At 42.7% G+C, this 138,308-nt stretch overlaps 3 protein-coding genes and 5 non-coding genes across 8 annotated transcripts; 2 read left to right on the top strand and 6 right to left on the bottom strand.

Moving 5' to 3' along the window:
* Positions 1–5,085: 5,085 nt before the first annotated feature.
* On the bottom strand, positions 5,086–8,666 carry LOC130366894 (protein spinster homolog 1-like). The gene is made up of 2 exons (XM_056569254.1): positions 8,401–8,666; positions 5,086–6,674 (listed from the first exon to the last, which is right to left on the bottom strand). Exon 2 carries the CDS (start codon positions 6,647–6,649, stop codon positions 5,135–5,137), a length of 1,515 nt encoding a protein of 504 aa, XP_056425229.1. The 5' UTR covers positions 6,650–6,674; positions 8,401–8,666; the 3' UTR covers positions 5,086–5,134.
* A 28,120-nt stretch (positions 8,667–36,786) lies between these two features.
* On the bottom strand, positions 36,787–49,019 carry LOC130368375 (ras-related and estrogen-regulated growth inhibitor-like protein). Its single transcript, XM_056571933.1, has 4 exons — positions 48,794–49,019; positions 43,882–43,935; positions 42,613–42,689; positions 36,787–38,912 (listed from the first exon to the last, which is right to left on the bottom strand). The coding sequence occupies exons 1-4, from the start codon at positions 48,939–48,941 to the stop codon at positions 38,484–38,486; spliced, it is 708 nt and encodes a 235-aa protein (XP_056427908.1). The 5' UTR covers positions 48,942–49,019; the 3' UTR covers positions 36,787–38,483.
* A 13,333-nt stretch (positions 49,020–62,352) lies between these two features.
* KIF7 (kinesin family member 7) lies at positions 62,353–110,529 on the top strand. Its single transcript, XM_056571932.1, has 19 exons — positions 62,353–62,492; positions 67,226–67,567; positions 69,123–69,323; positions 72,274–72,691; positions 75,347–75,890; positions 86,283–86,420; positions 88,468–88,674; positions 89,459–89,667; positions 92,456–92,580; positions 93,002–93,157; positions 93,931–94,133; positions 94,522–94,719; positions 95,039–95,164; positions 95,467–95,643; positions 104,108–104,323; positions 106,410–106,616; positions 107,526–107,724; positions 109,754–109,918; positions 109,996–110,529. Exons 2-19 carry the CDS (start codon positions 67,243–67,245, stop codon positions 110,400–110,402), a joined length of 4,221 nt encoding a protein of 1,406 aa, XP_056427907.1. The 5' UTR covers positions 62,353–62,492; positions 67,226–67,242; the 3' UTR covers positions 110,403–110,529.
* An 8,028-nt stretch (positions 110,530–118,557) lies between these two features.
* On the bottom strand, positions 118,558–118,630 carry TRNAR-ACG (transfer RNA arginine (anticodon ACG)). Its single transcript has one exon. It is a non-coding gene; the product is annotated as a tRNA-Arg (tRNA).
* Positions 118,631–119,096: 466 nt separating this feature from the next.
* On the top strand, positions 119,097–119,169 carry TRNAR-ACG (transfer RNA arginine (anticodon ACG)). The gene has a single exon. It is a non-coding gene; the product is annotated as a tRNA-Arg (tRNA).
* Positions 119,170–126,928: 7,759 nt separating this feature from the next.
* TRNAR-ACG (transfer RNA arginine (anticodon ACG)) lies at positions 126,929–127,001 on the bottom strand. Its single transcript has one exon. It is a non-coding gene; the product is annotated as a tRNA-Arg (tRNA).
* Positions 127,002–128,866: 1,865 nt separating this feature from the next.
* TRNAR-ACG (transfer RNA arginine (anticodon ACG)) lies at positions 128,867–128,939 on the bottom strand. The gene has a single exon. It is a non-coding gene; the product is annotated as a tRNA-Arg (tRNA).
* A 5,158-nt stretch (positions 128,940–134,097) lies between these two features.
* On the bottom strand, positions 134,098–134,170 carry TRNAR-ACG (transfer RNA arginine (anticodon ACG)). The gene has a single exon. It is a non-coding gene; the product is annotated as a tRNA-Arg (tRNA).
* Between the last annotated feature and the right edge of the window lie 4,138 nt (positions 134,171–138,308).

Genomic DNA, 138,308 nt, shown 5'->3' with positions numbered 1-138,308 from the left:
ACTGTGCTTCATAATAAACTGTGACATCCCTGTGCTTCATAATAAACTGTGACATCACTGTGCTTCATAATAAACTGTGACATCACTGTGCTTCATAATAAACTGTGACATCACTGTGCTTCATAATAAACTGACATCACTGTGCTTCATAATAAACTGTGACATCACTGTGCTTCATAATAAACTGTGACATCACTGTGCTTCATAATAAACTGACATCACTGTGCTTCATAATAAACTGTGACATCCCTGTGCTTCATCATAAACTGTGACATCACTGTGCTTCATAATAAACTGTGACATCACTGTGATTCATATTAAACTGTGACATCACTGTGCTTCATAATAAACTGTGACATCACTGTGCTTCATAATAAACTGTGACATCACTGTGCTTCATAATAAACTGTGACATCACTGTGCTTCATAATAAACTGTGACATCACTGTGATTTATATTAAACTGTGACATCACTGTGCTTCATAATAAACTGTGACATCACTGTGCTTCATAATAAACTGTGACATCACTGTGCTTCATAATAAACTGTGACATCACTGTGCTTCATAATAAACTGTGACATCACTGTGCTTCATAATAAACTGTGACATCACTGTGCTTCATAATAAACTGTGACATCACTGTGCTTCATAATAAACTGTGACATCACTGTGCTTCATAATAAACTGACATCACTGTGCTTCATAATAAACTGTGACATCCCTGTGCTTCATCATAAACTGTGACATCACTGTGCTTCATAATAAACTGTGACATCACTGTGATTCATATTAAACTGTGACATCACTGTGCTTCATAATAAACTGTGACATCACTGTGCTTCATAATAAACTGTGACATCACTGTGCTTCATAATAAACTGTGACATCACTGTGCTTCATAATAAACTGTGACATCACTGTGCTTCATAATAAACTGTGACATCACTGTGCTTCATAATAAACTGTGACATCACTGTGCTTCATAATAAACTGTGACATCACTGTGCTTCATAATAAACTGTGACATCACTGTGCTTCATAATAAACTGTGACATCACTGTGCTTCATAATAAACTGTGACATCACTGTGCTTCATAATAAACTGACATCACTGTGCTTCATAATAAACTGTGACATCCCTGTGCTTCATCATAAACTGTGACATCACTGTGCTTCATAATAAACTGTGACATCACTGTGATTCATATTAAACTGTGACATCACTGTGCTTCATAATAAACTGTGACATCACTGTGCTTCATAATAAACTGTGACATCACTGTGCTTCATAATAAACTGTGACATCACTGTGATTCATATTAAACTGTGACATCACTGTGCTTCATAATAAACTGTGACATCACTGTGCTTCATAATAAACTGTGACATCACTGTGCTTCATAATAAATTGTGACATCACTGTGCTTCATAATAAACTGTGACATCACTGTGCTTCATAATAAACTGTGACATCACTGTGCTTCATAATAAACTGTGACATCACTGTGCTTCATAATAAACTGTGACATCACTGTGCTTCATAATAAACTGTGACATCACTGTGCTTCATAATAGACTGTGACATCACTGTGCTTCATAATAGACTCTGACATCACTGTGCTTCATAATAAATTGTGACATCACTGTGCTTCATAATAAACTGACATCACTGTGCTTCATAATAAACTGTGACATCACTGTGCTTCATAATAAACTGTGACATCACTGTGCTTCATAATAAACTGTGACATCACTGTGCTTCATAATAAACGGTGACATCACTGTGCTTCATAATAAACTGTGACATCACTGTGCTTCATAATAAACTGTGACATCACTGTGCTTCATAATAAACTGTGACATCACTGTGCTTCATAATAAACTGTGACATCACTGTGCTTCATAATAAACTGTGACATCACTGTGCTTCATAATAAACTGTGACATCACTGTGCTTCATAATAAATTGTGACATCACTGTGCTTCATCCTGTAATTTGATGTCACTGTGTATAACAACCCTGTAGTGACATCACAGTTTATTATTCTTGAATGCTGACTTCACTGTGTATATTTTCCCGGTACAATGACATCACTGTATAGTTACCCTCTACTGTGACAACACTGCGTTTATTAACCCTGTAGTGGCAAAACTGTTTATTGTCCCTGTACAGAGACATTACTGTTTATATTAACTCTGAACTGTGATGTCACTGTGCATATTTACCCTGTATTGTCACTCGCAGTGCAAGGTAAATATGTACAGTGGCATTAGGGTATACAGGCTTAATATATACAGTGATGTCACAGTGCAGTGTAAGTATCAACAGTGATGTTGCAGTATAGAGATAACACAGTGATGTTATAGTTCAGAGATAATATACACAGTGATGTCACAGTACAGGGATAATACACACAGTGATGTCACAGTACAGGGATAATACACACAGTGATGTCACAGTACAGGGATAATATACACAGTGATGTCACAGTACAGGGATAATATACACAGTGATGTCACAGTACAGGGATAATACACAGTGATGTCACAGTACAGAGATAATACACACAGTGATGTCACAGTACAGGGAGGGATAATATACACAGTGATGTCATAGTACAGGGATAATACACAGTGATGTCACAGTACAGGGATAATACACAGTGATGTGACAGTACAGGAATAATACACACAGTGATGTCACAGTACTGGAATAATACACAGTGATGTCACAGTACAGGAATAATACACAATGATGTCACAGTACAGAAATAATACACAGTGATGTCACAGTACAGGGATAATATACACAGTGATGTCACAGTACAGGGATAATACACACAGTGATGTCACAGTACAGGGATAATATACACAGTGATGTAACAGTACAGGGATAATATACACAGTGATGTCACAGTACAGGGATAATACACAGTGATGTCACAGTACAGGGATAATATACACAGTGATGTAACAGTACAGGGATAATATACACAGTGATGTCACAGTACAGGGATAATACACAGTGATGTCACATTACAGGGATAATACACACAGTGATGTCACAGTACAGGGACAATACACAGTGATGTCACAGTACAGAGATAATACACAGTGATGTCACAGTACAGGGATAATACACAGTGATGTCACAGTACAGGGATAATACACACAGTGATGTCACAGTACAGGGATAATACACAGAGTGATGGCACAGTACAGAGATAATACACAGTGACGTCACAGTACAGGGATAATACACAGTGATGGCACAGTACAGAGTTAATACACAGTGATGTCACATTACAGGGATAATACACAGAGTGATGGCACAGTACAGAGATAATACACAGTGATGTCACAGTACAGGGATAATACACACAGTGATGTCACAGTACAGGGATAATACACACAGTGATGTCACAGTACAGGCATAATACACACAGTGATGTCACAGTACAGGGATAATACACAGAGTGATGGCACAGTACAGAGATAATACACAGTGACGTCACAGTACAGGGATAATACACAGTGATGTCACATTACAGGGATAATACACAGAGTGATGGCACAGTACAGAGATAATACACAGTGATTTCACAGTACAGGGATAATACACAGTGATGTCACAGTATAACCATCTCACAGCCGGACCACCATGTACTTTCAGCAGAAAATAAAGCAGGGCCTCATGTTCAAGTTTCGCCTAAGGCCTCACAAAGTCTAGAGCCGCCTCTGGTCGGCCCTACCATGGGACCCGGTGGGACCATAAGTCCCAGGTGGCACTTTTCAGGGGCGGCATTTTGCTGCCCCCTTTTTTTTTTTTGTGCCTAGTAGGTTCATGGTAGGGTTGGCGCCGCTGCTGCTCACTGTTCTAAAGCAGCTGCGGGGTATAATAGCGCAGCGGGCACTTTAGACAGTGAGTCTGCCTCCGGCCGCCCGGGGTCTAACGAGGGACGTCGCACAAGTGACGTACTTCTGCAGACCCGCTCAGGAGGACGTCAGTGACGTCACTCGTCAGGCCGCTGCCGGAGAGGAGAAGCGCTGTGCAGGGCAGGTAAGTGTGTCTCTATGTGTGTCTGTGTCTGTCTGTGTGTTTGGGGGGGCTATGGCTACCTAATGTGAGGAATCTATGCTACCTAATGTGGGAAAACTATGTTACCTAATGTGGGGAATCTGTGCTACCTAATATGGGGAAAGTATGCTACCTAATGTGGGGAAGCTATGCTACCTAATGTGGGGAAACTGTGTTACCTAATGTGGGGAATCTGTGCTACCTAATGTGGGGAAACTATGCTACCTAATGTGGGGAAACTATGTTACCTAATGTGGGGAATCTGTGCTACCTAATGTGGGCAAACTATGCTACCTAATGTGGGGAAACTAGGTTACCTAATGTGGGGAAACTATGTTACCTGATGTGGGGAATCTGTGCTACCTAATGTGGGGAAACTATGCTACCTAATGTGGGGAAACTATGTTACCTAATGTGGGGAAACTATGTTACCTGATGTGGGGAATCTGTGCTACCTAATGTGGGGAAACTATGCTACCTAATGTGGGGAAACTATGTTACCTAATGTGGGGAATCTGTGCTACCTTATGTGGGGAAACTATGCTACCTAATGTGGGGAAACTATGTTACCTAATGTGGGGAATCTGTGCTACCTATTATGGGGAAACTATGCTACCTAATGTGGGGAAACTATGCTACCTAATGTGGCCAAACTATGCTACCTAATGTGGGGAAACTGCTACCTAATGTAGGGAATCTATGCTACCTAATGTGGGGAAACTATGCTACCTAATGTGAGGAAACTATGCTACCTAATGTGGGGGGCTTGAATGAGCTGCGGCATATGGGAGGCCTTAATAAATAATTAGAAACTTATAAAGCAAGTGACATATGGGGGTCCACCTGAGTAAGTGACACATGGAGGGGGGGTGCTGAACAATTGATGTTTGGGGGGGGGCACAGGCACATTCTTTGCACAAGGGCCCTCTGTTGTCTGTGTCCACCCCTGGGTAGAGAATAAGGGGTAAAGTGGAACATAGAACAAATGCAGTTATTTTTTTCTTAATTATTTTTTTATGAAGTAAACGAGATAAAGGTAAGCAATGACTTTTCCTCAGTCTGAAGCGCGGTCCTCATCGGCAGGAAGCAGTGAGGAGGAGGAGGATGACGGAGGTTCTGATTCCATCTCTGCTTCTTTTTCGTCCCTCTCTATATATAGGGCCGTGGCCATGAAGAAGGCCCCTCCGATGACTGCCATTATGGTGCAGGTCATGAGGGCATACTCCAGGCTGCGGTATTTCAGAAGAGGGGATTTGGCATATCCTCGTTCGTAGGTGTCAGATATCAGGCCGATGAGGTACGGGCTGCCGGCGTCACCTAGGAGGTGATAGATTGTCATCTGCACGGCCAGGGCTGAAGATCTCCTCCACGGAGTTACTACTTTTAGTATAATGTCAGATATGAGGGTGAAATTTACTGACAGAAGCGTCTCTCCGATGAAGATGAAGATGTTGGTGGCAACGAGGCTGATGTTGCCAAAAGTCAATGCCAACAGAAGAAAAGGGGCGGAGAGCATCATCGCGCATCCACACACAAGCGGGTCCGCCCGTGGGTTGGATTTGCGATATCTTTTACTTATCTCCGACCCTGCTACAACTCCCAGAATGCCGGAAACGACTGTAACCACACCAAATATTAGGATGTCGTGATAGTCACACGTTTCAGCACGGCAAGGGTCCTTCTCTTGTAGGAGTGTTCGTGCGTGGGTCAGGTATGACGGACCCCATACACCTATGGCTCCCACTATGAAGGATACCGCCGTCGATCCCATGGTGGTTAACATGAAGCTTCGATTTTTAAATAGTTTTTTCAGATCTGTTGCCCATTTGGCAAACTTCTGGGATTTGTTGTTCTTCTTCCCGTTTGTAGTCGTTCTTGGAAGCTCCTTTGTGACCAAAATCATCAAAGCCACAGCTATGAGGCCCAGGCCAGGGGTGACCCGAAACGCCCAGTGCCAATCACCCCTTGCTGCATCAGTCACTTTGGGCCCGATGATGTATCCTAGTCCGCAGCCTACAGGTATGACGGAGTAAAACACGTTCAGCATGCGGGTCCGCTGGTCACTTGTAAAAAGGTCTGCAATGATGGAGGGGGCGATGGTGCAGAAAGTCGCCTCTCCGGCTCCAACCAGTCCACTCGTCAGCAGGAAGAGCAGGAAGTACCCGTCGGGGATGAATGACAGGGTAAGTGTCATGCTCAGCCAAACGATGACTCCTGCGCAAACAGTATATTTCTTATTACAGTGGTCGCCCAAATATCCGGCAATTGGTGCGACCAGCACGTAGCTTCCAATGAACAATGTATTCAATAAGCCGGACAGACTAGCATTGGTGTCATATGCTTTCTGTATATAAGGCAGCACCCCCGCCACGCTGGAGCGATTTGCATAGATGAGCAAATTAACAAAGGCGAGGATCACTACGGTGATGATGGAACGTGCGGTGGACATCACGCTTAGAGATGGCAATTTCTGCCTCTCAGGGATATCGCCCTTTTCTACATCCATATCACTATGGTCCTCCATTGCTTCTTCCTCCTCCTTCAGCAATGGGTCTTGTGGAGAGGCCATGGTCACAGGTCAGAGCCTGAAAACACTAGAGAGAGAGAGATAAGTGAAGACATTAGACAACATGTCATCATTCCTGTCATTATACAATAGATCCTTCATACAGAGCAGAAATGTCCAGCACAGAACCACAAGATAACACTAAGACCATGGCAGCCTCAGAAGAAGACGCTTCTCTATAAGTGTTTTATATGGAGACATCTTCCCTGAGGTTACCAATGTCTGATAACCCTGAACCTGTCCGGTCCTAGTAATATCTGATAACCCTGAACCTGTCCGGTCCTAGTAATATATGATAACACTGAACCTGTCCGGTCCTAGTAATATCTGATAACCCTGAACCTGTCCAGTCCTAGTAATATCTGATAACCCTGAACCTGTCCAGTCCTAGTAATATCTGATAACCCTGAACCTGTCCGGTCCTAGTAATATCTGATAACCCTGAACCTGTCCGGTCCTAGTAATATCTGATAACCCTGAATCTGTCCGGTCCTAGTAATATCTGATAACCCTGAACCTGTCCGGTCCTAGTAATATCTGATAACCCTGAACCTGTCCGGTCCTAGTAATATCTGATAACCCTGAACCTGTCCGGTCCTAGTAATATCTGATAACCCTGAATCTGTCCGGTCCTAGTAATATCTGATAACCCTGAACCTGTCCGGTCCTAGTAATATCTGATAACCCTGAACCTGTCCGGTCCTAGTAATATCTGATAACCCTAAACCTGTCCGGTCCTAGTAATATCTGATAACCCTAAACCTGTCCGGTCCTAGTAATATCTGATAACCCTGAACCTGTCCAGTCCTAGTAATATCTGATAACCCTGAACCTGTCCGGTCCTAGTAATATCTGATAACCCTAAACCTGTCCGGTCCTAGTAATATCTGATAACCCTGAACCTGTCCGGTCCTAGTAATATCTGATAACCCTGAACCTGTCCGGTCCTAGTAATATCTGATAACCTTGAACCTGTCCGGTCCTAGTAATATCTGATAACCCTGAACCTGTCCGGTCCTAGTAATATCTGATAACCCTAAACCTGTCCGGTCCTAGTAATATCTGATAACCCTGAACCTGTCTAGTCCTAGTAATATCTGATAACCCTAAACCTGTCCGGTCCTAGTAATATCTGACAACCCTGAATCTGTCCTAGTAATGGCGGATTATAAGGGCCCGGCTGTATGGTCACTGGGCCATGTGAACTTCATACTGTAGATACAATTGGGCTATCCTGCTATATACATTTACTAATAATGAACCTACCCCACCTCATTGGGATCTATCCGTCCCCAATATGACTTTCTGCCACTAGTTGATTTGAAAATTTTCCCTTTCGGAGTACCCAGAGTATTTCTATTGTTAGTACACACAGAATTCTATTATATAATATTATATTTCTGCCCCAATCTTTCTGTTATTCTTTTACTACACCACCAAATCTTTCTCATAGACTTATATCTTTTAGAACTTCATGAATTAGGACTCTTTTTCTTGGGGGCTTTTTTGGGCTTAATTGCATTTTAGCAGTTTTGCAAGAAAAAGCTCTGGTCATGATACTATCTGTGCATTTTATTATGTTTAATGCATAAGCCAAGTATTGTCACAATGCTATGAGGAATATAACTTTTGTTATTTCTTTTGGAAATTAATTTCTTGTTTTTTTTTTGCTAAAAAAAAAAGCAACAGCAATAAAAAAAAACTGTCAAACAAAAAGCCCTGTGTATGTATGAATAGAAGAGGCTGAGACTTACCTTGTGGTTCTCTCTTCAGATAAGGAACGGTCAAAATCTTGAATTCTCTATCGCAAATAGAAACTCTCTAAGAAACACTTTGCAACACAGGTTGTGAATGCAAAACACACTGAAGAGACTGCAGCCGGCGCGCACCTCCTTGTACAGCTTACGGTGACATCATCACAAGCATGTGTGACATCACAGGGTTCTAAACCATCTTCAGGTATGTGTATATCTGTATAGTAAATGTGAGTAGCCGTATTAGTCCAGTGATGCAGATTGTAATACCTTTTTTATTGGACTAACAGAATTTTGTAGAGACAAACTTTTGGGATTCGTCCCTGATAATTTATAAAGTCCTTTGATTATTAGTCCTTGACTATTGGACTTGATAAAGGGAGGAATCCTGAAAGCTTGTCTCTACAAAATTCTGTTAGTCCAATAAAAAAGGTATTACAAGAGACTGCAACATTTTTTATGATTTGTGTATATATATCAGGGATGTGGAAATTCTATCACCCGACGCCCGGGACAAGTAGTTTTGGGCGCCGGGCAGGTGAATTTGTTATAGATTTAGCCCTGTATCGGGCGAGCAGGGACAGACCGACGTCCCCCTTATTTTTCTTTAATGCCGGTGTGAGGTGCAGGAGCCGATGGAAGTCTACATCTCACACCTGCGCTCAGGGTGTATGGAGGGGGCGGCGGCCTCCAGCTGACTGCAGAGCCCCCTTATCTCCCCTCCTGGAGGATGGAGGACGCAGCTCAGAAGACACAGCAGGGGGAGAGAAAGGATGTAGACAGCTCCGTACACAGCTCCTCCCTTCCCCCCGCTCACAGCTCTACCCCTCCCCCTCCCCTGTCTCCACAGGACCTAATCCACCACGGGGAGGCTGCATGTTTGCATGGGGAAAACACAGAGCGGGGGAGGGGAGAGAGGAGAGGACGTCCGGTGTGAGGGGAGATTTTCAAACCCATGTAACCTCACACCGGCCGGGACTACAGCTGTGATGTCCACTCATGGCGGCTCAGGTGAGGAGTCAGAGAATGCAGGCAGCGGCAGGAAGGGTGGTTGTATATGTACGGTGTGAGTGTATGTGTGATGTGTGTGTAATGTATAATGTGTGTATGATGTCTGTGTGTGATATGTGTGTAATGTATAATGTGTGTATGATGTCTGTGTGTGATGTGTGTGTAATGTATAATGTGTGTATGATGTCTGTGTGTGATGTGTGTGTAATGTATAATGTGTGTATGATGTCTGTGTGTGATGTGTGTGTAATGTATAATGTGTGTATGATGTCTGTGTGTGATGTGTGTGTAATGTATAATGTGTGTATGATGTCTGTGTGTGATGTGTGTGTAATGTATAATGTGTGTATGATGTCTGTGTGTGATGTGTGTGTAATGTATAATGTGTGTATGATGTCTGTGTGTGATGTGTGTGTAATGTATAATGTGTGTATGATGTCTGTGTGTGTGATGTGTATGTAATGTATGATGTGTGTATGATGTCTGTGTGTGATGTGTGTGTAATGTATAATGTGTGTATGATGTCTGTGTGTGTGATGTGTATGTAATGTATGATGTGTGTATGATGTCTGTGTGTGATGTGTATGTAATGTATGATGTGTGTATAATGTCTGTGTGTGATGTGTATGTAATGTATGATGTGTGTATGATGTCTGTGTGTGATGTGTATGTAATGTATGATGTGTGTATGATGTCTATGTGTGATGTGTATGTAATGTATGATGTCTGTCTATGTGTGATGTGTATGTAATGTATACTGTGTGTATGATGTCTGTCTGTGTGATGTGTATGTAATGTATAATGTGTGTTGTCTATGTGTGATGTGTATGTAATGTATGTCTGTGTGTGTGATGTGTATGTAATGTATGATGTGTGTATGATGTCTATGTGTGATGTGTATGTAATGTATAATGTGTGTTGTCTATGTGTGATGTGTATGTAATGTATGATGTCTGTCTATGTGTGATGTGTATGTAATGTATAATGTGTGTATAATGTCTGTGTGTGATGTGTATGTAATGTATGATGTCTGTCTATGTGTGATGTGTATGTAATGTATGATGTGTGTATGATGTCTATGTGTGATGTGTATGTAATGTATAAAGTGTGTTGTCTATGTGTGATGTGTATGTAATGTATGATGTCTGTCTATGTGTGATATGTATGTAATGTCTAATGTGTGTATGATGTCTGTCTATGTGTGATGTGTATGTAATGTATAATGTGTGTATGATGTCCGTCTAAGTGTGATGTGTGTATGTATGTATGTGATGTATGATGGGGGGGGGCAGCGGCAGGTGTATGTATGGTGTATATGTATGGTGTGAGTGTGTGTGTGATGTGTGTATGTAATGTATGATGTGTGTATGATGTCTATGTGTGATGTGTATGTAATGTATAATGTGTGTTGTCTATGTGTGATGTGTATGTAATGTCTAATGTGTGTATGATGTCTGTCTATGTGTGATGTGTATGTAATGTATAATGTGTGTATGATGTCCGTCTAAGTGTGATGTGTGTATGTATGTATGTGATGTATGATGGGGGGGGGCAGCGGCAGGTGTATGTATGGTGTATATGTATGGTGTGAGTGTGTGTGTGATGTGTGTATGTAATGTATGATGTGTGTATGATGTCTATGTGTGATGTGTATGTAATGTATAATGTGTGTTGTCTATGTGTGATGTGTATGTAATGTATGGTGTCTGTCTATGTGTGATGTGTATGTAATGTCTAATGTGTGTATGATGTCTGTCTATGTGTGATGTGTATGTAATGTATAATGTGTGTATGATGTCCGTCTAAGTGTGATGTGTGTATGTATGTATGTGATGTATGATGGGGGGGGGGGCAGCGGCAGGTGTATGTATGGTGTATATGTATGGTGTGAGTGTGTGTGTGATGTGTGTATGTAATGTATGATGTGTGTATGATGTCTATGTGTGATGTGTATGTAATGTATAATGTGTGTTGTCTATGTGTGATGTGTATGTAATGTCTAATGTGTGTATGATGTCTGTCTATGTGTGATGTGTATGTAATGTATAATGTGTGTATGATGTCCGTCTAAGTGTGATGTGTGTATGTATGTATGTGATGTATGATGGGGGGGGGCAGCGGCAGGTGTATGTATGGTGTATATGTATGGTGTGAGTGTGTGTGTGATGTGTGTATGTAATGTATGATGTGTGTATGATGTCTATGTGTGATGTGTATGTAATGTATAATGTGTGTTGTCTATGTGTGATGTGTATGTAATGTATGGTGTCTGTCTATGTGTGATGTGTATGTAATGTCTAATGTGTGTATGATGTCTGTCTATGTGTGATGTGTATGTAATGTATAATGTGTGTATGATGTCCGTCTAAGTGTGATGTGTGTATGTATGTATGTGATGTATGATGGGGGGGGCAGCGGCAGGTGTATGTATGGTGTATATGTATGGTGTGAGTGTGTGTGTGATGTGTGTATGTAATGTATGATGTGGGGGAGGGGTGGGGGGCACCCCGCCGCCGCCAGTTGTGCTATCTAATTTTATTTTTAGTGGTTTCTGGCCACCCGCAGTAAATTGCACCCCCAGAATCCCACCCTTCATACTCACCCTCCGACCAAGAGCCCCACGGATGCACACAAACTCGCCTGAACCAAAACTACAACTTCCAGCATGTTAGACAATAACCTAAACTGTAGAACTATAAAGTGTAACATGCTGGGAGTTGTAGTTTTGGTTCGGGTCAGCTGCAGAGCCATAGGCTGCATCAGGGCATGCTGGGTGTTGTAGTTACTAACTGTAATTCCCAGTATTCCCTGACACATCCTATGGCTCTGCAGCTGACATGGACCAAAACTACAACTCCCAGCATGTCACACAATAACCTTAACTGTACTACTATACAGTGCAACATGCTGCAACACCCACACAACCATAGGCTGCATCAGGGCATGCTGGGAGTTGTAGTTATCTAGTAACTAAATGCAACTTCCAGCATTTTCTGACACAAAATGCAGCACATAAACTGGAGAAGTAGAACCCCCCCCAGTAACACATAAGTCCCTATTGAGACTGAAAAATAGTGATTAAAATATTTTAAAAAGTGCGTATACATGTGAATAAGCCCCTTTCCTAATAAAAGTTTCCAATTTTCTTTAAATAAAAATAATGAACAAAAATAAACATAAGTGGTATCGCTGCATGTGGAAATGTCCAGACTATTAAAATATAATGTTAATTAAACCGTACGGTGAACGGTGTAAATGTAAAAAAATTGTCCAGAATTGCTCATTTTTGGTCTCTTCATATGAGAAATTTTTCATAAGGTGATCAAAAAGTTACATCTAGACTTTTCTGGGCTCGGGTGTAAGAGGCGCTACAGCTCTCCCACCTCTAATAACCTGGCATGCTGCGATCACCGTGGCCGCTATTAAACCATTAGATCACCGATGTCAAAGTTGACTGCAGTGTCTAAAGGATCTTATATCCATCCCTGGTGGTCTAGTGGGGGGGATCAGACTATCTTGGTTGAAATTATTTTATCTACCAGGACAAGAGGATTTTCTTCAGGGACAAGTAGATTGTGTTCCGCTTTAGTCCCTTGGACAAGTAGGGTTTTTTTAAATTTCCACGCCCCTGTATATATATATATATATATATATATATATATATATCTATATAGTTCCAAGCGTGAGTAGGTGCCTCCAGCTAGGGTCCGTGTCCAGGATCCTGCATACGTAGTTCCAAGGAAAATGCTGTGGCACTTAAGGTATGGTGAAAAAATGAAAACTATTTATTCATCCCAAATGTGCAAAGAGCAACATTTCAATGGTCTCACACCATCATTATCAAGCCACTTGATAATGATGGTGTGAGACCATTGAAACGTTGCTCTTTGCACATTTGGGATGAATAAATAGTTTTCATTTTTTCACCATACCTTAAGTGCCACAGCATTTTCCTTGGAACTACGTATGCAGGATCCTGGACACGGACCCTAGCTGGAGGCACCTACTCACGCTTTAGGAGTGCTGCTTTCTTCTTTGACATAGATATATATATATATATATATATATATATATATATATATATATACACCTAGAAATACATCAAGTACATAAAAACATCTTTTACCGTACTTCACAGTGTCTTCTTAGTTTATATATTTTAATCTTTTGACCTTTTAACCCCACTAGGACCAAGGGCATCCTGGGACTTAAAGGGGTATTCCAGGCCAAAACTTTTTTTTATATATCAACTGGCTCCAGAAAGTTAAACAGATTTGTATATTACTTCTATTAAAAAATCTTAATCCTTTCAGTACTTATGAGCTTCTGAAGTTAAGGTTGTTTTTTTCTGTCTAAGTCCTCTCTGATGACAACTGTCTCGGGCAACGCCCAGTTTAGAAGCAAATCCCCATAGCAAACCTCTTCTAAACTGGGCTTTTCCCAAGACAGGTGTCATCAGAGAGCACTTAGACAGAAAATAACAACCTTAACTTCAGAAGCTCATAAGTACTGAAAGGGTTAAGTTTTTTAATAGAAGTCATTTACAAATCTGTTTAACTTTCTGGAGCCAGTTGATATATATATAAAAAAGTTTTTGCCTGGAATACCCCTTTAAGATTGAACCGATTTTTATTGATATATGTCATGAATGCATCAACGGTCAGATGGTCGGACGACCAAATGATGACCACATCGTCTACATACCTCCCATACCATGCGAGGCATGTGGAAAATGGATTGGTGTCAGAAAAAATATACTGCTCCTCCCACCAAAAAACAAAAAGGTTAGCCCGAGCTGGTGATGACTTTGCTCCCATTGAAGCACCCGTGCGCTGCAAATAAAAATTGTTACCAAACATAAAATAATTGTGTTTTAACACAAAATCTACCACCTCAATAATGTAATGTCTCAAATCCACAGAATATTTAGAAAATCTCATCAGTATATCCGAGATAGCTGATAATGCCAGGTTTTGCGGAATACTGGAATAGAGCGATTCAATGTCGCAAGTAAGCCACGACAGAGAATCGCTCCATGTGAATTTAGTTCTTCTGACCAGGAGTTTACTGAAAATTCAGATTGTTCAGATACCACGGACACTAGCGGGGACTCAGAACCGCAATATGTGAACACTCACAAGAATCGCAATGCGAGAAGACAGTCAAAAAACGAGGAAGGAGCGGTGGCAGAAAACATAGGAAGAAGAGCTTCGGAGCGTAACAAGGACAAACGGAAAAAGTAATAAAAGAGGATTTTCAAGTCATTAACATTTCTGCCCAAATCATTACAGATGAAGAAACCTCGGTCCTGTGGAAAGGACTGGGTTTCTCTCCTACACATCATTTTGATGTTTATCGGACAATTTTGGATATAAATAAATTTGTGAGAACTTTAACAGTTAAGAAACATTTTTTTGTGGAAAATGCTGATGAACCATCAGACCCACCTCAACTTTCTATAAACCCTGATTTACCACTAATGCATACGTTAGCAGAACAAATTGCTTTTAGAGATCTCTGTCTCCTTGAAAATAGTGGGATATCAATTTGTGATGAAGTGAATACTGCACATACCTTCTCCACTAAAAACCAAAATTTTTACCCCATACAGACCAGACCAGCAATTTTTGATTGGTTCCAGGACCTTATCATGAAAGATTTGGTTAATCTACAATCAAAAGTAATGTCCAATACAACTCGTCCTAATTTGAATAAAAAGGAGGCTGCTGCCATAAAGAAATTAAAGAAAAACAAAAATGTGACGATCCGCCAATAAAGGCGGCTCGGTAGTATGTATGGACACGGGACTGTATATCAATTTAAATGAAAATCTATCTGATGATAAAACTTACCTTAAACTTTGTGGGGATCCCACTGAACCTTTAAAAAAAGAACTGTTGACTCTGTTGGAAGAGGGGAAAGCCAGATCTATTTTGACCCAAAAAGAAGTGGATTATATTTTCGTGCCTGCTCCAATTATTCCTATCTTCCACTCGCTACCCAAGCTGCATAAGGACCGATTCCCGCCGCCGATGCGTCCGATCGTGGCGAGGATCGGATCCCTTAAAGAGCACCTATGCGAGTGGTTGGACTCAGTACTGCAACCTCTGGTTATGCAATGCCCAAGTTATATCAAGGACACTAAGCACTTGCTAAAAATCATGGATGAATTCACATGGAGATTTTCTAAATATTCTGTTGATTTGAGACATTACATTATTGAGGTGGTAGATTTTGTGTTAAAACACAATTATTTTTTGTTTAGTAACAATTTTTATTTGCAGCGCATGGGTGCTTCAATGGGAGCAAAGTCATCACCAGCTCGGGCTAAGCTTTTTGTTTTTTGGTGGGAGGAGCAGTTAATTTTTTCTGACACCAATCCATTTTCCACATGCCTCGCATGGTATGGGAGGTATGTAGACGATGTGTTCATCATTTGGTTGTCTGACCATCTGACCGTTGATGCATTCATGACATATATCAATAATAATTGGTTCAATCTTACGTTTACCCACACATGGTGTAAAAGTGAAACCCCCTTTTTGGATGTCATGTTATGTGGCAACCCTGATACAAATAAAATTGAGGTTGATCCTTACAGAAAAAAGATATCAGGCAATACCATCCTAAGGGCGAATTCATGCCATTCCAAACAAACAGTAAGAGCCATAACAGTAGGTGAACTTATACGAATTAAGCGGAACAGTTCTTCCGCCGAGGTGTACCGCAGGGAAGCTGATGCAGCATGCACACGCCTGGCGGCTCGAGGTTACCCTGGATGGCTCTTGAAAAAAGCTCGGTCGAGAGTGGATCCTATGGATCGAAAATCCCTTTTTACAAGTAAGCAACCAACTGAATCACAAGATTGTCCTACATTTGTCACCACGTACAGTCCAGAATTTAATGACATCAAACGCATTGTAATTAAACACTTACCTTTGCTATCAACAGATCCCACGGTAGGGGAGATTATAAAGTCAGGTGTGAGATTTGCCCCGAGGCGGGCACCTACTCTATCCAATCTCCTTGTTCCCAGTATGGTGGACACGGCTAGTGTTACCACCCAGTGGATTAGCACCAAGGGCTTCCACAAGTGCGGTAAATCGCGGTGTGTGGTATGTCCCTTTGCCGAAAAATGCCAGAAAATAGAAGGTACAGTGAATGGCAAATGCCATGTCATTCACAACTTTATAAACTGTGATAGCACTTTTGTTTTATATAAAATCATGTGCACACAATGTCACTTAACATATGTGGGTTCCACCAAAAGGTCCCGTAAAAAACGCATGCAAGAGCACATTAGACATGCTGCTGGCCCTTTAACCCCTTAAGGACGCAGCCCTTTTTCACCTTAAGGACTGAGCCCTTTTTTGCAATTCTGACCACCGTCACTTTACGAATTAATAACGCGAAAACACTTTTACCGAATATTCTGATTCTGAGATTGTTTTTTCGTGACATATTCTACTTTATTTTGGTGGTAAATTTTCGGCGTTAATTGCATCCTTTTTTGGGGAAAAATCCCCAAATTTCATGAAAATATTGAAAATTTAGCATTTTTCTAACTTTGAAGCTCTCTAATTGTAAGGAAAATGGATATTCCAAATACATTTTATTTTTCTTCACAAATACAATATGTCCACTTTATGTTGGCATCATAAAATGGACATACTTTAGCTTTTTGAAAAAATTTCCAAAAATGTCATGAAAATTGCTAAATCTGAAGGGACAGATGTTACAGAACTACAACTCCCAGCATGCCTGGGCAGTCAAGGCATGCTGAGAGTTGTAGTTTGGCAACATCTGGAGGGCTACTGTTTGGGCACCACTGTAACAGTGGTCTCCAAACTGTGACCCTCCAGATGTTGCAAAACTACAACTCCCAGCATGCCCAGACAGCCTTTGGCTCTCTGGGCATGCTGGGAGTTGCAGTTTGGCCCCCCTAGTGGTTGCCACAGTAAAGATCGATTTACTTTCACTTTTAATCCCCCCCCCCCCCCCCTCACTGTTGATTCCCTACCTGATCAGGATCCTGCAGGCTCCAGCGAAGATCCCAGGTCCCCAGGCATCTTCTCCTGCAGGTACGGCCTCCATCTTCTTTCCAGAGCCCCTTGACATCCAGGGGCGGGCAGAACGGGGGGTTGCCATGGCAACCCCCTGTCCTGCGCTGCCATTGGTCAGAACTCCGTTCTGAGTAATGGCAGGGGATAGGAGTAGATCGCAGCTTTGCGACCTCACTCCTATCCTTTAGGCTGATCGGGGGTGTTGCTGACAACTCCGATCAGCCCTATTTTCCGGGTGATCGGGTCACCAGAGACCCGATCAGCCCGGAATTGGAGAAAATCGCATGTCTGAATTGACATGCGATTTTCTCCGATCGCCGACATGGGGGGGTCTCAGGACCCCCCTGGGCGATATGCCGGGATGCCTGCTGAATGATTTCAGCAGGCATCCGGCTCCGGTCCCTAACCGGCTAGCGGTGGGGACCGGAATTCCCACGGGCGTATGGATACGCCCTGCGTCCTTAAGGACTCGGAATGCAGGGCGTATCCATACGCCCTGCGTCCTTAAGAGGTTAAGCTCGAACATTTCTAACATATCTAAACATTTTCTAATATGTCATAATGTTATGTCATGTCCTACATGGCTGACAAATGAGGTTAAAAGAGCAATAAACAACAAAAAAATAGCCTTCAAAAAATACAAATCTGATGGGTCAGCTATAACATTTAAACAGTACAAGGAGCTTAATAAAATTTGTAAAAATGTAATAAAAACAGCAAAAATTCAAAATGAGAGACAGGTGGCCAAAGAAAGCAAAACTAATCCTAAATATTTTTTTAGATATATAAATACAAAAAAACCAAGGACAGAGCATGTAGGACCCCTTAATAATGATAATGGGGAGGTTGTCACGGGCGATCAAGAGAAGGCGGAGCTACTGAATGGGTTCTTTAGTTCTGTATACACTATGGAAGAAGGAGCTGACATTGGCCAGGTCAGTGCTGATAACACATCATGTAATGTACTGAACTGGCTTAATGTAGAGATGGTACAAGGTAAGTTAAGTAAAGTAAATGTAAGCAAATCTCCAGGACCGGATGGACTACACCCAAGAGTTCTTAGAGAGGTAAGTTCAGTAATATCTGTACCCTTGTTCATGATATTTAGAGATTCTCTGGTGTCTGGTATTGTGCCAAGGGACTGGCGCAAGGCGAATGTGGTGCCAATCTTCAAGAAGGGCTCTAGGTCTTCCCCAGGAAACTATAGACCGGTAAGTCTAACGTGCATTGTGGGTAAATTGTTTGAAGGACTTATAAGGGATTACATACAGGAATACATAGGGGATAATAGTATTATAAGTGATAGCCAACATGGGTTTACTAAGGATAGAAGTTGTCAAACCAATCTAATTTGCTTTTATGAAGAGGTGAGTAGAAGCCTTGACAGAGGAATGGCTGTGGATATAGTGTTTCTGGATTTTGCCAAAGCGTTTGATACTGTCCCTCATAGACGTCTGACAGGTAAGTTAAGGTCTTTGGGCTTGGAAACTTTAGTTTGTAACTGGATTGAACACTGGCTCATGGATCGTACCCAGAGAGTGGTGGTCAATGATTCGTACTCTGATTGGTCCCCGGTAATTAGTGGTGTACCCCAAGGTTCTGTACTGGGACCGCTGTTGTTTAATTTATTTATCAATGATATAGAGGATGGTATTAACAGCTCTGTTTTTATCTTTGCAGATTACACCAAGCTTTGTAGCACGGTACAGTCTATAGAGGATGTGCATAAGTTACAAGATGACTTGGATAGACTAAGTGTCTGGGCATCCACTTGGCAAATGAGGTTCAATGTGGATAAATGTAAAGTTATGCATCTGGGTACTAATAACCTGCATGCGTCGTATGTCTTAGGGGGGATTAAACTGGTAGAGAAGGATCTGGGTGTACTTGTAGATCACAGACTACAGAATAGCATGCAATGTCAGGCTGCTGCTTCCAAAGCCGGCAGGATATTGTCATGTATCAAAAGAGGCATGGACTCAAGGGACAGGGACATAATACTCCCCCTTTATAAATCATTGGTACGGCCTCACCTGGAATATGCTGTTCAGTTTTGGGCACCAGTCCATAAAGGGACACTGCGGAGTTGGAAAGGGTGCAGAGACGCGCGACTAAACTAATATGGGGCATGGAACATCTTAGCTATGAGGAGCGATTAAAGAAGTTACAATTGTTTAGTCTTGAGAAGAGACGTTTAAGGGGGGATATGATAAACGTATATAAGTATATAAATGGCCCATACAAAAAATATGGAGAAAAACTGTTCCAGGTTAAACCCCCCCAAAGGACGAGGGGGCACTCCCTCCGTCTGGAGAAGAAAAGGTTTAGTCTAAAGGGGCGACACGCCTTCTTTACCGTGAGGACTGTGAATTTATGGAACGGTCTACCTCAGGAACTGGTCACAGCAGGAACAATTAACAGCTTTAAAACAGGGTTAGATACATTCCTGGAACAAAATAACATTAATGCTTATGCAGAATTATAAAACTACATCCCTTTCCCTTATCCCCTTACACCCTTCCCTTCAATTCCCTGGTTGGACTTGATGGACGTATGTCTTTTTTCAACCATACTAACTATGTAACTATAATTCAGACACCACTTCCCTCAGGTTCTCAGGCATTGAGAAGGTGAACCTAAATAAAAGGGGAGGTAACCATATTCGATCCCTCCACAATGGGGAAATCATGTGGATTTATCTTTTGAATTGCATTCAACCCCATGGTCTAAATAGCAAAACAGATTTAATATTACATTACTGATATGTCTCCGAATAATTTATCTGTGTTTGGTCCCATGTTTTTGTTTTAATCACGCGCACATGTGATGTGGACCTGTCCCTCCCCTTCCTGTGGGAATGGGGAAAATGCCCTGGAGTATATAAGGGTGCCTCATTTGAGGATCTACAGGCTATGAGTAAGGATCGATAGATCAGAAACGCGTCAGCCCTGCTTGGGACCCCCCTCTGTTTGTGCAATATTTCATATTTTTGATATGTTCACGGTTTGTCTGCCACCGTGAAGGCTTTTAAGGAAGAACCCTGAATAAAGACGGACGTTTTACTTCTACTTGCTGGCTTTTTTAGTATTTTATTTTAGTTTTATCCACTGTGCCAGGGATGAAAATTATTCCAAAAGAAACTAACTCAACTGTCTATGCTCCCCCGTTGCTCCAATATTGGTGTCCCGTTCTCTGTTCGCCGCCTTCTGCTTTTCCTGCAGATCAGTGAATCACGGTGCGCTCAGTGTCATCATTGTTTCAGCACCAGTTTTACAAATCAGTGTGCCTCCAGTGTTACACCAGTGTTTACAAATAAGTGTGCCTCCAGCTGTTGCAAAACTATAACTTCCAGCATGCCTTGACAGCTAGAGACTGTCCGGGAATGCTGGGAGTTGTAGTTTTGGACCACCTGGAGAGACACTGTTTTGAAAACACTGCCTTAGTCAGTATTTTCCAACCTGGGGACTTCCAGCTGTTGCAAAACTACAACTCCCAGCATTCCCCTGACAGTCTTTAGCTGTCCAGGCATGCTGGGAGTTATAGTTCTGCAACAGCTGGAGACACTCAGGTTTGGTAGGTAGGTCCTTAGTCCATTGTTTTCAAACCTGGGTGCCTCCAGCTGTTGAAAAACTCTAACTCTCAGCTTAAGACTGTCCGGGCATGCTGGGAGTTGTAGTTTTGCAACAGCTGGAGGCCCCCAGGTTGGGAAACACTAACTACGGCAGGGTTTTTGAAACATTGTCTCTCTATCTGTTGCAAAACTACAACTCCCAGCATGCTCGGACAGTCTTAAGCTGAAAGTTAGAGTTTTGCAGCAGAAGGTGGTATTTTGGTGGGTAGTTGGGCCCTTAGTCCAGTGTTTCCCAACCTGAGTGCCTCCAGCTGTTGCAAAACTACAACTCCCAGCATGCCGAAACAGCCAAAGCCTGTTTGGAAAACACTGGACTAAGGGCCTACCTACCAAATGTAACGTGGCCACCCACCTACCAACCACACATATTACCTACCTAGCAAATACTTTTCCTGCCTACCTAACAAACGTATACCGTATATACTCGAGTATAAGCCGAGTTTTTCAGCACAATTTTTCGTGCTGAAAACACCCCCCTCGGCTTATACTCGAGTGAACTCTCCGCCCTCAGTGGTCTTCAACCTGCGGACCTACAGAGGTTTCAAAACTACAAGTTTTGTAGTTTTGAAACCTCTGGAGGTCCGCAGGTTGAAGACCACTGCAGCCTTTGACATCCAGCCCCTCTCACCCCCTTTAGTTCTGTACTCATCTCCGCTCGGCGCTGGTCCGGTGCTGCAGGACTGTCCGGTGGGGAGGTCGTCCGGTGGGATAGTGGTTCCGGGCTGCCATCTTCATCGGGGGGGGCCTCTTCTCCGCGCTTCGGGCCCGGAATAGTCACGTTGCCTTGATGACGACGCAGAGGTACGTTCATTACCAACGTCCCTCTGCGTCATCGTCAAGGCAACGCCTCTATTCCGGGCCCGAAGCACGGAGAAGAGGCCCCCCGGTGAAGATGGCAGCCCGGAACCACTATCCCACCGGACGACCTCCCCACCGGACAGTCCTGCAGCACCGGACCAGCGCCGAGCAGAGTTGAGTACAGAACTAAAGGGGGTGAGAGTTGGCTGGATGATGTCGAAGGCCGCAGTGGTCTTCAACCTGCGGACCTCCAGAGGTTTCAAAACTACAACTCACAGCAAGCCCGGACAGCCGATGGCTGCCCGGGCTTGCTGGGAGTTGTAGTTTTGAAACATCTGGAGGTCCGCAGGTTGAAGACCACTGTATCAGACATTGACAAGCGGTGATGATGATGACATGTGGTGATGACAAGGGGATGATGAAGGGGGAGGTGTGGGATGATGACAGGGGGATGATGAAGGGGGGGTGTGGGATGATGACAAGAGGATGATGACAAGAGGATGATGACAAGGGGATGATGAAGGGGGGGTGGGGATGATGACAAGGGGATGATGAAGGGGGGGTGTGGGATGATGAAGGGGGGATGATGACAGGCGGTGATGATGAAGGGGGGATGATGAAGGGGGGATTATGACATGGTGATGATGACAGGGTGATGATAATGAGGGTGTTAATGACGGGGGTCTGGATGATGACAGGGGGGGATGATGTATTTCCCACCCTAGGCTTATACTCGAGTCAATAACTTTTCCTGGGATTTTGGGGTGAAATTAGGGGCCTCGGCTTGTATTCGGGTCGGCTTATACTCGAGTATATACGGTAACCTACCTACCTAGCGGCAAACCTTTTACTTGCCTTCCTACCAACTGAACTTACTACCTGCCTAAATAACTTGCAAACTTACTACTTGCCTACCTACTTAGAGAATGTTCTACTTACCTAATTTACTACTTGCAAACGTACTACCTGCTTATCTAGCAAACATATTACCTGGGGGGGGGGGGGGGGGCAGGCATATTCTTTGCACAGGGGCCCTCTGTTGTCTGTGTCCACCCCTGACTTGATCCCTGCCCTAGTCTATAACATTTTAAAAGAGAAATACTTTCATTTTTTTTACTTTGTTGCCATACTAGTTCTCACTGAGCTGTCCAATGAACGAATACAAATAAAGAGGTATTCCAAGGCATTAAAGGGGTACTCCATTGGAAAACATTCTTTTTTTTTTTTTAAATCAACTGGTGTCAGAAAGTTGAATAGATTTGTAAATTACTTATTTTTTAAAATCCTTTTAGTACTTATCAGCTGCTATATGTACCACAGAAAGTTCTTTTCTTTTTTAATTTCCTTTCTGTCTGACCACAGTGCTCTCTGCTGACACCTCTGTCCATGTCAGGAACTGTCCACAGTTGGAGCAAATCCCCATAGCAAACCTATCCTGCTCTGGACAGTTCCTGACATGGACAGAGGTGTCAGCAGAGAGCACTGTGGTCAGACAGAAAGGAAATTCAAAAAGAAAAGAACTTCTGTAGTATACAGCAGCTGATAAGTACTGGAAGGATTATGTTTTTTAAATAGAAGTAATTTACAAATCTGTTTAACTTTCTAGGGGGATTTTAGGGGGAATTATCTCCCATGTAAAATGCTGCTGACCATGCTAAGGCAAAACAAGTTACTATCCCTTATGTGAATAAATGGTCTGTCGTTGCTGTTTGTTGATTTTTATAATGCTCTTAGAAGCCGGTTAACTATACACCTAAATCTAACGTGAGTCTAACTTTCAAAACATCCCAGTGATGTAGGCTTATATTTACAAAACTTGTGGGCCAATGTTGAATTTATAGCAACATGTCAGATGGTTGTAGAATGCAGTCATACAAAAGCATTCTTTTCACAGTTTGGTTCTGCAATAATGAAGCTGAAAGTAAACAAGGCCCTTTGCCTGCACTTGTTCGTGGGTTCACTTATTTTGCACGTGATGCTTGCCTCTTTACATCTGTAACTAATTCAAGAAGAGGATTAGGAAAGTCTATACAGTCATCCCTCAACTTACAATGGCCTCAACATACAATAGTTTCAACATAAAATGCTCTTTTCTGGACCATTGTAACCTGAAGCCTGACTCAACATACAATGTACGGACAGTCCAGATCTGTGAAACGTGTTACAACTGGAGGAACTGACCAATCAGAATGGGCATTTTACTGGTAAATCACCTTTATTACTGAAGTGTATGCAGTGACTGGTGTCTGGTAGCGCCCCCTACAGTACAGGGAGGAACTACAAGTTCTGTACTACTCCTTACCTGTGCCAGGGGTTAGCTGCTCCTTTGGACACCAAGTAAGGGCGGCTCCATTTAGGACACTGTGTACTGTATAGGACCCTGAAGAAGCTCCTGTTCTCTACATAAACCATTGTTTCCCAACCAGGGTGCCTCCAGCTGTTGCAAAACTACAACTCCCAGCATGCCCGGACAGCCAGCGGCTGTCCGGGCATGCTGGGAGTTGTAGTTTTGCCACAGCTGGAGGCACCCTGCTTGGGAAACACTGACATAGACAGTGATTTACAGCTCCCAGCAGATCTTTCTTACTTTTATATGTAAGGATTTGCTTTATCTATATTAGTTATCTACTTATTTTTCTTTAATCTTCACCTTTTCCTATTTTTGGATGACATTTTGGGGCTTCAGAACCATTTACCAGGTTTCCATAGAGTTCTGGTCTCAACATACGATGGTTTCAACATACAATGGTCGTCCTGGAGCCAATTAATATTGTAACTTGAGGGACCCCTGTACTATGTTGTATCATATACACAGACAATACTGGTGTATATGGCAAAATTCCTTCATTACAACATCCGTTAGTGCTGAATTTTAAATGTTTGTTTGCAGCATAGAATAAAGGATATCTCAATATACAGAAGGCAATGCAAAAGTAATTAATAATAAAATTAATATAACAGTAGAATATTTATTTTCTGTTAGGCTGCATTTACACCACGTTTTTGCAATACAGTTCCCGTATACGTTTTTAATGTGAAAACCGTATGTAACAGTATTGAAAACCGTATGCATTGACTCTCCATTGAAAACCTTATGCCAAACGATGCATCAGGTTGTGTCCGTTTTGCACCCTGTACGGTTTTGTCAGTTTTTTTCCCCGTAGCCAAAACCGTAGCCTACCACGGTTTTTGGTCCAGGTGATAAACTGTTTTAAACCGTATACATTTTTTTTAAACATTGGAGTCAATGAGAACCGTACAGAACTGTATGTGCGTACGATTCCATCCGGTTTTCACCATACGTTTTTTGACTTTGCACAAAAAAAAAAATTGCAACCGGACATAATTTTTAACTGTATACGGGTTAAAATTTGTACACACGTTTTCATACAGTTAAGTCCGGTTTTGAGGAATCAGTTTTTCATCGAAAAACTGATACAGGAACTGTATTGCAAAAACGTGGTGTGAATGCACCCTTAGGCTGGGTTCACACCACGTTTTTCAACTACGTTTCCCGCATATGTTTTCTATCAAAAACCGTATGGGAAAAAAACCGATGGAACAGTATGGGAAAAAGTAAACCGTATGCGTTTTTAAACAGTATACTGTTTTTAAAAGTGCATACAGTTCTGTCCGTTTTTATTAAAAAAAAAAAAAAAAAACATACGTTTTTGAAAATTCTGTCCATTTTTTATGGGAGGGGTCTTGGGTGGGGACTTTAGGATGCAAATGCGCATGTGCAAAGAAAAAACGCATACGGTTTTGCCGGATGGAACCGTATACATGTGCGTTTCCCATTGACGTCAATGTTAAAAAAAAATAAAGGTATGCGGTTGCAATACGGTTTTTAAACTGGTTAAACACGGTTTGGAGTACTGTTAAAAACCGTATTGCAAGCAAACTGTACGCAACCGTATGCATCAGGGTGCATATGGTTTGCAATGCTTTGCCTATGTATTTCGTTTTCAATACCGCTCCATACATTTTCACTAATGAAAACGTATGCGGGAACCGTAGTTGAAAAACGTGGTGTGAACCCAGCCTTAGTAGATTATTATTATCATTATTATTATTATCATCATGATTATCATTATTATTTGTCTCTTTATCAGATGCAATATTACTAAAGTCCAGAATTCCAAAATATTTATTAAATTGTAATTTAATGCCAAGTTATAGAGGTAATCTCCCCTAGAAGCATTGCTTGCAGGGTAGAATACTGTATCTCAAAAAGACTCCATATCTATTAAGGGTGTATTCACACATACAGTATCCTGCGCATATTTGATGAGCAGAATTTGAAGCTCTGCAGCTTCAAATCCAGCGCAGAGTTCTGTGCGTGTACATAGACCTTAAATGTGTATCCCCTGTTCATTCTATTTGTCTGTTTTATTTCAAAGGGGTACTCTGCCCCTAGACATCTTATCCCCTATCCAAACGATAGGGGATAAGATGTCTGATGATGGGGGTCCCGCCACTGGGGAACATCACTCTGTGCCAGATTGCCTGGCAATGAGGGGTGGAGGCTCGTGACTTCACAGCCACGCCCCACTCCTGACATCACAGCCATGCCCCCTCAATGCAAGTCTATGGGAGGGGGCTTGGCGGCTGTCACGCCCCCTCCCATAGTCTTGCATTAAGAGGTGTGGCCATGATGTCACGAGCGGGGCGTGGCCGGGACGTCACGAGCCTCCGGCACTGTACCCGATGCTCTAAACGAATGTCAGGTGCAATAGGGAGATCGTGGGGGTCCCATGCGGCAGGACCCCCGCAATCAGACATCTTATCCCTGATCCTTTGGATTGGGGATAAGATGTCTAGGGGCAGAATACTCCTTTAAGGATATATTCACATGGAGTTTATCAGCATGGATTTTAGCACATATTATGCACCACAATACATGCCAATGTGTGTCTTTGGTTTTCAGTGGAAATACTCCCAGCAGTTCCCACTGTGAATTGGCGAGACATATAGTTTTTTGAGCACATATTTTCAATATGCTGCAATACATAATTAGTCTCCTATTCTGAGCGTATTTCTCAGAAATGTGCATCAGAGGAGGGCAGTTCTCTCTATAGAATGGGTCTAATCATCATCTATCATTGCATTTAAAAATTTGGCCTAAAGTGTCAAAAAACTACACACAATTTCTGCCATATATTACATGTGAACAAATACCAATTGTTAAGGAAACGTTTATTGCTTTATTATAAATGCCAATTGTAGATGTCATATGCATTCATCTGTTGTTCCGATTTTGTGCTGTATGATGAGTGCACGGGAGGTCATTTCTGTTGCTGAACTGGCAGGCCATTTTGTCTGGGACTGTAAGAAGCAAAAAATCTGAACATCGGCCCACATTTATCATTGTAAGTGTAAGTGAAGCATTTATCATTGTAGGTGTAAGTGAAGCATTTATCATTGTAGGTGTAAGTGAAGCATTTATCATTGTAGGTGTAAGTGAAGTATTTATCATTGTAGGTGTAAGTGAAGCATTTATCATTGTAGGTGTAAGTGAAGCATTTATCATTGTAGGTGTAAGTGAAGCATTTTTCTACACCTTTTTTTGTGTGTGCTGGTAATGTGTAGGGGCACCAAATGTATTAAAAGGTCACAGAGCATTTGATAAATTTTGTGCAGGTCACATTTTCTGAAATTTTTCTCTTCACATACAACAAAAAGCTAAACTAAGTCTGGGCTGGTGTAGTTTTAGAGACTTCAGTGGCTTTGTGGCTTTTTTTGCTCCTTTTCACAAAAAGGCGCAGTTGATAAAACCCTTCCATATCATGTGTATTTCCAAAATCAGTGGATTGCAACTCAAAATCAGCAGAAATGTGTAAACCAAAAGGCACAAAAAAGGCGCAAATAAACCCCAATTGCGCCTTTTTTGTGTCTTTTCTAGACACAATAAACAGTCTAAAGGCAATGATAAATGTCATCCAACATGTTCACAAACAGCATAATGCAGACCTGGATGGTTAAAAGTACGAAAAAAAATGTATACTCACTCCCACCACTGGCCCAGGTCTACTGCTGCTTTTGAATCCCCAAAGCAATTGTTCAAATGTACACCCTGTGCACTGACAGGGGGGGGCGCTGCACCGGCCTCGGTAGTTATGTGTACTTGCTCATGCACTTGACTGCAGAGGGAAGTGATTGACTGCAGCGCCCCCTGTTCGGTATACAGGGGCATCTTCATTACAATTGTAGATTGCTAGGCTATATTCAGACAGTAGAAATTTAGAATAAATGCGTGAATTCCGCAGTCGCATTAATTCGGCCTGGAATTCTGCATGTTTCAATCATATGTGGAATTTGTGCGGAATTTATGCGGATTTTCCGCATGAATACACAGTGCACTATAAAAACAGTGCCTGTGTTTATTACAAAAGTTTTAATTTCGCATGGAATCCCCGCAAATTCTGCACTAAATTCACACGGAATCCGCATTTAGTGTAGAAAAAAAAAACAATCACTTCACTGGGCTTCCACAGCCGAATTCCGCAGAAATATAACACATGAATTATATCGTTGCGGAACGCAGAATTTTAGCTGCAGGACGTCTGCAGCAAAAATTCTGCTGTGTAAATGGGACTGTATAACTCATTTAAGTGAAAAGGCTTAAAACACCTGCAGAATTTCCATGCGGATTTCAACGTTCATGTGAACATAGACTATGCCCTTATAGGCAGGCCTCTCTCTCTTCACATTGTTCTGTATCACAGTCACTGTACAGTGGTCCCTCAACATACGATGGTAATCCGTTCCAAATGGACCATCGTTTGTTGAAACCATCATATGTTGAGGGATCTGTGCAATGTAAAGTATAGGACAGTGGTCTACAACCTGCGAACCTCCAGATGTTGCAAAACTACAACACCCAGCATGCCCGGACAGCCAACGGCTGTCCGGGCATGCTGGGAGTTGTAGTTTTGCAACATCTGGAGGTCCGCAGGTTGAAGACCACTGGTATTGGAGGTTATACTAACGTGTCCCCACCACTTCGGACCGTCACCGCTCGTCACCGCTGCCCTGGATGTCGCCGTCCATCGCTGTCGCCGTGTCCCCGACGCTCCGGTAAGGCCTCTGCTTCTCTGGCATCCTCGCTCTCCGTCGCCGCCACCACGTCGCTACGCACACCGCTCCTATTGGATGACGGGACGGAGTACGCAGCGACGTGATGACGACAATGGAGAGCGCCGACGATGCAGGGGATCCCGAAGAGGACGCGCCGGAGCCCCGAGGACAGGTAAGTGATCGTCAGCGGACCACACGGGGCACCGTAAACGGCTATCCGGTGGCAGCTGGAGCAGTCTGCGCTGTCGGATAGCCGTTTATGCGATGGCCCCGACATACAAAAGCATCGTATGTTGATGCTGCCTTCAACATGCCATGGCCTCTAAGAGCCCATCGCATGTTGAAATTATCGTATGTCGGGGCCATCGTAGGTCGGGGGGGGGGGGGGGGGCACTGTATCTGCTTTTGTGTCATGTATTGTAACCCCTATCAAATGTACAGCACCCTGGAACCATGAATGCTATATATAAATAAAATAATAATTATCAATAATAATATTTCCATTTTTGCGGTGGCACTAATAATATCTCCAGTGGCGGTGGCGCTAGACTAGTAGGAAGGAGAGGGGTAAGTATAGTTTTTTTTATATGCTGCAGTCTGTTTGCAGAAAAAAATGCCTCTCATTGTGCACAATATTTACATAAAAAACTGTTTATAAAACACATGAAAAAAAGCTTCAACATCTTACTTTTCAGTTGTTACAAAAGGTTGTGGATAGTCACGTTTGATTCAATGTGTATATCAAAGTGATACCCTAAAAAAAAGTTGTATGAGTAACAGGCTAGAGTTCTCTGCCAAAGGACAGAACATCTACGTTCACTAATGTCTTCCATATTTAGAAGACAGGAGGAACAAAGTTCAGTGATTTATGGAGCCAGGGTTATCTGGGGCAGACTCTACCCAAGGCAAATTACTGATATCAATAAACAATAAATATAGCTAATATACATCTGAAGTCCATAACTAAACTTCTTCAAAGCAAATCACTATAATTCTTACTTACCAAAATGCAGTCCGTAAAAGGACTCATCACATGAAAAGGAACCTGTCAGGAGTTTAATAGTGCCCGAACCACAAGCAGCATTAAACAGAGACTCCCTTATTAAAACAAACTAAGATTTATTCTGAAAGGCTAAGGTTTCAGAGAAAACATAGTTAAAAGGGGTTATCTAGGAATAGAAAAACAGAGCTTATTTTTTCCACAAATAGCACCACACCTGTCCTCAGGTTGTGTGTGGTATTACAACTTGGCTCCATTCACTTGTTTAATTCATAGGTCTCTCTCTGCTTCTAACTGATTCTAAAGCAGAGCTGGGGGACGGGAACCATGACTGCCAGCTGTCAACAAGAAGGCAGATTAAAAAGAGATATTTACAGAACCAGGAAAGTTTGCTAAATGAAGCCAGTTGCAAACTTGTTTATGCTGCCATGGTCTACACATAGAAACATGATTAAAGGGGTACTCCGGTGGAAAACATATATATATTTTTTTTTAATCAACTGGTGCCAGAAAGTTAAACAGATTTGCAAATTACTTCTATTTAAAAATCCTAATCTTTCCAGTACTTATAGCTGCTGTATACTACAGAGGAAGTTCAGTTGTTCTTTTCTGTCTGACCACATTGCTCTCTGCTGACACCTCTGTCCATGTCAGTAACTGTCCAGAGCAGGATAGGTTTGCTATGGGGATTTACTCCTACTCTAGACAGTTCCTGAAATGGACAGATGTGTCAGCAGAGAGCACTGTGGTCAGACAGAAAAGAAATTCAAAAAGAGAAGAACTTCCTTTGTAACATACTGCAGCTGATAAGTACTGGAAGGATTCATATTTTTTTAAATAGAAGTAATTTACAAATTGTTTTAACATTTTGGCACCAGTGGATTTAAAAATAAATTGTTTTCCACTGGAGTACCCCTTTAATGTGCCAAAACTATGCAAGTTTTTCAAATTCTTTTAAACTACAGGTATGCTTTAAAGAACTCCATTTAAAAAATGACAATTCCACTTAGGTTGACATTGCTGGAAAGGGCAGTGGCAGGGAGTTCTTCACACAAAGTGATGGATCTGTACCCGTGCCCTGAGGAGGAAGAGACATTTATCAACCTGAGTAGTGACAGACTACAGGTAAGTTACCCTTTCTGAAGTGGGATATAACTGGACACTTAGGCAAAGCTAAGTTCTTAGTTTAAATGGGGGATAATCCAGTACACCATTTAGCAGAGAATGGTAAAGATTGTATTGTCATGCCTTCTGGCATGTTTCTCAGCACTGAGATAGTAACCCATTCTATATCCACAGAAACACTATATACACTGCATAAAGGAATGTACAGTTGAGCAGCATAGGTAAAATTGTCCGAGGTTACTAAAATCCCTTGTTCATGCTGTCAAAATTGACCATGACTCCTCTGGCTCCTCTGAGAGATTGAGTTTGGTGTTTGATCATTGCGCCTGCTCATCTCCTTAGGCTGCCAGTGCTTGAGGCCACCCTTGTGAACTCATAAGTGGGTTGGTGCCAGTTCACTATATGTTAACTTTAGATGCATTTTCTTATTTAACCCCTTCCCTCTTTGGTGATTTTTCATTTTTGCACTTTAGTTTTTCCTCCTGACCTTCTAAAAATCATAACACTTTCAATTTTCCACATAAAAATCCATATTTCACCACAAAATCTACGGCGAAACCAGAAAAAAAATATTTGTTCAGCAAAATTTTTAAGAAAAGCCATTTTGTAATTTTTAGCGGCTTCCATTTCTGTGCATTGCAGTTTTCGGTTAAAATTGCACCTAATATTTATTCTGTAGGTCCATACGGTCGCAAGGATACCCAATTTATATAGGTTTGATTTTATTTTAATACCAAAAAAATTAGAACTACTTGCACCAAAATGTTGAAAAATGTCCTCTTCTGACCGCCATAACTTTTTTTTTTTCCTTATAAGTGGTGGCATGAGGACTCATTTTTTGTCTCGTGATCTGATGTTTTTATCAATACCATTTCTGTTTTCATCGCACCTTTTGTTTAATTTTTATAAAAAATTATATGGTATAAAAAGTGACCAAAAATACGCTAATTTTTTTAGGTGTACGCCATTGACCGTGCAATTTAATTAATGATATATTTTTATAGTTCGGACATTTATTTACACAGTTTTTTTTTATGGGAAAAGGGAGGTGATTCAAACTTTTATTAGGGAAGGGGTTAAATCACATTTATTAACACTTTATTTTCACTAATTTCTTACACTGATCACTGCCATGCAATAGCATGGCATTGATCAGTGTTACCGCCGCTCGACTGCTCCTGCCTGGATCTCAGGCACGGAGCAGTCATTTGGCAATTGGACAGCGAGGAGGCAGGAGAAGATCCTCTTCGCATCCTGCAAGCTGTTTGGGAATGGCGCAATTCCACCGCGGCGGTCCCGAACAGCACCACTGAGCTAACCGGCAATGTTTACTTTCGTTATAGACACGGCGATCAAGTTTGATCACAGTGTCTAAAGGGTTAATGCCGGACATCAGCCCGATCGGTAATATCCAGCATTAGCCGTGGGTCCCGGCTGCCTACAGCAACTGGGACCCACTGGGTACGATGCGCGCTCACCTGCTGATCGCGTTTCATATCTTGGGAGCCGCAATTGGACGTTAATGAACGTCCATTTGTGGCAAGGGGTTAAAGTGTGTTTTTTGCCATTTTGTTTATGTAGCTGTGCTGTAATAAAACAAATGGCGCTGTAGGACAAATAATAGTGAGCATGATATGGAAATATAAACTGGAGTGCTTTGTTAAATAAACTGATCAAGAGACAAACTAACATTTGATGGCCAAGTTCTTATTCTTTTCTGATAAACAGTCCTGTTTTCTGTGTTTGCATAGTAAAGTATACTACCGCACATTATCAATCGATGTTTATAGTAAGGTTACTTAAATGGTCACTGTTATTTCAAACAATATTCCTTCATTTAATGTGATCCTATGTGATTCGCAACATGTCCAAAAATGTCTTCCTACCCCAGAAATAAAGCCCTAAATCTTGGCCACTAGGTGCTTCACTTCCCTGAAAACTGCTGTCCATCGTCTGAAGTTAGGGGAATTCTGTCTATAGTAGCAGAGAGACCAAAAGGAACATTGGAAGGGGGGCTTAGATAGTGTTATGCATGTGAGGGAGCATGGACTAAGTGCATGCATTATGAGCCAGCCTATTTCCTCCAGAAGGCCTAGACTGTGCCTTAACGGTGAACGGTGAATGTGTTCTTAGCAGGTGGATGCTTAGACCAGGAATGATTATATAATGTAACCCCTGCTTATGTACACCCTTCTATAATGGGATCCTGCTGCTGTTTCTTTCCTTTCAAATCACATAACACCTTGTAAAACCGATAAATCAATAACGCCCTACTCCCTTCACTTGCTATCTATAGTGATGCATCATAAATTATCCCCAAATTTAGTCCGAGCCTGTTCAGTCTAAGCAGTGTACTTTCCTGAGAACGGTCATGGCATAGCAGAGAGGAGGGGAGCTTGTGAGTATGTGCTGTGATTGGCCAATGAAGTAAAGGAAATGAAATTTAGGTGTGAGTACTGCTGGCAAACAGCCCAGCTCCTGTCCTTTCCTTGAAATGGAGAGAAATAGCTGTGCACCATAAGGGGACTATCGGGATTTAAAAGCACTCATATTTCTGTTGTCACCACTTTGAAGGGTTAATGTGCCAAAACTATACAACTTTTTTTAAGGTATGCTTTAAAGAACTCTTTAAAAAAAAAAAAAAGACAATTCCACTTAGGTTGACATTGTTAGAAAGGGCAGTGGCAGGGAGTTCTTCAGACAAAGTGATGGATCTGTACCCGTGCCCTGAGGATGAAGAGACATTTATCAACCTGAGTAGTGACAGACTACAGGTAAGTTACCCTTTCTGAAGTGGGATATAACTGGACACTGAGCTCTAAGTTTAAAGGGGATAATCCAGTAATACATTTAGTAGAGAATGGTAAAGATTGTATTGTTATGCCTCGGGGCACTTTCTTGGTTAGCACCGAGATATTAACCCATTCTAACTTTACAAAATAAAAATACTATGTACACTGCATAGAGGAATGTATAGTTGGCCATGCATAAGTAAATTTGCCCCAGATCCACCTAGTCTTCTAATACTGTTTACCATAAGGACTAGATTAGCACTAGAATTATTACAGGTCGGCATATACTGCTTGATATACCTATAATGATAATCAGCAACTATCCTCTTTTTAACTAACATTCATACTACCATATTATAGTGCTGTATAGTTAGTACCAAAAAGTTCCAAAGCTTGAACTCCCTGCCCCCCCATGAAGTCCATATATATCCTAGTAAGACAAATGGACAAGGTTTATTAGACAACCCATTTCAAACCATAGATAAGTGGTCTCCAAACTGTTGACCTCCAGCTGTTGCAAAACTACAACTCCCAGTATGCCAGACAGCCAATGGCTGAAAGTTGTAGTTTTGCAACAGCTGGAGGTCCACGGGTTGGAGACATAGGATGGGGGTTCATTAAACAACCCCTTTGCATCCCTACATTAGTGGTCTCCAATCTGCAGACCTCCAGCTGTTGCAAACTACAACTTGCAGCATGCCCGGACAGCCTTCGGCTGTCTGGGCATGCTGGGAGTTGTAGTTTTGCAACAGCTGCAGGTCAGTGGGTTGGAGACTTAGGCCCTAGACCCATAAATTACCCTTACAATGTCTTCTCATTTCATCCTCTTCTATTCAAGCACAGAAGATGTGGAAATATCCAGCTAATATTTAAAGGGGTACTCCGGTGAAAACCTTTTTTCTTTTAAATCAACTGGTGGCAGAAAGTTAAACATATTTGTAAATGACTTCTATAAAAAAAATCTTAATCCTTCCTGTTCTTATTAGCTGCTGAATACTACAGAGGAAATTATTTTCTTTTTGGAATGCTCTCTGATGACAATCCGAGCACAGTTCTCTCTGCTGACGTTATTATAATAATAATGCTTTATTTATTGTTGTCCTTAGTGGGATTTGAACCCAAGTCCCCAGCACTGCAAGGCAGCAGTTCTAACCACTGAGCCACCATGCTGCCCTTAGCATACACCTGCTATGCATCTGCTATGCATGGTTGCCAAAAATGGACAGAGATGTCAGCAGAGAGCACTGTGCTCGTGATGTCATCAGTGTTCCAAAATGAAAGGAATTTCCTCTGTAGCATTCAGCAGCTAATAAGTACTTGAAGGATTAAGATTTTTTAATAGAAGTAATTTACAAATATGTTTAACTTTCTGCCACCAGTTGATTTAAAAGAAAAAAGGTTTTCACCGGAGTACCCCTTTAAGATGTTACATGCATTGTCACTCTTAATAGTTCATGTTAACTGAAACCCGTAACACCAGAGCTCATGAGGAATAAATATTATTATATAATACCAATAAATAAGCATATAACCAGACACAGGACTATGACATGCATACATATCTGAAGAATATTTTATTTGTATACTGAATATATTATGCATAGCATTTTCTTATTTACATATACATTTCTTGACCTGTTTACACATATGTAGATACGGTGTTCACATACAATAAAAGGACATAGCTCTATACAAATATACAATTTATATATCTACATACCATATATTACACTCAAAGGAACTTATATATATTTTACAGAGTAAAGGACATTGTGACACGTGACAGACTGTCAGACACAGTAACACAGAGAAGTTTAAAATGGAACTCTATGAATCAACATTACACATTGAAAGCTACAGAATATTGTTTTTACTTTAGCAATTTTCTATTGGTGATCTTTGTGCTCATTTATTTTGCACCAGGTAAAATACATGCATAGGCTACGTTCCCACGTAGCACTTACGCAGTGTATTTCACACCGCACAAAAACTGCTGTGCAGCGGGAAATATGCTGCATATTCTCTGTTGAGCATACATACAGGACTACCCGCCGGCAGCCCTGTGTGATCAGTGAGGTTTGGAGAGAGGGCTGCACGTCATGGTCATGCCGATGCGCTGCCTCCCCTCCAAACCTCACTGAACACACAGGGATGCCGCCAGCTAGTCCTGTGTGTATGCTCAATAGAGAATAGGCAGCGTTTTTTCCCCTGCACAGCAGATTTTTGTGCAGTGTGAAATATGCTGCTTAAGTGCTACGTAAGTATGTAGCCTTATTGTGATAAAACACAGTATTACCATGGAATTAACAGTTGACTGTGTTTTCACCTGGAATGATGGACACATTAATGGACATATACAGAGAACCAGAAATATAAGGCTATACTAATATTGTGTAAAGCCACAAAGGCTTTTAGGCATGCATAGTTATGACCGAGCTAGTGGACAAAATGTTCTGAATGTAACAATGCAGAAATATGGAACCATTAGATTCAGCTTGGCTCCTGACATTGATTAACATGGTCAAGGGGTGGATTCTATATATCATGCTTAGGCCAGAGACAAATAATGGAACAAGTAATAAGAAAAGAGGTACCTGCACTTTTATAGTTCAAGTTCACTATAACATCTGTTTAATGCTTCATGGCAAATTAGATCCCCTAATGTTCACATCTTTTCATTCCTGTTTCTACCAATCAAATGAATAAAGGAGTAGCTTCAACAGGAACGCCGGTTTCACGTGGCGCAGGACACAGATGCCAACAGGTATGTAAAAGCAATAATGATTTATTCTCCCAGAATGCAACACGTTTCAATGCTACGGCAGCTTCATCAGGCATGATTAAGCTGCCGTAGCAGTGAAACGCGTTGCAATCTGGGAGAATAAACAATTATTGCTTTTACATACCTGTTGACATCTGTGTCCTGCGCAACGTGAAACCGGCGTTCCTGTCGAAGCTACTCCTTTATTCATTGTATTGAGCCGGTTGGCTGCGGACACCTTTCTCTTACACGCTCACCATTGTTGTGTATGTGGGTACACAACTATCTTAGGCAAGCAGCTATATAGCAGTTACGTTACCATACAGGTCTCTCTTTTACTACACCACGGAGCGCTGTTTTTCCTTTTTTACAGATTCTACCAATCTAAGGCTATGTTGACAATACAATTAAAAGGTTTCCATCAATAGTTCTGTCAAATTTCATGGGAAGAATAGCACAGCATGAAGCACTATTGTTCTTCCCAAAACGCCAAACACCCCAATGTAACCAGAAGGAATCCTTTATAAGTCAACGGGGTCTACCTGGTGCTGTTGGTGTCCATCATTTAATGCAAACTACGATGCCCAGGCTGCCAGAATAAAAATCATAAGCATTAACTTACCTTCCGCCTCTCCCACGATGCCACAGCGATGTCCCACCTCAGCCGGTGATAGGCTGAGCTGCAGTGTCCTGTAACGGGCCCAGGCGCCAGGAAGAAGGCCAGGCCCGGAACGGTTACATGACTGTGGGACATTGCTGCTGCAGGCAATTAGCTGAACCACAGTGTTAGTGTTGAGCACAAAATGGCAGGAGGGGACCAGGGCCAGAGAATGGCAATAATGGCGGCACCGAGGAAGCGGCAGAAGGTAAGTTGATGTTTATCATTTTTACTTTGGTAGGCTGGCCATACGAGATAAACATTTTTTTTCACTGGAGCTCTCCTTTAAGGTCAGCTTCACATGAGTGTAATAATAATCCCAGTATGACCAGGGTTCTAAAGATCTTAAAAATTATGCAGAAAACTGCTCATACAGATAAGAATGGCAATAATGCCAATGTCAAGTGGCATTTGCCCAAATGGCTGTACTGGTTGAGCATGAAGTCTATTAGCTTTGTATTGTCAGACTGGGGAATGAACTAGTTCACTTGATGGTTAAACTGCAAAGAATACAGACATCTGTTAATTGTGATTTCTGCAATTAGCCATGAGGTGCTTCTGTATTGTCACAGCATGGAATGTCTGCTCCGCACATTCCTTCACCCTCATAAAAGAGCATTCCTCCCAGTGCACACATGGGACATTGCTGTGAGAACACCACAGACTCAGAAATAAGGCACAAATAGGAATACGTGCATAATCATTGTAACAGGCAGGATCCAAACGTTCATATTCATGTACCTTTCACTCTGTATGTAGATCTACATAATGATGGAGCTGAGATACATGACTGAAAGCAAAACAGTGCAGGCAGCAGCAAGAGCCAACAGGCCTGATAAGAGATAATAGGGAGATGAAAGCCGAGGACTCTTTTGATCTCCCTAATTTGTGGTGAATCTCATCAGACTGAGGTTTCACTGCTCTGCAGCACGCTGAGGTTATTTCTAGCTTCTCCACTTATTTTCCATATTTCAGTGACAACTTTAGAAGCTGTTAAGTAAACCATTTAACTAAATGAGAAATGAGCAATGATTAACAGAATACGACAGTTCTCGACAGAATGCAGACTGCACGGTAAGAAACTCCACAGTCAAGACTAAGTGAAGTAGGTAAAAGCACTCCAGATGTTATAAGTCATGTGTCACTGTCAACAATAAATCTCCGGTACTACAGAGAGTCTGTTCTTCTCCTGGCAAACACCGCTGACATACTTTTTACAATGCCTCGTATTCCTGTCCCCTTCTTCGTAACCAATTTGGACTCCTTAATTTTGTCTACTAATCCATGAAATACCATCAGGACACCATGATAGGCCTCTGCTGCTGAAACCTCATAGAAGTCACAGTCCATAGAAAGAGCCAAGAGCCTTCCTTCTTCGCTAGACACCGTTCGTAGATGATGGAGATCCCGTTTGTTACCCACAATGACTATGGGCAGTTTCTCCGGCCCTAGACAGTCTTTAGAAGCTTTGATGAGTTGGATTGTCTGGCAGATAATGTTAAAACTTGCTCTGTCAGATATGCTATAGACAAGGACAAAACCATCTGCCCATTGAATACGTTTCTCCTCCTCAGCACAGCTTTCTTCTGTAGGCTCCTAGGGCAAAAGAAGGAAATGTCATTAGTAGACACAACTGCTTTTACAGAGAGAGTTGGATAGTAAAGATCAAAAACCTAAATAGATATTAACATTAAGTGTGTACAATGTCTGAACCATCCCTGTTCATGTAGCAGGTTCCCCACAAATCATCTGTTATTACCAGATGAACCACTCAGCATCTCATCATGTCTATTAAATGGGTACTCAGGTGGAAAACTCCAGAAAGTTAAACAGATTTGTAAATTTCTTCTATTAAAAAATCTTAATCCTTTTAGTACTTATCAGCTGCTGTATGCTACAGAGGAAGTTTAGTTGTTCTTTTCAGTCTGACCCCAGTGCTCTCTGCTGACACCTCTGTCCATGTCAGGAACAGTCTAGAGCAGGAGAAAATCCCCATAGCAAACCTTTCTGCTCCGGACAGTTCCTGATAAAGACAGAGGTGTCTGCAGAGACAAGTGCTCAACTTCCTCTGTAGTTTACAGCAGCTGATAAGTACTGGAAGGATTAAAATTTCTAATAAAAGTAATTTACAAATCTGTTTAACTTTCTGGCACCAGTTGATTTGAAAAAAATTGTTTTCCACCGGAGTACCCCTTTAAGTTGCTGTCAGTCTCATATCAGTGAATGGAGAGGTGGTTATACATGCCCACTGCTTCAGATTTCACAATTGGCACTCTAGGACCGCTGTTTTCTTGATCGTTGGATGTCAGGGCAGTCAGACCTCCAGTGGTCACAACTTTATCCCTTTTTCACCTGAGCAAGTGATAAATGCTATTAGGGGACAACAAAGTGGAATTGGAATATTTCAACTCAGAACTCCAAATAGATTATTAATGTCTGAATCCACTGATTTCTGCAGGACCAGATGACCATCTAGTGTGAATGGAGGCCTCCTGACTCTCCTCCGATAGGTGATATAAGGGGACCGCCACTAGTCAGCAGGTGTATGATGTATACATGATCGAGCCGAGTATGCATTTGTATGAAGGATCAGGAGGGGTAGCTGCAAATCGAACAAGTCATCTAAAACAAATGGTCAGCTTTATGCAAGTTTTCATTGTGTTTAAAACATCTTTTTTTAGGATCATTTAAAAATGGAAGACAAATGTTATTGCGAGCAGAGCCTAATCGATAGGGTAAAAGTTTTTTTTTATTCTGCCAAGTGGGTTAGCTGGAACATTCCTCAATCGTGGATCAAACTGGAAAATATGTGAAAACTAAAGATAAGATACTTGTCAGTAGTCCAGCAGGTGGTAGTAATTCTCCTTATCTCACTTGACATTCTATACATGATCAAACACTGATACTGCATGCCCAGAGCTCTGCTTGTTATGCTCTTCAGATGGCTGTTCTGTCTCTTTAGAGCTCCTTCAATCAATAATGTTATTGTGGATCTGTAGAGCAGGCTATGGAAAGTCACTGGTATTTTCTCTGCTACTTTCAGTTACGTATTAAATGTTAAAGTAACTTATTAAACAAGAAATATGTCTGTGCCACATGACATTTCTATGACCATTTCACTCCTCTGCACGGTGTGCTTGCTTTGCAACAAAAACTAAAAAATGAACACAATCTATGTCTGTGCTTCAAGAATTAGGGCTAAGCTACAGGGAATGACATAAATGACAATTCCCATATAAAATGCTTTCAGAACGACTCCCTTTACCAGCAGGAGCATACGAATAATAAGCCTGCATTTTGATTTCCCATTATGGCCCTACTAGAGATGTCAACCAGGGATTCTTACATTTGTTGCCATTAACTTGCAGAGGGTGTCAATAACCGATATAGCATTTCAATTTATCAGCCATTTCTCTACAGGTAGGGCCAGCAGAATATAGATTCTATTTGTTCTATTTCGGCCCAACAGGCCGTTATTACCATACATTGCTTGATTTAATGAGTTTTTGGCATTACTGATTTGTTTAATAGACTTTTTTTCTGAATTTGAAAAGAATATAGATTCTGCTTCTGGCAATCTGTACCAAAAAATACAATGCCTGTGAGCCTATCACGACAGCTCATCAGCCATAAACAATGCTGCATTCTGAGGGCTATAGGGAAGTGAACAGAACGGAAATCTGAAATTCCATTCAGTCTAAATAATACATAATACTGGGCAAAATAAGTGTAGTTGGCTCCTGCATCCTGGTTGTCATGGTCAACCAATCCAGTTAAATACATACAAAAAAAAGAATTCTGATAGTTTCCAAAAAAGTTATAAAATAAGTATTTATTGGCGCAAGGACCTTATGTATTGACCAGTGCATGACGTCTTTTTCAAATGAACACTCTAAAAGGATTCTATGCATGGGTCAATACATGGCGTCTATGTTCTGCTGCCAATACTATCAAAACTCTTGTCCCTTTTTGAATGCTGGCAAAACTCTGCTTATTTTGGAATTTCCCATAGTCCAACAGAATTGACACCTCTTGTAGGTGAGTGGTGGGGAGTTGTTCTGCAGGATTATTATAGGTACACTCCTGCTTGTAACATGGGCATTTACAACAATAGCAGTATATTGGGGGTCTTATGTGGATACCAGGTTTCAGGAAGAGCATATACCATCTTGGTAAATTTGAGAGAGATATGGGAAATACAAAAAGAGTTAAAATCCCTAGGGGGAATCAGCTTTGCAGGTGTTGTTGCTAGGTTCTGTTATTGGGCCTGGATTTTTATGGGATAAAAGGCAGGTATGGTAGTGGGTCCTTTCATCTCCTTCCTGGATGACTCCAGGTTTTCAGAGTAGCCCAGATCAGCAGAGGTGCTGAAGACAGCTTGGGGGAGATTTATCAAAACCTGTCCAGAGGAAAAGTTGCTGTGTTGCCCATAGCAACCAATCAGATCGCTTCTTTCATTTCTCAGAGGCCTTTTCAAAAATGAAAGAAGTGATCTCTGCACAGGTTTTGATAAATCTCCCCCATTGTCACTAGAAGAGTCAGTCTGCAAGAGCGGCTGTGAGAACTGTGCACCACAGGTTTGCAGCCTTAGGGTGCATTCCCACCTGGCGTATACGCAGCATATTTCACGCAGCGGCAGCAGCGGGCAATACCCTGCGTATTCCTCGTTCACTCTACACACAGGGCTTTCCGGCGGCAGCCCTATGTGTGTAGTGAGTTTTGGGGATGGAGCCGCGCATCACCGTCACTCCGCCATGCGGCCCCACCTCCAAAACTCACTACACACACAGGCCTGCCGCCGTGTGTATAGTGAGCAAGGAATACGCAGTGTATTTCCTGCTGCTGCCATAATTTTGCGCAGCATGAAATATGCTGCGTATACGCCAGGTGGAAATGCACCCTTAAAAGGAGAACATTATAACTTGTGTGAGTAACATGTGTTGACTGGTGTGTTGGATGGCTGGTAGTAAGCCATCTGCAAAGACAGGGAAGTTATCTGTATAGTTATTGCTGGAAAAGCAGAATTTATTTTGTATTTATGTCTGAAGGCTGTACTTGTTTTGTTACGGAAAAATAAAACAGGAGACGCCCTGTTTAAACATTACTTCCATGTTCCTGCCTTTGGCTGCTATCTTGCCTCTAGTTGACTGGATCTACTGAGCTAATCTCCGACTATATATCAATAATAATTCCCAAAGGTTGTATGTTTTGTGAGTTTAGTATTGTACCAAGATCTTAGTCTCACACATTATGCAAAGGGTAAAATGTTTGGGCAGGAGAAACATGAAAAACGTACCTTTGAATATGGAAAATCCCAGATATTAAAGATGACTTCCTTTCCATCCACCAAAACGTTGTGGCTATATATAGATTCTGTAAGAAAAACACAAGCACGGTTACAACTCTGCTTATCCACAGGATTAATACTGCAGGACTGTGCAATGGGTTGCAGGAAAGTCAGGTTGCGTGTTCTAGAGAACCTATATACATAAATATCCACTAAGCCAGATCTGCTTCTGTTCCCCTTAATTGTCATCCTTTATTACATTACATGTATACGTAGGACTGTACAGAGAAGCCCAGACAAATGAGGTTATCCTCCAGTAATTAGGCGGCTTCTATATTTTACATGAACAGCATCAACTAAAAATAGATTATTATGTTACCGCCAAGCAGGAGGATGACAAGTACAATGCACTCCGCGGTAATGACATTAGTGATGGTTCCCAGGCATTAGGATTGTGGAAAATGGAATATACGACCTACAGTGTCTACAAAGGACTCTTCTCCATCTATACCAGTGTTTCCCAACCAGTGTGCCTCTAACTGTTGCAAAACTACAACTCCCAGCATGCCCGGACAGCCGAAGGCTGTCCGGGCATGCTGGGAGTTGTAGTTTTGCAACAGCTGGAGGTACACCAGTTGGGAAACACTGATCTATATCCTACTATTAATTGCATAGTATTCATATTGTACTATGCTATGCATTACATACAATGTGGAATGTACTATGCACTATATATATATATATATATATATATATATATATATATATATATATATATTCCTGAACTGAACACATTCCCTTTTAATAAGATGGTGCTATATATTTGAAATCAGGATTCATATGTTTTATTATAGGTCTTAAAACTCTCCTTTGGATACTTGCCCTTTAACCTAAGTGCTTAGTAATAAAATGCAGGCACCTCGGGCAACGCAAGGATTTTACTTTCTGCCTAAAACCATCACAGTAAATCACTTGACCTTTTCATCATGGACCTTTATGGGTTTTCCAATTTGCCTACAGTTGTGTTTTATTTATCATCAGTGTATAGAATTTCAGCATATACGTGTAAATATAGATTAGCGCATCCATCTACCCAGTTTAGAGGCTCTGCCAATCTGACATAGGATACAGACTGATTTGCCAGTTAGTCACTAAATTTATCAAACATGGCAAATAATGGTGGTCAGAAGACAAACCGGTAAACAGTTTGGTAAGACGACATAATAACAGTACCAGGCAAAGATATGTCACATCTGACAACATAAAAGAAACACTTACCAAGCTCGCCATATTCTCCGATGAAACGTCTGGTAAGAAATCGGACAGTCAGTGCTGTAAAAAAACATAAGTAAATGTTACAATCAGCAGGAACCAAGGGGGACAGTCATCAAAACCTGTGCAGAGGAGAAAATGGAGCTGTTACTTACAGCAACCAATCAGATGGCTTCTTTAAAGGACTACTGTCAGTAAACTCCCTCCACACTAACCAGAGGTATTGGCTGGTAGTGCGGGGGACGCTGATCAATATGCTGCCTACCATGCCCGGATCCGCTATGCCGTTCGCCCGTTATCTTCATTCTTCTAGATATGCAAATGAGCTGCTAACTGGCACGGGTGGGGTTACAAGGCACCTTCTGGCACTCTGACATCAGTGCCGATCGTCCGCAGCACCGCCCGGATTATGAATACTCATCCCCTCCCACTGACTGTTTCTTCCCTCCCCGCAGCTCATTTGCATATACTGAAGAATGAAGATAACGGGCGAACGACACTGCGGATCCGGGCATGGTAGGCAGCATATTGATCAGCATCCCCTGCACTACCAGCCAGGACCTCTGCTTAGTGCGGGGGAAGTTTACTGACAGTTGTCCTTTAATTTTTACAGTTTGAATGGTTGCTGTGGGCAACTGCTCAAATTTTAATAAATCTCGCCCAAGTGAGCCGAACCCAGAACTTATGACTTTGCTTATAAGAACCCTAGCCCTTGTATGTCACCATCACAGCGTATTCTCATGTGCCAGCTGGCACTGGTAGTGTGCCCGCTGATAAATAATGTGTGTTTTATTGCAAATGTTAACATTTTTGTGGTTTATGTCCTGACAGAAATCCAAGGTGAAGGTGAAGAACACAATCACTTCACCTGGAATTATTGAGCAGACAAAAATCACATCAAGGGTAAGGTTACATGTGCCGTATTTGCTGCTGCGCATTTTCCTACCCATTGAAGTCAATGGGTAACAAAATATCCAGCTGATTTTGCTACTCACTGACTTAAACGGGTAGGAAAATACGGAGCAGCAAATACGCAGCAAAATGCGGCACGTGTGACTTTACCCTAAAAAAAAAAAAAAAAAATTTTTTGCGGTTGTGCCACCGGTTACGGTTGGCACCTAATAATCTGTACAATCAGGTTTAGGTACAGGTTTTCGAATATTCGCTGTTTTTTTCCCTGTAATAAAGATACCTATTGGGCAATCTAACACATCATAAACAATAATCACCTTGGGTACAATGGAAGTACCCAGAGCACAGGATACAACTAATACAAAACTGTATACAATTAAAGATGTTATGTATCACTTACATTTGACAGTTTTGCTTAAAGGGGTACTCCAGTGGAAAACTTTTTTTTTAAATCAACTGATGCCAGAAAGTTAAACAGATTTGTAAATTACTTCTATTAAAAAAAATCTTAATCCTTCCAGTACTTATTAACGGCTGTATACTACAGAGGAAATTATTTTCTTTTTGGATTTCTTTTCTGTCACGACCACAGTGCTCTCTGCTGACACCTCTGTTTATGTCAGGAACTGTCCAGAGCAGGAGAAAATCCCCATAGCAAACATATGCTGCTCTGGACAGTTCCTAAAATGGACAGAGGTGTCAGCAGAGAGCACAGTGGTCATGACAAAAAGGAAATCCCAAAAGAAAATAATTTCCTATGTAGTACACTAATAAGTACTGGAAGGATTAAGAATTTTTAATAGAAGTAATTTACAAATCTATTTAACTTTCTGGCACCAGTTGATTAAAAAAAAAAAAAAGAAAAGTTTTCCACCGGAGTACCCCTTTTTAATGGTACCAAAATGGCAGCCAATGAGAATAATCAAGAAATCTGACATGACTGAGATTTGTGAGGTTATGTTTCTCCCGTTGTTATCTGTTGTGTAGATTGGCTAAACATGAATGTAACAAAATATTTTCTCATCTACCTTTGCAATGTTTTGTTTGTTTTTATTTCAAATGTTCAAAATCGGAAAACACAAATAAAACATAAAAACATATCAAATAAGCAGCCGCGAAGGTCTGAAGAGCAGCAGTTTGACCTTGCTGATAATCCTGAAATGTGGTCTCTTTATAGCACCCAATATGTATGTAAAGTCCCAAAAGGAAAATGCACATTTGCAATGTTAAAAATGTGTTGTGTTTGCTCAAAAGTGATAATTTATTTAAAAAAAAAAAAAATAGATGCATTCTGACCAACTAAGGGCCCTATAGGCAGGAGTGAAAGGTCTCTAGAGAACATTCAAACCCCTTTGGCACTGCTCAGAGATTGATGAAACTTCAAATGTAAATTCTATGGCTGTGTTCACACCGGCACCTGCCTCAGTTTCTATAAAAAATGCCGGATAAAATATTACAGCATGTAACGGCATCATAATGGAATCTCAACCGATCCCATTAATTCATTGGTGTCTGTCCGGCGCTATTGGTATCGGAATTGTAAGGGATCTGGCCAAGTCATTGTTTTTTTGTTCCTATGATGGTACATTAAACTAGACATATTAGTGCAGGTGAGAACCTAGCCGAAGAAAAGGATACGTTGAGTTAATTGGTTTTAAGAAAAAATGTCAAACATATGACCTTTGGAAGCGTCCTGGGTGTTTCAGTGCCTTATAGAATGTAGTGGTGGACTGAGACCACAGACTTTACCAACATGATCTTCTATGTATTTGGAACATAGCGGAAAACCATTTCTGGCGTTCTATGCTGTGATGATCCTAAAGTGGCTTCAATGCGAAAGCATTTTGCAGTATTTACAAAAAGTATTCTGCATCTCCCATTATATTAAAAGGTCAGAGATGCGAGAACGATTGAAAAGCGTCTGCATGGTGTACGATGGATACTTCGAGGTCACATTCACCAATTCCTAATAAACACTGCAACAGTGTCTGCACCTGATATTAGAGAGGTGGCTTCCTGTGGTTCTCCAGCTGTTGCAAAACTACAACTCCCAGCATGCCCGGACAGCCAACGGCTGTCCGGGCATGCTGGGGGTTGTAGTTTTGCAACAGCTGGAGAGCCAGAGGTTGGAGACCACTGCTCCTGATGGTGTCTTCTAGCCCTGGTTCTCCAGCTTCCAGTCTTCTAGCCCTGGTTTTCCAAAACTACAACTAGCCCTGGTTTTCTAGCATGCTGGGAGTTGTAGTTTTGCAACAGCTGGAGAGCCAGGGGTTGGAGACCACTGCTTCTTATGTGTCTTCTAGACCTGGTTCTCCAAAACTACAACTAGCCTTGGTTTTCTAGCATGCTTGGAGTTGAAGTTTTGCAACAGCTGGAGAGCCAGAGGTTGGACACCACTACTCCTGATGGTTTCTTCTAGCCCTCTAGCCCTGGTTCTCCAGCTTCCAGCCTTCTAGACCTGGTTCTCCAGCTTCCAGCCTTCTAGACCTGGTTCTCCAGCTTCCAGTCTTCTAGACCTGGTTCTCCAGCTTCCAGTCTTCTAGCCCTGGTTCTCCAGCTTCCAGTCTTCTAGACCTGATTCTCCAGCTTCCAGCCTTCTAGACCTGGTTCTCCAGCTTCCAGTCTTCTAGCCCTGGTTCTCCAGCTTCCAGCCTTCTAGACCTGGTTCTCCAGCTTCCAGTCTTCTAGCCCTGGTTCTCCAGCTTCCAGTCTTCTAGACCTGGTTCTCCAGCTTCCAGTCTTCTAGCCCTGGTTCTCCAGCTTCCATTCTTCTAGCCCTGGTTCTCCAGCTTCCAGTCTTCTATCCCTGGTTCTCCAGCTTCCAGTCTTCTAGCCCTGGTTCTCCAGCTTCCAGTCTTCTATCCCTGGTTCTCCAGCTTCCAGTCTTCTAGCCCTGGTTCTCCAGCTTCCAGTCTTCTATCCCTGGTTCTCCAGCTTCCAGCCTTCTAGCCCTGGTTCTCCAGCTTCCAGCCTTCTAGCCCTGGTTCTCCAGCTTCCAGCCTTCTAGCCCTGGTTCTCCAGCTTCCAGTCTTCTATCCCTGGTTCTCCAGCTTCCAGTCTTCTATCCCTGGTTCTCCAGCTTCCAGCCTTCTAGCCCTGGTTCTCCAGCTTCCAGCCTTCTAGACCTGGTTCTCCAGCTTCCAGTCTTCTAGCCCTGGTTCTCCAGCTTCCAGTCTTCTAGACCTGGTTCTCCAGCTTCCAGTCTTCTAGCCCTGGTTCTCCAGCTTCCATTCTTCTAGCCCTGGTTCTCCAGCTTCCAGTCTTCTATCCCTGGTTCTCCAGCTTCCAGTCTTCTAGCCCTGGTTCTCCAGCTTCCAGTCTTCTATCCCTGGTTCTCCAGCTTCCAGTCTTCTAGCCCTGGTTCTCCAGCTTCCAGTCTTCTATCCCTGGTTCTCCAGCTTCCAGTCTTCTAGCCCTGGTTCTCCAGCTTCCAGTCTTCTATCCCTGGTTCTCCAGCTTCCAGCCTTCTAGCCCTGGTTCTCCAGCTTCCATTCTTCTAGCCCTGGTTCTCCAGCTTCCAGTCTTCTATCCCTGGTTCTCCAGCTTCCAGTCTTCTATCCCTGGTTCTCCAGCTTCCATTCTTCTAGCCCTGGTTCTCCAGATTCCATTCTTCTAGCCCTGGTTCTCCAGCTTCCAGTCTTCTAGACCTGGTTCTCCAAAACTACAACTAGCCCTGGTTTTCCAGCATGCTGGGAGTTGCAGTTTTGCAACAGCTGGAGAGCCAGAAGTTGGAGACCACTGCTCATGGAGTCTTCTAGTCCTTCTTTACATATACAGGAGCTGTCATTGATCTAGTTGATCATCCCTAATACAAATAACAGGGAAGTAACTTTTTTCTTCTAGCTATTATATAGCCCATGATAATAGACTACAGGGTCCATGCCTATTTCTGCGCATCACTCCATCTATAGGGGAACCACAACTCCCAGCATGTCCTATCTGACTGTGACTGACAGGGCATGCTTGGAGTTGTAGTCCCACAACACTGTTCCAGCCAAACACTCACCTGATTTCCCGACCCCGTCTGCACCAAGAACTAAGATATTCGCTTCCATTTTTAGCGCAGTGGGTCCAGTCATGTCTGCTGGGGGCACAGAGGGCTGATGTTCGGGGCTCAGGCTGAGAGATCTCCGGAGAGGGATTTTTAGAACCATTTGCAGATGTGCCCCCCTTAGTAGATGCTTGGCAGGACCACCCTCCCTCAGCCAGCACTACTCTCTCCCTATGAGCCCCCGCACGGAGCACAGCGCAGGCATTTCAATGGAACGTACCACTGTGCTCCAGACATGGGGGGGACCGAGAGCCGGAAAAGCCACACGTAAAGCACAGCAAACTTTGTATAGGAATAAAATGAAGCCAGTACTTTTCTCTAAACATGATACGTATGAGAAAACAATACAATTAGGTTTAAAGAAGGATATGAATATTCTTGTGTATTGGTACAGTCCGTGACTAAGTGTGCTGGCTGCTGCATTTAGACCGAGTGTCATCTGGGTTCATGTCACAACTGGATCCGTCAGAGAAGGGTCTGCGGGGACCACTCCTCACCTCACATTCTGGAAGGTTCCTGTCATTTGCACCTTTACTATGCCATAGCACAGTGTTTTCCAAACAGTGTGCCTCCAGCTGTTGCCAAACTACAACTCTGACCATGCCCGGACAGGCTGAGAGTTGTAGTTTTGCAACAGTAAGGTCAGGTTTACACAGCCGAAAATGTGCGAGATGTCCACCCGGAAAACAGGGACAGAGGGGGAGATTTACCAAAACCTGTCCAGAGGAAAAGTTGCTGAAATGTCCATAGCAACCAATCAGATCGCTTCTTTCATTTTTAGGCCTGTGAAAAATGAAAGAATCGATCTGATTGGTTGGTTTGGGCAACTCAGCAACATTTCCTCTGGACAGGTTTTGGTAAATCTTTCCCAGACATTCCGCACATTTGCACAATCTGGCGGGCGATTAGGACTGCCCGGAAATGCGCTGTCTCATAGACGGATATGCATTTCTGAGTGGAATCCGCAGAAAGAATAGACAAATGTTTTCTACGGCCCCCGGAATCTGGATTTCTGCTGCAGAAATTCCGCCATGTGCACGGTACAGCAGAATCCCAGCAGCGGGACCCCGGCAATCTGACATCTTATCCCCTATCCTTTGGATAGGGGATAAGATGTCTAGGGGCGGAATACCCCTTTAAGTATCAAGTAAAAAACTAAAATGTTTGCAGTGGCAGGTTCTGCTAACATTGTGACAACAGGCAGTAAAGACACTATTGTCTAAGGCAGTGTTTCCCAACCAGGGTTCCTCCAGCTGTTGCAAAACTACAACTCCCAGCATGCCCGGACAGCCGTTGGCTGTCCGGGCATGCTGGGAATTGTAGTTTTGCAACAGCTGGAGACACCCTGGTTGGGAAACAATGGTCTAAGGCTAAGTTTCCACTTTTTTTTTTTTCTGGCAATTTTTGAGCCAAAGTCAGAAGTGGATCCATAAGCTAGAAAAAGTGTAAGTCCTTCCTTTATATGTCCTATTCCTTTTTTAATACCCTTCTGGCTTTGGCTCAAAACCTGCCAAAAAAACTAGTGGAAATTTAGCCTTACACTAACATCTATTCTGACTTAATCTGCATTCAACTTGTCTTTTGTCAGAAATTTAGAGTCATATTTTTGGTAAACAATTCCGAAAGAGTAGAGACGTAATGGTTATAATTGCTCTCTGCGTCCCTGGTTTTTATATCCCATATCTATTACTTTGTTTCATCAGTGCTTTCATTGTTTTCTAGAATATACTGTAACTCATTATAGTCTAGCATACTTCTCATTCTTTAGTTGTTTAAATAAGCAAAATGTAATTGGATGGTCAGGCACGGCCTCGTAACTGCTTATGAATACAAGATAATTGGAGGTTCAGAAGAGTCTCTTACAGGAGATAATAACTATATATATATAGCACACATGAAAGTAAAAGCAGATGTTTAACCTCAGCGTTACAATATTGTCTTACAATTACAGTAATCTGAATGTCAGGGGCTGGTACATTTAACACATTACAGGTAATTATTTACTTATTGTTCGCTATATTTAATAGTGTAGGAAACAAAAATGTTTTGTAGAGCTCTCCTGACATGTCTGTTTTGGTAAAAAAAAAAAAATACTTGTATTCCTAATGAAAAAAAAAACAATGTTTCAACACTTGTAAAAATCTATGTAGTAGTATTCTCCTATTATTCCTGGAATAAGTTGATATCTGGGCATTACCACTCCTCTTGTCAGTCAGAATTATCCCTACACATCATGTCCAACCAATGCTATCTCTACAGTGTACAGCCGGAAACATCCTATATTGAAGAATAGGAAAGTGTTATCTCATTCAGTGTGGAAGGTTGGTAGAAAGTTCCTGCTGGAAGTCATTTCTGCTTAAAGGGTACATCTCATCAAAAAAAACTTTTGATATATTATAGATTAATGTATGCAGAATAACTTTACAATTGCATGTTATTAAAAAATATGCTTCTTTCTATTTAATTTTCCACTTTGAAGAAATGACCACTAGGGGTCTCCCTACTAGTCCTGGCAGCAAGCATTTCAGACTCATGCTGGAGTCCTAAACACTACGAGCTGCCAGTCTGCTTTGTTCACAAAGGAGAACACTCAGAGCTGCCAGCCTGCTTTGTTCACAGCCTGTTTGACTGTGAACAAAGCAGGCTGGCAGCTCTGAGTTGTTTAGGACTCCAGCATGAGTCAGAAATGCTTGCTGACAGGACTGATCGGGAAAAATACAATAGAAAGAAGCATATTTTTCATTAACATGCTATTGGAAAGTTATTCAACATTCATTAATCTAAAATATATCAAAAGTTTATTTGATGAGAGGTACCCTTTAAAGGGGTACTCCGGCGCTTAGACATCTTATCCCCTATCCAAAGGATAGGGGATAAGATGCCTGATCGCTGGGGTCCCACCGCTGGGGACCCCCATGATCTTGCACGCCGCACCCTGTCACGCCCCCACCTGTCATGCCCCCTCCCGTAGGCTTGCTTGCGTGACGCCACATGGGGCAGGGCCTTGATGTCACAACGCTCCGGCCCCGTGATCGACAGTAATCAGACTCGGAGCGAACACGCTCCGGGGACTGATTTTAAACGGTGCGGCGTGCAAGATCACGGGGGTCCCCAGCGGTGGGACCCCCGCGATCAGGCATCTTATCCCCTATCCTTTGGATAGGGGATAAGATGTCTAAGCGCCGGAGTACCCCTTTAAAAGGAACCCATCATCACTTCCATCGTGCCTGAATCATCGGGAGGTTATCGAGGCTTTTTCTCTCCCTTTTGGCCTTGTGAACCCTATACCCACAATGGGAAAGATCACTTAATCAAGGCTGGTAGGGTAAAGAAAAGCTGACAGGGACTGCCCCAGTGACTCATAGTTCAGGCAGCATAAAAGTAATGACAGGTTTCTTTTAAGAAAATAATGGTAAGGTAGTCAGAAGGCAGGTCAGGAGTCAATACCCAGAGAACTACAGGAACCAGGTGCAAAATCCAAAGGACAAGGCTGAAGCATAATCCAGAAAAAGGAAGGTCAAGGGCAGGGTCAGGATGAGAGTAATAATAAGGTAACAAGAACTGTAGCCAGGCAATGATGTGGCTCGATCTTAGACAAGATGCAAAAGCTGAAGGGCCCTTTACATTAGCTGCCAGAGTATGATGATGCTAAATCAATGGGTATCAAAATCAGCTGAAGAAAATCTGTGGGTCTGACTGGTGATCACATCACCTAGTTACAGTAATAAACTGCGTGGATGAAGCTGTGCTGGAATGAAACATATGGCACTGTAGGACTAGTGATTGTGAGTGTGCATTATAGGGGCAAAATAAACCTGGAATGCTTTTATCTATGGCAGTCCTGAGGGAAGGTTTGCTATCTGTCCGCAAATACCTGGACAATCCGAGCTCCCTAATCATGTGCATAAACCTAATGGTTCCTTTAGAAAAGGCATTTAATGATGCACATTTTGGGTTCATCTAGACTAATTGACCATGAAACTTAGAAAGTACATCATGGAGACTCAAAGGTACTTCAATTTGCAGGCCTAGTAGTAAAAAATCCATATTATGGAGGAGATTGGCATATGATGTTGCTGCGAGCAGAAGCAACATGGATTAAAAAAAAAATGTGAAGCATTGGGCCCCAAAGTCAGGGTCAGGATGAGAGTAATAATAAGGTAACAAGAACTGTAGCCAGGCAATTATGTGGCTCGATCTTAGACAAAAGGCAAAAGCTGAAGGGCATTGGTCCCCTCAGGGCTAAACAATAAAAAACAACATGAGTGTTTTTCTATAAAACAGTGATCCCTCAACTTACAATGGTCTCAACATACAATAGTTTCAACATACAATGGTCTTTTCTGGACCATCGTAAGTTGAAACCAGACTCAACATACAATGTACAGACAGTCCAGATCTGTGATACCTGTCAATGGCCGGAAGAACCGACCAATCAGAATGGGCATTCACTGGTAAAACCCCTGTATTACTGAAGCATATGCACTGAGAGTGTCTAGTAGTGCCCCCTACAGTACAGGGAGGTATTACATGTTCTGTACTACTCTTTACCTGTACCAGGGTTACCTGCTCCTTTGGACACCAGGTGGGGGCGACTCCATTACTTTTTAGGACACTGTGTACTGTACAGGACCCTAAAGAAGCTCCTGTCCTCTACATAGACCAGTGTTTCCCAAGCAGGGTGGCCCCAGCTGCTGCAAAACTAAAACTCCCAGCATGCCCGGACAGCCAACGGCTGTCCGGGCATGCTGGGAGTTGTAGTTTTGCAACAGCTGGAGGCTCCCTGCTTGGGAAACACTGACATAGACAGTGATTTACAGCTCCCAGCAGATCTTTCTTACTTTTATATGTAAGCACATGCTTTATCTATATTAGTTATCTACTTATTTTTCTTTAATCCTCACTTTTTCCTATTTTTGGATGACATTTTGGTGCCTTTAGAACCAATTACCAGGTTTCCATAGAGTTATGGTCTCAACATACAATGGTCGCCCTGGAACCAATTAATATTGTAACTTGAGGGACCACTGTACTTCTTTCTCTAAGGTATATGTGTCTGTTTTTTTATGCTTCTATCTATGTGGATTTCCTCTTGTGCCTGTTGAGATATGCCGTGTTTTCTGTTATCTTTACCACTGTATACAGAAGGGATTTTGCTTGATGCTGAGCACCACTGGGCACCGATTCTTCAAAGGGTGGAGTGAAAATAGCACAGCTGTTACATGGAACAAATAGATAGAAAAGCACCATCTATCACTTAACCCCTTAAGGACTCAACCCATTTTGGCCTTAAGGACTCAGACAATTTAATTTTTACGTTTTCATTTTTTCCTCCTCCCCTTCTAAAAATCATAACTCTTTTATATTTTCATCCACAGACTAGTATGAGGGCTTATTTTTTGCGTGACCAGATGTCCTTTGTAATGACATCACTCATTATATCATAAAATGTATGGCGCAACCAAAAAACACTATTTTTGTGGGGAAATTAAAACGAAAAACGCAATTTTGCTAATTTTGGAAGGTTTTGTTTTCACGCCGTACAATTTATGGTAAAAATGACATGTGTTCTTTATTCTTAGGGTCAATACGATTAAAATGATACCCATCATTATATACTTTTATGTTATTGTTGCGCTTAAAAAAAATCACAAACTTTTTAACCAAATTAGTACGTTTATAATCCCTTTATTTTGATGACCTCTAACTTTTTTATTTTTCCGTATAAGTGGCGGTATGGGGGCTCATTTTTTGCGCCATGATCTGTACTTTTTTTTATACCACATTTGCATATAAAAAACTTTTAATACACTTTTTATAATTTTTTTTAAAATAAAATGTATTAAAAAAGTAGGAATTTTGGCCTTTTTTTATTTTTTTTCGTTCACGCCGTTCACCGGACGGGATCATTAACATTTTATTTTAATAGTTCGGACATTTACGCACGCGGCGATACCAAATATGTCTATAAAAAATGTTTTTTACGCTTTTTGGGGGTAAAATAGGAAAAACGGACGTTTTACTTTTTTATTGGGGGAAGGGATTTTTCACTTTTTTTTTACTTTTACATTTTTTTACATTTTTTTTTTACACTTGAATAGTCCCCATAGGGGACTATTCATAGCAATACCATGATTGCTAATACTGATCTGTTCTATGTATAGGACATAGAACAGATCAGTATTATCGGTCATCTCCTGCTCTGGTCTGCTCGATCACAGACCAGAGCAGGAGACGCCGGGAGCCGCACGGAGGAAGGAGAGGGGACCTCCGTGCGGCGTTATGAATGATCGGATCCCCGCAGCAGCGCTGCGGGCGATCCGATCGTTCATTTAAATCGCGAACTCCCGCAGATGCCGGGATCTGTATTGATCCCGGCACCTGAGGGGTTAATGGCGGACGCCCGCGAGATCGCGGGCGTCGGCCATTGCCGGCGGGTCCCTGGCTGCGATCAGCAGCCGGGATCAGCCGCGCATGACACGGGCATCGCTCCGATGCCCTCGGTTATGCTTAGGACGTAAATGTACGTCCTGGTGCGTTAAGTACCACCGCACCAGGATGTACATTTACGTCCTGCGTCCTTAAGGGGTTAAAACTAATGATAAGATCAGGCAAACCATTCCAACACCTATACCCAAGGTGAAAAATGAGAAAGTAATAAATTAGAAAATGTTGGTGCTCAAGATCTAAAAATAACTGGATCACACTAGCCGTATAATAAGTATCTCAAATTTTATCTATCAGAACATTATTAAAAACTAATAAGTACATAAAAAGCATAAGATATAATCACTAAATACACTGCTCAAAAAATAAAGGGAACACTTAAACAACACAATGTAACTCCAAGTCAATCACACTGTGAAATCACACTGTCCACTCAGGAAGCAACACTGATTGACAATCAATTTCACATGCTGTTCGGCAAATGGAACAGACAACAGGTGGAAATTATAGGCATTTAGCAAGACACCCCTTTAATAAAGGAGTGTTTCTGCAGGTGGTGACCACAGACCACTTCTCAGTTCCTATGCTTCCTGGCTGATGTTTTTGTCACTTTTGAATGCTGGCGGGGCCATGAGAGGGAGTCTACAACCCAAACAAGTGGCTCAGGTAGTGCAGCTTGTTATGATTCGGCTAGCTGGATGTGGATCCTCTGTGTCAGCGAGGGATTGGCGTGGACCGTGTCGGTGGACTGGTTCTAGGTTGCTACTGGTTTTCACCAGAGCCCGCCGCAAAGCGGGATGGTCTTGCTGCGGCGGTAGCAACCAGGTCGTATCCACCGGCAACGGCTCAACCTCGCTGACTGCTGAGAAGGCGTGGGACAGAAGGACTAGACAGAGGCAAGGTCAGACGTAGCAGAAGGTCGGGGCAGGCGGCAAGGTTCGTAGTCAATGGCAATAGCAGAAGGTCTGGAACACAGGCTTTGAACAACACTAAACACTTTCTCTGGCACAAGGCAACAAGATCCGGCAAGGAAGGGAAGGGGAAGTGAGGTTATATAGACAGGGAGCAGGTGGAAGCTAATTAGACTGATTGGGCCAGGCACCAATCATTGGTGCACTGGCCCTTTAAATCTTAGAGAGCTGGCGCGCGCGCGCCCTAAGGAGCGCCAGGACGTGACAGCCGGGGACCGGGACAGGTGAGTGACTTGGGATGCGATTAGCGAGCGGGCGCGTCCCGCTATGCGAATCGCATCCCCGCCGGCAGTGTCAGTGCAGCGCTTCCGGTCAGCGGGTCTGACCGGGGCGCTGCAGAGAGAGGAACGCCGCGAGCGCTCCGGGGAGGAGCAGGGACCCGGAGCGCTCGGCGTAACACAGCTCATCCAGGATGGCACATCAATGTGAGCTGTAGCAAGAAGGATTGCTGTGTCTGTGATTGTAGTGTACAGAGCATGGAGGCACTACCAGGAGACAGGCATATTCATCAGGAGACGTGGAGGAAATCGTAGGAGGGCAAATACCCAGCAGCAGGACTGCTACCTCCGCCTTTGTGCAAGGAGGAGCAGGAGAAGCGCTGCCAGAACCCTGCAAAATGACTTCCAGCAGGCCACAAATGTGCATGTGTCCACTCAAACAGTCAGAAACAGACTCCATGAGGGTGGTATGAGGGCCCGACACCCACATTTCTTTGGGGGGCCGGACAGCCCTCCATGTGCTTGCCAGAGGTAGCTTGACTGCCACTAGGTACCAAGATGAGATCCTCAAACCCTTTGTGAGACCATATGCTGGTGCAGTTGGCCCTGGGTTCCTCCTAATGCACGGCAATGCTAGACCTCATGTGGCTGGAGTGTGTCAGCAGTTCCTGCAAGAGGAAGGCATTGATGCTATGGACTGGACCGCCTGTTCTTCAGACCTAAATTCTATTGAGCACATCTGGGACATCATGTCTCGCTTCATCCACCAACGCCACAAAGACTGTCTCGCTCCATCCACCAACGCACCACAGACTGTCCAGGAGTTGGCGGATGCTTTAGTCCAGGTCTGGGGAGGACATCCCTCAGGAGACCATCCGCCACCTCATCAGGAGCATGCCCAGGCTTTGTAGGGAGGTCATATGGGCACGTGGAGGCCACACACACTACTGACCCTCATTGTGACTTGTTTTAAGGACATTACATCAAAGTTGGATCAGCCTGTAGTGGGGTTTTCCACTTTGATTTTGAGTGTGACTCCATATCCAGACCTCCATGGGTTGATAAATTTGATTTCCATTGATCATTTTTGTGTGATTTTGTTGTCAGCACATTCAACTATGTAAAGAGGAAAGTATTTCATACGATTAGTTCATTCATCCAGAACTAGGATGTGTTATCTTAGTGTTCCCTTTATTTTTTGGAGCAGTGCTTTTTGTTTACTTTTATTAGTTTTTAATAATTTTCTGATATATAAAATTTGATATACATTATATGGCTAGTGTGATCCGGTTATTTTTAGAACTTGAGCACCAACATACAGCTGTTACATGGACTGAGGGCCAGAGACCAAGGCTGTGTTCACACTACGGAGTTAGGCCGGCTTCACCCTACGCAATTACAGAGCAGAATTTTATTTTAAAATTCTGCTTGGAAATTCTGGTGCAGCCAAGTCCCATTGTTGGCAATGAGATTACATTGCACAGTCCACACTAAAGAATTTTAGCACGGATCTTTCACAGCTGAAATTCCGCTGCCAAAAGAATGGACTTCATTGTTTAGGCGGAATCTGCTGCGCAGACATTGCCCTCTATTGGGACAACAATGTCCCTGAAGTCCTAGCTCCAACTGATTCAGTCTGGGCTGGCTGCACTTGGAAGCTCCAGACGGAATTTTTCCATCCAGACCTTCATAAGTGTGAACCCGGCCCTAGCATAGAGAGGCAGTAGTTTTCAAGATGAACTATGTACTTCATGGAGCATTAAAGGGTTAAGAGAGTAGACGTAATATGAGTGAAGGATATTTGTGTACAGAACTGCTGAATATACTGGCACTATAGAAGGAACAGGAAATAAGTCAATAAATAGACTGAATAGACTCAAACAGACTAGAACCACTAGCTCCCCCATGTGTCCATATTAAGAATAGCAAAAATATATCAGGTTCATATTTTACAGTTTGCACATATAATTATTGTACATAAAATGTTTATATCAGAGTTGTGAAACTGGGTCTCACCAGGTCTTTGCTCTCAGAGGTGAGGAAAGACCTGGTATTAACACAGAAAGAGAAAGGATCCTGTTTAGGCCACAGACACTGCACTGTATACAAGGTGTTTACAATGTGAATTATATTTTTTGAATTAATTGAGAAGCCTTTTTAACCCCTTAATAACCAGCCTCTTAGGACCTTAACCCCTTCCTGTGATAACACAGGCATACAACTATATCATGTTGGTCCAGTCTCAGGAGGAAGCTATCATTTACAGCCAGTCAGCAATATTTATTACTATGTACAGTAATTTATATACTTTTTTCTGCTGCACAAATCTAAAAAAAAAAACTATTTTGGCTTTATGTTTGTTGTTTGTTTTTAATACTGTTGTTATTTATACTGTTTGTTATTTATGTTTTACAATAAATAATGTGTTAAATTCATTCTGCAAACTTTTTCTTTAACGTTTAGCTTAATTAAGGAATTACTTTTTTACATTCATATTAATATTATAATGTCTTTGCATATTCCTGCATGCTAATATGTTATGATCTTTGTCACAAAAACTGTAGGCTAAGCCCTGGTATCCTTTCTAGATCCTCAAGACTGCACAGGGGTTCCTTGGTTCCTGACTGCATCACCTAGAATCCTGGTGACCAGATTATGTCATGGAGACTATGGACTGAAGAGTCTAAGGCCATGTTCACATGACGGAATTTCAATGGGCACTGTCATGAACTTTTTTTTTTTATATATGTTGTAGTACTGATGTACTACAACATATTTCTAATATACTTTAATAATTATTATTTTTTTATTAAAACACTTTATTTTTATTTTGAAATCCGGCAACTCGGGGTCTCCCTCCTAGTGGCCGGCTGCAGCCTGGCGTGACATCACGCCTCAATTTGGACTGATGTCGGCCGGGCAATCGGTGCAAATTCATTTGGCCTGCGCTCTCTCCCTGCCTGTCAATCAGACAGGCGGGAGCGAGCGCGTGGAGCGCATTCGCTCCCTGGCCTCACACGCCGGCCCCGCCTCCCGCTGCTGCCTCAGGACAGACTGGACTTCGGTATGTCTTTTTGGGGTGAGGGTTGGGGGAGATTAGCGCCACGGCCATGAAATTTATTACTTTAAGCGGTGGTGGTGGGGGCTTTGAGCGCTGCGGCCAATAACAGTTATTATTTTCAACTGTACAGTATGTCTCCAGTTGTTTCACCACTACAACTCCCAGCATGCCCTGACAGCCAATAGATGTCAGGGCAAGCTGGGAGTTGCAGTGGTGAAACAGCTGGAGGCACCCTGTATAGGGAGGAAGCGCAGGCCCCAGAAAGCATCTGTGACGTTGTGCCTGCTGGGGAAGTCTGACAAAAAGGCATTTCTACCATAGTAAAAAAATAAATAAATTAAAGGTAGCGAGGGGGTTAGGCATAGATGGGCAATAGGCAGGGACAGAAGGAAAAAAAAAAGGATGGTGGGAGCTACTCTTTCAGTGCTGGATTCCGCATTGGCATGGAGATTCCGCCGCAGCGGGAGTCCCATTGAATTCAACAGGATTCTGCTCCTCTGTGCACACGGCGGAATTTCCATGCCAGATGTTTCCGGCACAGAAATAAAATTTTCTGTGTCCGCAGAAAGAATGAACATGTTCATTCTTTCTGTGGACTCCACACAGAATGCATAGCCGTCTATAAGACGACGCATTCCTGTGCAGTCCTGGCACCGGCGCCCACTGTTTGCAGAATGTCCGCGTGGAGATTTTCCATGCGGACATTCCGTAGTGTGGACATAGCCTAACAGACAGGCAACATTATGCAATCATTGGCCACTGCGTGTGGGGCTGGCTTCACCTGTATGCTGCAGCCAAAACTGACCATCTCATCAAGAACTGAATTTCTGCAGCCGAAAATCCACATTAGAATACATTAAAGTCAAGGGGATCTGCTGCCAATTTTCTGCTGTGGAAACTCTGCTGCGGGAAACTCACACAGAACCTGCTGTCACGGTCTGCGCTCCTGTCAGACACCTCTAGATACCTCAGAAAAGTCTAAATCATTCTCTTCTTCTCCTCCTATGCCTGGTCTGCCTCTTCCATACCAAGATTATTCAGATGTATTCTGTGAAAAGCAGGCCGAGACCTTACCACCACATCGCCCTTACGATTGCCCCATTGACTTACAGCCTGGAACTGTACCTCCTCGAGGAAGAATCTATCCATTATCTGTTCCAGAGACTCAAGCCATGGCAAAATATATCCAAGAGAACCTCCAAAAGGGATTTATTCTGAAGTCCTCTTCTCCTGCTGGAGCAGGTTTCTTCTCGTAATGCCTTTCGGTCTCTGTAATGCTCCAGCTGTCTTTCAAGAAATTGTCAATGACATCTTCCGAGACCTCCTCTACACCTGTTGTATATCTGGATGACATTCTGATCTTCTCACATAGTTTGGAGGAGCATCACTCACATGTCCGTCTGGTTCTTCAGCGCCGCATGCGTCCAGAGGAAAAGTTGCTGAGTTGTCCATAGCAACCAATCAGATCGCTTCTTTCATTTTTGAAAAGGCCTCTAAAAAATGAAATTTGATCGGTTTCTATGGGTAACTCAGCAACTTTTTCTCTAGACAGTTATTGATAAATTCCCCCCATAATGTGTGAATACACCCTAAGGGTAGGGTCCCACATGCTGTATTTTTCTGCGTATTTGCAGCCGCATATTTTCCTTCCCATTGACTTCAATGGGTAGGAAAATACCCAGCAGCAAATATGCAAAATACGGCACATATGACCCTACGAATGGTGTGACCCTACGGAAGAAAAAAATCTTATGCCCCCATAGAGAAAATGTCAAAAAATGGTGAATTGTAATTGTAGCAGTTTACACACATTTGCAGATAATTTTCTCATTTGGCTGGTTATATTATGTATATTATATATTACTTATTATATTAAAGGATTAGTCCAGTGGTGACTCAGTGGTGAACAACTTATCCCCTATCTTAAGGATAGGGGATAAGTTGCAGATCGCGGGGGGTCCGACCGCTGGGGCCCCCTGCGATCTCCTGTACGGAGCCCCGAGAGCCCGCGGGAAGGGGGCGTGTCGACCTCCGCACGAAGTGGCGGGCGACACGCCCCCTCAATACAACTCTATGGCAGAGCCGAAGCACTGCCTTCGGCAATCTCCGGCTCTGCCATAGAGATGTATTGAGGGGGCGTGTCGGCCGCCGCTTCGTGCGGGGGTCGACACCCGCTATCTGGCCGGAGAGCCAGGACCCCGTACAGAGAGATCGCAGGGGGCCCCAGCGGTCAGACCCCCCGTGATCTCAAACTTATCCCCTATCCATAGGATAGGGGATACGTTTTTCACCACTGGACTACCCCTTTAATGTAGACTGATGTTTCCCAACCAAGGTGCCTCCAGCTACTGCAAAACTACAACTCCCAGTATGCTCGGAGTTGTAGCTTTGCAACAGCTGGAGGCCTCTTGATTGGGAAACACGTAGACAGCGTCTTGTAACTTCTTGCCAACGGTTGTCTGGGCATGCTGGGAGTTGTAGTTTTGCAACATCTGGAGTCATCCTGGCTGGGAAACACATAGACTAAGTCTTGCCAATGGCTGTCCAGGCATGCTGAGAGTTGTATTTTTGCAACAGCTGGAGGCACCCTGGTTGGGGAACACGTACACAACACAAGCCATAAATACATAAAGTAACAACTTGCATTGTTTCAGATACAAGGCAGCACTTTCTCAGCTGACTTTCCTCTATATAAAACGATGAATAAATGGATGTTAGACCCTTCTTCAGACAAGAAAAGATATAAAGAAACTACAAAAATGATCTCTAGGTCCAGTTCGGGCAGAAAGTGTGCAGGCGCTTGTTTCCGGCCGGACCTGTGACTCCTGTGCACACCTGTAGAGGCCGCTGTGGCGCGGGTCCTGCAGAGTGATGCGATGGCTCGCTGGTCCTCAGTGATGTTCGCTTCTCTTTAGGGTCCCCCCTGGATTGGGAGTTCGGGGATCTCTGCAGTGCAGGTTGGCAGATCCGGATACCTCTTTGTGTTGTAAATAATAGGGTGCAGTACGTAGTCGGGGCGCTGGGACTACAGTAGTCATGGGGAGGGCTGGGGGAGATCGCAATTTTACAGCCAATCATAAGTTCTGTAAGTGCACAATAGGAGGTGAGCAGCCTGTGACTGTCCAGTTATGAGACTACTACTCCCAGCATGTCCTGACTATCGGGGGGGGGGGGGGGGGGGGTTTACTCAGCAGGGAGTCATAAATAGTCCAGTGCTGTCATTGTATTGTGCAGTGCCCTAAGGGGACAGTATTGTGCCACATTTACTCTGCAGGAGCCATGTGCCCAGAAATATCTTGCTGGCGCCCACCATTTTGCATTGAGGTCTATATAAGTTCACACAATATTGAGGAAACAAATCTCTGCTAAGACTGGGTTTACATATAAACCTAAACCTGTCGCCCGATCCGGCATTTGTTATTGTGTATATCAGACAGGGGACCCCATCTTGCTATCTGGCACCCATTCAGCATGTTCCACCGTCCGTGCATGCACACCACGTTTTTGCTATACAGTTCCCGTATACGGTTTCAAGTTAAAAACTGTATGGAACTGTATAGAAAACCGTATGCATTGACTTAACATTGTAAACCCTATGTCAAACGCATCATCCGGTTTAGTCTGTTTTGCATTCCATACGGTTTTGTCCGTTTTTTATCCGTACCCAAAACCGTAGTCAACCACGTTTTTTGGTCCGGGTGTAAAACTGTATTAAACCGTATACGTTTTTTTTTTTTAACAGGGGAGTCAATGGGAACCGTACAGAACTGTATGTGCGTACAGTTCCATCAGGTTTTCACCATACAGTTTTTGACTTTACAGGTTTTTTTTTTCTTGGAATTTCAATCAAACAAGTGAAACTTTATTCAAAATGGAGTGAAAAGTTAAACACGTTTACGTTTTTTCTTAAAAAACAGATGCAACCGGACATCATTTTTCAAACCATATACGGTTTTCAACCGTGTACGGGTTAAAATTTGTACACACGTTTTGATACAGTTTAGTCAGGTTTTAAGGAATCTGTTTTTCATCAAAAACCTGATATGGGAACTGTATTACAAAAACGTGGTGTGAATGCAGCCTAATTTGGGATTAATCTCAACTGTCTGGTTCAAATGATTGGGATCACTTCTATTTCCCTCAGGTGATTTTTCTACAGCACCGAGGGAAATGCCATCAGAAAATGGACATAAGTAGATGGGGCCTAAGCTGTGTAAACCAGTGTTTCCCAACCAGGGTGCCTCCAGCTGTTGCAAAACTACAACTCCCAGCATGCCTGGACAGCCGAAGGCTGTCCAGGCATGCTGGGAGTTGTAGTTTTGCAACAGAAGGAGGCACCCTGGTTGGGAAGCACCAATGTAGATATTTGACCATCCCTGTGTCCTGTTGGTGTTCTTGCCGGATGGCACCAAGCACATATTTCTGCAAGGTACCATACAATGTAAGCTCTAATTTTTGTCAAGTAAACTACTGTATTATTGTGATAAATTATATATGAATAGTCAATATACTAAGTGTATACATTTGCACTCTTACAGGCAAAGTGATGGTTAGCACTTAATCAAATACATAGTTTTAGTGGATGAAAGTTACATGGCAAGTCCTATCCATGTGATATAGTTAGAATAACCTATTAAGAAATTTTGTTACATCACTTGTGACAGGTTAAAATTAGATTGGCACTGTCATGAAATAAAAAGTACTTAAGTACTAAAATACTTAAGTACTACAACATATCTCTAATATACTTTAATTAAAAAAAGTGATTTTAAACAAGTTTAAAATCACTTTTAAATTCGGCCACTAGGGGTCGCCCTCCTATTGGCCGAATGCATTCTGCAGTGACGTCACTACTGGATTTCGACTCATTTCAGCCTGGCAATGAGTCGAAATCCAGTCACTGCGGTGCTCGCTCCCGCCTGTCAATCACACAGGTGAGAGCGAGCACGCTGATAGCTGGGGCTGCACGCATTGGCCAGCTCCACTGGCCTCGTGCGCGGTCCCGCCCACCCCCGTTGCCCTGTCCGGAGGCAGCTCATTCATCCTCCGGTAAGTCTGCACCACTAGAGGAATGGGGTGGGGGAAGCGGGGTTCGGGGAGCGCTGCAGCTCAGCACTAGAGGCATATGAGGGGGAAGCGGGGTATGGGAGAGCGCCGCCGCCGCTGCTGCTCCTGAAGTAGCACTGCTGCGCTGGTTAAACAAAGTTATTGTTTTCACCACAGGGTGCCTCCAGCTGTTTCACCACTACAACTCCCTGAATGCCCTGACAGCCAGTAGATGTCAGTGCAAGCTGGGAGTTGTAGTGGTGAAACAGCTGGAGGCACCCTGTATAGTGAGCTAAGGGCGGAAGTGCTGGCCCCAGCAGGCATCAGTGACGTGGTGCCTGCTGGGGAAGTCTGCCTGGTAGTGAGCACACTACCAGGCAGACAAAAAGGCATTTTAATATAGTAAAAAAAAAAATGTAAAGGCAGGGAGGGGGTTAGGGATAGATGGGCAATAGGCAGGGACAGAAAGAAAAAAAAATGGATGGTGGGAGCTACTCTTTAAAAGTGCACCTGTTATATCGCAGAAATATATCACAAAAATTATGCTTTAATATGTTACTTACTATGTCATGCAGATGCTTTGGGGTGCGTTCACACGGAGTAAATGAAGAGTAATTCATGCCGAAAAATTTACGGGCGGAAAAAAGAATTTTATTTTTGTGCGAAATTAGCTGGAAATTCGCGCGCAACATGGGGGAGAAAGAAGTGAAGGCTTTTTCAGCCATTTCCGCACAAATTGCGCCCGAGTTCTGCGCGAAAACGATGTCGGGCGGAATTTTTTTTTACCAATGACTTCAATTGATTTCTGCTAGCGGATTCCGCCTGAAGAATGAACATGCTCTTTCTTCAAGCGGAACGGAATTCAGCGTCAGAATTCCGCTAGCAGAATTTCCGCAGTGTGAACAGGACAGCAGAAATAACATTAAAGTAAATGGGCAGAGGAGATGTGAATTAATATGGAGCGGAGAATTCAAGAGGAATTACTCAAGTAAATTCCGCGTGAATTACTCAGTGTGAACGCACCCTAACAGATCTTTGTTATATGTCTAGCTCAGTGTTTTCCAAACAGTGTGTCTCCAACTGTTGCAAAACTACAACCCCCAGCATGACCATACAGCCAAAGGTGGTCTGGGCATACTAAGATTTGTAGTTTTGAAACAGGTAGAGACACTGTTTGAAAACCACTGGTCTAGCTTCTGTATTTGGCTCACAAAACCCTCTGTTCTGCTGCTCGTTTATTCTGACATCCACTGCTCATGAAAAGGTGTGTTCGACACAAGCACTTAGCCCGTCCTGATTTACCATGCTGTGACCTCCTCCCGTAGTCTGCTGTGCAGTGCTGAGTCTCTTCATCCAATCACTGCAGGCTGCTCTGTAACCCCTCCTCTCTGTTTTCATTCTGAAGTCTGACAGGACAGGAGTGAGCACAGAGGAGTGCTAGTTCCGCCCTCAGTCTTGGACTTTGTCCCGGCCTGTGCTTTAGCTGGAACAAAGATGATGCTGCAGCCAGACAGGATTCTTTTCTGGATGGTATGGAGACCCCTAGCCATGATTTCTATAAATAGGAGATACATTTTTTTATGAAGTATATTAGAAAGGTTAATGTTTTGCCAAGATGTACAACATATAAAAGGTTTTGATTCTGACGTTGCCCATTTAAAGATGTTATCCAGGAATGGGAAAAGAGAGCTATTTTGTTTCCAAAAATAGTGTCACACCTGCCACAAACAACCTGAAGACAGACTTAGTACTGGTTTTTGAAGAAATCAGCTCTGTCTATCTAATCCTGGAAAACCCCTTTTAAAGGGTTACTCTGGCCCAAATACATCTTATCGGGACCCCTACGATCATACATCTTATCCCCTATCCTTTGGGTAGGGGACAAGATGTATGATCACGGGGGTCCCGCCGCTGGGGACCCCCGCAGTCTGTCATTCCGCACCCACCTTTTCTGAGCTCTCCGCAGTGCTGGAGGCTCCGAGTGTGAAGCGTGACGACCACGGGGACGGAGTATCGTGACATCACGACTTGGCCCCCTTGTGACGTCACACCCCGCCCCCTCAATGCAAGTTTATGGGAGGGGACGTAGCGACTTCACACCCGGAGCCTCCAGTGCTGCGAAGATCTCACAAAGGTGGGTGCGGAATGGCAGATTGTGAGGGTCCCCTGCAGCGGGACTCCTGCGATCATACATCTTAGGGGATAAGATGTTTTAGGGCCGGAGTACCCCTTTAAAGCTGGTCATGCACATAAGAAAGATGTTGGACAATAGCTATCTTTACGACAGTGGGATTACTTAAGTGTACAGGGCTATCTACACAGGTGATGGTACCACTGGAAAAATTATGAATTTTACCACCCAATCTGAGATTAGGGGCAGGTATTAATTTCAAGGGGTGCTGGTGGTCCTCTACAGTCAAGAGCTGCCCCGGATAAGACTATAGAGAGGGTCAACTAGGGACCCCCTTCCCATCATTTTAGTAAGCATATGAAGAAACAGCATAACAGATGGCTAAAAACAAAACATTAGTATCATAAGGTTTTTCTGTGATTTCTGTACAGTGACCATAAGGTGTGTGTTATCCTCACTAGTCTGTATCACATTGGCTTTAATAAATATATATTTTTTAATCTGTTTTCACAGAACTGGTGCTGGATCTCATGGGTCCCAAACTTCAACATGTTCGTGCAGAAGAGACGGCAGTATGTGTGGCTGTCAGGGTCCGGCCACTGCTTCCAAAGGAGGTTCTGCACAGTCAGCAGTCCTGCATCCATATTGACTCTGATCAGAAGACCCTAACACTTGGCAGCAATAGACATTTCAAGTTTCAAGATGTGCTGGATGAAGCTTGCAGCCAGGAGAGCACATACAATCATTGTGTACAGCCATTGATTGAATCATTTTTTCAGGGCTACAATGTTACTGTGGTTGCTTATGGGCAGACTGGTTCAGGGAAGACTTATACCATTGGAGAAGCCAGTATATGTGAGTGTAACATATATATATGTATTTATTTTTTCTGTCTATTTTATAAAATGTGTTGTGAAATTGTATATAACAGGGGTTATGCCAAGGTTACAGCTAGAGATGAGCGAACTTACAGTAAATTCGATTTGTCACGAACTTCTCGGCTCGGCAGTTGATGTCTTTTCCTGCATAAATTAGTTCAGCTTTCTAGTGCTCCGGTGGGCTGGAAAAGGTGGATACAATCCTAGGAGACTCTTTTCTAGGACTGTATCCACCTTTTCCAACCCACCGGAGCTCCTGAAAGCTGAACTAATTTATGCAGGAAAAGTCATCAACTGCCGAGCCGAAAAGTTCGTGACGAATCGAATTTACTGTAAGTTCGCTCATCTCTAGTTACAGCTTATCACCTATCCACAGGATAGTTAAAGGGGTACTCCAGTGAAAAACTTTTTTTATTTTTTTTTTATTTTTTTTTTTTTAAATCAACTGGTGCCAGAAAGTTAAACAGATTTGTAAATTACTTCTATTAAAAAATCTTAATCCTTCCTGTACTTATTAGCTGCTGAATACTACAGCGGAAATTCGATTATTTTTGAAACACAGAGCTCTCTGCTGAGATCATGAGCACAGTGCTCTCTGCTGACATCTCTGTCCATTTTAGGAACTGTCCCGAACAGCATATGTTTGCTATGGGGATTTCCTTTTAACCTGGACAGTTCCTAAAATGGACAGAGATGTCAGCAGAGAGCACTGTGGTCATGATGTCAGCAGACAGCTCTGTGTTTCAAACGGAAAAGAATTTCCACTGTAGTATTCAGCAGCTAATAAGTACAGGAAGGATTAAGATTTTTTTAATAGAAGTAATTTACAAATCTGTTTCACTTTCTGGCACCAGTTGATTTAAAAAAAAAAAAAAAAAAAAAGTTTTTCACTGGAGTACCCCTTTTTAGTGTCTAATCAGTGGGGACCCCACTAATGATGAGAATGGGGTGGCAGCGTGCATACTCAGCTGTTCCTCCTTTCCATCGGGCACTTAGGATTGGTTGGGTCCCAGCATTCAGTAATCTTGAAGTAATCCTTAGAGATGAGCGAACTTACAGTAAATTTGATTCGTCACAAACTTCTCGGCTCGGCAGTTGATGACTTATCCTGCATAAATTAGTTCAGCTTTCAGGTGCTCCTGTGGGCTGGAAAAGGTGGATACAGTCCTAGGAGACTCTTTCCTAGAACTGTATCCACCTTTTCCAGCCCATCGGAGCACCGGAAAGCTGAACTAACTTATGCAGGATAAGTAATCAACTGCCGAGCCGAGAAGTTCGTTACGAATCGAATTTACTGTAAGTTCGCTCATCTCTAGTAATCCTTTTAGACTATATTCTCTATTTTATCCCCTAGATCAGTGGTCTCCAACCTGCGGACCTCCAGATGGTGCAAAACTACAACTCCCAGCATGCCCGGACAGCCGTCTGGAGGTCCGCAGGTTGAAGACCACTGCTCTAGATGGTTCATAGCAAAGATTTTAAGTCCACCAAGTCCAAACCAAGTTGAAATGTTGGTATTTTTTTTGTTGCAGCTTCTATCTCGGATGATGAACAAGGCATCATTCCACGTGCGATGGCCGAAATCTTTAAACTGGTTGATGAAAATAATCTAATTGACTATACAATCCGAGTGTCGTACTTGGAGGTGTATAAAGAAGAGTTCAGAGATCTTCTTGAAGTGCAAACATCTAGTAAAGACATTCTAATCAGAGAGGACGATAAAGGCAATGTTGGTAAGAAATGATCATCTATGTGACAGACAACTGTATAGTATTGTCAGGGCAAATTATAATTTTTATTTTTTTTAGTTGATTAGCTTGTAATTCAAAATAGGCTGAATGTTCATATTGTAAACGGGGGATGTGTTGCCATCAATAATGGAAGTGAGCAATGCAGCAATCAATGGTGCAACTGTTCACTAGTGACCGATGTGAGAACGATCTGGTGTAAATTTCCCTCTTGTTGAGCGCCAATCTACTTTATATCAGGCATTTTCTGCTGATCTAAAATCACTCTTATACGATCATTCACTTCTTTTCATGTATCTGTTCTCAATAAACTGTTGTATACAGGTGGATTTATTACTGAATGAAAGAATGAGGAGAATCACTGTAAAGACTGGTCAGTACAGTGACCCCCCGACTTATGATGGCCCGGATATATGATAATTTCAACATATGATGGCCTCTCAGAGCCCATCGTATGTTGAAGGCAGCATCGACATATGATGCTGCTGTGTGTCGGGGCCATCAAAACAAACAGCAACTGCTGACAACTTCAGCAACTGACAGATAGTTGTTTAATGTGCCCCGTGTGCCCCGTTCTGCCTCCTGTTACTCACATGCTGTCCTGCTAACTCATACAGGCTTCCACTGGGAGCTCCGTGTAAGCCCCACCCCCCAAGTGCAGCCATAGCCAATAGCCTGCAGCATCTTGCTGCAGGCATCCAATGAGCTGCTGGCTGCCCTCCCCTTCCTTTCCTATAGAGCTGTAGTCGGCAGGATCGTAATGGAGGATATTCTGTCCCCCTGAAGGTATTTAAAGAACTGTACAGTACTGTATGCGATGTCACACATCATATACAATACATATACACACTATACACCCCATACATCAATGTTTCCCTATCAGTGTGCCTCCAGCTGTTGCAAAACTATAACTCTCAGCATGCCCAGACAGTCAATGGCTGTACATGCATGCTGGGAGTTGTAGTTGTGCAACAGCTGGAGGCACCCTGGTTTGTTAAACACTCCCCATACACTCCACATACAATGGTCATCCCAGAACCAATTAGCAGTTTCCCATAGAGATATGTATTCAACATACAATGGTTCCGAGGCCCCAGAACCAATTACCATTTTTACATAGACATACGTACTCGACATATGATGGTTTCAACATATGATGGTTCTCCTGTAACCAATTAATATCATATGTTGAGGGACCACTGTACTGCTGCCATGCAGCACTGCAGTCCTGAGCTTCCTCCAGTTTCCTTGATTTCTTCTCAGACATGCCAAAGTTATTTGATTTCTAGCTGGAATTTCTGGTGTAGTATTTTCATGCAAGTTATTTGAACAAAACACAGAAGCAAATCCAAAAAGATGGCAAAGTGTTTAACCCCTTAACGACGAAGGACGTAAATGTACGTCCTGGTGAGGTGGTACTTAACGCACCAGGACGTACATTTACGTCCTATGCATAACCGCGAGCATCGGAGCGATGCTCGGGTCATGCGTGGCAGGTCCCGGCTGCTGATAGCAGCCAGGGACCCGCTCGTAATGGCGGACATCCGCGATCGCGTGGATGTCTGCCATTAACCCCTCAGATGCCGTGATAGATACAGATCACGGCATCTGCAGCATTGCGGTACTTTGAATGCTGCGGCGATCCGATCATTCAGCATGGCGGCCGGAGGTCCCCTCACCTGGCTCCGAACGTCTCCCGGGGTCCTCTGCACTGGTCTGCGATCGAGCAGACCAGAGCAGAAGATGACCGATAATACTGATCAGTGCTATGTCCTATACATAGCACTGAACAGGATTAGCAATCAACTGATTGCTATGAATAGTCCCCTATGGAGACTATAAAAGTGTAAAAATAAAAGTAAAAAAAGTTTTAAAAATTTTTGAAAAACCCCCTCCCCCAATAAAAACGTAAATTGTCCCATTTTCCATATTTCACCCCCAAAAAGTGTAAAAAAAATAAATATTTTATATACATATTTGGTATCGCCGCATGCGTAAATATCCCAACTATTAAAATAAAATGTTAATGATACTGTACGGTGAACGGCGTGAATGTAAAAAAAAAGTCCAAAATAGCTGCTTTTTTATAACATTTTATTCCCAAAAAATGTATTAAAAGTTTTATATAAGCAGCAAATATTGTATCAATAAAAAGTACAGATCTCGGCACAAAAAATGAGCCCTCATACCACCGCTTAAACGGAAAAATGAAAAAGTTATAGGCCTTCAAAATAGGGGGATTTTAAACGTACTAATTTGGTTAAACAGTTTGCGTTTTTTTTTTTTAAGTTCAACAGTAATAGAAAAGTATATTATCATGGATATCATTTTAATCGTATTGACCCTCAGAATAAAGAACACATGTCATTTTTACCATAAATTGTACGGCGTGAAAAGTTTTCTTTTTAATTTCCCCACACAAATAGTATTTTTTTGGTTGCGCCATACATTTTATGGTATTTTATGAGTGATGTCATTACAACAGACAACTGGTTGCGCAAAAAACAAGCCCTCATACTAGTCTGTGGATGAAAATATAAAAGAGTTATGATTTTTTGAAGGCGAGGAGGAAAAAATGAAAACGTAAAAATAAAATTGTCTGCGTCCTTAAGGCCCAAATGGGCTTCGTCATTAAGGGGTTAAGGAAAACTAAAAATGACCTTGTGTGTGCACTCCTGTGTTTGGCTTCAAAACTGCATATGTGGTTCCAGCCTTAGAAAGCAAAAAAAATAAACCCTGTCATTCTCCAGAGTTTGGGGCCTTGGGGTTGCTTTATTATAAATAGTAAATTATTTGCATGGACCTCCCCAACACTCACCACTCGCATGTAATTCTAAGCCTCATGTTTAGTGTTTCTCTAAATGTAAGCAACCTGAATACAAATGTTGGCCTCTATGTATCATTTATATAATCTCATGTTCTCTTATTTTCCTAGTGCTGTGTGGTGTAAAGGAGACAGAAGTGGAAGGACTTGATGAAGTACTTAGTCTTCTAGAAATAGGCAATACTGCTAAGCATACAGGCGCTACTCAGGTCAATACTCACTCTAGCCGCTCTCATACAATCTTCACTGTCACAATGGAACAGAGGAGAGTCGTCGGTCGAGTCACCAGAGTGACCAATGATGAGGATGGTCCAGGTCTAGCATTTGGCCAGGTCCTGTCCTCCAAGTTCCACTTTGTAGACCTGGCTGGGTCAGAACGTATACTGAAAACTGGCAACACTGGAGAAAGGCTGAAAGAAAGTATTCAGATCAACTCTGGGTTACTAGCCCTGGGTAATGTAATCAGTGCCCTTGGGGACCCAAAAAGGAAAGGAAGCCATATCCCATACAGAGATTCCAAGATCACCAGGTATTATGCCATGCCTATTGGTTGCAGCTTATTTAGATTATTTTTTATATACATAAGCATTTCTATACATTAAACCGTCAAAATCTCAAAAGTATTTTTTTGGCTAAAACATCATCAAATAATAATGTTATACCTGCAATACAGTGGGAGGGGTTTCCATCTCATGAAGTAATAAAGTATTGCCACTTGACAATGAGAGGCTGCTTTGAGGTCAACTTATGGAATCTGCCATGATAATAAAGTGATGGTCTATGCTAGCAATACTTTATTACTTCATGAGATGGAAATCCCCCACTGTATTGCAGGTATCCTTTTATGTGCTATGCTAAATTGAATTAAACATACTGCTGGGTACATCATCTTAAAGGGGTACTCCGGCACTAAGACATCTTATCCCCTATCCAAAGGACGTCACGCCCCCTCCCATAGACTTGCATTGAGGGGGCGGAGCACGACGTCACACGGGGGCAGAGCCATTACGTCACAATGCTCCGTCCCTGTGATCGCCAGTAATCAGACCCCAGAGCGAACACGGCGGGACCCCCGCGATCAGGCATCTTATCCACTATCCTTTGAATAGGGAATAAGATGTCTTAGTGCTAGAGTATCCCTTTAAAGAAGCATTCCAGGAATGTTTTTGCTTATATAATGCAGCATAACTATTCTTATTGAATAATGTAGAGGTTCTTGTCTATGCATGTTTCTTACCCCTTTTTGCTGATGTTGCATTCATGGTTAAGCTCCATCTTGGATATAAATCCTTCACTAAACTGGTTGTGTAATGCAGCCTACCTTTCCCATGAATCCTCTGGCTTTGGCTGGGGTGTTACATCATTGCACCTGCTAGTGCTGGAGATAACCCAGGTAACCTCATTAAACTCACCAGTGGGTTGGTGCCATTTCACACTGTGCAGGTTTTTTTTCTTACTCAGTGTGATTTTAGAGAAATATTGCCATGAGGAGAAAGTGAGTTGACCTATAATCAAAATTGAGGTGTTTAATGAACATTTGAAGTCTTTAGGCTCTGTTCACATGTTGAATTTTTACAGTATTTTCACACGTTTTACTGCATTTTAGCTGTTTTGCAGCAGTATTTCAAAACTGTTGTAAAAATCGCACATCATTACCATATTTTGCATGGTTGTAGTACAATCTCCAATTTTGCCATGATTTGCAGAAAACAGAAAAAAGCTGCATAAAACAAAATGTGTGTACACAGTCTAAGAGGAGGTGTATAACTATATTCTTATCCCATAAAGGTTGCAGATGGGGGTCTGGGAGCTAGTAGGAGGGGATCTGGTAGGTGATGATGTCATCCTGTAGTCCACAGGAAGTCAGAGTCTTAGGTACTGGAAAATTTGGAGTGTCAGACATGTGATCACATGACCAAGGTAAAGTAATAAAACTAATAAAAGCTGCTCTGGAATGGTGCTATATGACTAATGATAGTGAGTATGCATTAGGGATCGACCGATTATCGGCCGATAATCACGATTTTGGGCATTATCGGTATCGGCAATTACCTTGCCGATAATGCCCCGCCCCCTCACCGCGACTGTAGTAGTCCGGCGGCATTCCGGGTGGAGGGTGAACCGGTCCGGGCTGTCCTTCTCCGGGGGTCCTCTTCTCCACTCCGGGCAGGATCCGGCCTAGTACGCTGCATAGACGCCCCTACGCCGTGACGTCAGGTGCATCGCTGCGCAGCGGCGTCTATGCAGCGTTACTAGGCCGGAGCCTGCCCGGAGTGGAGAAGAGGACTCCCGGAGAAGAAGGACAGCCCGGACCGGTTCACCCTCCACCCGGAATGCCGCCGGACACTACAGGAAGGATGGATGGCCCGGACTGTCCCTGCAGCAACTGGGAAGGTGAGTCAGGTTTCTGGGATAGTAGCTTTGCAACAGCTGGAGGCACCCCTAGGCGCGGTGCGGCGCGGCGGGGGGGGAGCGGTGGCGGTGATAGGTCTCGGGACCCCCGGACAGGCAGGGGGAGAGTAGCGGGTGGCGGCGGCGGCCTATGGCACCGCAAAAGCCACTGCAGTGCATTGATTTAAAAGCGCCCGCTTTAAATCAATGATCTGCAGCGGTGTCGCAGGGGGATAAATAGCCGATAACTTATACCGGAATATCGGTATAAGTTATCGGCTATCGGCCCTAAAAAAACGATATCGGTCGATCCCTAGTATGCATGATAAAGGCAAAAAACCTGCAAAACGTCTATAAAAAAAAAAAAACACGAGGTACAATCTGACTGGGGTGTTTCTGTTGTCTTTCCCACAATTCTTATTAGCGCAAGGTATATAGCCCCTCTTGGTTCTATTGATAAGGGTTGTCTAATGTCCTGTCCATTAATCCTCGTGTAGACCTTCACCTTCTGTGAGGGCTCTGTTTTTTTTTGTTTGTGTTATAGAAAAGTATGAAACCTTTTTTTTTAGGAAAAGTCTTTCTACTTAATTAATAGGGTCTGATCATTTACTGGTAAAAATATGTGAATATGATTCATAGTAAAAATACACCATTGTGAACACGTCTGCGCTTCCTGGTCACCATTTTTTCTATTTCAATTTTTGACTAGGGACATGTTTCTGCTTTCACCTTCATAATTATTTTAAGAATTTTTGTATTTGTAATGAGTGGATTGCATGTCATTTCTCTATAGGATTTTAAAGGATTCCCTTGGAGGAAATGCCAAGACTGTTATGATCTGTTGCATAAGTCCTTCAGCCTCAGACTTTGATGAAACGTTGAACACTCTAAACTATGCCAACCGTGCTCAAAATATTAAAAACAAAGCGACTGTGAACTACAAGAAAGACTCTGAGCGAGTGGAAGACCTACAGCATCAGATCAAGTCCCTGCAGCGTGCTCTGGAGCAGCGACATCGATCAGAAACTCGAATACTCAACAGATTTGACCCTTCTAAGAATGTGGCCCGAAGATCTACAGAGGACCATGTGTCCCGGCTAATGGCAGAGTGTGCACATTATCGGACTTGTACAGACACAGGTTACCTCCTTCTTATGGACCTTCTATCGGAGGGAGGCCTGTCTCCCTTTCAAGTCCAGAGGTTGAAGGACTGGATGTGTACAGTAGAAGAGGAAAGGAGTGAAGTGACGTCAGCTTCTGGACTAGACAGTGGGATTGAGAGCTCTTCTGTAGAGGAATCCACTAAAGAAATCAGTAGGAGACCCACCAAGTGCAAGGTATGAACGCAATAGTGGAAGAGCAAGAAGTCCGGTGCAAATTCTTGTGTGGTAAAATCTTAATGCTTGTATGATAAGTGTGTTCTCAGATGCCGAAACATGTCACTTTTATCCCCAAATCCATATGTCTGTACATGCAATTTAATAGTTATCAAGACTTTACTGCACAATAAAAAAAAACTACATAAATAAGGCCACTAAATCATTACTTATGAGAGACATAGAAAATACAAAATCTAAGGCAAAGATAAATTAACTATATAACCTACAAAAAATCTGTGCCCAAAAATGCCAATGAATATAGAAATAAATATAACTGCACAAGTGTAGCAAAAAATATATGTAATCTTTACTAAACAATTAAATTCATATGGGCAACAAGAAAAAACCCATAAAAGACACATACCACTCAGACATGATTAAAATTTAACAGTGGCGGAACACTGAGTGTATGTATATATATATATATATATATAATATATATATAGTGGACAATAGCAGCAGCTGGTCCAAGTAGATGCCCAAAAATAGATGTATGAATATATAGCACCTTCAGTTCGTGTAAACAGTTAATACATAAGGTGCATAGTGGTGTGCCAACAATAATATGTCAGGCCAATATAAGCAAGGACACTAAAACCACATAATGCAGGGATATAGGTAGAAACACTGCACTATGGTAACCATATACTATAATAAACAAATGTTTGGAATCAGCAAACTTACTCCATTGTTCCCCCACCTCACACACCAACGCGTTTCGCTCCACTTCGTCCGGGACTGCACAATACACTGGCGCTGGACCTCCTCTTCTTCAAGTCTTCATTTTTAAGGTGTTGTCCTACACTTGTCTGCTGTGCTAATAAGGCAGTAAATGTAAACTCAGAGAACAACAACGATCCAGCACTTGAAAATGATAGCTTTATTGAAGATCACTTGACACTGTAAAACCGACCATATCAACAGACGCGTTTCAAGCGCATGCTTCTTCAATAAATCCATCATTTTCAACATCTTGACAGCCGGATCTATGCAGATTACCATATTGTAACCTGGTCTTGTTTAATACGTAATGACCTTTGTTTATTATTCTACGTACTTATATTTTCTTTACAGTCAAATATCTGTTTTAAAGAAAAATTATTTAATAAAAAAAACAGTTGAACAACAAAACTATTGTTATAAAAATATATATAAAAAATATATATAAAAATAAATATAATAATTAATAATATATTTAAAAAAAAAACAATAAAGCTATCATTTTCAAGCGCTGGATCATCGTTCTTCTCTGCATTTGGTGTGCCTTGCCAGGCACAGATCCGGGCACTACACTGAGTGGTGAGCTGGATTTCTTCTCTTTATTCTGCAGTAAAATGTGAATGAATCCACTAGTGCAGCAATCGGTATATATTTTCTATGCACCGTGACAGGTTTTTCATCTTTTCTGAACTAGTCACTACCACCTTACAAGACATCATCCGAATATAATTCAAAAATGTTGGAATTCAGTCGTTTAGCCTGAGTACTATTGTTTTTATTGCAGCCAAGATTGTGATGCGACATGATGCGATTCTTGTCTTCAATGTCTGCAGTAATGTTTCTGTTTATCTTTATCATCATCCTTTAGAACAAGCAGCTGATAATTCTGCAGGCCAAGTCCCACCCTGTATTTTCTGCACAGCTTAGGGCCCATAACTATAATATTGAATTGGGTTTATACCAACATATTCTCATCCCTCCTTGTAATTGTTAGTATTATGCCCCAACGCTGACACTTGGATGTCATGATTACTCTTAAAGGGGTTATCCAGGAAAAAAACTTTTTTTTTTTATATATCAACTGGCTCCAGAAAGTTAAACAGATTTGTAAATCACTTCTATTAAAAAATCTTAATCCTTTCAGTACTTATGAGCTTCTGAAGTTAAGGTTGTTCTTTTCTGTCTAAGTGCTCTCTGATGACACGTGTCTTGGGAACCGCCCAGTTTAGAAGAGGTTTGCTATGGGGATTTGCTTCTAAACTGGGCAGTTCCCGAGACACATGTCAGCAGAGAGCACTTAGACAGAAAAGAACAACTCAACTTCAGAAGCTCGTAAGTACTGAAAGGATTAAGATTTTTTAATAGAAGTAATTTACAAATCTGTTTAACTTTCTGGAGCCAGTTGATATATAAAAAAAAGTTTTTGCTGGATAACCCCTTTAATGAAGTTATTTGCTCTGTTATATAAGTATGGGAGCAAGAAGAATGTAAATGAATGCCTCATGCTGGTCATTAGCTTGTATAATGTAAAACATCTGGATCCTGGTAGGTAAAGGGATCTGTCTATAAGCAGCTTAGCTAAAATCCTTTTGGAACGTTAGTCTACCATGCAGAAATATAGGCAGCCAAACCATAAAACGTTAATTCCTTAGTGGAAGAGGCAGGATGTCTGACTGTTCTCATATCTAGCATGCAATAAAGTAAACGGAATATTAACAGGATTCCATCATTTAATAAATAGTGCTCAGTATTAGAGCACTTGATGGCTTTTAAGTTTGTAATGTATTCTGTTCAGAGTAATTCCCTATTACTGATCTCACGGAATACGGTGGTGAATGGAATGGCTGCATACCTATATCATACTTGGGCTTCATTTACATATGTCTGGTGATCCGCTATATTTGCCATCTGTCCCGCAGGATGAAAAAATGCTGCAAGATTGCCCCTTTTTGTTCAAACAAATGCTCAAATGTGGCAAATTTGTCAGATGGTCCATAGGTCCTGCTCTGTACCCTATTTTAGCCTATAGATCAAATAATGGAATGCCGGATGCAAAAATTCTAGCTTGTACCATCCTGCGTTCCCATCAATTGACATCAAGGATGGTGCCAGGTTGCCGGACAAATGTAACCTCACTTAAAGGAGTACTCTGAAGCAAAACTTTTCTCCACCAATAGCAAGCATTGCCGAAGTTATATAACATAATAAATCACCTCCATTGACTTGCAGGCAGCCATCACTGTGTTTTATGAAAACCGGAAGTACAGCTGATCTGTGTGGATTATGACTTTCGTTCCCCATTATGCAGCCGTCCGCAGCCATCTTGGGAACGAAGCGTCATCGTTCTCTGTATCCTCCCCACTGTATGCCGGCCCCCACACCCTCGAGACGGTCACTCCCACTCCTAAATATGCAAGCCCCCTTCATTTGCTCAGCCGGTATTCGCTCGGCTGAGTATACGCCTCCCCAGCCTCCCTCCTATCATGCTGAGCTGTGCACGCCTGCGCACTCAGCATTTACTTTGGACCAGGTATGTGATCCAACTATCAGGATTATTCACAAAAGGAGTTGCACATAATAGTAACGTAACACCCGTCCTATGCGCAGGACCAAATGCAAAACGGACCTAATGATTCACAATAGTCTGCCTATTGGGGAGGGGAGAGCAGGAGGGAGGGGAGGGGCTGAGGAGGAGGAGGGAGGCACGGAGGGACAGGAACTTGAAGCAAGGCAGCATGGGGGATGATGATTTTTAAGTCACCCTCCACACCACCATAACCAGGAAGTGCCATGAAATACGGAGCGCTGCATCGGGAGAACGGCTGGACCAATTGCAACACGAAGTACATGGCCAGAGAGGTACAGCCATCGGGAACATTTGGGGGATATACATTTATGAATCAGAGTACTCCTTTAAGGGTGTTTTCACGTGGACAAAAAAAAACACATGGTTTTTAACTTCTATTGACTTCAATGGGAAATTCTGAGAAAAATACTTTTTCAGAGATGTTATGCTTGGAAGCCTGATAAAAAAAATATATATATATTTATGACCATGCTCTTTTTAAAAAAACAAAAATGTGACTGGGTCTCTTTAAATGGTAATTTAGAATGCTTTTTCTGACAGGAGCGATTCTGAGATTTGTTTTTTTCGGTGACATATTGTGCTTTATATAAGGGGTGCATTTTTGTCACATGCAGCATTTTTTGTGAAAAACTCTGGCATTGTACACTGTGCGGTAAAAGTGATGTTATATTTATTAGTACGATTATGGCGATACCCATTTTTTATAGCTTTTTATGTTCTTTTTCCTTTTCTGAGCAAAATTATTTTCCTGCTATTCATTTTCCACCAGCCGTCACTTTATTTTTCATCTGAAGCCATTGAATGAGGGCTTATTTTTTGCGGGATGAGCTGTACTTTTTATTGGTATCATTTTTGTGATACCTGCTACCTTTTTAATCTTTTTTTTATTCCGCTATTTGAACCAAAATTGGCGAATTTTGCGCTTTTGTTGTTTTTGTTTTTTTTGTTCACCGTGCGGGATAATTTTACATTATAGTTTTTTAGTACACGTCATTAAGGACATGGCAATACCTATTATGTGTATGATTTGTGTTAGATCTTTTTTGATGACAATACAGGGTTTTATTGGGAAAAGGGCATTTTATTTATTTCTTTTTTACACTTCATACATGTATTGAAGAACCTTTTATTACTTTATTTTTTTCACTTTTTATAGGTTATACGATGCTGCAATACATTTGTACTGCAGCATAGTATAACCTGATGAGCTGCACACACTACAGCCTGTGCGATCCAGCCTCTGGCTGGATCTCGCAGGAAGTCAGGTGGCCATGATATGGCCTCCTGCTGCCATAGCAACCAACGGTGACCTGCGACCGTATCGCAGTGCCGCCATTGGTGAACAGGAGTAGCACACTCCTCCTGTCAACACCATAGATGCCGTGATCAGGATTGATCTTTGGGGTTAATGCTGCCGGGACCAGCGCGATCGCGGCCCCGGCAGCTGCGGCGGGTCCTCGGCTGTGATTGACAGCTGGGTCCTGCCACCGATCTTCTGCGCTGCCCATGGCAGTGAAGGAGATCACTAGGACGGATGCATACGTCCCAGCGCACAAACGTGTCAGGTGTTGGAACAAATGTATAGGTCCTATAGCTGGAAGGGGTTAAAAAAAAAAAAAAACATTTCAGAGATGGTTTAAAATGTTTTACATCATGCGTCAGCACAGACTCCCACAATCCAGCACTCTGAGAAGAACATCTCTCTTTAGTAGAGAAACTATTTTTGTCTGTAGCAACCAATCACAGCTCAGCTTTCATTTTTTTTCAAATATAAAAGGTAAGCTATGAATGGTTGCTATGGGCAACAAAAGAGTTTTTTTTGTCAGTTTAGGCAATTTTTTATTATTTTACATAGTTTAAGGGGAGGGTAATAGACAGTTTTTACCTAAGGCCATGTTCACATAGCGGAATTCCACATTTCCAAACAAATTCTGTTCAGCTTGCTGAACGGAAGTGCGGCAGAATTTCTGTGTTCTCAGAACACAGAATTCTGTTGAAATTCAAGCCCTATTGACTTCAAGGGGATTCCGCTGCGGAATTCAGCAAAATTTAAGACTTAAGACTGGCCTTATACTTTTTGTGGAAAGCGGAATGTCTGAATAGGATTACGGAATCCCTTTTAAATAAATGCAGAATTTTCTGTGGGTGAACATAGCCTAAAAGAGAGACTGTTTTTTTTTTGCCCAGAGCAACCAATCACGTCACAGCTGTCATTTTTCATGAGCAATATATAAAATAAAACTTGAGCTGTGATTGGATGCTATGGGCAACAAAAATAGTTCCTCCTTTAGGGTAGGGTGCCACGTAGAGTACGGTATATGCAGCATATTTCACGCTGCATATTTTTCCAAGAGCAGATACACAGGGCTACCTGGCAGAAGTGAGGTTTGGAGGTGGAGCCAGCACACCAATGTTACTTTGATGTGTGACCCTCCCCCCGTCAAACCTCACTGCACACACAGGTCTGCCACTGGGCAGCCCTGTGTGTCTTCTCATAAGAGAATATGCAGCATATTTCCCGCTATGCAACAGATTTTGCGCATCGTGAAATACGGCAGATTCTGTATGTGTGAACTTACCCTTAGAGTCTTAGGAAAACTTTGCCGCTGTAATGTGCACTGTTCAGCGGAATCCCATTGACAGCAATGGCACTCATGCATTGGAATTTCAAAGTGGAATTCTGCTTGGACATTCCGTTGTGTGCACGGGTGCTTAGTCAGTTTTTATGTGTTCCCCTCACTGGGTATCTGCTTAAATCAATGGAAAAGTCCTGGAGGCTTATTTGTAAAGAGCCAACTTACTGTTTCCTGCTTGCACCACATCGGGCTGTCACTACAGGAACTTTATTATGTACTGTGACAGGGAACTAAAAACTTTTCCTTGTAAAACACAGTGCCTGTATTGAGTGCTGTGTCCTCAGTTAGGCTGGGTCCACACCACGTTTTTGCAATACAGTTCCCGTATATGTTTTCAATTTGAAAACCGTACGGAACCGTATTGAAAACCGTATGCATTGACTCTCCATTGAAAACCGTATGACAAAAGATGCATCAGGTTGTGTCCATTTTGCATCCTGTAGAGTTTTGTCAGTCCCGTAGCCTACCACGGTTTTTGGTCCGGGTGAAAAACCGTATTGAAATGTATACATATTTTTAAACATGGGAGTCAATGGGAACTGTACAGAACCGTGTATGCATACGGTTCCATCCGGTTTTCACTATACGGTTTTTTGACTTTGCACAGTTTTTTTTCTTGGAATTTCGATCAAACAAGTGAAACTTTATTCATAATGGAATGAAAAGTTTAAAACATATATGATTTTTTTCTTAATAAACTGATGCAACCGGACATAATTTTTTAAACCGCATACCGACTTAAATTTGTACACACATTTTGATACAGTTGGTCAGGTTTTGAGGAATCTGTTTTTATCAAAAACCTGATATGGGAACTGTATTTAAAAAACATGGTGTGAACCCAGCCTTACAGAAGCTGCTGCTTCTGCATAAGGCCGTTACTAGGCAAAGCCATGACATTTCGGAGATTCCCTATATAGAGTGGGCTTGGAGGCATGCAAAGAAGAAATGTATCGTCTTTGTATAGGAATCACTGATAATGATCTAATGGGCTTGTTATTAGTGATCAATATATGGGAACAGCAGGGAACACACAGATCATGTTTTGTCTGCCAACCTGTGCTTCCATAGTGGAAAACAAATAATGCTCCCTTCTCATTAAAACAGTCCTGTCAAATAAAATAACTACTCCTTGTCACCCAAAATGTTATTATTTTCTAACCCGAATATACTTACTGTAGCTGCACAGAGGCGGCATCTAAAGCTATTGAAGTAGGGATTCATTGAAATTTAAAATAGTATTATGGGAAAATATACTGGGTGAGATTTATCAAAACCTGTCTAGAGGAAACGTTGCTGCCCAGAGTAACCAATGTTAGGATCTATTTCTCCCTGTGATCAGTCGACTCCAGCCGTGTTGATTAGCAGACAGATTTAATTCATATGTATCAATACAGATGGACGTTCTCTTACATGCAGAAAAAACTGCTCTGCAGAAGAAAATCATACCCCAAAATAGATTACAGCTCTTTTATATGGCAACACTCTAAGTTTATTGGCTAAGGAATCAGGGGATAATGGTGTATAACTTTATTACCAATCACAGGGTTCCTTTTACACTTTCTTCCTTATCACAGAAAAAGCTTTTTATCCAACAAAAACCTCATTATTTACCAAGGTCATTTGGATAGTTTTCGAGCATGACTGGGCGCTGTCCAGGACTAAGACAATGGTTAATTGAATCTAGATGAAACCGGCCAACACCATCTTAAGTTAGACCATATATATATATATATATATAGATATATATATACACACACACACAACTTAGATATCAAAATATAATTTTACCAACAACCAATCAGATTGCTTCCCCCGTGTAGTTCTATGGGAGAGGCGGGAGGCAGCGTTTGTGCCTCCCCGCCTCTCCCATAGAACTGTATGTGGAGGGGGCGTACCGTTGACCTCAGTGAGGTTGATGCTACGCGCATTAACACATAGCACGGCAATGCCGGGGCCGCATTCGGGAGATTGCGGAGGGTCCCAGCGGTCTAACCCCCAAGATTAAACACTTAGGGGGAGATGTATAAAAACCGGTGCAGAGGAAAAGTTGCCCAGTTGCCCATAGCAACCAATCAGATCACTTCTTTCATTTTACAGAGGCCTTGTTAAAATTGAAAGAAGCGATCTGGTTGCTATGGGCAACTGGGCAACGTTTCCTCTGGACAGGTTTTGATAAATCTCCCCCTTATTCCCTATCCTGTGGATAGGGGATAAGTTATCGCTGCAGATGTCTTTTAAACTTACTAACATTATTTTACTCGGCAGACAACATAAAAATGATGTATGAAAGGTAGGCCGAAAATTCCTCTTAGGCACTGCTTCTCCTTGGAATCACGCGAACAATATTGTAATAGTGAAAATAATATTTTGTTCACCGATGACGCGTTTCGGGTACAACCCTCCTTCAGATTGATAATACAGAAACATAAAAGGGCAGGTATAAATACACACAAATCATGCCAAAAAGGTGAATTAAATGGGAGGAGTTTGCACATGGATGTCAGATTCACATGACCTGAGTGAAGTTTCCGAAATAGATAAAAGAATAAAAGTTGCAAGTGAAATTGTAATAATATATACATATAGTAATAAAACATAATTATGATTCTCTCATTAAGTTTTATTACTTTTGTATGTATTTATACCTGCTGTTTTAATGTTTCTGTACACCGAGCTGAGGGGTTGTACCTGAAACGCTCATCTGTGAGGTGAATAAAATATTATTTTCACTATTACAATATTGATCTTGTGATTCCAAGGAGAAGCAGTGCCTAAGAGGAACTTTTTGCCTAACTTTCATACATACTAATTGCGGTCAGGACAAGTACAGATCCCGCTCTCCCTACAGCTTAGTAGCACTTCAGGAGATCACTCCATATTGATTACCCACCGAGTTGGGTTATATGCGCTTTTGTCTGCGCTCAAGGTGAGCATTCTGTACAAATCTACATTAGTTGTTTTGGGTTAATGCACCAGGCACTGTCGTGGTCGTCTTTTCCTCTATTTAACATAAAAATTAGGCACAAATTTCTTTTGCCTATTTGTAACCATTTTCCCTAAAAAGGCCTACAAAATATACTGATATATTGCTGCTCCAACTTAGTAAAAAATAAAGCACTGTATGTCTAATAAAAAAGAAACAAAACATTATAGGACCAGCTGACAAACAAAACAAAAACATGTAACTTTTTTTTCTCTTTAGCATTAAAGGTGTTGGCCACTTCTACACATTGTTTATAGAGATGAGCGAAGTTAAAGTGATTCGATTCGTCACAAACTTCTCGGCTCGGCAGTTGATGACTTTTCCTGCATAAATACAGCTTTCAGGTGCTCCGGTGGGCTGGAAAAGGTGGATACAGTCCTAGGAGAGAGTCTCCAGCCCACCGGAGCACCTGAAAGCTGAACTAATTTATGCAGCCTAAAGTCAGCAACTGCCGAGCCGAGAAATTCGTGAAGGATCGAATCACTGTAACTTCGCTTATCTCTAATTGTTTAGTAAGTAGGTGGTATGACATTTTTAGTCATTTACCACTGACTTGTCTTTGCCTCAGTACCCCCTATGTGTAATGAGAAGCTCCGTCTTCTGATCCACCATTCTCTCTCCCCAGCAGACGGAGATCCCATCCATGACATGGCATGGCATCCTATGGAGGAGCATGTGACCATTACAACACTACTGACCCTCCTCCATTGCACCTGCGCTTCTTTTATTCAGCACATTCCAATTTAGAAGAATGAATGATGGTATGGTTACATGCTCCTCCATAGAATGCCATGTCATGGACAGGATCTCCATCTGAAGGGGATTAAAGGGACAGCGATTAGGGTGAAGGTTCTCATTTCACATACTGTAGACAGAGGCAGAGACGAGTATCTTCCATACCTCCTGTTTTAGGAAAAAATTAGAAGTGACCAGCCCCAAAGTGTACCTGCCATTATAAAAAAACCTTTGTCTTGTTCTAGGGACATAATAAAAGTTTCTATTGGTTGGGGTCTGATTGTCCACCCCCCAACCGATCACTTAAATGCTCTGTGTCTATGTGAGCCATATGGACCCCTAAACTTAAATTGTGAGACCATCGCTGTCATATGACACAAAGACAAGATAGAACTGGCTCGTTCCAGTGATCGATCAGGGTCTGAACACTCAGACCTTCAGACCTTGACTGATCAAAACTTTTCATATATCCCCAATGTATCAAAAAGTTTTGTTTTTTTCTTTTTTTTAATAATTATTATAGTTCCTGTTTAAGGGCCAAACACTGCAGTTAAGGTAGAGAGGAAAAGTTTGTAGACTGAGCAGATGTTAATGGAGAAAAGTATAGAAGTGCTGGATGTAAAGAGCTTTGTTAGGTCTAGTTGTTTCGTAATTTGTAACTAATACAGTCTTGTCTAATTTTAAAGGGCACGTTGAGCTTTGAAAGTGACACCGAGAAAGACAAGTACATTGAAACTTTGAAGAATAAAATCCAGAGGTTGGAAGATGAGAATAGAGACTTTTTGGCTGCCTTGGAAGATGCAATGGAGCAGTACAAAATACAGGTATCCAGCTGGAAGCCATTACTTGTTCTGCTGCATTAAAGGGGTTATCCAGCATAAGGTGATTTTAGTACGTACCTGGCAGACAGTAATGGACATTCTTAGGGAGAATCTGCGCTTGTCTTGGGCTAAATGGCTATGCTGTGAGATTACCAGAACACTGTGGCTAGCTTTTTGTGAACTTGTATTTCTGTTTCTTGTTTGCCTACAAATCCCATGATTCCATTTTCCTCCTTCCCACACATCAGCCACCCCACCCATCAAAACATAAATGAGCTGCAGACCTGTGGTTTTCAATCAATGTGCCTCCAGCTGTTGCATTACTTGCAGATTGCTCTCTCCACCCATTGAAGCAGACAGGCTCCCTGTCATCAGCTGACTAGTGAGTCAGGTCTTGACCGCATTGCAAGCTGGGAAAAATCCGAGACAGCAGTCATTTTGTATGCTGGTAAAAATAAATATTGTGGTGAAAATCACATAAGAATTGTGAGAAAACCGTCACACACAGGTACAGACACTATATTATGAACTACACTAATTTTACAGCCCCTGTAGCATAGTCAAATAAAAAAAAATCCTGGAATACCCCTTTAAAGAGGGTTTCCCAATCATAGGTATTTTTATAGCATATCGATTATCCTATAAACTTGCTCATGGTTTGTGCTTGCTGATCCTATTCCCTACTGATTTTCTATTAGTTAAGACACAGAAGTCCCAATATGTAAGAGTTCTACGCTATAAACTTGAATTAGAAACACTAGAAAATGAGTGCATAGTGATCCAAGTATATGTTTATAAAAATCAATTTTATTAGACATATATGCTCCAAAAGACATATATTTAAAAACATATAAAAGAAATGCACAGTAACATGGTGTTGGAAGAACCGACTAATAGGAGACTACGCACTGAGCATACAGTTAAATAGCTCAAGTAAGTTTAATCAATGTACATTACAAGGACCATATTGGTTACTATACTTTAAACAAAAGGTAAGGTGCCACAGTGCAAGAGATACATGTATAAAAATCATAATGGTTGCTATCCTGTAAACAAAGGTAAAGTGACACAGTGGAAAAGATGTGCAAATCACAGATGTCTGAAAAAAGGACCACAAAGGGAAATAAAAGTACACTGACAAAACACAGTATCATTACCACAGTGGGAAAGAGTAAGTGTGCGTGCCTCCACCACCCAACGTTTCGCTCTAGGCTTCATCTGGGGTGTAAAAATATATCTTCCAAGGGCATAGAGATGCATCCTCAGAAATTTTAGATTTTTATATTATCTACTAGTAAAACCCACTTTATTCCTATATAGTGACATCCATCAGAAGTATGTGTTAAAAAATCCTCCTTTTGTGTAAATTTGATGTACATTGTAAGCAGGTCAGCATCTTTTTTCTCGTGGATAGTATTGGGGGGATACAGCACCATGGGTATAGTTTGTTCACCTAGGCAGGCTACACTCATTTTCCTGCCTTTCTTTTGCTAGTCTCCTTCCCATCCTTGTGAACGGGCACATTATTGCCTGGACTTTTCTGGACAATTTACCTTTATTTTGCTGCCACTGCAACCTTCAGTTGCCCTGAATGCTTGTTTGTGCTCCCAGAGGGTCCCTGCAGTGGTCTTCCTGCTTTACAGGATCACTGCTCTCTCTAACCGGGCATTTGGGGCTTCCTGGACAGTCTTCCATCTGGCATCATCTTCCCAGGTCAGCAAGAATACCACATGGCACTTGGTGCTTATGTTTTGCAAATTCTACTAGATCCATACCATGGCTTCTTCTGATACCAGTCAGGGCCGCAAGGTCTTTCAACTTGTGCGCTAGGCAGGTTGAATTTTGATTTCTCTGTTCCTTTTTCTGCCCTTAGGGGACTGCTTTTGGATGTTCCATAGTGCTGTGTCCCCAATCCACAAGAAAACTGGATTTTTGTTCTTGCTGTACTTTTTACTGCTTTTTGCACTAAATGGCTAGCCTGTAGTGAGTATTGTTCTTTCAGTATTGTTTTTTATGGTATTAACATTTCTAACTATGATGGTTTTTGTAGAGTGATAAACTGCAAGAGAGACAAGATGAAATAGCTAAATTACAGTCCCACTTGGAGCAGTTAAGGCCTGGTTTGTCTATGACGGCTTTGCTGGAAGATGTACATTTACTACAGATTGGAGCAAGACCAAGTACAGCACCACTGGTTACAAAGCCTTCACTCACAATGGGTCAGAATAAATTTCTATTCAGCAAGAATCATAAGAAGGTATGCATGGTCAGGGTTGACTTAAAGGTGTTCTCAGGCCCTAAGACATCTTGTCCCCTATCCAAAAGATAAGGGATAAGATGTCTGATCGTGGGGGTCCCGCCACTGGGGACCCCTGCAATCTCTCATGCAGCTCCCACCTGTCTCAGCTGCATGCAGTGCTGGAGGCTCCATGTCTGAAGCCTCACGACCACGGGGCCGGAGTATAGTGATGTCACGACTCCGCCCCTTGTGATGGCACGCCCCGCCCCCTCAATGCAAGTGTATGGTCCATAGTCAAAAGATTTGCATTGAGGGGGCGGGGCGTGAAGTCACAAGGGGCAGAGTCATGACGTCACAATACTCCGGCCCTGTGGTCGTGAGTCTACAGACATGGAGCCTCCAGTGCTTCGTGCAGCTGAAACAGGTGGGTGCTGCATGAGAGATTGTGGGGCCCCCCCTTGATCAGACCTCTTATCCCCTCTTCTTTTGATAGGGGATAAGATGTCTTAGGGCAGGAGTACCCCTTTAGTCAATTCTGTTGGAATGGGACTGATTTGTTAAACCACCTATAGCTGTATTGGGTTTGTCACTATGTTGGTATTGCAGGGCAGGAGTTAAAATGGCATGATCCTTCGTTCTACTGAAGGCTTCCTGCATACTTTTAAATATAGTAAATAACAGTTATTCAGTCATCATCAATAGTCATCATGCGTCTTTTGTATGCTGTTTTTAAATACAAAAGCTGCATGATCACCCTCAGCGGCCTCCTTATTTATTCTGGTGCCTATTGTATTTATTCCAGATTTCAGAAAGTGTTGCTTCTTTATCTAATGAGCTTACAAGAAATTTTCAGAGTGGAACTCAGAAGCTGGTGTCCAGTATGGAGGAGGCCGATACAGTTCTGTACAGACAATTCAGTGAGGACTCTGATCCATCAGGACAGTCAGAAGAAGAGACAATGGAAAATGAAGAATTTGAGAGAGAATCTAACAAGTCTTTTCCTCACAACAGGCAATTATTTCCTTTCCATTTTACTTTTATTGATTTTTTTTTTGTATATTTTTTAAATGTTTACTCTTGGCCGTGGAGGCACTGTCGTCTCTTCTGTGTTCAGTGGTTTTATGTTACTTAGTCTGGTACTGCGGCTCAGATCCATTCCATTGAATTCTGCTGATCAGTGTGGGTCCTGGGCGATAAGCTATTGGTGAATGTTATTGGAAAACAATATAAACAGGGCTAAACTATCATTTAGAACAGTCGAAACGTTAACAGACAGTTGTATTTTTCCTGATGTCTAGTTCTTTAACATATGCATTCTTTATGTGTCACCCTGATGCATGTTGCAAAGAAGTGACTAGTAGGAGTAAGCTGGGATTTTGATGGTGCCTTCTTCAGATGTACAAAATGACCACATATGTTTTCTGTGTGGACCTTCAGTACAAGTTATGCCGTGTGAACATGGCCTAACTATTCTTTCTCCTAGGACAGTCAAAGGGTATAATTTATAGATAGTTCACAATAGAGGTGGTGCGGCACTGCTAGTGGTGTCTTGGGGTGTAAGACGGCAGATGGGTGCTAGTGTAGCTGTGTTGCTGGAGGTGGTGCTCAGATATGGCAAGCAATTTTCAGATCAGTCCGTAAGAAACAGAAAATATCGGCACTCACCAATTCAGCTTGCAAGTCTTCTTTATTGAAGCATACTTATAAAAAGGGTACAGAAGAGAAGGGTAGTGGGGGGAAAGTGGATGGCGACCGAGCTCCTGTTTCGCACGCTTGGTGTGCTTCGTCCGGCCATGTCTGAAGGTACCTGTGACTGCTATTTATGTGAGTGAACCAAGTGGTTCACCTATCCCGTACCTGCACACCTCTCACGTGTGCAGGTAACGTGAAAGGTGGGGGAGTGCACTAAAAACAAGGTATTAGAAGCACGCTGAGAGCTCCGTCCTGTCGTTTAACCCAATATTGCCTGTGGCATTAGTTTTTACTATCCATAGTGTTTCTATGCGCAGTAATTTTTGGTCTATCCGCTCATATTTGTTACTAATGATTTAAATAAAGGCAATTTCAAGTGTAAAAACTGCAATCAATGTAAATACTGCTGGGAAACAAAACATATTAGACTGGGCCCGGTGTTTCACACCATAAAAGATTTGATCACCTGCCGCACCAAAAACGTAGTATATGCCATTATGTGTCCATGCGACTTCTTTTACATAGGGCAGACCATACGCCAGCTCCAGATGCGAATTAGGGAACACTTATATACCATATGCACTGGAAGACCAGGAGCGTCTCGTCTGCAAACCCACGTAAAAGAGGTTCATAATAATAATCCTGAAGTTCTTCGCTTTGTAGGCATCGAAAAAATCCTTAGTAACAAATATGAGCGGATAGAGCAAAAATTACTGCGCATAGAAACACTATGGATAGTAAAAACTAATGCCACAGGCAATATTGGGTTAAACGACAGGACGGAGCTCTCGGCGTGCTTCTAAAACCTTGTTTTTAGTGCACTCCCCCACCTTTCACGTTACCTGCACACGTGAGAGGTGTGCAGGTATGGGATAGGTGAATCACTTGGTTCACTCATATAAATAGCAGTCACAGGTACCTTCAGACATGGCCGGACGAAGCACACCAAGCGTGCGAAACAGGAGCTCGGTCGCCATCCACTGTCCCCCCACTATCCTTCTCTTCTGTACCCTTTTTGTAAGTATGCTTCAATAAAGAAGACTTGCAAGCTGAATTGGTGAGTGCCGATATTTTGTTACTTACGGACTGATAGTTTATAGATACTCTTTGGAGCTAGGGAAAAGCAGGGGTTAATGGCCAATGAGTGCACGTAGGACTGTATGCAGGAGTTATTGGCCCTGTGAGAGATGTATAGCAGAAGGAAGAGGGCTGGAGTTATGTAGGGGTCAAAGGGAATCTGTCAGCTGTATTTGCTGCTAAGAGCTGCAGACACCATTGGATAGCTTTTAGGGTATTAAAACAAAATGTAACTTTCCTGAAGCTGAATGTTGCCAAACTTATAAAATTGCCTTTTTATATTTCAGGCAATTGTCTAGGAGGCAGGGCCAAGCTGCTCAAGTGCCACAGCCAAGAACAGCTTCTTGTTTGCCCTCCCCTCCCAGCCCCTCTGTAACTGATGTACAGAAATATCTTCTAGATAAGCGTGGTCTTCTCAATGATGTGGTTTTACTGTTTTGCGCTTAACATAATAACAGTTCTGCATGGTTGTTTTTTTTTTGTTTTTTTTTTTGTTACCAATTGGTCAAAAAGAGAATAGAAATATCTTTGCAACCTATTCAACCAGCTGAACGACACTTTCCAGCTTTCAACATCTGCAAACCCCTGACATTTCAAAGGCAAGCATATGTGGCATCCCATGGCCTTCTAGGAAGCCCAAAGAAGTCTAAGGCTCCTTTCACACTACCGTTTTCGTCCGGTAGGTGACATCCGTTAGGAAGATAGCGGGAGAATAATTTGTGCATGACACGTCTTTTTCTCCCGCTATCATAACTGGACTTATAACTGACGTTAGAGGAAGGCCATTCAAGTGAATGGGATCCTCTTTGCCTGTTATAACTCCCATTTTGCTCCATTACAATAATGGATGTTAATGGCATACAAAACAAAAAAAAAGAGCCATTAACGTCCATTTGTAACAGAGCAACAGTCCTAGTGTGAAAGAAGCCTAACATGTTCACCTTGTTAGAGACATATACACAAGCAGTGGCCTCTTATGTGCTATCATTTCTTTTTATGACTTATATATTTTGCCTCTTTCTCAATAAAGGTCTAAAAAGCTGTGCAAAGTTGACGTAAAAAATGTGACTTTAGCCCACAATCGGAAGTATCCAACACCTATTCAGGACAGTGAGGATGAAGAGGAAATATTGCTAGACATAAACTCATCTGCATGTAAGTTAAATTTTTGACATTTACATTGAAATTTGTTTGTATAACCCAATAATACTGGTGGGAAAATGTAAAGCTTTGAAGTTGGCATCTATAGCATCACTGTATGGACATGCATGTGTATCCAAATACTCACAGCTCCATATAGAGCAGTTCCAGAAATCTTCACTGCAAGATTTACTTTACAGAACTATCTCTCTTCACAAACCTTTAATAACTTGTTTGACAATAACCTTTTTGTCAAGTTATCAAATAAATATGGCTCTGCATAAAGTCTGATGCTGCGACCTTTCCTGATGTTACGTTGATGTAAATTGGTGTATCTGCACCGTGCTCTTTTATATGATCAATCTTCATTTCTTAGTCATATTGTTTATCAATAATGTCATAAAACTTCTGAAGTGTTGTTTAAACATCTTCACAGCTCAATATAAGAAGAGGGAACACTGTGTACCAAGAGAGAGTTCTAGTCCAGGAAAGAACTCGGAATGGAGACTGTGTCAAGCCCAGCAGAAGATCCGGGAGCTAGCTATCAACATCCGAATGAAAGAAGAGCTTATCAAAGAGCTGGTTAAAACCGGTGAGATTCGGGCAGCTTTTGATCTCACAGTCGATAAACACTTATTAAATGTTCTCCTCAGAAACAGCACATCTCTCCAATATTAAACTGTCAGTTCTGTGTATTGTTTGACATGCAAGACTTATTACACTTTTGTTTCTTCTAAATTTGAATACAAAAAAGTAGTCGTTCTGGCCTATATGGATAGGTCTACTAGGTTTCTATTTATTACAAACTGCTCGTCTATATCTTTATTGCTATGGTTTTCTTTATAAGTGCTTGATTTCTGCATATTTTGAAATCCATAAGGATCAGACCGCTCCCTCGACTTTAGGAGTTACCTCTAACATCCGACTTGGCCTTGGCCGGGGTCCCGGTACAGCAGTCAGAACCCTGCATTCTAAAACTTAGGGGATAAGTTTTTCTTTTTGGGACTTCTCCTTTAACACTACACAATTGGAAGCCTATGCCCTCTTATTAACAATGCAGTCAAAGTTTAATTTGTGTCAGGAAAAGTGTTAATATGCTTTCATGCATATGAGGTTGGTAGCGAAGTTGCTCTCCAAAAATGTAGTAATATCCGTAACAAATTTGTGCAGTTGTGTTCAGGTCTGCTGGGCATGACACTCAACAATATTTCACTTATGACCAGAATTTAATATTATGTTTAGTGAATTTTTCCAAGATGGGTTTGCTTTTAAAGCCATAAAATTATTATTTTGTTAACCCCTAATGTCCACAATACGTTGAAAAGCCATGATTTGAAATGTTGGATTGACTTTGTCTTGTGACAGGAAGAGAAGCTCAAGCTATGAATAAGCAGTACTGTATGAAGATATCGGAGCTCGAAACTGAGGCAGAACAAGCGCGGATGGAGGTTAGTGAGAACCAGCGACAACTGCAGGAGCTTGAAGGGAAAGAGACTCGAGATCCAGTTGAAAAATGCAAAGTGCAGGAGTGCCGCAAGAAGATAGCCGCTGCAGAGAGTAAAGTGCAGGTACATATCATTCATTAATTTATTTATTAAAGGACTTAAAGGGGTACTCCACTGCCCTAGCGTTCTAAACATTTATTTCTGAACGCTGGGTGCGGGCTGTTGGGGTTGTCGCATCATAGCCATGCCCCTTGTGATGTCACGCCACTCCCCCTCAATGCCAGTCTATGGTAGGGGGCGTGGCAGCCGACAAACCCCCTCCCATAGACTTGCATTGAGCGGCTTGGCCGTGACGTCACGACCCCCGCACCCAGCTTTCAGAACAAAATGATCCGAACGCTGGGGCAGTGGTGTACCCCTTTAACATCAATTGTAATAATGTTCTGGTTGTTCATTTTATGTAAATTTCAACTTTTTTGCTGATACATGAAATCCACTTCTGATTCTGCAGGTTATTAAAGAGAAGAAACAAGCAACAGAAAAGTTGGCTTCACTCTCTGTCCAGAGCGTAAAGCGTGTTCAAGAACTTGAGAAAAACATTTTGCAGATGAAACAGCAGCAAGGACAGTTACAAAAGAAGCTGAAAGAAGAGACCGATCAGAAGCGGCGTCTTGAGAGCGAGATGCAGAAGCGGAGACACAGAGAGAAGGTGACTGTATTAATGCATGCAGCGACTTATAAACATCTTTTCAATAGCAGTCATTTAGCCGAGAATGTATATTGATAAAGGGTTCATGAAAGCTCCTCTGTAATCTGCAAAACCCACTGCAGACATCTGCCAGGCAAACATAGTGTATTTTGTTCCTATTAATCATTACAAAATACAAAGTTATCCTTTTTGTTTTCTTTCCTCAAAGGGTCCAGTTTCCTTGTTGTGGTAAGAAATGCAAAGTGGGCCTAGAAAAGCCCAGCAGGTGGTTGGGTAGGAAGGAGTCCAATTAACAAAAGATTGCCTGCCTTGTCTTTAGGAGCTGGAGCTGAAGCATGAGCAGCAACAAAAGATATTGCGGATCAAAACGGAGGAAATTGCAGCTTTTCAAAGGAAAAGAAGAAGTGGGAGCAATGGGTCAGTTATCAGTTTGGAGCAGCAGCAGGTAGGCTGAACGGATTTCATGCTGTCTGCTAGAACAGAGCGTGCCTCATCCCAAGGGGCTATGTAATTGTTCAGTCATCTTCGAATCAACTCACTCACTCTCCGTATCTATTGTGCACTCTCTTTTTTTTTTTTTTTAAAGTGAAGGAAATCTTTTTTTTTTTTTATTTATTTATTTTTTTTGTCGACTTCAATTTTTTGAGATGGCTCAGAAATCTCCCTTTTTTTTAGCTTCAAAAATCTTCCAGAACATTTGTCATCTGTCTTTTTTTTTTTGTTTTTGTTTGTTTTATTTTTTTATAGAAAATTGAAGAGCAGAAGAAATGGCTGGACAGTGAAATCGATAAGGTGCTTGAGCAGCGCCGTGCCTTGGATGAGTTAGAAGAAGAGCTCAAGAAAAGGGAAGGTATATTGATCAAAAGAGAAGCCCTTCTACAAGAAAAGAACGATTTGGAGATTAAAAGGCTTCGATCCAGCCAGGTGAGACTTTGGGTCATTAGCATCAGAACATTTATCTGCTTTATTCTTTGAATAGAACTGATATGTTGGCTTAGTTCTTGACATTAACAGAGAAATGAGCGCTCGCGTATTAACCATGCTGATGAGTAAGGATTAGATAGTTATGAAAGGCACTTGAGAACGCTCACAAATATAAAAAATGGAAATGCTTAAGAATGGAGAAGATATTAGAGCTTAATTATATTCGATTATGAAATAACATTTCTGAAGATTTGTAAAGAATATATTGGGTGTGAGAACACTTATTTCTTATCAAAACCTCATTTAGCAACCTTTAAAAGTTGTCTTGGGATGCACTTGTGCTACCTGAAATAATTAAGTACATTTGTAGCATTAGAAATGTTATGGTAAGTTTTACATGTGGAAGATTTTTGGAAGGTAATTGCCGATACCGATAATGCCCAAAATCGTGATTATTGGCCGATAATATCGGCCAAACCGATAATCGGTCGATCCCTAATAGTTAGTGGATGGTGAGTGACACCACACAACATTGGAAAATAAATTAAAGATGCATTTAGATAAATACAAAACTGAGATCAAAGAAAATAAACATAAAAAATTTGTGAGAGATTACACCGACTTTGCGACAGACCAAGTATATACATATAAAAGTCAAAATCGTGGTCGTAGCGGATTTCCCATACCCGCAGGACAAAATTATCCTGTGAGGACCTTCTCTGAATCCGATACTTCGGGGACAGAGGGGTGCACATCGGACACCAGTGGGGCACAAAATAAGAGGAAGCCGCCCACAAAATAAGAGGAAAGCTAAATACTACAGAGGTAGACAGCAGGGTAACAAGTGAGCACAAAATAAACCATATACAGTGCCCTCTCAACAACAACAGGCACCCCCACAACAACAAGCAGTTTATTCAACATTACACCAACCACAAAGTAATATTTTCCCTCAGCCAGTATGTGGCAACTTTGGTGGTGGGGGTGGATCATTATCCACCAATGTAGTGGATTCGGTCACAAGCACTGGCCTGAATACCGGGAGTCAGATAACCCCTATTCAATCAGGCAACAGAATGGATGGAATGCCAGTGGGTTTACCAACATTGCCGATGTTTTTACCACAAGGTACACAAGGACAAACAAGTGGAATGTCTTTTTTTAGGAATACCACCAGTAACACAGGCGGGGAGAATAGATCAGATCTAGATGGGAGATTGGGTGACGATTTGAAAGTCATCAATCTGTCATCTAGGTCATTAACCACCATAGAAGAGAATCTCCTATGTAAAGGACTGACTTTTGCGTCTGTACCTAAATTTGATACATTTTCCTGGATAAAGGACATAAACCTTTTTGCCAGAAAGGTGGCACTGCACAAATGGCACATCCAGCATGACTGTGATGCTAGAAGCCTGCTAGAGAGGGAGGAGAGAGTACGCCACGATCTACATGAACTTTGGTTGGAAAGTGAAGGCCATGAAATAAGATTTTCAGCCCCACTTACAGAATTAAAGCCAAGGTCGCAAATCACTCCACAATTCTCGCAATTCCCAAATGTAGAAACATTCGTGGATCTAGTTACACAGGACATTGAGAGAATAAACCCAAGGAGATCATCAACTCCAAACAATCTGACTCAGGAGGAACAGCAGGCCCTTGACCGTCTGAGGGATGATGACTCTATAGTCATCAAGCCATCAGACAAGGGCGGCAATATTGTGGTCTTAGATAGAGCCAATTACATAGAAATGGTAATGCGGCTGTTGGCAGATAGGGAGAAATATGAGATCTTGGGTTCTGATCCTACAAGTGCTTATCTTGACAATTACAGGAAGTTACTGACTGAGGCCAGAGATAAGTCATTGATCTCAGAGTCGAAGTATAAATTTATGTTTAATCCACACCCCACCATAGCCACCTTTTTATGCACTTCCCAAAACACACAAATCCACTGACCCCATCAAGGGACGCCCCATTGTCAGGCAATGATTGCCTGACACAGGGGGCAAATATATACCTTGATCAAGTCCTCGCACCTTTTGTCACCACACTACCCTCACATTTACGAGTCACAAAAGACACTCTCACCAAAATTCACAATATCACTGTTACGGAGTCTATGATATTAGCCAGCATTGACGTGGAAAGCTTATATAGCAATATTCGCCACGAGCTAGGCATACAAGCGGTCAAACACTTTTTGAGCACAAGGAGCACAAACTTTTCGGAGCACAATGATTTTGTCTATTCACTCCTTCACTTTGTATTGACACATAATTATTTTATTTTTAATGGGAAATTTTATCACCAAACACAAAGAACAGCAATGGGGGCGTCGTGTGCACCGAATTATGCAAATTTATTTTAAGGGTGGTGGGAGGACACTATGGTTTTTGGGGACACTTTGAGCACATACACAGAGCACATTTTATTTTGGGGACGTTACATTGATGACATCCTCATTTTGTGGGATGGTGATGGGGCACTGTTTAAGGATTTTATTTCGACACTGAATGATAATAACATCGGTATGTTATTTACTTATGAAATAGGTGGCCGATCCATTAACTTCCTGGATCTCAACATTTTTGTTGATGAGAACAACTGTATACAAACCAAGATATACAGGAAGCCCACGTCCTCCAACTCATTGTTACATTGGACAAGCTGGCACCCCTGGTCACTAAAGAAAAGCGTTCCGACTGGCCAGTATTTACGGGCCAGGAGGAACTGCTCAGAGGATACATCCTTTCAAATTGAGTGCAATGAGTTATTTAGGAGGTTCAGACAGAGGGGCTATCCCAAAAGGCATCTAAAGACGGCCTACCATCGGGCAAAGGATAGTGTAAGATCTGATCTCCTTAGAAACTTGCGACCAGATGGTGCAGGACAGCAGCCGATACGCTGTATAGGCACATATGATGGCCAAAATGACAAAATAATGGCAATATTAAATTGGCATTGGCACCTACTACACAGGGACCCTGAACTTAAAGATGTAATTGGAAAGAAACCTAGGGTCACATTTCGTCAAGGACCCAATTTATTGGTCAATAGCCATCTGAGACAAGAGGGTAGACCTACCAACTGGCTTACTAGCAGTGTAACTGGGTCTTTCGGATGTGGGAATTGCAGTTTTTGTAAGTTTCTACCGAGAACCAAGAAGTTCATAAACCCAGTGGACGCACGGGAGTATGAAATCCGACAGTTTGTGAATTGCAAAACAAGAAACATAGTCTATGCCGCCCAATGCGAATGCCCTAAGCTCTACGTAGTTAAGACCACGCAGGAATTTAGGAGACGTATTAGTCAACATTTAAGTAACATTAGGACGGAAGCAGATACGCCGATTTCAAGACATATGCATGCTGTACATAGTAACAAATTATTTGACTTGAAATTTTGGGGTATCTGCATATGAAATTGGGTCCAAGAAAAGAGAACATTGACAGAATACTTCTGAGGGAAGAAGCTAAATGGATATATAGACTCAAATGTCTATCACCTAGAGGCCTAAATGAGGGCTTTTCATACGCAGCATTTCTTAATTGAAATAATAGAGGAATAGAAACTAATATGCTAGATTTACATTGATGAGTGAGATAATGAAAGGTCACCACCAACAATAGGACAACCCACATATATTAGAACACCAAATACCAATATACTTACCTGTTAGAACAACAACAATAAAAATATACTATATTAAATATTATTGAAACAAACAAAGGGGCACCAGAAGAAAATTTATATATAATATCACTGAATATCTATAATATTATCTAATACTTACCGTGAAGATTTATGGGCTCGAGGAGGATTGGGACCGTGGGGTGATGTCTAGGTTGAGACGCACCTTCTGATACCTAGTAGAAGGAAACAGCAGAGTATATAAGAATTTATATAGAAATAGATCATATGGCACATATAATGGCACTACATTGGATGGATAATAAGGAGGAGGAGGTCTTGGTTGGACCCCCTAGACAAATATAGAATAGACACGAGTGAGTCATACTTAATATATTACATATGTAGTGTTATACTATATGCCATATGTGGAGATATCTATTGAGTCCACTTGATGCAGGCATCTGTATATGCTCTATAGAAGATAAATAAAAGTTTAGATCTATTTTTATATACTTCTCTTTAGTCCAGGGATGTTATATGGTACATCTTGGATGAACTAAATGGATATATAGATTGCTTGGATACCATCCTTAACAGCGGTGAGGTAGTAATAATTATTATAATGAATAATGGTGCTGAAGCTGTGTACATATAGGAGCATGTGCAATGTTCCTTTTGGATTTCAGACTAAGTCCGCTCAATGCACTGGTGCGCAGGCCGAGATGGAGCGCAAACAATAGATGTATGGAACGCAAGTCAGGCGCGTGCGCGGATAGGAGATCGTGACAGGCCGCTGATGATCATGTGACACTGAGATCATAGATTATGACGAGGAGGGGACTCGGGCATGATGATAGGCTGGAACAACGTACAGCGGCGCTTGCAGTAATAAGGAGTAGGACCTGATTGGTCAGATTGAGATGTACACAGGTGCTTTACAGGTAAGTGAGCAATGATAGGTGGTTTAACAAGAATGGGAGGTCCTAAGAGGGATAAATGCCCAGATGGTTGACACATGAGTTGATGCCGTTTTCCCTCCTGATGACGTTACGGCTGTAACGAAACACGTAGAGGAGGCATTGTCAGCGTTTTTACAGCGGTGTCTTGTGTGTGCAATCTACAGTGGAACTGCAGTCCACTTGTGACAGAATTGATACAACAGTGTATTAACTGGATGGAATACGTATACTATTAATAAACACACACAAGCCCGTGGTTTTAAGTGAATATACTCATCATTAACTCTTTTATTAGAATACAAATAAAAGTTAAGTTTTAGGGGTTTTGGGAATTAATAAGGGTATCAGTGGCCCTGGGCTTCCCAGGGTCAAAGGTTTTTCGTATCTGCGGGGTCCCAGTTGCTATCAGCAACCAGGACCCGCAGCTAGTACCGGACATCGCCGATCGGGCTGATGGCCGGTATTAACCCTTTAGATGCCACAATTAAAGTTGATTGTGGCATCTAAAATGGGAGAATACACTGCCGGTTAGCTCAGCGGAATTGTTGGGGACCGCCGCGCTGAAATCGCTGCGTCCCGAACAGCTGAGAGGACAGTGGGAGGTGTCTTACCTTCTTCCCGGCTGTCCGATTGGTGTGTGATTGTTCAAAGCTTGAAATCCAAGCTTGAGCAATCAAGCGCAGAAAACACTGATCAATGCATTCCTATGGCAATGCATTGAACAGTGCCTGCAATCAGTATATGCAATGTTACATCCCCTAGAGGGAGCTATAACACTGAATAAAAAAAGTTAATAAATGTGATTTAACCCCTTCCCTAATTAAAATCAGAATCACCCCCCTTTTTCCCTTTAAAAAAAAAAAGTGTGTAAATAAAAACAAACATGTGGTATCATCGCGTGCGTAAATGTCCGAACCATAAAAATATATTGTTAATTAAACCGCACGGTCAATGGTGTACGCGCAAAAATGACACGTATTTTTGGTCACTTTTTTTACCATAAATTTTTTTATAAAAAGCAATCAAAAAGTTTGATCAAAAAAAAAAAAATGGTACCGATAAAAACGTCAGATCACAGCGCAAAAAATGAGCCCTCATACCGCCCCGTTTGTGAAAAAATAAAAAAGTTATAGGGGTCAGAAGATGACAATTTTAAACGTATAAATTTTCCTGCATGTAGTTATGATTTTTTCCAGTAGTACGACTAAATCAAACCTATATAAGTAGGGTATCATTTTAACCGTATGGACCTACAGAATAAAGATAAGGTGTCATTTTTACCGAAATATGCACTGCGTAGAAACGGAAGCCCCCAAAAGTTACAAAATTGTTTTTTTTCTTAAAGAAGGACTCCAGCGCAAAATAACTTATCCCCTATCCAAAGCATAAGGGGATGAGTTATAGATCGCGGGGGGTCCGAGCGCTGGCCCCCCCCGGGACCTCCTGGACGGGGCCACGGCAGTCTGCAGGAAGTGAAGTTTTGTCCCCAGTGGAAAGCCGCGGCAGACTCTCCCCCTCCATATATCTCTATGGGGTACATGGAGGGGGCGTGTCGGCCGCCACGTCATGCGGGGACGGAACACCCCCTTTCCTGTATATTCCCGTGGCCCCTTACCGCAAATCCCCATAGCAAACCTTTTCTAAACTGGACGGTTCCCGAGACACGTGTCATCAGAGAGAACTTAGACAGAAATGAACAACCTTAACTTCAGAAGCTCATAAGTACTGAATGGATTAAGATTTTTTTAATACAAGTAATTGACAAATCTGTTTAACTTTCTGGAGCCAGTTGATATATATAAAAAAGTTTTTCCTGGATAACCCCTTTAAGGGGTAAGCACTTTTCTTGTTTGTTTTTTATACATTTTGTAATCGCACACACCTCAGCTGTTTCAGAAATTATTTTTGAAGAGGAAGCAAAGCCTCATGTTAGTCACTGTACAGCTTAGGATGCTTTCTTTTCTTCAGTAGGTGCACTTTAACACACAACATGCATTCCTCGCTTGTATTTGTGCTTGGCTTGGCTTGGCTTCTCTGTTCACATGTAGCTGTATTCATTGCTTTTGAAAATCCTGTTTGTGGTCAATCACATATAACTGGAACAGAAGCAGCTACCGGCCTGGTAGAAGCAATATATAAAAGATTACACCAGGAGAGAGAGAGAGTAAGGCTGGGTTCACACCACGTTTTCTTAAATACGGTTCCCGTATACGGTTTGGAGGAGGGGGCGGGGCTTAGTCGCGGCGCCCGCACTCAGCCGTATTCGGGAACCGTATTTAATGTATGTCTATGAGCCGACCGGAGTGAACCGCAGCCTCCGGTCTGCTTCGTTTTCGGCCGTATGCGGTTTCCCGACCGCAGGCAAAAACGTGGTCGACCACGTTTTTGCCTGCAGTCGGGAAACCGCGTACGGCCGAAAACGAAGCAGACCGGAGGCTGCGGTTCACTCCGGTCGGCTCATAGACATACATTAAATACGGTTCCCGAATACGGCTGAGTGCGGGCGCCGCGATTAAGCCCTGCCCCCTCCTCCAAACCGTATACGGGAACCGTATTTAAGAAAACGTGGTGTGAACCCAGCCTAACCCTGACTATGCAAGTATTATTTACTTACAAGTGATTAACATAGTGTTTCCCAACCAGGGTGCCTCCAGTTGTTGAAAAACTACAACTCCCAGCAGGCCCGGACAGCCAAAGGCTGTCCGGGCCTGCTGGGAGTTGTAGTTTTGCAACAGCTGGAGACACCCTGGTTGGGATACACTGGATTAAAGGGGTACTCCGGTGGAAAACTTTTTTTTTTTTTTTTTGTAAATCAACTGGTGGCAGAAAGTTAAACAGATTTGTAAATTACGTGTAATAGAAACAGAGTCCGGCACTGCTTAAGTGGAGATAGGCTAACACTCAAGGGCAGGTGTGGAGATAATACAGCCAAATGGGGGTGCTCAGTCCAAATAGCAGAGGATATTGTACAAACAGTCCATGTAGAAAATGAGACTGCACTCACCCAGGTAGTTGCTGATGAATATTCGCAGGAGTCCACAGCATGATGGCAACAGCTGTGTCGTGCTTCCGCACTTTGTCAGACCAAGTGCGGAAGCACGACACAGCTGTTGCCATCACACTGTGAACTCCTGCGTCCCTGCCGTGATACCTGTCTGACACTGCACCTCCCCGCTTGATTTCCTATATGGAATAAAGAATATTCATCAGAAACATCCTGGGTGAGTGCCGTCTCATTTTCTACATGGACAGATTTGTAAATTACTTCTATTAAAAAAATCTTAATCTTTCCAGTACTTATTAGCTGCTGAATACTACAGAGGAAATTATTTTCTTTTTGGAACACAGTGCTCTCTGCTGAATCACGAGCACAGTGCTCTCTGCTGACATCTCTGTCGATTTTAGGAACTGTCCACGGTAGTAGAAAATCCCCATAGCAAACATATGCTGCTCTGGACAGTTCCTAAAATGGACAGAGATGTCAGCAGTGAGCACTGCTCGTGATGTCAACAGAGAGCTCTGTGTTCCAAAACGAAAAGAATTTCCTCTGTAGTGGTCAGCAGCTAAAAAGTACTGGAAGGATTAAGATTTTTTTAATAGAAGTAGTTTACAAATCTGTTTAACTTTCTGCCACCAGTTGATTTAAAAAAAATAATAATAATAATAAAGTTTTCCACCAGAGTACCCCTTTAACACAATGAAAATGCATTGTGTATTTTGTATGCGTATTAATAATTTGTTTGCTGTCTACACTTACATATACTTGAAAATGAGACAAAATGTCTACTGCCTGACTAACATATAGCATGTGATGTAAAGTTACTGTTTTGCCTCCTTTTTAATGGACTGGTTTATTCTGCTTTTTTCAGGCTTTGAGCAATGATATTTTCAGAGTGTCTAGCCGCATTGAAGATTTAGAGAAGGAGTTGTCCGAAAAGAATGGACAGTTGCGCCAGGGCAGCGCTTGCGAACAACAGCGTATACGAGATGAAATTAACAACTTAAGGCACGAAAAGGAGCTGCTGCTAAAGCAGAGGGTGGATATAGATGAAAAGCTGCGCCAAGGCAACCTACTTTCTGCTGAGGTGATTTTCAAATGTAACATTGAAAGAGCACTATAGCTGACAGGACAGAAAGGTTCCAAAGAGGGTTTATCATCATAGCTCGGAATAGTGCTTCATATCTCCTGTTGGGGTACTGGAGGAAAAGCTGGCCATACACATAAGAGAATTACTGGCCCAAATGCCCAACTTTGCCTAATTCAGCTGGCCATTATTTGTAAAGTATACTGCTGAAAATGTGATTGGCTGCAATGAATTTTCTCTCAAGTGGGTATAGGCTGGTGCCATTAGGAGGTGATGCTCCTCCTGCCCATGTTATACCCCTCCTGCAGGCAGTGAGCTCATCCGTTTTGATCTTAGTGTCTGTAGAGGAGGCAGACGACTCCTGCTCTGCAGGTCTGCATCTTTTTTTTATTTTATTTATCCACCACTTCTCTTCCCAGCTCCCAACTCTCTCCCTCCTGTGCCTTGTGGTCCAGTGATCTCCCTCTCCATGGTCTTCTCATGTTGTGTCAAGGTGTTTTTGGGCAGGTTACACCCCACCCAACCCTTTGTCTGGTGGCTTCTCTCTTCATACCATTACCATACCGTTAATAGAGAATTTCATATGCACTTGATGGAGCTCACTGGCCCCTATTTACTGGAGTGTAGGTTTCTTTGTGGGTTTTAATTCCCTATTTTCCACAGTATTTACTAAGCTTTCCCTACATTTTCCACTTTCCCTACACTTTGCTTTTTTTACACATGCTCTGATCTGTCTGGTTTTCCTCAGCTCAAATCCACCACATTTTATGTGGAAACCTTAGTAAATATGTTGTTTTTTTGTGAAAATGTCAGGAACACGCCCCTTTTCAGAGACCATGCCCCCTATTCCCGGCAGCCACGCCCCTATTTCAGGTTTTCTTAGCAAAATGGAGAGTTAGTCAGGGTTTTTTCAAATCGGACACAAATTCTGGCGCAGACAGAATCTGGCGCAATGCAACAAAATCTGGCGCACAAACCAACAAAACATGTCTGGTTTGCAATAGTAAATGAGGGCCACTGTCTCTCTTCCAGTTTTCTTTATATGGAGTAATAGAACAGATTACCTCCTTCTGCTACACATAAAACTTGCTGCAGCTACCTAAATAGTCACATTGCCCCCTTTCCCTCCTTTCATAGGCAGACTAATACTGTTAGGCACATGACTCTCTACTACTCCTTTAGGTGCCTGACATTGCTATGCAGACAAACACATTACCGCTTGCTATAGGCAGGGTACGAGCGTTGTGTAGATTTCCCTCTACTGCGTGACGAAGCACCTAACACGGCTGTGCATGTGGGTATTTTACCCTCTTCCATAAGCAGAGTAATAGTGCTACACAGATGGCTTTACCATGCTACATTCACTACATCACTACATTGGACACTACATCTGCTTAAATTCTTTTTGTGTATGAAGCGTACTAGTTTGCTCAAGGCCAGAAAGCCTTACACATGTTTTTTCCACATCCTACAGGTCTTTTTTCCTCCAGTAGCAGAAGTTACCATTTCCTCTTTTTCTATTGTTCAGATGGCACTTTTTTTTGATGTCTCAGCTGTCCTACAGGTTTCTCTGAGGTCCTCCCAGCTATACTCACTCCCCATCTGAATTTTCAGCTCTTCCAATAAGTCTCTTTCCACCCACTGGTCCAGCTCTTCATCTTTTTCCAATATTACCTCCTTCCAAGTACGAGGATGACCTTTGTACAGCCTGTTGCTTTGACACAGTGAGTTCCATCTTGTTCCACAGCTCATTCCTCCAGACCTGAGGAACAATCCACTGATCGGGGGAATACAGCATCTTGGCTGTTCTCTCCATATCTACAGTACAGTACAGTCTATAGGGTGCACATTTTACTATACTTCAGGGTTGTCCGGGTCATCATCCTCTGCAGGCAGTATCAGTTATGTCAACCTGTTGACCTATGTATTTTTTGTTTGCGTGTCTTCTCATTAACATGGTTTAGTAAAAATCAATATTGGAATGAACAATTTGTTGTGTGATCTTGAATTCTTGGAACAATGGTTGTAATGACACTTTCCATTCATTGAAGTTCTGTGTATTGACCCCTCTTTTAACACTGTTTAGGAAGAGAGGATACTTTTCCAGCTAGACGAGGCCATAGAAGCTCTTGATGCTGCGATTGAATACAAGAATGAATCCATTACTCGCAGACAACGAGTTCTCCGTGCCTCTGCCAGCCTTCTCTCCCAGTGCGAGATGAACCTCATGGCAAAACTTAGTTATCTGTCATCCTCGGAAACTCGGGCTCTCCTCTGTAAATATTTTGACAAGGTATGCATTGCTATTTCTGGAAGCCTTATTTCTCTATGTTCCATAGAGTGAGAAGAATGCAAATGGTATGTGAATGATTTCTTTGTGTCCGATAACACCCATCCAGTCTAGAGCTGCGGTGCTGCATTCTTTATTACTGCCTATTAACATTTTCAACCATTTGTTCTTAGGATAGACTATTAGAATGTGATTGCCCATGTACCTGTTATACAATCTTTTCACTGTCATTCTGTATAGTCATAAGTTGGGAACAATCAAAGTACATTTAGTGATGCAGTATTACTTGTGTTTCACGCAGTAAGGAACAGCACAGAATGAATTAGAATCAGCCTTGGCCCCTTTGCTTATTGAGTCCTACAACAATTGTATCCTCTCACATATCTAAAGCAGGCCATTGACAAAGTGTCTATCATGTATGATTGAAATGGTTTTATAACCATTAACTTGTATTTCATTCATTCATTTTTTGTGTAGTTGCAAGTCCGTGATGTCACGAGCCTCCGGTGCCGCAGTACCGGGACGTCTCGAGCCTTGGGTGCTGCAGGGAGATCACGGGCGGTCCCAGCGGCAGGACCCCCCATGATCAGACATCATATCCCCTACCCTTTTGGATAGGGAATAAGATGTCTAGGGGCGGAGCCCCTTTGAAGGGGTAGTCCCACCTTGCTGATTGTTTATGTAACTTCAGGCTTTTCCAAACACCTCTTGCAAATGCTGACAAACAGGAGCTGGACAGAGTACTCAGGACGGAGTACTCAGTACTCAGGTGGGACAACCCCTTTAAGCATTCTAACTGCAATAAAAAATGTAGAACATTTCATGGTAACATTTTTACATGCCTTACATGCTAGTTGAAAATTACTGTACAATCAGATGTGGCCATTTTGAGTTTCATTTCGTTTTCTACAGGTAGTTACCCTGCGTGAGGAGGAGCACAAATTACAGATTTCCTTCTCAGAACTGGAAATGAAGTTGGAGGAGCAGCATCGCTTAGTATGCTGGCTTGAGGTTGCATTGGAACGACAACGCCTAGAAATGGATCGTCAGCTTACCTTACAGCAAAAGGAGCATGAATGTAACATACAACTGCTGCTGAAACAGTGTCAAGGTGCAAAATTATAGTCACTGCATAGTGCAGAATCAAATGTGTAAATTTACAGAAAGCATTTACCGTATTTATCGGCGTATAACACGCACTTTTTAGGCTAAAATTTTTAGCCTAAAGTCTGTGTGCGTGTTATATGCTGATACACCCCCAGGAAAGGCAGGGGAGAGAGGCTGTCGCTGCCCGCTTCTCTCCCCTTGCCTTTCCTGGGGTCTAGAGCGCTGCTGTCGGCCCTTTTCACCCCCGCCGACAGCCAGGGGGAGAGAAGGGGCAGCGGCACCCATTGCCGGCGCCGCTGCCCCGTTGCCTCCCCCCATCCCCGGTGGCATAATTACCTGAGTCGGGTCCGCGCTGCTCCAGGCCTCCGTCGTGCGTCCCCGGCGTCATTGCTATGCGCTGAACGGCGCGGCGCATGACGTCAGAGCGCCGCGCCGTGCATAGCAACGACGCTGGGGACGCACGACGGAGGCCTGGAGCAGCGCGGACCCGACTCAGGTAATTATGCCACCGGGGATGGGGGGAGGCAACGGGGCAGCGGCGCCGGCAATGGGTGCCGCTGCCCCTTCTCTCCCCCTGGCTGTTGGCGCCGCTTCTCTCTCCCTGGCTATCGGCGCCGGCACCGATAGTCAGGGGGACAGAACGGGCAGCGGCACCGATAACCAGGGGGTGAAAAGGGCCGACAGCAGCGCTCTAGACCCCAGGAAAGGCAAGGGGAGAGAAGCGGGCAGCGACGGCCTCTCTCCCCCTGCCTTTCCTGGGGGTGTATCGGCGTATAACACGCACACAGACTTTAGGCCCTCATACCACCCTCATAGTCTTTCTGACCGTTTGAGTGGACACATGCACATTTGTGGCCTGCTGGAGGTAATTGTGGAGGGCTCTGGCAATGCTCCTCCTTGCACAAAGGCGGAGGTAGCGGTCCTGCTGCTGGGTTGTTGCTCTCCTACTAAGGCCTCCTCCACATCTCCTGATGTACTGGCCTGTCCTGGTAGCGCTTCCATGCTATGGACACTACACTGACAGATACAGTAAACCTTCTAGCCACAGCTCGCAATGATGTGCCATCATGGATGAGCTGCACTACCTGAGCCACTTCTGTGGGTTGTAGACTCCGTCTCATGCTACCAGTGAAAGCACCGCCAGCATTCAAAAGTGACCAAAACATCAGCCAAAAAAAAATAGGAACTGAGAAGTAGTCTGTGGTCACCATCTGCAGAACCACTCCTTTATTGGGGGTGTCTTGCTGATTGCCTATAATTTCCACCTGTTGTCTGTTCCATTTGCACAACAGCTGTGAAATGGATTGTCAATCAGTGTTGCTTCCTGAGTGGACAGTGTGATTTCACAGAAGTGTCATTGACTTGGAGTTACATTGTGTGGTTTAAGTGTTCCCTTTATTTTTTTAATCAGTGTATGATCCTTCTGACTCTGTCTGAGACTGTGGAACACACACTATATTGTAGTGCAGGGCAGCAGTATAGCTCTTTTCTTACTAGACAACAGCAGGACGAAATACAGAAGATGTCCAGCAGCTTAGGTTACGCTGCAGCATCTCCAGTCATTGTATGGCAGCAGGAAGTGACAGTGAGCAGAACATCTACTTGGGACCAGGCGGAGTGATCTGGGCATGCACGTCCATGATAAAACTATACAGTTGGTATCATGTAACTTATCAAAAGTAACATTTTAAAGTAACTAAGAAATTAACATTTCGTGTATCAGATCCGTTTGAGTTTAAAGTGTACTCCACTGGCCAGCATGGAACTAAATGTTCCGAACGCTGTTTTTGAGCTGCGGGGGTCGGCCATGCCCCCTCGTGACATCACTGCCACGCCCTCTGAATGCAAGTCTATGGGAGGGGGCGTGACGGCTGTCACGCCCCCTCCCATAGACTTGTATTCAGGGGGCGTGGACCGTGATGTCATAAGGGGGCGTGGCCGACCCCCGCAGAGCGAAAACAGCGTTCAGAACATTTAGTTCCACGTTGGCCAGTAGAGTACACCTTTAATGATAACGTTTCATATCTTTTCAGACCAAATGGGTGAAGGGCTGGCTGGGAGCAAGAGACAATATGAAGGTAGAATACTGATGCTTGAGAATGAACTTGGTTGGTATATGTGGGCCCATCAGGAGTTGAGTCAACGATTAAGCCGAATGGCTGTTCCTCCTCTCAATCCTCAAGGAACCCATGGGAAAGGTAAGCGATTTCTTGAAGTGTGACATGAGATTTGATGTTAATAGCATGCGTGTTTATCGGTTTCTGTTTTTCTCCAGTTACTCTAGGTGATGGAAGGACCATTCCCAGCAGCACAGATAGACAAGTCTCTTTAGTTGGTTCAACAGATGAGCAAAATAATGTGTCTGTAGACCTAAATATTCAGCCTCCTGCTCCTGACCGAAACCTGAGGCCTAGGGAAGATTTAATACATGTCCCGTTACCTCCCACATGGAGACGATCTTCTTTGCCTTCTGAAGAACAGACTTTTTTAGAGGATCTCAGGCATCGTGAAACGGTGGTTGAAACATTAAACACCAGAGTGGTACAGCCAAGTGAAGGTGGTTGTCAGAGACCTATTCTGTACCATCCCAAATCTCGGAGAGATGTTCGTAGATGTAACATAAGCGTCATGCCTTTCACGTCTAATGCTGAAATGATTGATGTTCGGAAAAATCCACTTTAGGTGTACATTGACTTATGTTTCTGAATTGTGAGGATGCCCACTGTGGTGATGTTGTAGAGGTCTACCAGCCACATTAAACCACTTGGTTACTTTGGATGACGTGTCTTCCAACCAGCGTGCCTCCAGCTGTTGCAAAACTACAACTCTCAGCATGCCCAGACAGCCGTTGGCTGTCTGGGCATGCTGGGAGTTGTAGTTTTGCAACAGCTGGAGGCACGCTGGTTGGGAGACTCTGGGTTAGGTAAACTATAGTTCTCCAGTGTTCAAATTATGACATAAGAATTCTGTCTTTGCAGCCATGACCATTCTGGACTGCTCACATGGGCGGAAGCGCTGACAGGTGCATATTCCAAAGCATGTATGATATTACCAATGGCTGCAGGGTATAGATGTTTTCTATATTATTATTATTTTTTTTTTGTATTGTTTACTTAAATGGTACGCCCTATTTTGAAGCCTATTGGGGAATACCCTAGCTTACATTTAGTAACAGCAGAAGAAATTCAAAGCTACAGAAAGCAGCCACATAAACGTGTTACCAAATTATAGACTATTTTTACTTTGTTTTACATTGGACAACGAGTATTGTTAGGCTTCCTTTACATATATGCGTCTTCAGTTTCTCCCCCCCCCCCCCCCCCGGCGCTGCAGAAAATGCATCGGAGGGAAATGAAGCAAGAACTGATCCTTTTTATTTGGATGAGACAGTTTACAAATGTTCAGCATCTCATTTTGGATGTCGGATGATTAGACGCCCGACCGGCACAGACGTGGGAACGCATCTTGCTGCGTTCCACCGTCCAGTGATCACAAACAATGGACACCGGATGATATACAACTTATGCATTTCTGACATCAGTTATGGCAATTTTTTCCCAGGTTTGCCGGAGCCCGATGCCGGATATATGTAAATCTAGCCTAAGTGGAACATTGTACATTCCCTTTATAAAAAACATTACCACTGCTTTCCCGTGCTGTAGTACAGATCAATACTTGGACCTCTCATGACTCCATGACTTCCATGTTGGTCTATGCCTAGGTCAGTAGGACTGTGAAGTCCAAAACACACACCAATAATATTGATGCTGTCCTATCTGTGGACAGCAGCCTCTCCTAGATTGAGCCTGCAGTAAGAATGGAGTTTTTTAAAGGGGTATTCCAGTGGAAAACTTTTTTTTTTCTTTTTTTTTTTTTATCAACTGATGCCAGAAAGTTAAACAGACCTGTAAATTACTTTTATTAAAACATCTTATTCCTTCCAGTACTTATTAGCGGCTGTATACTACAGAGGAAATTCTTTTCATTTTGGATTTCTTTTCTGTCACGACCACAGTGCTCTCTGCTGACACCTCTGTCCATGTCAGGAACTGTCCAGAGCAGGAGAAAATCACCATAGCAAACATGCTGCTCTGGACAGTTCCTAAAATGGACAGAGGTGTCAGCAGAGAGCACTGTGTTCATGACAGAAAAGAAATCCAAAAAGAATAGAATTTCCTCTGTGATATGCAGCCGCTAATAAGTACTGGAAGGATTAAGAATTTTTAATAGAAGTAATTTACAAATCTGTTCAACTTTCTGGCACCAGTTGATTAAAAAAAAAAAAAAGTTTTCCACCGGAGTACCCCTTTAATTTCTTAGCTCTCGTACCTAAATATTATAGTATCTGGCCCAGGTTTCTCCATCTGCCTAAAAACAAAGATGTTTTTTGCCCATAACAACCAATCCCTTCTGAGCTTTCATGTACTATTAAATGGACATAAGAGTTGTGATTGGTTGTTGGGAGAAAAAACTGTTTGGGTTTAAAGGAGTACTCTGGGATAGAAGAACTTATGCCCTATCCTAAGGATCAGTTTCAGATCGCAGAAAGTGTGACTGCTGGGACCCCCCGCGATCTCCCGCATGGTGCCCCGACTCTTCTAGGGGATACATTTCTCCTAGGATAGGGAAAACTTTTTTCTATTCCGGAGTACTCCTTTTAAGGCAGATCGATAAATAAAGGCCAATGTGTTTTCGAAATTTTCACAGCTGAACAGACATTATTTATTTCTTTTTATTATGACTAATGTTTGCGCCAGTGCCTTATACCATAATCCAATTCTAGATTTCAGTTAACCCAGTGTTTTCCAACCAGGGTGCCTCCAGCTTGTGCAAAACTACAACTCCCAGCATGCCCGGACAGCCAAAGGCTGTCCGGGCATGCTGGGAGTTGCAGTTTTGCACAAGCTGGAGGCACCCTGGTTGGAAAACACTGGGTTAACGTATTGGCCTCATTGTTCAATTATCTACCTCCAGTTTGTAAAGTGCGCGCATACGCCTGAAATTCCACTTTGTGAATAACACTAAAAAATATATGCATAATGCACCGTATAGATCTTTCCTGTCTATGCAGCATTTGTAGTTAGTGTATATATGTATTCTTAGTTTTGTACATACATTTTCTATTTTTTTGGAATTTTGTAATACATTAAACTACAGTTTAAAAATCTGATTTGTTCATCATTTTACAAACCTCTACAGGTTTAGGTTAGACGACCCTGGTAAAGCTGAAACTACATGTTTGTATTACATACCTGGTGAGTTATTGATTAGAATGGTGCCACCTAATTCTACGTGGAGATAGAGTCAGCAAGGCCATGATCTGTTTAACATTCGTTTTTATTGAAAGTTTGATAAAGTTACATGTAAATGATAATCCTGAAAATAGAAGTATACATCAACATGGAATTTTTCCAAAAACAGCAGATGGAATAATGCAATGTTATCAAGTCCATAAATGTAATGTCTCATGTTATGGTAAGCTGGAAAGTATGTTGCTTCAATAATGTAAAATAATTATTTTCTGTAAATAACATACATTTCAGATCAAGAAGTAAATGGAGCAAGGCCATGATCTGAGTAGAAAGAATCTCTCATAGGGTAATAGATTGCTTCCGTCAACACCAATCAGATGTAATCTAAGGATGCGTTCACACATTCAGGTTTTTAATTGCAATTATTGAATCAAAGGTAATGAATGGGTTTGAAAAGTGGAACTCTTAGGGTATGTTCACACGTGCGTATTTTCTGCTGCAGATTCTGCTGCCCATTGACTTCAATGGGTAGCAAAATCTGTTACAGCAAATCTGCAGCAGAAAATATGCCCGTGTGAATGCACCCTAAGGGTACGTTCACACGAGCGGATTTTTTTGCGGGTTTTCCGCTGCGTATTTGAAAGTGGGCGGGCTCTTCTCGGCTGTCCGCAGCAGATTTTCCGCGGTGGAATTTACACTGCGGAAAATCCGCTGCAGTCCCTACGGACTTCAATGGGGCTTGCGGTGGATTTTCCGCAGCGTAAATTCCGCTGCGGAAAATCTGCTGTGGACAGCTGAGAAGAGCCCGCCCACTTTCAAATACGCAGCGGAAAACCCGCAAAAAAATCAGCTCGTGTGAACGTACCCGAACGGTTGGTGCGTCTGCAGTGTATTTGACGCTGCAAGAGTGCTTCTGACCATCCCTAGAGTGTGCCTCCTCCTGTGTCCATGCATCCTGCCTTTGTCTGCTCATAGCATTAATCCGCCGCTACAAGCAGACACAGTGATCTACGAGTTGCCACGCGCATGGACATTGTACTCAAAGACAACGAGGTCGCTCCCTAAGCTAAGCCGAGAGGGGCCACGGTGTCTGTGAGTACGCTGCGCATGCCCACTCCGACTCGCAGATCACTGGCCCTCATTTACTATTGCAAACCCAACATGTCTTGTCAGGTTGTGCGCCTGATTCTGAAATTGTCTGCGCCAGATTTTGCGCCAGAATTGAAAAAACCCCGACTAACTCTCCATTTTGCTAAGAAAACCCAAAAAGGGGCGTGTGGTCACGAAAAGGGGCGTGTTCACAACATTTTCACAAAAACCCAACATATTTACTAAGGTTTCCACATAAAATGTGGTGAATTTCAGCTGAGGAAAACCCGACAGATCAGAGCATGTGTAAAAAAAAGCAAAGTGTAGGGAAACCTTAGTAAATACCATGGAAAAAAATTGGAGGGAATTAAAACTCACAAAGAAACCTACACAACACTCTTGGTAAATAAGGGCCACTGTGTCTGCTTGTAGCTGCGGATTGCTGTTGCGAGCAGACAAAAGCAGGACGCACGGGCACAGAAGGCGGCACTTTACAGGGACGGGCAGTAGCACATCCGCAGTATCAAATATGCTGCAGATGCACTACAGTTTACCCTACCTAAGGGAGATTTATCAAAACCTGTGCAGTTGCCCATAGCAACCAGATGACAATCTGATGAGGTCCAATTTTTTTTTTATAATACAATTTCCTGAGTGTGTTCTGTTTGTCATATACATTTACGTATGTTTTTCTAATGCAATCAACAAGTTATCTCTCTCAAGAATCTCCATAAATCTAGGAGGGTCACTGTTCAGCCAGAGTCTGACAATAATCTTCCTTGCCATAAAGAGGTAACAGGCTACTGACATTCGCTTATGATGTTCTTCCCAAATTCTCAAAATATCATAGAACATAAACTAGAGGAGCTGTTGTAGGTTGACACAGTACACCCGTAACAGAACAGTTTGGGACATTGCCAGAACATACGTAAGATGCCCCTTTTTCATATGACATCCAATACAAAGTGGTGTATTTCGTGCTCCAATCTGAAACAAGGAAGTACAATATACATCAGTGGATCTCCAGCAAAATCTACAACTCCCAGCATGCCCGAAAAATTGGGCATCGTAATTTTGCACCATGTTGGGAGTTTGAATTTGCAGCAGCTGGATGTCCAAAGTTTAAAGGGAATGTGTCAACAAATGTGATAATTTTTTTTTTTAGAGGTTAAATATTTTTTTTCAAATTTTTTTAACCCCTCAAGGACTCAGCGTTTTTCCGTTTTTGCATTTACATTTTTTCCTCATCACCTTCTAAAAATCATAACACTTTCAATTTTGCTCATAAAATTCCATATGATGGCTGATTTTTTGCGCCACCAATTCTACTTTGCAGTGAAATTAGTCATTTTACAAAAAAAATCCACGGCGAAACAGAAAAAAATTTGTGCCACAAAATTGAAGAAAAAATTTCATTTTGTAACTTTTGGGGGCTTCCGTTTCTACGCTGTGCATTTTTGGGTAAAAATGACCCCTTCTCTTTATTCTGTAGCTCCATACGGTTAAAATTATACCCTACTTATATAGGTTTGATTTTGTTGTAGTTCTGAAAAAAATCATAACTACATGCAGGAAAATGTATACGTTTAAAATAGTCATCTTCTGACCCCTATAACTTTTTTATTTTTCCGCGTACGGGCCGTGTTCTGAAGTTTTTAAAGGTACCATTTCTGCATTGATCGGACTTTTTGATCGCTTTTTATTCATTTTTTTTTATTATATATAAAAGTGACCAAAAATACGCTATGTTGGACTTTTGAATTTTTTTGCTCGTACGCCATTGACCGTGCGGTTTAATTAACGATATATTTTTATAGAAAAAATATATAGTTGATAAAAACAACTAGAGACCAGTCCTCAAGGTATATGTAAGGGTAAAGAATAGAAAGTGATCCAGGTATTAAATCAATATATTCATTAGAAAGTATATGGTGGTCACTAGTGTCCAATGTCCCTGCAGGGCCCTTGCATGGGACACAAAACACAGCGTGGAAGATAAAATTAGAATAAAACAATTGAATAAAAATAATTGATAAAAATAGGGATCTAAACTTCAGTATTGCAGAATTAAATATTAAAATCAATAATTGTCAATGTGCTTTCACTGCTCAGTTGGTCAAATGTCTCTTGAAAGAACAAAAAGAGATTCCAATAGCTAGATACGCTATGCTGACAGCGGATTGTCCTGTATTGTAACAGGCACAGTATGTAGTAATAGCCTTTCAATGTTATGTATCCAGTGTTGCAAACTGTATCACAGATGAAAATATTCTCCTTATTCTCCTCATCTTTGATACAGTTTGCAACACTGGATACATAACATTGAAAGGCTATTACTACATACTGTGACTGTTACAATACAGGACAATCCGCTGTCAGCATAGCGTATCTAGCTATTGGAATCTCTTTTTGTTCTTTCAAGAGACATTTGACCAACTGAGCAGTGAAAGCACATTGACAATTATTGATTTTAATATTTAATTATGCGATACTGAAGTTTAGATGCAAGTTTTCCCTATTTTTATCAATTATTTTATTCAAATGTTATCTTCCACGCTGTGTTTTGTGTCCCATGCAAGGGCCCTGCAGGGACATTGGACACTAGTGACCACCATATACTTTCTAATGAATATATTGATTTAATTAATATCTGGATCACTTTCTATTCTTTACTTTACCCTTACATATACCTTGAGGACTGGTCTCTAGTTGTTTTTTTATCAACTATATATTTTTTCTGCATTCTATAGACCTTTAGGTGAAGGTAACACCAGTTCACCTCAGATATATTTTCCCACTGAGTGAGCTACACTATTCTGATATATTTTTATAGTTCGGACATTTACGCACACGGCGTTACCACATATGTTTATTTTTATTTACACAGTTTTTTTTATGGGAAAAGGGGGGTGATTCGAACTTTTATTAGGAAAGGGGTTAAATTACCTTTTTTTCACTTTTTTTTTTTTGCAGTGCTATAGTTACCATAGAGACCTTCAACACTGCACACACTGATCTTTTACCCTTATCCCTGCAAAGCCATAGCTTTGCATGGATCAGCAAGATAGGGGCTCGATTGCTCAAGCCTGTAGCTCAGGCTTGGAGCAATCAAACCCAGATTGGACGTGACGGAGCTAGGTAAGGGGGTCTCCGCTCGCATCCTAGCTGATCGGGACATTGCGATTTTATCGCGATGTCCCAATCAGCCCGACTGAGCTGCCGGGAAGCGTTTACTTTCACTTTCAGACTGAAGGGTTAATAGAGCGCGGCACAACGATCGGTGGCGCGCGCTGTTAGCCCAAGGTCCCGGCTATGACCCTGTCCCGTACAGGTACACCCAGAACCTTAAGAGGTTAAATATTTTTTGAAATATAAAAAAAAAAAATTTACCTGTTACAAAATATGAAAAATTAAATAATAACTTGTCATGTCTCCCACTGTTGACCAGCAGAGGGACCTAACGCCTGGCTGCTGCAAATTAGACCTTGCCCGTCCAGCCTGTTTTTGGAGTTTGGTGTTACATTATGTCCAATTAGCTTTTTTTTCCCTCCCTTTTTTGGTTTAGTTCCAATACACACAAAGGGAATAAACATGTGTATAGCAATCCTTTTCTGTGAGAAATACTTCATTTTCTTGAAAAATAGTGTGTATGAGACACTCTGTCTTAACTTTCTTATGCCCTGTGCCAGCCATAAAGCAACTGTGTAGGTGTTGTGAAGTGACACCACTAAGAGGCTACAGTACTGGCAGCCCCCAGAACACACTTTATTATTAAATAACATTAAAATTACATTGTCCTAAAACTAAATACATAACTGAAATGCTTATAGCATGCTTAGAATGTTACTTTTGTGCATGGGCCCTAGAAAGTGTCTTAAAGGTGATGATAAAGATATGTTCACTATAGTACCAAAGAAATTGGTTGAAATTCATTTACATTTTTTTAAATATATATATATATATATATATATATATATATATATATTTGTCTACACACCCGTATGCTTGGGTCCAGTCCTTGTTATACTAAAAAAAAATTATAATAATAATAAAAACAATTATATGGAAGAATATACTAAGCCTTTAGAACAGTGATCTCCAAACTGTGGACCTCCAGATGTTGCAAAACAACAACTCCCAGCATGCCCGGACAGGCAATGGCTGTCCAGGCCTGCTGGGAGTTGCAGTTTTGCATCTGGAGGTCCACAGTTTGGGGACCGCAGCTTTAGAGGTTTGTGGGATGGCTCAGACTTCCCTTTACTCAGTCACCGACCTGTAATTGTAAGAGGAAGCAGAGCAGGAATGCTGTCCTGCTGCCATATGCGAGTTGTGGAGGGGGAAGGGGGGTTGGGCATGTTTAAAACTTTAATCAGTAACAGTGTAGTATATATATATATATATAAATATATATAGTGCCACTTTATCTTTGTCCATCCTTTCTGACATTTTTGAAATTCTATATAGCGGTTTTAAATTTACAGATAATAAAATATTTTCGAGCCAGCCAGGAGTCGAACCTAGAATCTTCTGATCCGTAGTCAGACGCGTTATCCATTGCGCCACTGGCCCTACTGAAGGGCCCTTTAAGAAAGTGTTTTCCGAATGATAAGCCCACCACATACTTAAAGGGGTACTCCGGTGGAAAACATATTTATTTATTTATTTATTTTTAAATCAACTGGTGCCAGAAAGTAACAGGTTTGTAAATTACTTCTATTAAAAAATCGTAATCCTTCCAGTACTTATTAGCTGCTGAATACTACAGAGGAAATTATTTTCTTTTTGGAACACAGTGCTTTCTGCTGACATCACGAGCACAGCACTCTCTGCTGACATCTTTGTCCATTTCAGGAACTGTCCAGAGCAGCATATGTTTGCTATGGGGATTTTCTTCTACTCTGGACAGTTGTTAAAATGGACAGAGATGTCAGCAGAGAGTGCTGTGCTCGTGACTCAGCAGAGAGCTCTGTGTTCCAAAAAGAAAAGGTGGTGGGCTCATCATTCGGAAAACACTTTCTTAAAGGGTCCTTCAGTAGGGCCAGTGGCGCAATGGATAACGCGTCTGACTACGGATCAGAAGATTCTAGGTTCGACTCCTGGCTGGCTCGAAAATATTTTATCTGTAAATTTAAAACCACTATATAGAATTTCAAAAATGTCAGAAAGGATGCTCAAACTCCCAGCGGGAAACTCGCTGCAAACCCCCGCCCATGTGAATGTACCCTAAAAACACTGTTTCCAAAACAGAGCCTCCAGCTGTTGTAAAACAACAACTCCCAGTATTGCCGGACAGCCATGCTGGGAGTTTTGCAACAGCTGGAGGCACCCTGTTTGGCAAACACTGGCGTAGGGTAATTTTGGTATTGGAGGCAAGTCTAATTCTAGCATCCGGGTCTGTCCCTATGCAAATTCCTAATTTAGGCCTCAAATGCGCATGGCGCTCTCTCACTTCGGAGCCCTGTCGTCTTTCAAGGCAACGGTTTAGGGCCACATATGGGGTATTTCCATACTCAAGAGGAATTGCCTAACAAATATTGGGGGGCTTTTTCTCCTTTCACCCCTTAGGAAAAGGTAAAGTTGGGGTCTACTCCAGCATGTTGTAAAACATTTTTAATTTTTTTATACTAACATGCTGGTGTTACTTTTCATTTTCACAAGAGGTAAAAGGAAAAAAGAAAAAACCCAAAATTTGTAAAGCAATTTCTCTTGAGTACGGAAATACCCCATATGTGGGTGTAAAATGCTCTTCGGGCGCACAACAAGGCTCAGGGGTGAGAGCACCATGTACATTTGAGGCGATTTGCACAGGGGTGGCTGATCGTTACAGCCGTTCATAAACCCAAAACCCAATATATACCCAAAATTTAAAAAAACACTCGTGTGACCCCATTTTGGAAACTACACCCCTCATGGAACATAACAAGGAGTATAGTGAGTCTTAACACCCCAAAGGTGTTTGAAGAATTTTCATTAAAGTTGGGTGCGAAAATGAACATTTTTTTATTTTTTCACTAAAATGCTGGTGTTACCCCAAATTTTTCATTTTCACAAGGGATAATAGGAGAAAAAGCCTCCCAAAATTTTTAACCCCATTTCTTCTGAGTATGGAAATACCCCATATGTAGATGTAAAGTGCTCTGCGGGCGAACTACAATGCTCAGAAGAGAAGGATCGCCATTGGACTTTGAGAGAGAATGTGTCTGGAATTGAAGGCCATGTGCATTTACAACGCCCCCATGGTGCCAGAACAGTGGACCCCCCCACATGTGACCCCATTTAGCAAACTACATCCCTCAAGGAATGTAACAAGGGGTTCAGTGAGCATTTGCACCCCACAGGTGTATGACAGATTTTTTGAACAGTGGTCCATGAAAATGAAAAATCTAATTTTTCATTTGCACAGCCCACTGTTCCAAAGATCTGTCAAACGCCAATGGGGTGTAAATGTTCACTGCACCCCTTACTACCTTACGTGTAGTTTCCGAAATAGGGTCACATGTGGGGGGGGGGTCCACTGTTCTGGCACCATAGGGGCTTTGTAAATGCACATGGCCCCCGACTTCCATTCCAAACAAATTCTCTCTCCAAAAGCCCAATAGCGCTCATTCTCTTCTGAGCATTGTATTTCGGCCGCAGAGCACTTTACATCCACATATGGGGCATTTCCAGTTTCACATCCAACTTTAGCGGAAATTTATCAAACACCTGTGAGGTGTAAAAGGCTCACTGTACCCCTTGTTACATGCCTTGAGGGGTGTAGTTTCCAAAATAGTATGCTATGTGTTTTTTTTTTTTTTTTTTGCTGTTATGGCACCACAGGGGCTTCCTAAATGCGACATGCCCCCCCAAAAACCATTTCAGCAAAATTGGCTTTCAAAAAGCCAAATGTGACTCCTTCTCTTCTGAGCGTTGTAGTGTGCCCGCAGTGCACTTGACGTCCACACATGGGGTATTTCCATACTCAGAAGAAATGGGGGTCACAACTTTTGGGGGGCATTTTCTCCTATTACCTCTTGTAAAAACGGTAAATTTGGGGAAAAACTGCATTTTAGTGAGAAAAATAAATTTCATTTACACATCCGACTTTACCAAAAAGTCGTCAAACAACTGTGAGGTGTTAAAGGCTCACTGTACCTCTTGTTACGTGCCATGAGGGGTGTAGTTTCCAAAATGGTATGCCATGTGGGGGTGTTTTTGCTGTTATGGCACCATAGGGGCTTCCTAAATGCGACATGCCCCCCAAAAACCATTTCAGCAAAATTCACTCTCTAAAATCCCATTGTCACTACTTCCCTTCTGAGCCCTCTAGTGCACCCGCAGAGCACTTTACATCCACATATGAGGTATTTCCTTACTCGAGAGAAATTGGGTTACACATTTTGGGGGGATTTTCTCCTTCATTTTGCTGCTATTCCTTTGAAACACCAAAAGGGTTAACACACTTTCTGAATGTAATTTTGTATAAATTGAGGGGTGCAGTTTTTATAATGGGGTCATTCATGGGGTATTTCTAAAATGAAGGCCCCTCAAATCCACTTCAAAACTGAACTGGTCCCTGAAAAATGTAAAAATCCGATTTAGAAAAAATTTTGAAAAATTGGAAAATTGCTGCTGAACTTTGAAGCCCTCTGATGTCTTCCAAAAGTAAAAACATGTCAACTTTATGATGCAAACATAAAGTAGACATATTGTATATGTGAATCAATATATAATTTATTAAGTATGTCTATTTTCCTTACAAGCAGAGAGCTTCAAAGTCAGGAAAATGCAACATTTTTTACATTTTCATGAAATTTTGGAATTTTTCACCAAGAAATGATGCAAGTATCTACGAAAATTTACCACTATGTTAAAGTAGGAAATGTCACGAAAAAACAATCTCGCAATCAAATTCATAAGTAAAAGCATCTTAAAGTGAGTGACAGTGGTCAGATGTGCAAAAAATGCTCCGGTCCTTAAGGGGTTAAGATCCATCAGGTCAAGGGGAAGCTTCTACATCCACCTCTAGGGGGCCTAGAGCCTTCAAAGTAAAACAGTCACTCATCGATAGGATTTTTTTTTTCCAGATTTTTCTAACTGTGTGAGAGAAAAATTTGAGGATATGATGTCTTCTGATTGGAGACATCCAGTAAAGGGGCCTGTCTTATCAAATAGATTCAAGACCTTTTCTCCTGTAGTGCAGGATCAGCTGGATCGCTGGGGTCCTCCACCCAAGGTTGATTTGGCCAAAATGTCCAGATGGACTGTTTTTCCCTCAAACGATGGTTCTAATCTCCAGGCCTATATATTCCCACCAGTTTTCAGGCAACTCAGGCAAGACCAGACCTCAGTGATTGCCATAATACCCTACTGGCCAAAGAGTTCTTGGTTCACCGATTTCATGCAGATGAGCCAGTGACAGTGTTGAAAGCTTCCCCTACAGCTGGACCTAGTACATCTATCAGGGTCCTGCCTACACTTGAAGAGTCTCAACTTGTTAACCTGGAGGTTGACCAGTCCCTACTAGCATCTCAAGGGCTTTCTCCTAGGGTCTTGAAAACATTACCTTGTTCCAGGTCGGAATCTACAAATAAAGCCTTTTCTCAGATTAGAAGATTTTTTTTTACAGTGGTGTACCTTGAAGGAGATGTATACTTTAGATCCCCCTCTTTCATCCGTTTTGCAGTACAATCAATGTTGAGAGTACACACATCAGCTTTGTCTGCGGTTTTGGGGAAAACTCTGTCTCAAGACCCTCTAATCAAGAGGTTCCTTATGGAGCCAAAAGACTGATCTTGAGGCCTGTTGCTCAATGGGATCTTTCAGTCGTTCTTATGCTTTCCCCTGTGAACCTGTACAGAGTGTGGATTTGAAGTTTGTGAGCTGGAAAACGTGTATCCTACTAGCTAAGAGCCTAGGTGAACTTCAGGCCCTGTGGGCCTTTGAGCCGTACACCTTGTTCTTAACACATAGGGGAAGATTTAACTTTAGGTGTCCATTGTAGATACAAATCTACCCGTACACTGCTTGTCTAATTTACACTCTTGCTCAAGATTTACTAAAGTTGTGCATGTCCTTTGATAAATTTTGTGCAAATATAGAAACGCCCCCCCCCCCCCTCGCTCTGCCGTGCACTCCTTCTCTACCGCACACTTCACAAAGCTGTGGAATTTTCCCACTGTACACTGCTTACATAGCTAGAAGTGCTGGAGTAGCAGTGTGTGCCGAACAAAACTCTGCACAATAGTAAAATCATAAATCTTTATAAAGTACACAGAGGGGGAGATTCTCAAAGAATTTTGCACCAAAATAAAATAAATCAATTTTGGCACGAAAAGTATCAACCACATTTTCAAAGAGATTTATGCCGCTGTTTACCCTGTTCACGTCAGTTTTGTAAAAGCGTGGGCATATCCATGTATATTGTCTGCTTTACATGATATTTTCGAAGGGTTAGAATCCAGTTTACATCAAAAATTTCACACCAGCTTTTTGAAAGTGTAGAAATCACAGAAATGGTTGTAGCTTTATTGTTTTTGTTTTCTTCTCATTTTAGATACGTGAATGCGGAGGACTATGTCAGATTCGGCGGATTGCGATGATGAACAGCATTATTTTAAATGTCAATAAAAGGGTTAACGAGGGGTGTGGGGAGTGTTTTTTTTTATAAAAATTTTTTTTCAAAATGTTGTGTTTTTTAGAATTGAATTTTCAGGCTTAGTAGTGGAAGCCGTCTTGTAGACAGAATCCATTACTAAGCCAGGGCTTTGCGTTAGCCCCAAAATCAGCTAATGCTAACCCCCAATTATTGCTCCCTGGTACCCACCGCCACAGGGGTTCCAGGAAGAGCCGGTACCAACAGGACCGGAGCATCAAAAATGGCGCTTTTGGGCCTAGTCGGTAACAGGCTGGTGTTATTTAGGCTGGGGAGGGCCAGTAACAATGGTCGCCCACCCTGGTAACATCAGGCTGTTGCTGCTTGCTTGGTATCCGGCTGGTAATGAAAAAATGGGGGAAGCACACACTTTTTTTTTTTTTTAAATAATAAAAAAAAATGCATAGGGTTCCCCCTATCTTCAGTATCAACCAGATACCAACCAAGCAGCAACAGCCTGACATTACAAGGGTGGGCGAGGACCATTGTTACTGGCCCTCCCCAGCCTAAATAACGCCAGCCTGTTAACGCCTAGGCCCAGGAGAGCCATTTTTGACGCTTCGGGCCTGTTGGTACGGCTCTTCCCGGCACCCCTGTGGTGGTGGGTACCGAGGTAATAATTGGAGGTTAGCGTTAGCTGATTTTGGGGCTAACGCCAAGCCCTGGCATAGTAATGGATTTCATTTATAAGATGGCTTCCACTACTAAGCCTGAACATTCAATTATAAAAAACAACACATTGAAAAAAAATTTTTTATAAAAAATACAAAAAATCCACAAAAAACCCTTTTATTGAAATAAAGAGTGCACATAATGCTGTGTGTTCCTAAACAGGGAGCCTCCGATTATTGCTAAACTACAACTCCCATCATGGGGGGCTGTAGTTAAACAACAGCTGGAGTCTCCCTGTTTGGGAACACACTGGCAGAAAGGCTCTGTTCCCATTATGCAAAACGCATAATGAGAACATAGTCAGGTCTGGACTGTGTAGCTCTGCCCCAAATGACATCATCACTAGGGGGCGGATCAGTAAAGGTCGCAGGAGTGAGCCCCCCCTTTCGATCTGCCCCTCAACCCCTGGACTATAACTCCCATCATGGACAGTCTTCCCCATGATGGGAGTAGTAGTCCAAGGGCAGAGAGACAGATCGAAAAAGGGTCTCACTCTTGAGACCCCCTGCAACTTTTACTGCTCAGCCTCCTAGTAAAATAAATTACTTGGAAGCTCTGAACTATATGCCTCATCATCCCCCCAACTTTGATTCCCTCTGCTCCTCAGTTTGCCCCCCCCCCCAGCGCATCATTCCCCCCCCCCCCCCCCCGCTCATCATTCACCCTGCTCATAATCCCCCTGCACATTATTTCCCCCCTTGCTCATAATCCTTCCCTGCTCATCATTACCCCCCTCCGCCTCATCATCCTCCCCCTGCTCATTATTTCCCCCCTCTCCCCCTACTTTTTCTATATTTCATATTTCCTTACCTGGCCGCACTCCGGCAGGCTCAGGTAATGCGGCGGATCTTGTGGGCTGTGTGGATAGTATGACGAGTGACGTCTCCTGCCGACTCCTCTGCGCGGCGTCAGGGACGTCACTCCTCATTCTCTGCAGCCACCGCTGGTCAGAGTGGCCGCAGAGGAGCCGGCAGGAGACATCACTCGTCATACTATCCACACAGCCCACAAGACTCGCCGCATTACCTGAGCCTGGCGGAGTGCGGCCAGGCAGGGAAATATAAAAAATATTAAAATCAGGAGGAGAAGTGTCCGGGCCCGCAAGAGCTACCGCTGGTCACTGTTTTAAAGTGGCCACAGCCGGGCTGCTGATCTTTAACAAGCAGCCGGAGCTGTGGCCACTTTAAATCAGTGACCAGAACATTTATTGCCAATTCAAAATCCCTGCTGCCCAGGAGACGGGAGCTCTGATTGGTGAAAAGCTATGCACCAATCAGAGCTCCCGTCTCCCGGCGGTGGCGATTATGAATTATGAGAGCTGTATACAGGAGCCTGGAGCCGGCGGGCAGCGCAGTGTTGCCACATGTGCCGCTGGCTTGTTAATAAATGCGGATCGCAGCGGGTCTCTGGAGAATGACCTGCTGCGAGCTGCACCTCAACCCCTGGACTATAACTCATATCATGGACAGAGTCCCGTAGCTGGGGGATGTGCAAGTGCACATCTGCCCATGATGGGAGTTATAGTCCAGGGGCTGAGGTGCAGCTCGCAGCAGGTCATTCTCCAGAGACCCGCTGCGATCCGCATTTATTAACTGTAAAAGCTGGCGGCACATGCGGCTACACTGTGCTGCTGCCAGCTCCTGTTTACAGCTGTCACATTTCATAATTTCCACCACCGGGAGACAGGAGCTCTGATTGGTGAATAGCTATTCACCAATCAGAGCTCCCCTCTCCTGGGCGGGGATTATGAAATGTGATACAGTATGCAGGAGTTGGCCGGCAGCGCAATGTAGCCGCATGTGCTGCCGGCTTTTACAGTTAATAAATGTGGATAGCAGCGGGTCTCTGGAGAATGACCCAGTGCGATCTGCACCTCAGCCCCTGTACTACTACTCCCATCATGGGCAGAGTCTGTCCATGATGGGAGTAGTAGTCCTAACTGTCCAAAAATAGTTAATACAATTCTCAAATGCTTTAGAACACTTTGGTACATGTCCTCCGAGGTGGTGTATATTTGCGCAAGAAAAGTGCATTTGTGCATTTTTTTGCGTTTAAAAAAAAAAAAAAAAACACACACACAGTTAATAAATTCGATTCTACAGTAGAAAGTGCTCTGTGGTAAACTTAACCATAAACATGGCTATGACGAATTCTATCAGATTTTGCGCAAAAAAAAAAAAAACTCTTGCACTAATTTTTGCGTAAAAAAATTTACAAAAAAAAGTTCTATGTACAATGATAAATTCCCCCCATAGAGTTCTTTTTACGGTTCCTTCTTAAATTTACTCCAAAAGTACCTTCTTTTACAAACACAAACCAGGTTACTTCCCATCCTGTATTATTCCTTCCCCATCATTGGAAGAAGAACAAGTCTTACAGACTCTGGATGTTGCCAGATGCACGAGGATCCACCTGGAGAGATCAAAGAACTGTAGGAAAGCTGAAAATCTTTTTAGTATTTCACCTACAGTAATAAAGTCACACTTCATCTATGTCCATCCTTTCTGATATTTTTGAAATTCTATATAGCGGTATTAAATTTACAGATGATAAAATATTTCCGAGCCAGCCAGGAGTCGAACCTAGAATCTTCTGATCCGTAGTCAGACGCGTTATCCATTGCGCCACTGGCCCTACTGATGGATGCATTCTGAAAGTGTTTCCCAAATGAGAAGCCCACCACCTACCTAAGTTTTTTTTTAGTTATCAATGTCTGTATTTTATATCTAGTTCTAACTCCCAGGACTTCCGCACATTTATTTTAAATATCATAAAAAACTTCCATGTGCTGTTATTTCGATTTATTTTTTTTAGACTTCTATGCTTCTATGTGCTGTTATTTAGACTTTTTGTTGCTGGTGAATTAGATTTACATACAGATAGACAGAAAAATCAGGGCAAGCCTGTCCTTGACCATTAATAAAGGGTACCACGTATTTCACCCAGATGGCAGGATCCCAGTGCAAAATCCTATCAACTCTGTTCTCCATGCAAGTCTATGGGACTTATGGCAATACCGTATATGGCTCACTTTAGCAACGGAAATAGAGTTGACAGGATTTTATGCTGGAATCCTGATGCCTCAGTAAATGTAAGGTGGTTACAGAAGTTACATATACGCAAAAGTGGTACCAATAAAAGCTACAGCGGAGGAAAAAAAATAAAACTACCGCAATGTAAAAATTTATTTTGTTTAAAAAGTTTGAGTTTTAGTAAAAGTAGTACAATAATAGGAAAGCTGTAAAGATGGGTATCATTCTAATCGTACTTACCCACAGAATATAGAAAACATGTTTGTTTTACCCTAAAAAGGACTGTTTAAAAACAAAAACCCACAAGAGTTGCAAAATTGTGGTTTTCCCACCATAAATAATATTTTTTTGGTTGTGTCGTACATTTTATAGTACATTATAGGTTGTCATTACAATGTAAAATTGGTTGCATAAAAAACAAGCCATGATATGGGTATGTGAAGGAAAAAATAAGAGAGGTAAAGGGGTACTCCGATGGAAACCATGGTTCCAGAAAGTTAAACAGATTTGTAAATGACTTCTATTTAAAAATCTTCATCCTTCCAGTACTTATCAGATGCTGTATACTACAGAGGAAATTCTTTTCTTTTTGAATTTCTTTTCTCTCTGGCCACAGTGCTCTCTGCTGACACCTCTGTCCGTGTCAGGAACTGTCCAGAGCAGGAAAGGTTTGCTATGGGGATTTGCTCTAACTCTGACAGTTCCTGACATGGACAGAGGTGTCAGCAGAGAGCACTGTGGTCAGACTGAAAAGAATTCCAGAAAGAAATACAACTTCCTGTGTAGCATACAGCAGCTGATAAGTACTGGAAGGATTAAGATTTTTAAATAGAAGTCATTTACAAATCTGTTTAACTTTCTGACACCAGTTGATTTGAAAAAAATAAATAAATTCCGCCTGAGTACCCCTTTAAGTCTTTTAGAAAGTGAAAAGGAAACATGAAAACGCAAAAAAATGGGATTTAATGAGCTAAAGAAAAGGGGGAGGGGAGGCTGAACTGTAGACTCTAGTGTCAAAGCCTAAACTCTCGGGAGTGAAGTCTGGCTTGTAGGAGTTCAGGAATATGTCTCCGCTATGTAAATATATACTGAAGTAACACTTCTCCGTTTTCTGCCAAGGAGGCTTTGTGGATTTTGTTAATATGCATGGACACCTGGAACAGCTTCCAGTGAGGAAATGGCACTTTTCAACAAATGGCTAAAGAGGCTTTGATAGCTGGATGGGCTATTCTGCCCCCCAAAAAATGCAATAACATAACTTTCTGCTGATCTGGTCAGGTAGAGATGCCTTGTTGACTGTTCCGTCCTACTGTCAGGTATTGATGAGAACAATAAGGAGATTGTAACACACTTTTGTATTTGTAAATAAACTACAGTAATAAAGTCACACTTCATCTATGTCCATCCTTTCTGACATTTTTGAAATTCTATATAGCGGTTTTAAATTTACAGATAATAAAATATTTTCGAGCCAGCCAGGAGTCGAACCTAGAATCTTCTGATCCGTAGTCAGACGCGTTATCCATTGCGCCACTGGCCCTGCTGAAGGGCCCTTAAAGAAAGTGTTTTCCGAATGATGAGCCCACCACGTACCTAAGGTTTATTAATTACCTATGTCTGTATATTATATCTAGTTCTATCTCCCAGGACTTCTGCTGCACATGTATGTATACCGTTATGTCATATCAAATATCATAATATACTTCCATCTACCTATCTCAGTGCTGATATTTAGATGTTTTGTTGCTGGTGAATTATATTTACATACAGAAAGACAGAAAAATCAGGGCAAGCCTGCCCTTGGACATTAACCCCTTAAGGATTGGGTTTTTTTCCGTTTTTGCACTTTCGTTTTTTGCTCCTTGCCTTAAAAAAAATCATAACTCTTAATTTTGCACCTAAAAATCCATATTATGGCTTATTTTTTGCGCCACCAATTCTACTTTGTAATGACGTCAGTCATTTTGCCCAAAAATCTACGGTGAAACGGAAAAAAAATCATTGTGCGACAAAATTGAAAAAAAAAACGCCATTTTGTAACTTTTGGGGGCTTCCGTTTCTACGTAGTAAATTTTTCATTAAAAATGACACCTTCTCTTTATTCTTTATTAAAATGATATCCTACTTATATAGGTTTGATTTTGTCGCACTTCTGGAAAAAATCTGAACTAAATGCAGGAAAATTAATACGTTTAAAATTGTCATCTTCTGACCCCTATAACTTTTCTATTTTTCCAAGTATGGGGCGGTATGAGGGCTCATTTTTTGCGCCGTGATCTGAAGTTTTTAACGGTACCATTTTTGCATTGATAGGACTTATTGATCGGATAGGACTTTTTATTCATTTTTTCATGATATAAAAAGTGACCAAAAATGCACTATTTTGGACTTTGGAATTTTTTTTGCGCGTACGCCATTGACCGTGCGGTTTAATTAACGATTTATTTTTATAATTGGGACATTTCCGCACGCGGTGATACCATATATGTATCTTTTTATTTACACTGTGTTTTTTTTTTTTATGGGAAAAGGGGGGTGATTCAAACTTTTAATAGGGGAGGGGTTAAATGATCTTTATTCACTTTTTTTTCCCCCTTTTTTTTGCAGTGTTATAGCTCCCATAGGGACCTATAACACTGCACACACTGATCTTTATCATTGATCACTGGTTTCTCATAGGAAACCAGTGATCGATGATTCTGCCGCTTGACTGCTCATGCCTGGATCTCAGGCACTGAGCAGTCATTCGGTGATCGGACAGCGAGGAGGCAGGTAGGGACCCTCCGGCTGTCCTGTAAGCTGTTCGGGATGCCGCGATTTCACAGCGACTATCCCGAACAGCCCACAGAGCTAACCGGCAGTTTTTACTTTCACTTTTAGCCGCGTGGCTCAGCTCTGAGCACGCGGCTAAAGGGTTAATAGCGCGCGGCACCGCACTATGACGCCGGGCCCGCCGTGATATGATGCGGGGTCACCGTGGGACCCCGCATTATATCACGGGAGCTGGACCAAGGACGTACTCATACGTCCTTGGTCCTTAAGGGGTTAATAAAGGGTACCATGTATTTCACCGAGGGGGCAGGATCCCAATGCAAAATCCTATCAACACTGTTCTCCATACTGCAGTTCACTTGTAATGCAAATCTATGAGACTTATGGAAATTCTGTACATGGCCGTCTTTAGTGATGGAAATAGGCTTAGCGCCCTAATCCCCCCCCCCCCCCCCCCCCCCAGTGCCTAGAATGAGTCCAAGGCAGCACCTACAAAAAAGCAGCACACAAATAGTTAATTAATAGACCACACTGTTCTCACTTAAATAACAAATTCACAAGTATATGTGCAATAACAATGCAAACAATGATGGCAAATAGGTTTATTGGGTGGGATATTGATGACTCTGACTCAGGGAAAAGAAAATTTCAGGTCAGTGAATTTTCAACTTCCTAAATTGTACAAAATGGATTGAAAGAGCTGAAGTAAAGGGGGAGGGGAGGGTGCACTGAAGACTCTAGTGTCAAAGCCTAAACTTTCTTAGGCTGCATTCACACCACGTTTTTGCAATACAGTTCCCTTACCAGGTTTTTGATGAAAAACGGATTCCTCAAAACCTGTATCAAAACGTGTGTACAAATTTTAACCCATATACGGTTTGAAAAATGATGTTCTGTTGTATTCATTTTTTAACAAAAAAAGTATAGTGACCGCCCCGACCTACGATGGCCCCGACATACGATAATTTCAACATACGATGGCCTCTCAGAGGCAGCGCCTCTCAGAGGCAGCATCAACATACGATGCTTTTGTATGTCGGGGCCATCGCATAAACGGCTATCCGACAGCGCTGACTGCTTCAGCCCCGTGAGCTCCGGTGATGTCACTTACCTGTCCTCGGGGCTCCGGAGCGTCATCTTCGGGATCCCCTGCATTGTCGGCGCTCTTCATCGTCGTCATCACGTCGCTGCGCACGTCGTCCCTTCATCCAATAGGAGCTGCGTGCGTAGCGATGTGATGGCGGCGTCGGAGAGCAAGGATGCCGGGGAAGCAGAGGCCTTGCCGGAGCGTCGGGGACACCCCGGGGACGCGGCAACAGCGATGGACGGCGACATCCAGGGCAGCGGTGACGAGCGGTGACGGACCGGAGCGGCGGGGACACGTGAGTACAACTTCCTCTACCAGTGGTCTTCAACCTGCGGACCTCCAGATGTTGCAAAACTACAACACCCAGCATGCCCGGACAGCCGTTTGGAACGGATTACCATCGTATGTTGAGGGACCACTGTATACGTTTAACTTTTCATTCCAATATGAATAAAGTTTCACTTGTTTGATTGAAATTACAAGAAAAAAAACCTGTGCAAAGTCAAAAACCGGATGGTGCACATACAGTTCTGTACAGTTCTGTTCCCATTGACTCCCACGTTAAAAAAAAACGTGCGTTTTAATACAGTTTTTCACTCGAACCAAAAAATGTGGTAGACTACGATTTTGGGTACGGGTAAAAAACTGACAAAACCGTATAAGACGCAAAACGGACTAAACCGGATGATGCGTTTGACATACGGTTTACAATGTTAAGTCAATGCATACGGTTTTCTATACAGTTCCATTCGGTTTTTAACTTGAAACCGTATACGGGAACTGTATAGCAAAAACGTGGTGTGCATGCACCCTTAGGGAGTGAAATCACGCTTGTACAAGAGGAACATGTTTCTGCTTTAAAAATATAGAAGTAACAATTCTCCATTTTATGCCAAGTTGGTGGCAGTGGATCTTGTTTATATGCTCATCTGCCCTAAAAGTTTGTTAACCTCCTGCGCGGTAATCCAGAGCGTGACTCGGGGTTAATTTTCCCTGCCAGGATCGGTAACCCCGAGTCACGCTCGGGGTAGAATTGCAGAGTTCCCGGCCGGGCTGCACGATATATCGCAAAAGCAATGTGATATAGCGATGCGGCCCCCGGGAAAACATGCGATTATCTGCTCTGGTCGGCTCCCGTTGCGGGGGCCGGCCAGAGCAGGTAAAGAAAAATACTAAAAGTCAGTGTTTCCCTACCAGGGGGCCTCCAGCTGTTGCAAAACTACAACTCTCAGCATGCCCGAACAGCCAAAGGCTGTCCGGGCATGCTGGGAGTAGTAGTTTCACAACAGCTGGAGGCACCCGGTTAGAAATACACTGAGCTAAGTGTAAAAGGAAAAAGTAGTAAAATAAAAAAACCTTTTGCTCACCTAATCCTGGTCCCTGAAGATGTTGTTCCCCTCCGTGCGCTCTGTCTGGTCCCTGCTCTCTTCACTATTCATCTTACAGGACCTTTCACTTTTCAGCCAATCACAGGCCGCAGTGGTGTAAAGCCTGTGATTGGCTGAAGGGGGAAAGGACTTGTTCTGCAGCAAATACACTAGGTTTGAAATCTGCCCGGCAAACCCTGCGTATTCTGCTGCAGGACAAGGTGACAAAGGGGGGGATAGGAAGAATGTGACAAAGGGGGGAATGTGACAGAAGGGGGGATGTGACAAGGGGGGGAATGTGACAGGGGGGGGGGGAATGTGACAGAGGGGGGAATGTGACAAGGGGGGGGAATGTGACAAGGGGGGGGAATGTGACAAGGGGGGGGGGAATGTGACAAGGGGGGGGAATGTGACAAGGGGGGGGAATGTGACAAGGGGGGGAATGTGACAGAGGGGGGATGTGACAAGGGGGGGAATGTGACAGGGGGGGGGAATGTGACAGAGGGGGGAATGTGACAGGGGGGGAATGTGACAGAGGGGGAATGTGACAAGGGGGGGGAATGTGACAAGGGGGGGAATGTGACAGAGGGGGGAATGTGACAAGGGGGGGGAATGTGACAAGGGGGGGGAATGTGACAAGGGGGGGGAATGTGACAAGGGGGGAATGTGACAGAGGGGGGATGTGACAAGGGGGGGAATGTGACAGGGGGGGGAATGTGACAGAGGGGGGAATGTGACAAGGGGGGGGAATGTGACAAGGGGGGGGAATGTGACAAGGGGGGGGAATGTGACAAGGGGGGGGAATGTGACAAGGGGGGGATGTGACAGAGGGGGGATGTGACAAGGGGGGAATGTGACAGAGGGGGGAATGTGACAAGGGGGGGGGAATGTGACAAGGGGGGGGATGTGACAAGGGGGGGAATGTGACAAGGGGGGGGAATGTGACAAGGGGGGGATGTGACAGAGGGGGGATGTGACAAGGGGGGGAATGTGACAGGGGGGGCAATGTGACAGAGGGGGGAATGTGACAAGGGGGGGGGGAATGTGACAAGGGGGGAATGTGACAAGGGGAGGGGAATGTGACAAGGGGGGGAATGTGACAGGGGAGGGGAATGTAACATGAAGGGGGGAGAATGTAACAAGGAGGGGAAGAATGTGACAAGGAGGGGGGGAGAATGTGACAAGGAGGGGGGGGGGATGTGACAAGGAGTGGGAATGTGATGGGGGAGATGTGAAATGGGCGGGGGGAGATGTGAAATTCAGTGCAAAAAAATTGAACCGCTTTTGGTACAAATTTCCAGACAGAATCATACCGCCAGGGAGGTTAAACTTTCTGCTTATCTGGTGGGGTAGAGATGTATACAGTAGAGTACATTTTGGCCACTTCAGTATTTCACGTGCAGCACAATGACTGGGATTGTAACTAAATTCTATATATAGCGGTTTTAAATTTCCAGATAATAAAACATTTTCGAGCCAGCCAGGAGTTGAACCTAGAATCTTCTGATCCGTAGTCAGACGCGTTATCCATTGCGCCACTGGCCCTACTGGTGAAAAATTGTTCATACAGAAATGGTCCTTTGTGTTGTAAAGAATTTCCCTGCACCTTATGCTTGATACCATCTTGACTCCTCTTCCCAATGGTGTCTATCTCCTAAGGCTGCATTCACACCACGTTTTTGCAATACAGTTCCCGTATGAGGTTTTTGATGAAAAACGGATTCCTCAAAATTCCTTAAAATTTGTACACACTTTTGATACAGTTAAAGGAGAACTACGGGATTGAAAATTTTATCCCCTGTCCTAAGGATAGGGGATAAATTTCAGATCGCGGGGGGTCTGACCACTGGGGCCCGGCTCTCTGGTTAGAGAGGGCGTAATGACCACCGCACGAAGCAGTGGCCGACACGCCCCCTCCATACACTGCTATGGGAGAGCCAGAAATTGCCGAAGGCAGCGCTTCGGCTCTCCCATAGCAGTAAATGGAGGGCGCGTGGTCGACACGCGCTCTCTATGCAGAGAGCCGCGGCCCCGTACGGGAGATTGTGGGGGGCCCCAGCGGTCGGACCCCCCGTGATCTGAAACTTATCCCCTATCCTTAGGATAGGGGATAAAATTTTCAATCCCGTAGTTCTCCTTTAACTGTATCAAAACGTGTGTACAAATTTTAACCCGTATGCGGTTTAAAAAATGATGTCAGGTTGCATTAGTTTTTTAATGAAAAAAAAATGTATACGTTTTTAACTTTTCACTCCATTATAAATAAAGTTTCACTTGTTTGATTGAAATTCCAAGAAAGAAAAAACTGTGCAAAGTCAAAAACCGTATGGTGAAAACTGGATGGAATCGTACGCACATACGGTTCTTACTGTTCCCATTGACTCCCATGTTTTAAAAAAAAAAGGGAAAACGGTTTAATACAGTTTTTCACCCGGACCAAAAACCGTGGTAGACTACGGTTTTGGGTACGGGAAAAAAAAAAAACTGACAAAACTGTACAGAATGCAAAACGGACACAACCGGATGCATCTTCTGGCATACGGTTTTCAATACGGTTCCGTACGGTTTTCACATTGAAAACGTATACGGGACCTGTATTGCAAAAACGTGGTGTGAATGCACCCTTCGGGTGCGTTCCCACAGGGCGTATACGCAGCGTATTTGACGCTGTGCAAAATTAAGGAAGCAGCGGGAAATACACTGCGTATTCCTTGCTCACTATACACACAGAGCTTTCCGGCGGCAGCCCTATTTGTGTAGTGAGTTTTGGAGGCGGAGCCGCACGTCACAGACACGCCGGAACACACGGCTCCGCCTCTAAAACTCACTACACGCATAGGACTGCCGCCGGAAAGCTCTGTGTGTATAGTGAGCAAGGAATACGCAGCGTATTTCCCGCTGCTGCCGTACATTCTGCACAGCATCAAATACGCTGCGTATACGTTAGGTGGGAACGCACCCTTCCACTGGGTCACCGCTCACAGCCATAGCACCTGTAGTCCTCAGCAACCTTACCCACAGTCTAGGCTAAGTGGGAGATTTATCAGTATCTAATCTATGCAGAGGAAAAGTGGAGCAGTTGCCTATAGCAACCAGATCACTTCTTTTATTTTTCGGAAGCCCTGTTAAAAATTAAAAGAAGCACTAATTTTCCTCTGCACATGTCTTGATACATCTCCTCCTAAATCCCTAAACTACCAGCTGCATAGCAAGCTGGTAGTTTAGGGATTTAGGAGGAGATCAGTTTGGCAAACCTTAAAGGAGAACTCTAGAATATAAAAATTGTCCCCCATACTGCCGGCAGTAAAAAAGAAATAAAGATGTACATACCTTCCTCCGCTCCCCCAGGGCCTCCGGTAACCGTCTCCGATCTCCGCCGCGATCCTCTTCCTGGTTGCCGGTGGTCGGTGAGTCATACTGTGCTCAGCCAATCACCAGCCGCAGTGAAGTCCCGTCTCGGCCGGCGATAGGCTGAGCGGCAGTGTGAGAACGCTTCAAGACAAAATTCTTCACTACATCGGCACCTGCTGCTGGGGCCGAAAACATCACACTGCCGCTCAGTCTATCGCCGGCCGAGCCGGAAACTTCACTGCGGCTGGTGATTGGCTGAGTGCAGGATGACTCGCCAACCACCGGCAACCAGGAAGAGGATCGCGGCGGAGAGCAGAGCTGGTTAACGGAGGCCCCGGGGAGCGGAGGAAGGTATGTATGTGGTAAGCTTGTGGGGGTGTAGGGTATAAGGAGTGTAGCTGTGCAGTGACTAAAGGGTGTTTGGTTAACCCTTAACACTCGTGACGCCAGGGTGAGGGCTACTCTGCATATACTTGTCCTATCGCGACCCGTCCCAAGAGCGATAGGGAGGGATAATAAATGATTGTCCACAACTGGAGGTTTCAGAAAACGGTCGGAACTTTTACTGCAGGTTTTATGCAGAGTTAAACAGGAACAGTCTTTGTACAAGAAGAGTCTATTAGGATCCTGACAGTTGGTTGGGACCTTGTGAGTTTTAAGCTCAGGAGATTTATATGCGCTGTTCCGCTGGATTTAGGGGATTGAGTTTAGGTCCAGCTGTCACGCTAGCTTTAGCGGGGAGCTGTATTGTAACTCACGATTTGGTAAGTTGTGGTATTGTCAGGCTTCGGCCTGGTCTTGTCTTTGAAAGTTGCACGGATCTCTCCTCTCTGCTAGTCCGGAACCCAAGAGAGCGAGAATTGGCTGGCAGCTCCTTATATGGGCAGGGGCTGGCCTTGAGCTCATTGGTCCACACCATCTGTCAGTCACTTTACACAAGGGATTATGGTCTAAACATGTCACCACACATGTGACCTATGAAGGTCCTTTAGCATACCCTAAGAGAATTAACATTAGTCACATGACCGAAGGTCCTGCGACACTATATACCCAATTAACCCCTTAAGGACCAGGCCATTTTACACCTTAGGACCAGAGCGTTTTTTGCACATCTGACCACCGTCACTTTAAGAATTAATAACTCTAAGATGCTTTTACCGAATATTCTGATTCTCAGATTGTTTTTTCGTGATATATTCTACTTTATTTTGGTGGTAAATTTTCGTCGTTACTTGCATCCTTTTTTGTGAAAAACTCCAAAATTTCATGAAAATTTTGAAAATTTTGCATTTTTCTAACTTTGAAGCTCTCTGCTTGTAAGGAAAATGGATATTCCAAATAAATTTTATTTTTATTCACAAATACAATATGTCCACTTTATGTTGGCATCATAAAATGGACATATTTTTACTTTTTGAAAAAATTAGAGGGCTTCAAAGTAGAGCAGCAATTTTCAAAAATTTCATGAAAATTGCTAAATCTGAAGGGACAGATGTTACAGAACTACAACTCCCAGCATGCATGGGCAGTCTAGGTATGCTGAGAGTTGTAGTTTGGCAACATCTGGAGGGCTACAGTTTGGGCACCACTGTAACAGTGGTCCCCAAACTGTGACCCTCCAGATGTTGCAAAACTACAACTTCCAGCATGCTGGGAGTTGCAGTTCGGCCTTCCTAGTGGTTGCCACAGTAAAAATCACTTTACTTTCAGTTTAATTTCTCCCCCCCACCGTCGATTCCCTACCTGAGCCGGGATCTCCGGTGAATATCTGCGATGATTGCCGGGCCCCACGAGTCTTCTCCTCCAGGTACCGACCTCCATGTTCTCCCCCCGTTCTGCCTGACATCCAGGGGTGGGCAGAACGGGGGTTTCCTGGGCAACCCACCGTCCTGCTCTGCCATTGGTCAGAATCAGTTCTGACCAATGGCAGGGGATGGGAGGAGATCGCAGCATTGCGACCTCACTGCTACCCTGCAGGATGCTGGGGACTGCCACTCACAGGTCCGAGCATCCCTATTTTACGGGTGATCAGGTCACCAGAGACCCGATCAGCCCGGAATAGGAGAAAATCGCATGTCTGAATTGACATGCGATTTTCTGCGATCGCCGACATGCGGGGGTCCCAGGACCCGCCTCGGCATTTGTACGGCATGCCTGCTGAAAGATTTCAGCAGACATGCCGTTCCGATCTCTGCCCGGCGCGCGGCGGAGACCGGAAAAACAACAGGACGTTCTCTAACGTCCTTGGGCATTAAAGCCCAGGTAGCGGGGACATTAGAGAACGTCCTATGTCCTAAAGAGGTTAAATATACACACACAAACATCACAAAAT

The sequence above is a fragment of the Hyla sarda genome, chromosome 4 (assembly GCF_029499605.1).
Source record: "Hyla sarda isolate aHylSar1 chromosome 4, aHylSar1.hap1, whole genome shotgun sequence".
NCBI lineage: Eukaryota > Metazoa > Chordata > Amphibia > Anura > Hylidae > Hyla > Hyla sarda.
Note: the sequence above shows the minus strand (reverse complement) of the source record. Positions and strands in the feature narration are given on the sequence as shown.

Excerpts from the sequence above, each read along its gene's own strand:
- LOC130366894 (XM_056569254.1), bottom strand. The coding sequence starts at position 6,649 with ATGGCCTCTCCACAAGACCCATTGCTGAAGGAGGAGGAAGAAGCAATG.
- KIF7 (XM_056571932.1), top strand. The coding sequence starts at position 67,243 with ATGGGTCCCAAACTTCAACATGTTCGTGCAGAAGAGACGGCAGTATGT. Across the intron at positions 86,421-88,467 it reads TGGAGCAGTACAAAATACAG|AGTGATAAACTGCAAGAGAG; the intron begins GTATCCAGCTGG and ends TGGTTTTTGTAG. Across the intron at positions 88,675-89,458 it reads TCAGCAAGAATCATAAGAAG|ATTTCAGAAAGTGTTGCTTC; the intron begins GTATGCATGGTC and ends TATTTATTCCAG.
- LOC130368375 (XM_056571933.1), bottom strand. The coding sequence starts at position 48,941 with ATGGTTCTAAAAATCCCTCTCCGGAGATCTCTCAGCCTGAGCCCCGAA. Across the intron at positions 42,690-43,881 it reads CGGAGAATATGGCGAGCTTG|AATCTATATATAGCCACAAC; the intron begins GTAAGTGTTTCT and ends TTTTTCTTACAG. Across the intron at positions 38,913-42,612 it reads GGGATTTTCCATATTCAAAG|GAGCCTACAGAAGAAAGCTG; the intron begins GTACGTTTTTCA and ends CTTTTGCCCTAG.